This window comes from Rhopalosiphum maidis, chromosome 2 (assembly GCF_003676215.2).
Source record: "Rhopalosiphum maidis isolate BTI-1 chromosome 2, ASM367621v3, whole genome shotgun sequence".
NCBI classification, from domain to species: domain Eukaryota; kingdom Metazoa; phylum Arthropoda; class Insecta; order Hemiptera; family Aphididae; genus Rhopalosiphum; species Rhopalosiphum maidis.
In genome coordinates, this window is record NC_040878.1 from 35,238,134 (window position 1) to 35,382,312 (window position 144,179).

Consider the following 144,179-nt stretch of genomic DNA (forward strand, 5'->3'; position numbering starts at 1 on the left):
CGTAGGTTTTTAGAGTTCATTGAAGTGTCACAATGAAAACTTTTTCCCTGCTCTACTCGCGTACATACATATTGTTCCGAGAGAACTTAATTTCGGTAAATTCCGAATTAACGCGTAGGTAGGTATATGCACAAAAAGAAATCTCAATTATATATTATTATTATTTTTCAGACGATAGTTAGACGGGGTGTTGTACACGTTAAGCTTTCCATCGCAAACGGTCAAGATTATAATGTATTATGGAATCGCTTAGGTACCTGGACAATGAACACATTATGATTATATAGGCTTCAATTGAAATCAAAATCAAAACAAATTTCAACGCATTGTATAATAGCACAGTTATGAATAAATTTAAAACAAATTTCAAACAATAACTTAATTAATTTAAACAACTATTAAATAAAATTGAGTTATGAATTGTTCTACATTATAAATAACCTATCATATTAAATGATGTGCAAATTGTATCAGAAATCCAGTAATATATTCCGCGTGATTATATACGATGTTCTATTATCATATCTAAATAATTATTCACAACATATAAAGATAGGTCTTAGATTTGGACTTAATACAACAACAAAAAATAGGTTATCCGTATAACGTATATTATGTATATATTGCTTTTGATCTTTCGAGATAACATTTAATTATTATTATGAAAGAACTGCTTTTGCAGTTTTGTGTATTAAACGGATAAGTATAAGTTTCTGTCCATGAATAATAATTGTATTGTTATGTGTTGTGTGTTGTATGTGCAAAGAAGTTGTTTTGTAGATTGTAATACTTCTATACACGCTACAAAATGAAATTTGTCAATTCGCAAATCTTAAATGTATTTTTATAACTTCAATTAGGATAATTGTACGTATGGACTTATACTTCAATAATCTAATAAAAAATAAATTAATTTGGAAAATCAAATTTTATGTGAGAGTTTTCATCTGATTATACTAGAAAAATAATTAAATTTTTTATACAATAAAAATATTTAACTGTCCAAATAAATTATCTTTTGAAAGTACTCGATTAAAAATCAACTAATGAAATATTTTATATGTTTAAATGTTTCACAATGATATTTATATTCATATAGATAACAATCCATGTTAAGTAATAGTTCTATACTAGTAATAAACATACAATAAAACGTATGAACATTGAAATATTAAATGTATAGAATATTATATTATTTTTTTATTGTTGTTTGAATAAAAGTAGCATAAACGGTAATACAGTCGTAGAGGATAGCAAATAACTTGAAATGGGAATAGAGCGCATTTATTACTAATAATATCACAAAAATGACGTTTATGCTGTTTTATGTTAGAAAATAAATATATTTCAACACTTTCAAAACTATGGTTTGGACTTTGAATAAACAAGTATAGCAATTATAGTTTAAGCTTTTTTCACGAAAATATAATATTTAATAATTTGTATTAACTACCATATGGGTGCACATTATATGCCTACCTACTTACGACCTATCTAAGTTAAAACGTAAAAAAACTTCGTCAAGTTTGAATACTATGTCGAGCTGTCGTAAAAAGAAAAAAAATGAATAAACAATTATTCCAGAATATTACAAACATATAAAGGGGCTGATAAACTAAATATTGTATTGTAGTTAAGATATTTATAAATAATCGTTTTAAGTTATACTTAACGCAGGGATGCATGCAGTGTATTATGTATACCTACTATGAATCATTCAATTTCACTTGACGGCCAACATGGAACATACCGCTCGAATATAACGCAGATATCTTAAGGATTTACTTAAGCAACTGAATTATGTATTGCCGACAAGTATATAAAGCCGAATGATTCATAGTACTCGCGCATCTCTTTATCGAATATAATTGAAAACGATTAGCTCTACTATATTTTATTATTGAAGGTTTACATTTTTTTTTCTTTGGTGTGTAATTAGCAGAAATGAAAATAAAATAAAAACTATAGAAATAAAATTAGTAATATCTGCATCAACCATATATTTTAGATGATTTAATGTCATAGTGTTAATATGACACATAAGTATGACAATAATTGATAATATTAGATCGTGATGATATAAGTTAAGGCTTATTTAATTATTTAATGTAATAGGTATTAAAAATAATAATAATAATTTGATAATATTTATTGTTTTTAAGCTCTAAAACTTATTTCGGAGCATAAAAATGATTCATTCCTAGTTTTTACGGAATTAAGTTTATATAAAAATATACTTTTCGATAAAAAAAAAAAACAGAAAAATAAAAATTCCGGTACTGAAAAAACATATATTTTGTCAAAGGGGCTACTGTTACATTTGTTAATAAATACATTTAATTAAAATATATTAGGTGCATTTATACTAAAGGTTAATATAAGCTAACACAAATATAAAGTTAAAGAATTGAAATATAATAATTATATGTATGTTTTAATGAGGAATAGGTATTATCAGATATCAGATAATGTAACTTTTGGTCCATATATCTAAGTGACTAAGTATACTTCAGTACAATTTGATCGGCGTTGTTGGGCGAAACTTGAATAATTATTGTACTATTTTAACACACTGTGTACAATATAACATGATTAATTCAACACTGTGTGTAAATTAATTCTTGTAGAATATCTGAATACTGAATGTACTCAAGCCATCTACAGCGTAAGCTAAAAACACATTTACAATAAATGATTATTGCAGCAATAATTTTCAAGGTGTAGTCTGACCCCCAAAAAGCTGCGCCTGCGAGAATCGCATATAATTATTATAGATCATATTATACATAGGTATAGGAATATATCTATAATTATATAAAATGCTTCACAGGTATTTCGTTCGCATAACCTGATATTAATATTAAATATATGCATATTGTAATGTATTTAAATACGTGTTGGTATTTTATATTTAATAATATTATTTCGATTTAGTATCAAAATGGTTGTATAACATAATCTGTGAACTATGGTTATGATAACGGTATATTTATATTATTACACATGATAAACAATGAAATAGAAAAATACAATTTATGGAAAGAAAAATAAGCAGTTGTCTACTAAATTTCAACCAGTAATATAAATTAATATACCTATAACTTTAGAAATATAGAAATAGTTAAGTATAAATATATTTAATTTCCAATGGATATATATTTATATACAGTTTTTACTTATAGTGAAAACTAGTTGCAGATTAATAAACGATAAGCTTGAACCTAGTAAGAACTTTAATTTATTATATCATATTATACAAATATTTATAGTTATAAATATACAATATTATACCTAAATGAAAGTATGGAAATATAAAAAAGTTAAATCCGATGTATCGTATTTTGACCCGAAATATACTCATAGATATGTCCTTGTTAATTACACCGAAATTATGATGACATTATGGCATACGGATTAATTTACATATAATGTGTGTAGCTTGTAGCTGATACCGATTTTTTTAAGTATTCGTCGTACAGTCTACTGGCTTATTTGAAATATAGAATTCTGCAGCTATTTTATCAAAATACGAGTATTTAATATGAAATATTAAAATATAATAGTGATACGAATATTGCAAACAGTATACATTTATGTTCCATGACTTTTGAGGTTTTCGAGCTGATCGGATAACACGATGTTACGACCATAGTGAACAATGCGCCGAACGGAATGTGACTGATCCGGATCGTATACGGTTCCGATCAAATTTATGTCGTTACATTCACAACACGGTGTCATGCCGTTGGTAGATTACACGAACCGCGTGGTTGTTATTACAATCTTGTATAATCTATGTACCTACCTTTAGTTCCAGTATTGTAGTCGGTATAATGGCCTGTGACCGGCCAAAATATTGTATAATATTATGTACGAAATCAAGTTATCGGTGCACAACGAGTTACAGATGAGATATTATGGTTGATTTTACATGCCGTGCAATAATAAATAATTGTAAACATTATAGCGATACGATTCGAGTGTTGTAGAAATATATCAAAGCTTATTTTGAGAATTTATTAGACGTAACCGATTTGATGTATCCCACACGAGACAACACGCGCCTCGCCGCCCATAAATAAATTGACACCCTCTTAATTAGTTGCACAAAATAATAAGTCCGAAATTTCGTTTTAATAATCCTTAATGTAAAGTATTGTATGAATTAGCATTATTCACACGATTAGTAATACTCGTTTAGGCATCATTATATTTCCTCGACAGTCCTATTTCTATCTACGATATTTTACATTTTATTCAATTTTGTCGGTATCACGTGTATAATATAAAGAACTTTTCAATTATTATCGTAACAAAAAATATGTATATTTATATCTAGTGCGTAATATCGTAAGTATAATAATGTACCATCAAATACGGCAAAGGTTGCTCTCTTCGATTCGTGGTGTCGTACATACCACATAATTTTACGATCTGCAAACAAAAACTACTATCCGACATACCGCTGTTTATCTACAAATTACTGTTTGGTTATTGTTATTTATGTAATGACACACAATCGTTATAACTATTATCAATGACACAATTATTTCTTTTTTTCCACAAGTCTCGACTATGAAAATATGGTTAAACAAAAAAAAATAGCTGTCTTAACACCATCATTCTCTGATGGCTGCTACCGGGCAATCCACAACTACACCAGAACACTGTCGGGATTATAGTAATTAGCTGAATATATTCAATGATTATAATCATTATGATAATTTATGACTCTTTAATATCCTTTCAAGAATGGTATCGATGCTAATACTTATGAAAGTTATAAAGTCTAATTGAAAATTAAAACGAAAATGTATAGAAGACTGCGGAATACAAATACAATTGCTGATTTATTAGTAACATATATTATATAGGACGAATTAATCGAAAACAGGGAAGAAAAACATTACGAATTGGAGTTCCGAACGAATAAATAGCTCGGAAAAGGAGACAGCCTATTTAAAGAGATAAATGGAATTGTAAACAACTCTATTGGATCGTTTAATTGTTCTTAAAATCGATTTACAGCTGTATAAACCACACCCCAGAGTAATTACTAACAATTCAACAGTACATTTATTTACCTAAATATAACTTCTACAGTGCTATTTATTTTCAAAGTCAAATGATTTTATTTATTTGTCATACTATATTACGTCTAGTGTAATCTTAACAATATCATATTACATAAACGATTTAACTGTCACCATACTATGCATAATGTGTAATATTGATAAAGAAATTAAATTCAAATAGACATCGAAACTAAAAATAAAATTAATATCAATGATAAGTTCTAATATTAAATATTATTTAACAAAAGTTCAATATGGATATTCATAATGAAATATTATTAAAATTATAATATACTATGCATATAATAAACAGCATTTCATAATTAATATATTGAAAATGTGTACTGTTTGTAAAGACAACACCTACTGTGTATATGCAATAGCATAATCAAACAAAATACAGAATATATAATATTATATTGTTGTACTCGTTGTATTATTATTATTTTTTTTTTAATATGAATTACGTCGTTTCAAAATCCTATGTGGCAGTTGCACAATGACAAACAAATACTAGTCTCCAATACATCAACGATCCAACGCATTACATAATACCGAACTACTATCGGTCAGCCAGATAAATCAAGAGTTTCCGAAAAAATGATATTGGCTGTGACAGACCTATATTTTTATTTTTGTCTTATAGTCTTGTATTGTCTTAAAGTTACTACGACATAGGATATAACTTGACCTTCCCTTTAGATATTTTAACACTAGTGGTAATAAAATAATTTCGAAAATACCAAAATTCTATAGGGGCACTATATACTATGGATTTGCTATTTATTTATGATAAATAAATACGAAATACTGCATAACAATAAATTTATCTATAATTAGAAATGTGTAACAACAAATTCTCAAATAAACAGATTACAAGAATACCTTATTGCCACAAATCGATATTTTATGTTCTTAAAAATGTTGTTCTACACAGCAATGTACCCAAATTGCCTAAACACTTCGCCGTTCTGGAAGCACAGTTTAGTGTTGTTCATTGAATGAGACACGTATACTACGTTGTATAGATTGTATAAAAGTCATGTGTATTCGTCCTTATTTCGATGTTCGATTGGCTTATGACAATGGTGTATAACGCAAATGAAAAAAATGATACTATTTGAAAAAGATTTGATTGTAGTTCGAATAACACTGTGCTTGATATGTTATAAGCCAATTTGAAACTGTTTCAAACAAAAAGAAAATTATTAACGTTTTATAAAATATATTTTACAAATAAATAATCATAAATAACTAGTGGATAATTCCAAAATCAAAGAATTATTATATTCTGATCTTCTGGACAATAAAAATCTGAGAAAGTTGAGATTTCCGTTTTAATAAAATACAACTTTAACTATTTACTTAGATATCTATACTTTTAAAATTCATTAAATAAGAAATACGCATGGTTATTGATTTTTGAATATTTAAGTAATTATAAACAATCCAAACATGTTTTATTTTTGTTATTACTAATATGTTCTAATATGTTGTTAACGCTTACAATATAAATAAGTACATGTGTTAAGAATCACTTTATTATAATATTGGCTATAACACTAGCCAACATCATAATCACATTAATATACCAAATATATCAAAATTATAACTTTGGCAGACAATATTTCACATTCAAAAAAATTGTTAATTTACAGTATTGTTAGGTATTATATAAAAATATTTACTTTCTATAGTTATGATACTATAATATTCTAAGCATCTAAGCCAAAGATAAAATATATGTTTATATGTAATAAGTAATAGCTATTATATTATATACCTATATTAGTCTAAAAGAGGCATAATTAACTGTCACGAAACCCATTCTGAATCGATCGTAGTGATCGCGCTGTTGGTTATTTTCAACAGCAAATGCCAAAAAAGCAATTATTTTGTCAATTGGCTGCTACAAGCTGTACAAATAACCCTAGACTTAAGCTTCGAGTATTCATCATTTAGAAAATATTGAATAAATGTACAGTATCATTAAAAGCTGTATCTTTGTTGCTTGTAAATAGAACTATTTGGGATCTGACAGTTCATTAGAAATTTCTCTCTATGTATACACATAATACATATAAATCATTTTAACTCAATACACGTCGATTTCATTCCATAATATCATGCCATGATGGACATTGTATTCACTTTTATTTACACTTATAATCAATTATCAAAATTAAACTTACAATAAATCGTGCTCCTGTACCGAGGAAAATTATTATTATTTTTTTTTTTAATTTGTCTTTAGATTTAATAGAATAAATCATATTATGCTATTGCATAATAATAATAGATAAAAAATTATTGTTAATGTATTTCAAACGCAACGAAAATATACGTATATTATAATATATATTGTACCTACAAATGTTTTAATCCTACTAAAACCTTTAAATCGTCTTATTTGGTTGATAACTGATTTTTCATTTTTTCTCAGTGCAATAAATAACAACATTAATAACTTTAGTAATAATATCAGTTTTATAAGACTTATTTTATTTTAAGTATATTTATTAATTATTATCACCAGGCTATTATTACTCATATTAATCATATCATATTACATACAGTTACTTTTAGTACTAAAGTAGGTAAACAAATGTAAATAATATATATTATGAATATTTATAACGTTTTATTTTTCATTGTTAATACAAAATAATAGAAGTATGGAATTTTGTTTGTCCAAAGCATTGCTTTCGTGTATGAATGACTCCAATATTAATTCAAATTCGTAATATTTTTTGGAATTTTATAATATTAGTTCTAAATGCATACTAATTATTTGATAAATTTTAGTTTAACCATCACCAAAAATTATCAATATAACAATATATGAGTCGATTATCTAATGAAAACTTATTAGAGGGATTGAGAGCAAATTTAATAAGCAAATCATATTTGCATTTATTTTTAAATCCGTCTAATGTAGAACGGTTCCTAAAAATATTTAGTTTTTTATTTAGACCGAGGTTTGCTTATAACTTGTTATTTTAGTACTATAATTTATTACCGAGTTTAAATCTAAGATTTATTAGGTTTTAATACACCACTACTTCCAAAGTAGTATTTTATATTTACATTCATGCAATAACATATTATAATAGGTACTATTTATTTATCTTTTTATACTACTGGGTATTATAATATTGTCTTATACAAACATATGATATGCCAAGAGACTTTATACATTTTTAAAATGGTGCGAAAATTCAGATTCCATTATCTCCCCGTAGCATTTAATAAGTAAACATTTCCGGAACACCCTCCATATATGTATATATCATAAAATCACGCAATGAACTCGAATTATGTACGTACATCATAAACATATTATATTGTGCTATCTTAGTATTTTTTTCACCATGTCCTAATATCTTCCACATCATTAACTCAACTAGCCATTATTGTATAACAACAGCAGCTATACTTGGAAAAAGTAATTTGTGTAAATTACCGTTTTTACTATAAATATCACTGTAAAATGCAGTGTTAAATGCATATAAAAAACTTCGTCGCAGTACATTGAACTAAACTTAATGATAATCGTTTAATACAAACTCAAACGTACTATAAATTTATAAAGTTTTAGTTTTAAAAATAATAATTTGTCTTATAGTACACCAATATTCATTTGAATATTTTCTTGAAAACATTAGAATATAATAATAAATATGTATATGATATTAATTATTATAAATATTGTTATAATCACCTATATATTATATGTATTATAGAATAACTAACATAGAATCGAAAAGCTGACATTTTAAAAAAAAAAATACACTTAAGTTCTACGTGAATCATACATTCCGAAAATAAAATATATAGTATAACGGGCAGCAAAAATATAAATAACTTTAGTCTAAATTCCTAGTTTCACGGTTCCTAGCCATATTTATTATACGTATCGTAATTATTATTATGCGATGCAATTTGAAATTATCGGTAGGTTTATTGAGTATATTGAGTGAGTACCGAAAATATTTTCATCGTCACTCGGTGAGAAGTGACGACGCAAATAGCAGGTCGGACCGCCACCATTGAACGCCGATTAATAATTAATATAATAATTATAAATATTAATAATTAATATTATTATTATTATAATTATTATTACTATTATTATGATGGTACGGGTAAAATATGTCGCAAGACACACGATAATGTGACGGTGTACAACTGTATGATACTATATAGTTTATATATAGATATATTATTATTATACTACCAATTCATAATCATAAACACAATAATTATATATAGACGGTACTTATTTATATTGTGTTTAATGTTCAGAATTGGTTTACAAAATACACAATTAATAACTTTAATAAAAGTGTAAAAGTGTATAACTTCTCCCATAATTAAAATATTATTGCAAGTGAAAAATGTTTAATATTTTTTATAAAAAACAAAATAAATTATTATCCAAATAATTTTTTTATCATAGTAATTTTCATTAAAGGAAAATCATTTTTATGGTCGTTAAACAATCCACAACGTTTTATTCGTATACTTTAACTTAAAAGTAAAAAATATAACTCGTTAGTTTAGTATATTTTAAAAATAACTGGTTATCTACTGTAAAAGTCTTGAAAAATAAATACCTTCTTACCTAACTTTAAACTTTTAAACTCGCTAATGGCCAGAGCCTTTGACTGACCCGCGTTTTCTCAGCCCCTATACAAAAATTGTTTTATTTTTTTTTTTTTAAATAATGACGTCGTAAGAGCTCTAGAAATTATTTTAAACTTTGTTCTATTATTTAAACAGCAAATAAGTGCATGAGGACATTTTTTTTATAAAAAAAAAAAGAAGAAAAATGTTTTATTCACTCCGGGGTGTGGAGAGGTAAAGAAATAATGATTCTCAGCCCATACAAAATGCATTTTCATTGTGAAATTGACTATACGAATAGGTACGTAACATGATGTACACAATTTTATGTGGTTTTACAGTGCAGCAAGAGGTGGTGGAGGTGGTGATGGTGGTGACCGGCGGTGCTCGCGCGTTGTTATAATATATGTTAGTCTCGGAAACTTTACAACCGTTTTAACCCGTTACTTCCGAGTCGTAAACTACACCGTTAATACACTGCGGCCGACGTACACTCTCTCTCTCTCAAACACACACACACACACACACACACACACACACACACACACACACACACACATACACACACACACACACACACACACACACCCCTTGATAGCGCGCGCACGACGGTATAGCGTCTGCGTCAGCGCCACCAACGACCGTGCCGTCGGAATAGCTGATTGTTCACAGACGTCGTCACGGCAGTGACGTGATTAATTATTATCGTTTTTCTCGGGCGATGACGATATATATTTAAGTATATGCAGATGACGAAAATACGCACATATAAACACACACGCTCACAAACACACACACACACACATATAGTCGTTTATACAGAGCGCGTGAAAAGATTAATTAATTGGTCCGAATTACCGAGACGAGCGCTTACCTTGGTATATACGCCATACAGCATACACACGTATATATAAATATTGATACGTACGTGCATCACGTACGATGTCTCACCTACTTCTTCAACCGACAACACACGCTAGCCTGTTCTTGATATTACGTCGTTTTCATGCACTCCGACAGCTAGCACACCGTTCATACGTTTTACAGCGATATATCGTATAACTATACATTATGTGCATATATATATATATATACACTCACAATCGATCATAATATTTCTCCCCTATCGTCATCGCATCACTCTAAAATAGTATTATACGCAGTTATCTATTTATCTATCTCTCTCTCTCCTCAATCTTTGTAAATCCTTTGTCCACGCATCACCCCTCCGCCATACATCATCTACTAATATTATAATGTGAATATTATACCAAGTGTCATCGGCCATTGAAATTCTTGGATCGCAACAAGCAAAAATAATGTTTAGATAACGCTCTGTGCTGTGCGACGATTGAAATATTTTGTATGTTTCAATGATGTACGTAAGTGTAGCGTGTAGCTCTTACGTTACTACGATTATACGATTACGGGTGGTACGCAGCCGATGACCTACAGCAACCTATTGGTCGTGGTCACATTTCCGCTGTGAGAAATTCCTAATAATTGTGACATTATAATATATCTAATACACCATCACTCGAACGCTAAAATAAGCCACTCGTGTTATTACCTCATCAGAAATGAACCAACGCCAATAAGCGATAATTGCAATAAAACCTTAACAATAGAGCATATAGGCATCGACCTCCGAATAACAAATATACTGAAACCCACAGGACCCTCAATAACCCTCTTATCTTCATCAAGCCTTCAACTAAGAGAACACTGTCACAATCAGTATATTTTTTCACAATACAGACCTACGTCATAAATTGTAAATTTTCCAAGATGTGTCAATATTTTTAACACGATATAATTTATATTAATATCTACGTATTTTTAATATTAAGCTAATATAGGCTAAAAGCCTCTGTCATTAAAACCTTTTACCCAGTGGTGTTCCCATTAAATTTTTTGAGCGTATACTGTATCATCAAATATAAACATTTAATACAATAAGAATATTTTTCTTATGGTCTATGGGAGTAAAGCTGGTAAAGAGCGTGTCAATAATATGGAAAATAATTGAGATTGAGAGCGTACGCAGTATACCCATAATATTAAAAAAAAAAAATCTTGAGAATATACGGCGCATATGCGGCATACCCTATGGGAACATCCCTGCTTTTACCAAATATAAATATATATAATATAGTGCATATTATAAAAATGTAACATTTAAACTAGACCAGAACGATAAACAGCATAATTTTACGAATGCAACGTGCTAGCCGCATGCCATAAAACAACACATCTCTATAGGTATATAAATATTAATACCCATAATAACACATCCCGAATATTGGTACATATATTATGGTGTGTATATGGAGTGTGTATTACGGGCATTGTCGTAGTTGTCCATACGTGATACGTGTTGTGTACACAGATCAGTAAACTACGCGGTGCAAACAGTTTAACAATAATTAAAATCAGTATACACAAACGCGTTCGCAGATTACGATAACTCGAGGACTCGTAAGCAAATGCCGTAGTGTGTTTTCTGAAAAGCCCGTTTACAAGCCCTGGAAAACGCCATCAAGGTCAAAACTAAATAATTATTGTGGTTTACAACTGCAGGTGCGCACTATTACAATATTAGCATCTACAAATGTAACTACTGTAAAACAATATACATAATATGTTATATTGTGGCGTATAAAATACACTAAATAAAAATTAAACGACAAATACATAACACTTTTCACAACAACAAAACATGCTTACTGTTTTTAATTGTTTACAGTCCCTTGGTACATAAATACTTGTATTTATAATACATTGTATATACGGTGTGTGTATGTATGTATGTGTCTGTGCCTGTGGGTAGAAGAGCAATTTAATTTTTGTCTTGCCTAATGATGACGAACACCATTTATCAGTACCATACTGTACTGCAGTCAGTCCGAATTTGATACATGGCTTCTGAATATCCATTACACAAATTATTTCAATTAGACAAATGAATTTTATTGACGAACACGATGATCTAACATAGAACCATATAAATACATTATACCGTTGATAATAAGTATATATATATATATATACGTAAGAATAAAACTCAATACCATAATAATATTTAAAATTTTATAAATAAATAATCAGAAAACTAAATTATTAATTATCGACTATATTATATAATTATTGATGTTTTGGAAAATACCTCCAATAAATCAGGGCAGTCAACGATTTATGTAAACACTAAAAGCATTAAATAAGTGTATAGTACCTATCTTTTTTCTGGTTTTAATGATAAAACAAATGCATTTTACCTATGGTGAAATTTTTTTTTACACAATAACATAATTATATAATAAATTCATATTCAAAAAGAATCGTATCTATCACAATTTACCAATATAAATATGTAAAATGTAATTATGCACACGATCCGTTCATCGATTGAAAAATAAGCATTATTGTACCTAAATTATATAATGTGGCATGATGCAAAAACAGATAAAAGAGTTGAAGTTTACCTATAAATCAACGTCGACTTAAATTGATATAACATAAACTTAATACAAATCACCTTTACAGACAGTCATTTGAAAACCGACTTATTCAGAAGTACGAGTATATGTATTTATTATATAATACAATTTGTTCATATATAAATAATAATATAGAACATTAATTATATATTATAGCTATTATAGGGTTTCGGGTAGTCAAAATACATAATGTAGTCAACAAAATACCAAAAACAAAATAAATTAGTGTTTAGATGCCTAGTTTTAATTTTAAGGGGTAAACGAAATTATTGGTCCCTGTGAAAAATGTAGTGTATGGACACTATCATAGTTGTAGAAATGGACAATTGATACCCAACTTATTTTCTTTTTTTGTAGTACCTACATTAAAAAAAAAATGTACATGTTAGGTATATTTAACAAATAAGGATAGCACTTATTGGCATTAATAGAACACAGTACAGTACTTCTGGCTTTTTAAATATTATAAGATAAGATGAAATACTAATTTTTATCGGTAATTATTTATAAATTTAAATTTAAATTAACTATGTTTAGCAAACTCATTTTTAAATATATGAATCCATAATCTAAATTTTTCAATTATAAATTTTACACTCATTACTTTTTATATTTTTTTATATTTTTATATCTCGATCAATATTTTCCGTGATAAATATTATGCATTTTACTGTCGATAATCAACATGTTAGTTCATACTTATACTGTATTCTATAGATACCGAATGTATATCTTATGCATAAGTAATAAGTATTGGTAATAATAATGGAGTGTTTGAATACTTGTAATAGAACAAATTTAATTGGGATACCAAAATTAGAATTGGGAAAAAAATGTTCAATATGTGACAAAAAAAAAAAAAAAAAAAAATGAACAAGGACCAATTTTGAATTTTCCGTACATATTATAAATATATAATTATAACAGGAGTAAATTGACCTACAATTTTCCGTATTTCAAGTTTTTCATGGGAACCAATTAGTTTTCCTAAATTAATTTTAAGGTCAGTTGCAGTAAAGTTGGATAAAATTTCTAACTTTTATTTATAGACAATATTTTACAATAGAGTATCTATATGAAAGTTGAATTAATAATTTATTACATTAAATTAGTGAATATTTTTGATATTAATACCATGTAATTGAGCTTCTCCTATAACGTTAATAAATCAATACTATTACCTATAATTCAATTACATAATACATAAAATATATTTCAACTCAAACTATACGTTATTTGCAGTAGATTTCATATAATATATGAAATATATTAATATATTAATATATATATAATTAAATATCATATTATGGTATTATATTATTTCAATTACATTATACATAGAATTACAAAATAATATTAAACATTTTAAACATAATATCACAACGATTTAATATACTTTAATGACGTAAGCCATAATATACTCACATCATATAGTTATGATAAACTATACTACCTAGTCAAAATGGTTATTTACACAACTCTAAACCAAAACTAATTATCAGGGCTAGGATTTATATGCAACAGCATGTTTTTTTTGCAACTCCTGATTATTGATTTTGTCAATAATGTCCACGAATGACCTTAAGATGAGACAAATTGTGGTGTTTTTATTTTATATGTTTTTGCATATTTTGGATAAAATGCATATTATTGCATATTTCAATTATAAGTATACAAAAAATGCATGTTTTATAATATATTTCGTGATTAATATTTCTTGTTTAATTAAAGCCTTGCGCTGATCAAAGTATAAAACTTTGTTTTTTTGTCAAACATAAATTTTATTTTTATAAATACAATTTTATAGTACAATAGGTATGCGATAAAATCTTCAATCAATATAAATCAATACTACGATCCAATCGCCGATCATTTATAATCGAAAATTTAAAAAAGTATGTAGTCGTAGCATATAACACGCATTTCCACTGTTGAATGTGAATTATAAATTTTATTTTATTTCTCGATTATACTATATTGAGACAAACAGCCAATCATTGATGTATTTCAATAAATAAATAGTTTTTTTGTAATTATATTTTTGTTTTTATTTTACAAAAATTTAAATGCATATTTTACAATTTGCTATTGCATACAAATCCTAGCCCTGTTAATTATACTATATAATTATATCAAATAAAGAGAATAATATCCAAAAATAAAGTTTGACAAAAATGTAGTGTAGTGTATTATGATAAATTTAAATGGAAAATGTAATCAAAACAATTGTTATTATTAATTTGTCCATAATTTATTTAGTTTGATTAGAATTGAATAAAATCGGGGCTTGAAATCACATTAACGACATTTTCAAATACTTTCCATGAATTCAAAGTGGTTATTATCAATTATTGACAAGTATTCCTATAATTTAGTAAAATAAGCAGAACAGTAGCAACATGTTATACGATTCATACAATAATATTATTAGTAAATAGATAAAGTAGCGCTGTGGAAATATGAAAATTATTGAAACAATGTTATGGCGTATAGGTAGCTAGTACGTTTTGTTATACCATCCAGTCGTCACATTATAAATACAATGGTATATACATCCTGTCTACAATTATGTTGTGTTATTTTAATCGCCCAATTATTGTTATGTCATTATTATAAGTCTACAGTATATATATATATATGAATGGAATATATAATAGTTGCTCGGAAATGATATATTTATACGCATAACAGAAAAACCTTCCGGTCAGATAAAATAATAATATTGAAAATATATAACATTGTAATATGTACGCGCCGTAAAAATACGTAACTGTTATCATCTCGGAAAGACTTCAAAAGAAAAACAAAGATTTTTCTAACAACGGCGATGCCCGTTGTTATCCCGTAGGTCCTCCCATTATTACGGCAGGTAATATAGTAAATTAATAACAATACCGTATAGACAGGGTTTGTCTGTGATCGCTAGATAGGTACTAAGTGTTACGCATTTACGCCGCGCAAACCCGACGGAACGGTATAATAGCCACACACAGCAGACGATCCATAGACAGCGATAAAACCCAATCATTTTTCCATTGTACGGCGGCATAATGCCTTATAATAATATTCTCTTCCCCCACCCCCACACCGGTGGTCACCCCGACCAAAGCAACTCTTGTGGTGTTCGCCGGGCGTCGACGCGGTAACCGTGGTTAAGTTCTTGTGGCACGGCACGCACACGCGTAATATCGTTATTTCAAAACCCGTACACACCCTCCGGCTGAACGCTGAACCGCAATTTTTCAAAATTATTTTAGAACCGTTATTTATCGTACACGCGGATAATATAATATCCCCGGGGGAGCGTGAACTTCTTCGTAAGAAAATATTTTCTTTGGCGTTGGAAATTACACGAAATACGGCCGCGTTATTGTCACACATAATACCTATAATATAAGACGCGTATATATATATACACAACGCGCCGTACATATGCGTATTACACCGAACTGTGACGACCTACTGCAGAGTTTCTTTCATTCTGTTACGTGCGACACAATCTACACCGCCTTATGCGTTCACCGTGCGTCTAGCCTCATACACTCATTACACGTTGATATTATTACATGCATATAGGTACCTACCTAATTTAACCGACAGAAATATAATGCCAATCGGGGATAATGCTTTGTCATTCGATTTGACAAGCGGATTATATGATTTATATTGCTATTATTATTATTATTATTATTATTATTATTACCATTTGACATTTTGAGTATAGCGATGAGTGTATTAAGGTTAAATTAATGCATGTTTTTTTTTTCTTTCGTCGCCTTTTGGGGCAGTATAAAGCTTTGATCTGAAGATGATACTTTGCAAGTGATTTCTGGTAGTAATTTGGATCTCATTAATACTTTAGAGCCTTAGACGGTTAAAAGTTGTCAGTTATTAAAAAAAATCTATATTGTTTTGTTGATTTAACTCGAAAAAAACCATTAGAATTTTCTATACACGGTCATCAAAATATTTAGTCTCTATTTTACCTATAAATAGGTAATAGGTATTAAAAAAATTTCGATTTTTTTTTTTTCAGATCATCGATAAACAATAAACATAATATTTTTGTTGATCAAAAAAATTTGATAAAATAATACAAGGTTCTTTATAAATTGTTAAAATAATCATCATTTAAAAATATTGAAAATTCAAAACAAAGCAATAATTTTTTTAATAAGCATTTGAAATTCAAATTTTTACAAAATTTGTTAAAGATATGCAAATTGTTTTGCAGTTAAAATTTATAAAATGTGGAAATTCTTAATTAGACTTATGTTAAAACTTGGAAAATTAATACGATATTCATCATTTTTGAAAAATAAAACATAAACACGTACGCTACACATAAATACAGAATGCTCTATTGATATTTAAAAGTTCCTAATAATTAATTTTTTATTTTTACAATAAATTACTAATTGAAAAAAAAGGTCAAATTCAAGAAAAGTGATGTGACCACAACAATGAAAAATATACTAAATACTAACCTTATTCAGCGAATGACCATTCTAATTGGATGTATTATTATTGTATTGCCAATAATTTGTATTTAATATATTCATCCAGAAATCAATTTTTCAAGGAACTATTTTAGCAATGTATAAATCATATTGTGTTTATTAAACTACATATAAGTAGATTAAACAATAAAAATGGGGTTTACTTACAAAGTTAGGGTAAAATATAATTTAAATAATATCTGTTAATGATTTGAAATCTCCATTTCTAATTTCCACCAATTTTGATAAGACTACTCAAATAGAATAATTCTTATTCAGTTTAAACTTTAGTGTCAAGTATTTATGTAATAGCTGTTTAATCAAAATGAAAAATAAAGCTTGATAAATCAATAATTATTCAGTTTTCTAAATTAGTATCAATTTTAAATGTCGTTACAATCTTAACAGAGTCCACCAATTTATATTTCAAAATATTATTGTTATTTATAAAATATTATACTTTATAACTAATTCGTACTTTTTAAATAGCTTTTTAGGTGCTCAATATATACGAGTATTATACAATATTATGAAAATATTCTATACCTGTCCATACTTCAACTAAAATAAGGTATAATCAAAAATAAAGACTTAATTTGTCTATAAACTATTGTTTATTTTTTTTTTTAATTTAGTTCTTCAGAAATCAAAAATAGAAGAATATAATATAATTTATATAAAAATGTAAAAACAGTAGAATCTATTTTCGTTTTGTAAAGTAAATAAATTATTCTTTGCAATGTCTTATTTTATATTACCAAAATTAATAAATTTAATAATTAATATTATAATAATATGAAATAATTGATAATAAGTTCTCCCTTTTTTTCTAGATATTCGTAGTTTTTCAGAGCACATTCAAGTAATTTTTAAAAGTATCAATAATTATAAATTATTTTATATACAAAGCCACAAAGGTGCTATAAAACTTTTGGATTAATTTACACACAAATAATCACATTATTGTAAGATCAATATTATTATAGTCTACACTTCGCGTTCAAATTTACAATGTGAAAATTTTTCTCTGAAGTGATAATAAAAACAATGCCATTATTTTTAATGTCAATACAAACAAATAAAATATAAAATTGTTTTTATATAATTTTAACAGCTAAAAATGAAAAACTAACAACAAATAATTGCGTTTTCTTGTTCTTACTGAAAATTATATTTTTTAAATTATTATAATTGCAAATTTTTATAAGTCTCGGGGTCATAGAATATTTTCACTAGCATTAAAACCTAGACGCCGTCGAATTATATTAACGCAGACAAAAATAATTGTTGGACATAAAGCCATACAACAATAGTGCGAAAAATAAGTTTATAAAAAATTGAAAAACTCCCCCATTATTGAATGAAACTCGAACATGTGCAGCGTGTGAAAAGAATAATAAATCAAATTATGAAAATAATTTTAAAAGAAAAACGTCATAAAAATACCACGTTTAGTATTCTTGAAATAAAATTAATCAATTTCATATCGAATCAATTCAAGTTTTATCGAAATAAATAAACGTCACAGATGAAGTGTTGAGTTTTTGATTCCACGCAAACTGTAAAGTTTATCCGGCAGGTTGAATTTTGTTTGGTCGACATCGTGTCAGAGACGTTCAACTTGAAATGTGAAAGCTACATTTTTAACGTTACTTGTGTGGTAGTATTCGCGTTTTGGAAACGGTTCATGGCAAGATTGTCTTTTGGTCATTTTCACGACAAAAAAAATATTATTTTTCGAATGATTTTCATTATCAAAAAATGTATTAACTCACATTAAGACTGATCGAATATAATGTGTTATGGGCTTCCAAAACATTTAATTTTTGTCTGATCACAACTATTACCACTGTAGTTAAATATCGTTATAATTTAGTGGGGTATTTACAATGGGAGTTATAAAAGATAGATCCCTAACCAATCGAATATAACTATGCTTTGCGTTTGGGAGCTATTTAAAGGTAAAATAACTCTTGGATCCGTAGTAAGAAAATAAACATAATTATGCAATATTTAAATATTCAGCAACCTGTTTAATATTTTTTTTATGTTATAATGCATTAAAAATGCAAAACATATTGCAGGTTGAGGAAAGTTGTAAGTTATATATGTATAATGTATGTAAATATATATTCGACGTTCTAAAAAATTTCAATAGTATAACAGAACACAGAAAACGATCAAACTAAAACACTAAAATACGAGTTATTTTCATCATTTATATGTATTTAACATTAAATTGAATTCTTTAATTAAAATAAAAATAAGCCTGATAAATAATGCAATAACATTACCTTATTTTTATTTCAACATAACTCACTATAATCAAACACACATACTAGTGCACAACTCAAACTATTGTCATTAACTCATGTTTATGTTTAATGTTCGACTGTTCGATACTTGAGGCTTACAAACTTTTACTATGATTTTTGTTTAAATTTAAAAATCAACTGGTTTATCGGCTTAATTATTATGAATTTATGTATGCACAGTAGATCAAAAATACAAAATAGTTTATACAAAACGTCCCACATGAAATTTGTTTATTTATTATTTATTTTATATACATTCATTTGTCACTATTATTTGAATAAAGAAACGGTTTTATAAATATAATATTTGTGTACTTACTGATAATATCAACTCTTAACGTTTTTGAAAACAAACGGTAAGATTACAACCCCCCCCCCACCTTCGCATCGAGAAAAGTAAATATTTCGCAACGTATATCTCCTCTAGATAAGATCCTAAGTACGATATTGTTATGATTATGTCATGCGATTTCCAATTCGATTTCATTTCGTTTAATCACAAATACTAATACTTTAAAACTCCCAATAAACATGTCGACCTGACGGTTTACTGCTAACAATATCATGCTGTCAGTATAAAGACATAAAAAAAAATGTTATATACATTAAGTGAAAATTTGATAAATCGTAGGGTTGGCTACATAATAATATAATAGCAGATAAAACTTGGATAGTCAGATATCTTATTTGACAGGTGAAAATAATATTATTGATATTCTTTGGCCACTGGAAAGTTCTAGATGTAGTCTAACAGTATTAAGAGACAAAAGGACCATTATATCAATAGTGGTTTATATAAGAAGCTGAACTATATAATTTGAACAAAAATTGTATAAAAGAAGAACATTTTGTCAAATAATTTTTCAAATCCCAAAAGAATTGTCAACTTTTTTCTCTAAAGGAATGAAACTACATGTTGAGGTATCAAAAATGAAGTAAACTTTGAAATTAAGTAATCTAAACGAAAATAATAGTAAATTTTACAATAATTATATACAAGGAGTAAACATTCTCAAATAATCTCTCATATCTCAATTGAAGCGTAAACTTTTTCCTTTAGACGAACAAAATACCATACGCAAAGTAAATTTTAAAAGAAAAGTATACACTCCATAACAACTCATAACAGTTAAATATTATGAAACAACGTACATCGGAAATTATTTTCTTTTAGAGAATTTCACATAGATAGGACGGACATAATTAAGTTCGAACAAACTGTTCAAAACTTCAAATAGTCGTAGTTCAAACGCATCGTAATTCGTATGTATAGCTATTGGCTATATCGGATATTACTTATCATGTATTTCGATATTGTCGTCTACAAATGGTATGAGATACGACGGAAACCTTTTAAAATGTAAATGTCGTTCAAGGATAGATTTTTAAGCGTTCAGACATCAGAATTCACCGGACACTGTTTGGACTTTGGATACATAGCGAAGGCACATCGTATCCGAAAACGTGTTATTATACCATTCCAATTCATATACTCGTAGATCGTTCTTGAATATTAACGCACGAATCGGAAAATGTACTCATGTACCATATGAGTATTCATATATTTTGGTATAACAAACTACAGTTGTATTACTTGTATCTTATAATAAAATATACATATATTTTACTCATCGTTGGCATGTACCTATCTACAATATATTGTTTATAGTGTGTATAAACTTGCATAAACTTAATACTGCTGATTACTGAATATAATATATTACATTATTATCTTATTGATATTATCATGACTATAGTTGTATTCTAACTTCCATATCGAACTTTTTTGAATTTATTATAATATCTATTAACATTTTACCTACATTAACTACCTGATGGTATCTAATTAATAAATTATGAAACAACATAAGTGTTTAAAAAATTAAAACTTAAGCGTTAAATTTACATAGTTAGGTACGTGTAAAAAATATTTAATACAAATAACTAATACGTGTAAAACGAGAATACATGAAATATTATTAATTTTTTAATTTTTGATTATTAAACTCTTACCGTGAACGATTAATAAATCCTATCATAAACTATATAACACCTAACTTTACTTATAGTGATTAACATTTGTTTATGATACATATACAGTATACATAATATTACAATTAAACATTCATCAATGGGTTGAAAACATATTTAATGCAACCTTGTCAAAATACAATTTTTAAATAATCAGTTTAGTATATGTCAAAAACACGTTTTAACACAATATTACTAGAGCTAAAATACCAGTAGATTAAATTATTAAAATAAGCTATACCTATCTGTATAAGTAAAATTATTAAAGTCTGCAATTGTGCGCACATCACGCTAAAACTACGGAATATACTTCAATAATTTAGTTTTAGTTTTACATTTTAGACACTAATTGGTCTTTATCTAAAATAAAATTACCATGATATATTTATTTGATACAAATTACAAATTTATTAAATGTTATGATTTTTCGCAATCTACGTGTTCAGTAAATACAATTGGTTGTGTGTTACCTTGGTAAAACGGATGTAAAAAAAAAGTTATTAACCATCATTAGAAATTACTAATTAGTATTTAAGTGAAAACATGTAAAGTTGATAAATGGGAAATATCAACTATACACCAAATCAGAAAACCAAGAATATTTTTTATCAACACACGTTACTCAAAATTGTATCATTAGGAAACAAAATTCAACACGGATGCATTTTGACGGGCAACGAAGTGTGCGGAGACAGTTAGTTTAAAATAAAATCGATTAGCTCTAATTGGGAATGCGTTGCCACCCGATACCACTTATTATTCCGGCAATGCATATTATATACCTAATAGATTATCTAGTGTAAATTATACTATAAACAGTATAAACTATTGACTACCTAAACTAAAATTAAGTGTTTATGTGCCATAATTCAACATTTACCAGGACAACATAGTTTATCAAATAATAAAAAATATAATTTATCGAAAAATAAAAATTAATTAATTCGTCATTTTGCAGCTTTTAATAATATTAATGTTTGATTTTTTGATGTTAACCCGCTATAAAAGAAAATGGAAATTATTCTCAATCTGCTTAAAAAATACAAAATATGCAAAAATATACGTTAAAAAGTTTTGGGATTAAAACCTAGTGATCGTGAAACACGTTTGTATCGAATCAGATTTTAAATATGTACTTTCCTAACAAATATGCAAATTCATAAAGTTCCAAACCCTAGTTATAACTTATAACTGGCGTTTATGTATATAATATTTCAGTCAAACAACTATAAGTATTTATATGTATATGATGTTCTTAAGAAATAATAGTTAATACGATTCCTGAACCATTTATAGTGCGATATAAATATATAATGCATTAAATACTAACAAATAAATAGGTATTATAATTTTCACTAAAATAGTTTCAGACATAAAATAATTTTTTTTTTTTCGTTATTGAAATTCCAGTTAGCGGCTAACCTACAGGTGTCTTAGTTTTTAAAATAGTATAATTATATAATAACATACTTATAATAGTAAGTACATACTTGACTATTATACTACTAGTTTTACACAAAACATACATCAATTTGCTTATAAATTGAATAATCTACATTGCACTAACTGTATATATTTATTTGAAATTTTGTATTAATAATCATCCATTATCTAAACTAATTCTAAGGTGTCAGTTATAATTTATAAAGTACTTACTACAGTACACAGTTAAAATATTTTTTGGCTAAAGCCTAAAACACAATCCGTCTTTACTTGGCTAGAGACAATAATTTTCGGTTTTTTTCCCAGCACAACCACCACATGATACGAATATTAAATGTATAACGTTTATGATGTATACCACTTATTAGTTATATGATATAAACGTATATATAAATTGTTGATTGGAAGTTGTGCACGGAACACCGCTCAAATGTGCGTAGAAGCGAGGTATATGCCTTTAAAATACAAATTGTGTACTGTTCAGAATTGGACGTGAAAAATAATTCGACCGCATCGAAAAAGTATATAATGAACCACAAGGTACGAAATAGTTTATTTGTGGTTAATGGAGCCAAGCGAAAAATTATACGGCATAATCTATATACCTATATCTTTAATAATAAAAAGCCAACAAATTTTAAATAAAGAAAATAAAAAAAAAAAACAAATTAGATTAAAAACCTATAGAGCCTCTGGTTAAGAAAAAAGGATTTAAATTCGTATTAACCTTTAATTATCTGCAAATTACACTAACATGAATCTGCTTCTGTATTCTATCAAATATTTTTTTTAAAACATTAAGCCCTCCTATTTACAATTCCCTATTACTAAATTTACATTTTGTTGATATTGTTACTCGGAAATAGTAATTTGTATTGCACACACTCAATTATATTATAATAATATTTGTGCATTAAAATATTATTTATGTAATAAGTATTATTAATATGTAGTTGTCTTTCCTTTGAATGGTTTAATCAGTAAACATAGGTATGAATAAAAGACAACTGCTTAAACTTTGACATATCCGACATTTTAATACTTAATTCAATGAAATCGCAATAATTTCATTAGAACAATATTATATCTAAATCTGTCATGTAGAGTAGAGAAAAATATTTATATTACAAACAGCATTTTTGTATACAGGATTTAAATTAAAACACTTCTATTAATCATACTACATGTGTAATATTGCCCAATAAAATATTTTTCATTTGTAGGAATAATATATCTATGGATAAATTGCTTATCACATCATTAAAAAATAAAAACTATACTAACTACAAAATGAGCTTATAAAATTATAAATTTCAATAATGATATAATAATTAATATTAGACGTATTAAATCATCCAGATAGACCATTTATTGAATTTTTCTTAACACATTATCTAATACATTTAATTTTTTTTTAAACTACGAAGATATGTGATAGCGCAGTATTATTTAAAATATGCTACTTTAATATAACATCATTTCTAAATATTATAAGTAATATAGCTTCGCATTTTAAATGCAAAATTATTAATTAACAGCAATATTCACTGATATCTAATAAAATATCAAAATTTATATTTTTATTTCATTCCTAACAAACAATTTTAGTGGTTTTGAAAGCTCTTTTTGTTCATTTGAATATTTTTACCCATTATTATTTATGTTCTTTCTTTATCTTATTTCTACTTTAAATCACCGTTTCGATCAAAGCACCTAAAATAGATGAAATGAACAAAAACTTTTGAAAAGTACAAATTGTAACCCAACTATTTGAAACATTCCGAATATAACTTAAGAAATAAATTAAGTTATAATTTTTAATTTTTATCCATTCCAAATTAAAAAATAGATTTATAGTGGTTATTATTAAAATTTTAAGCTAATTGTATTAAATGATACTATTATGATATTATTAAATAGTTTTAATATAATTTTATCAAACAATAATTTTACTATTTTAGCTCAATTTCATAGTTTTAAATTGTTATAAATGTATTACAATCAAGTCTTATGACTATTTTAATGTTATATTATCTATTTAATATTGTATTATTTAAACACTAAGTTAAATCTTAAATATTATCATAGTCATCGGAACATAATTTTTTATTCGCAACCAATCAAAATAATTATAATATTAAGGTTTTCTTTTAAAATTTATCACAAGTAAAAATAAATATTTGAAAAATAATATAAACACAAACAAATATTTTCATTTAAATAAACACACTATGACCTATGTGACTGTTGTGTAATTATTTACATATTATGCAGTTATACATAGAAACATAAATATTCATCATTATAGATTATAGAATATCTGTAAAACTGTTATGAAGTATAAGCAAATAAGTACATAATATTATACCACTTACTTATCATTCTTAGTTCATCAAAATTTAGTTTTATTTTGGTATGATTTTAATTTTAGTTTATTTAATATCAGGATTGTGATAATAACGTTTTGTTTGGTTTAACATAATATTTTTCTATTAATATAAGAACTCCTGCCTCGTACGTACTTTCCACGCCTGATATAGCTATTATTTTTATTATCCAACAATATCATAATTTTTACATAATTGTTTTCCTTCTCACATTTTTTTCTATTAATGATATTTAAAATTATACTGTAAATAAATAATAAAAATAAAACATTATAATATTAAATTAAAAAAAAATTACTGACCTATTTTAAATTAATTATAAAATATTAAGTTACATACAATGGTAATACTTACAGTTATGTAATAGGTATTGCAATACATATCAAATCTTAAGTACATTTTTTTTTGTGAAAAAAGTCTCAAGACGTTTAAATTTCCGTTATCCTGATGTATCACATCATGATTAATATATTAAATATTATTATTACATACTAATAATATGAAACTGAATAAAAAATATATTGAAGTACAGAACATGTATAAGTAATAATAATTTTTAACAATATTAAATGTACTTATAATGATTATGTATACATTTTTATTCAGATATCAACGACTTTGTCAGTCCTTCGGTTTACAGAAATTCAAACATTATATTTCCTATGCAAGCTTATAGTTAGTAATTAGTACATACAATATGAATAGATAATATTATATTATGGCATAGTACAATACAAAATATTACTATAAAATATGTTTATAATTGATTAAAAAATACAGTAAAATCAATAATTTTAAAATAATATAATTTAAAGTACAATATTTCTACATTAAAACAGTTTTCAAAGATCCAATTTATTTATTTTTTTTTTATAATAATATTTTTATTAATACATTTTCAACAAAGATAATCTCAACTTTTTAAAATAGTTCTTTCAAATCATTACACTATTTATTTGGTATTAAATTGTATTATTATTGAAAACAAGTTTTAATAATTAATTAGGTACTAAATGTGAGTAGGTATATACTACTCACAGTATATAAATAATCCATTACTTTTATGTAAGTAAATTAACTATATAAAAGTAAAAAAAATAAAATATTGATTGATTATTATTCGCCATCAAAACATGATAGTAAAACGGTCGACGACTGACGTCAAAATTAAAAAACGAAAACCGCAAATGTTAACGCTATCTAGTGACTTCATGCGCGTTATAAAAATCTAGTATTCGTATAATTTTATTGCAGTCGATGCCGCTCGCATTACCATACGGCTATATTAATTATCAAATAAACATTTTATAATATCACACATCGGTCAAGTAAACATAATATATCAAATTTATTAACATATACCTAAACCCCTTTGAATTCTGAATTTCTAAAGATCAATATTTTTTAAGTAAAAAAATAATTTCTGTTAACCATTTTACTCAAGATATAAAAATCTTTTTACATTTTGAATATTTTGAATGTTTAATCATGTAGTCTCAAAATTATTTTGTAGTTAAAAAATCAAAAATAAATTTTCTTTTAATATCCAAGATTTGAAAAATGAATGCAAGATTTTTCATTAGTTTTCTATGAGCAATACAAAAAATTAAGTTTATCAGAAAATCACATCAATTTTTTATTAATTTTATAATAATTTGAAGTTTTTATGACAAGACAAATTGTTGATATTTTGTTGTGATTAAAAAAAAACAAATAAATATTAATTAATAATTATATAACAATTTCAATGTTTTCGATAAAAACTAAATCAATCTACCATAACACTAATAATAAAATGAATTTCGTTAATAGCAATATCAAAAAACATACAAAATATACTTTGTAATATCATCATAATTGGTCTTTTGCCCAAATCGTTTTTTATATACAATTCTATGCTATTGAATTCATATTATTTAAAACTCATTACAGTGATCCACTTGACATTGTATAGAAATAATAGAAAGGAGTGACACCCACTTGTCCATCTTTTTACTTTTGACTTCCCATTCTAGCTTAATTTATTTTATTTTTAGCTAATTATAACTAAAAATGTTCAAAAAAAAAATTAAGCAATTTACAAGGGTCAATAAAAAATGTATTTACGTTCCATACAACGAATCACCAAACCTAGTAAACCACATACAATCGGAGAATATTTATTGTTATCAGCGACAAAAAATGCAGTTGAAGTACCCATAATGATTGGTGGCAAAAGCTCAAAAAAATTAATATGATATCACTATCAAATGATACAGTTGCACGTAGAATTAATTAAATATTACAATGAACAGAAGATCAGTTAATTCAGAGTTATTAAAAGAAAATTTTGCTCGCTATAACTAGTTGAATCTACTGATGTTCAAGGTTTAGGCTAGCTACTTTTATTGATGCATTATGTTGTTTTGTGAACCAATTATTCAAAGTACTAGTGTAAGATCTTCAATACCCTCGACTCTTATGTGGATAGAAAAGGTCTTGATTGAGTGAAATGTGTTAGATTATGTATAGACGGCGCTAAAGCTATGAACCATAAGGATAGTAGTGTTGTGACTCGAATGCTTGAAGTTAATCCAAATGCATCATGGACTCATTGCAACATTTACAAGAAAGTTTAAGTATCAAAACATACGCTGGATAACTTGAACACTTCTATGAAAATAGTCAACTTTATTAAAACAAGACAATTGTAATCAAAATATTTAGAACTACCTATTGATTTTGTAAAAGAGAAATATCGTGATGGGTCGAGATAGATTTCAGAGGAAATTTAATTCATGGTCCTACAAAGATTGAAAACCACTAAACTAACTAAATCCAATTTTTAATTAAAAATAACCGATTTAATTTAAAACCTAAGCATTTTTACTGCTCTTAAAGATAATAACAGCCACAAAAATTAAAAACATCTACATAAATCAATTCATTCATTGCTTGTTCTAAATATAAAATTAATAAGAACCAAATTTTAAACTATATAAATTAATTATTTGACATAAAAAAAAAATACAATACTGAATAAAGAGTCCATAAAAATTTTTCAAATTCGGAAACTTTTAAAAAAGTATTAAGACTACAATAAAATACTTTATAAATATAAAAAAAAATCAATTTCATATGGGTATCAACGACTATTAAGTATTAAAGTATAGACATGTTGAACTAATTTTTTTTAAATTAAATTTATAAATACACATTAACACTTTGACGTGACTATAAACTTTGAAATTGTAAATGGGTTTTTCTCACTTAATTAAAAGAAAATAACGCATTATGTAATATCAATTAGCCTATTATATTATAATGGGCTGAAATATCTATGTTGTTTATACTTGTTTTATCTTAACTATTATTAGTTATTTTCTACTTAGTTAAATATATAAATTAATCTTTGATTTAGGATTATTATGTTATCGAGTTACATAATGATTATGTAACTACATAAAAAGACTCCAAAAAGATCAGAGGTCCATGACAATGTCTAAATTGTAAATGACATTCTAATCTAAACTACTTGTACAATCAAAATTTTCAAATATCTTACAACTACATAGATTGAAAGAACTTCTGAAAATAATTTACGGTCTTAATACAGAATTCTTAAAAATCTTTATTTCTCTTCGTACATCGTATTTTAAATTATTTATAGTGAATCTTTCACTTACTTTCTTCCTACTTGTATTTTAAAATTCAAATATCTACTTGCTTTATTAATAGCAATTAATGATTTTACTTATATACCAATTCAACGTAGACATTAATGAGTTAAAATTTTAAAGTTACATAAAGCAAAAAGTTGATTTTATTTTAATTTTTCAATACGATTAATTATTTTTTAGTTTCCATTAATTAACTTATTTATATGTTAATTAACGTGTAACTAACGAATTAAAATTTAATTTTTAAAAGTTAATTTAATCTATTTTATTTTATTTCATTACATTATTGATAAAAATAATCGATTTTGATTTCATTTCAATAATTATGTCGTTACAATTTATCGTTAATATGAACCTTTTTTATTTTTTTCTTATGACGAAAATATTTAATAAAGTATTTTATATAGAAATACATACTGTATTAGACTGTATAAATACTTTTTTGTTTAAAGTTGGAAAAAAATAGGCTATGATTATAAACAAAATAATCATTTTTGTTCTAACTAAAATCTATAACCTTAGGTACTCAATAATAAACGCGATTGAATTATTTAGTATCAGATTAATGATCTTAATGATTAATATTATAATAGGCATTAGGTTGGTTTCAAAGATAATGTAATATGCTATTTATAAATAATATTTATATTATAGTATGCATGATGAGTAATAACTAATTTATCTACAAATATGTATTTCTTAATAATTGATATAGATAAAAAATAATAGTATCAGAGCTATAGTCATAATCTACGTTAGTTTTAACTATAAAAATATGGCAAGATAATATATTATAGCAATCTCTATTCACCTGTGATAAGGTTACGTAAAATTATAATTTTTAGATGAACTCACTAGATAGGTGTGTTCCTTACTTAATGCACTGCTTTGTTTTCTATTTATCTGTAGTTCCTAAACTATATATATATATACATGTACCAATATAAAAAAACAGAATAATATTTTAATAATATAATATGCAATAAATGATAAAATAGTCAATAGTCCAGTGTTGTAGTCTGTTAAAAGTAAAGATATAACAGTATTTAGTAAAACTACCTTTAATTGTAAAGTAATAATACCTAAAAGTAGGTATAATAATCAAAAAAGTAGCTAGCTCCAGAATTATAGTGTTCGATCGAAGTGTGCAATGTATTATTATGTATACCTATTTATATCATCTCATTACTATATTAATTTAAGCTTATTTTTTTCATTTCTCTACTTACCTATACGATTAATGATATAATATTAAATATTACCTATTAAAGAAAAATATTAACCATTACAAAGTTATAACTTAGAAACTATAAACTATAATACTACACTTTTACAAACATTGGGTACAAAATGAAATATATTTTTAAATAACGATATAACATAATTTATATATTTGTTTTCTGTTACAAATTATAAATATTCATGTGTAAAACATACAATTCTAAAAATCAAAACAATATATTATAATATTATACATCATAATATATTATAATATATTGCGATAATAAGTTCACATATTATAAAAAAAAATAAGATAAAAATAAAAAGTATAAAGAATTCTAAAAATCAGACGAGTATAAAATAAAATTAATATAACTAACAAAAATATTATGCAGTATTTGATGGTTGAATATTAAATTAAACTTAGGACTAAGGTTTTCCGTTGGTCGTTGTATTGGCCACTGTAGTGGTGGTTGCAGGTGCTGTATTCGCCTTATTGCCTTTTGGAGGTTTGATGTTTGCAACAGTAGTGCTGTTTTTGTTGTCTTTTTCGGTTTCTTTCTTTTTAGAATCATTTATTTTCGAAGACGCTGACGACATATATTCCTAAAATATTTAAAAAACAAATTTCATACAAATTCCACCGAGTAGTTTTCATCACTACTATACGTCTATACTAGTGAGTAGTGACTAATAGTTACTACCTAGAAAAGACTTTACTTACCAGTATTAATTTCCTTATATCTTCAATAAATGTCTTATACTTGGTGAACTGCTCGTTGGTAAATTTCACAACTGTGCCTTTTGCATTTTCCAAATGGGCGTACTAAAAATGTTAAAGCATTAAATTACATGACATTATTTAATTACACGTATTAACATTTGACTAAACTTTTTAACTATAGAGATGAACTTATGAGTAAAAAGGGCTAATAAATAAAGATAATGATATCCGTGACACTCAGTGGTGACTTGAAAAAAATGTATAATTTCAGTATACACCTATACTGATTAAATATCGAAAAGCTAAATATTTTTGACAATTTAAATCAGCTACGAATGAAGTTTTTTTGTTGTTTTTTTTAGAATTTCTCCAAAAATATTTCTGTGTAATTTATGGTAATACCTATCTTAATTTTATCCAAATATAAAAATATGTACCCCAATCACGTCTGTATTAATTATAATATTTGTCAGCTAACCTTTATAATTTGGTCCGCCAAGATGGCAGCCTCCTGGGTAATGTAGGTGATTCCTTGTCCTAAGTATGTGGGTCCCATACTGATGTTTTTAGCTAAAAAGTTTGTCACATGCACGAAACGCCTAGCTCCCTCCCTCGATAACATTTCGATGAGCTGTTCAATGTTCTCCGGTGGCTTTTGATTTTCTGGTTCATCCTCACTTAGGTGTTTCCATATAGCCTTCATTTTTTCCGAAAACGCTTTAGGATCTTTGGCAAGCTGAAATATTTCATAATTTATGAATTCAAATTGCTTTTCTCATAGTCAGTATTTCAGTGACATAAACCATATTTTCCTTTATCGAATTATCGGACACTAAATTATTCCAAATTCTCATGACTTGGTATTCATTTTTAAACAATAATAATTATTATTATATTATAAAATAATATATTAGTATGAAAAACCCACAGATATTATGTATATTATTTTATAATTTTGCAATAATGATATATTTTTTTTATAATTAGTTTTGTAACAAAAGTTATATACACGTATAAATTATACGTAAACAATTTATTATTATACGGTATATAATAAATTGTTTACATTCAAAACCTGCTAATCAACGATTTTTAAACGGATATTTTAATTACAAAACAATACATCATTAAAATATGTCGAAATGTTCAATAACATTCTATATTTTTCAATTATTAATTCCATTATAAAACATAATATTAAATTGATCTAATTAATCTTGATTTTACATCGATATTTTAAAACATTTAATCTTTAAAAATAAAAAACGCTTTATTATTACGCTACTCAATCACACTAGTCACACATTAAGATTTAACAATGCTGTCCAAAAGTACAGATTACGCTTTAAAATTCCAAAAACCAGAATTTCAAAATTCATAAAATACTCGTATTAAAGGAAAATATGGATGAACGTACTATAGTGAATCATTTATCATAATTAAATATATATACAATAGCGAATTGAGCTTAATATATTATTATATTCAAATTGTTACTTATTTTATTATAGACAAATTGTTTTACTATTGAAAAAAAAAATGATAAATAAGGCGTTAATAAATAAATATATGCGAGGTCAAAGCATCGACTATAATTATTAATAAAGTTCCACGTAAATTTTTCTTACAGAATATACAGTTAGAATTAATAAAATATTAATGTTGGAAATTTATAGTCTATCTACTTTTACTTAAATTCTCGTTTTCAATACGCAATAAAATATATTTAGACTAATTTCAAACTATTTATAGACATTTGCAAGTTTTGAATTTATTATAGTTGTTCATAAATTATATGTATAGCCAAAATGCTTGAAAATGTAATATGAGATCTCAAATATATGTCCTTAAACAATTTTAAAAACATTGAAAATACTAAGCTACGTTATTTTATAAGTGTTTAAAATTCAAATTTTAAAAAAAATCATAAAAATTATTTTGTAAATAAAATTGTATAACATTTGAAATTTTGATAGCCAAGGCTTAAAAAATGTATAAAAGGTTTCCTAGTAAGCTTTTCTTGTAACAACCTTTAAATATCAACTAAACTGTACAAATTTTTTTAAAAACATTCCAAGTTAAAATTTTACAAAATTAAATACTTAAACGAAAAATAACAAATCAATTTTTGTTATTTTGTGGTTATTAAAAAAAAATTATTCCAAGGGAATTGAAACTAGAATGTGTATAACAAATGGATACTCACGAGGTCTGCAAAATACACGAAGCACTGGACGGTATCGTATCCCTGTTTTTTGAGCAGCTTAGCCTCGGCGATCGTTCTGCGTGTCAATCGTCTTTGCAATTTCCTGGAAAAGTGGTTGACGTGTCGTATAGTCTTCACTGCTTGACTAGACGTTTCTGTACCTGCAGTAGGCAACAACAACACAATATATTGCCGAAATTTGGTATAGATCGGGACTATAATATGATATTATAATTAGTAATTACATATAGGTATTATAGGCACATTGTATAGACAATAAATACTTTGTATATCTGTCAAAAACAAAAGACCAAGAATCCCTTTTTTGATTAACTTTTTAAATAAAAAAATTCTTACTCGGTTTGTCTGCGACGTCCTCGCCTGGATCCTTGTCTGGCAAATATTTGTCCACATATTTATCAGCCACGCTCAACGCATCGTCCAACATGGTGAGCTGCTTTACAGAGTCAGCACGTTTTAGAACCGGCTCGACTTTAGCCTTGACGTAGGTCTTGGTTGTGAAATAAATCTAAAAAACCGAACAAACAGGGATGTATAAGGTACCATTAGATTCGGGATTTGTTCAGCAAATTAACTTATTCGTGATTACTTATACAAATAAGTTTACCTACCTATCTAAATTGTATGTATTACTATTATCCGTATGTAGGTACGTAAATATAGTACACATGTACCCACATAAGCTTTTGTATTAATATTGTGTTGTTGCAGTGTACTAAGAACTTATTATTTTTATTCAATTTTGAATGCTTTAATTAAAAGCAACTTTCTTATTATATAAGTATAGGTAATTCCGGTGTCTCTATATATTAAATATATGTGTGTGGATGTGTGTGTGTGTGTGTGTGTGTGTGTGTGTGTGTGTGTGTGTGTGTGTGTGTGTGTGTAGATAGGTTAATTTGTATATGTTAACGCTTATCGTTTATCGGACATAGGTCAAAATCATCTACCTCGGTCGACGAACATAGGAGTTGGTCGTGGAAAATAATCAGAATAACAATGAAACAGAGCAAAGTCATATTATCACATCGTGCGTAATTAATCAATGATCAATGTGTCTAGGAAAATCAAAACAATTTACTTAACCTAACTAATCTGCTATATAATACTTATCGTCTTATTGACTAATGAGCCTAGTTTTAAATTATAATAACAATAATTAATAATATTAATATCATTGAGTATATATTTACTTATTTATTTATTATGAATTATACGAGCAATTATACCTCCGTATTAAGTAAAGGTAAACAGAAAAAGAAATTATTACAATTAATACATGATGATATTGTATACAAAACAATATAAATACATTTTAAGTGTGTGTGCAATTGAAAATTAAGAAAGTTAAAGGTGGGGTCCGTGTTGGCATGCGACATCAAACGTCTTAAAAGTTCATTTTTCATGTAGTTGGTGCCACTAAAGGGTATGTGGTTATATATACATATATGATGCAATTTTTTTTTTTGACTTTAAAATAAATGTTCCTATATTGGCTATTTGTTTGTATTATACTCTTATATCATAGAGAAATTGTGAGTTATGTAGTTAATTGATAAATCACCAGTTTTCAAATGAACTATAATTTTTTTGTTGGTTTTATATTGATTTTGAACTTTAAATTAAAAATCAGCATTTTTAAATATTTATATAATATTATATCAGTAATAAACATATTATATTATGAAAGTCGAATAATTAATATCCCACTATGATTTAGGTAATACAATGATATCAGTAATAAAATCAAAAATAATACAATATATTTAGGTATAATGTTATATAAGTATTTCTCTCTTTGTAGATAGTATATTATTATTCTATCTATAACGATTGTTACATATTATATAATAACATACTTAGAAAGGTCACGTTGAACCCTATTATTGTTAATTTAACTAGCTAGTATTATAATAAGATAATGGATAATATTAAATTATAATAATAATATATCAGCTTATTTTGCCTTTAAATTCGAATAAAGTTTTGTATTATTGAATGATAACAAATTTATTTTTGAATTTTGTAGTTATATATCAATCATAACATTAATACATTCATATCTCTCTTAAGTTAAATCAGGTATATTATATTATTACAAACTAAGATATAATAGTAAAGTGAAATTAGGTTAGTTAACCATTCTATTCTGTGATACGACTGTCTTTATATTCATTATAATTTATAATACGATTATTATATAGGTAGTTACCTCCTAATTCAGGAGAAATCATGAATAAAGAAGAAATAATTAATTGTTTATTATGTACCAGTTTTTAATACCCAAAGCCCGCCCATCATTAATATGTATGTTACTATAATCTTATAAATTATTATTACTTTGATATAAATATGGTACCTCAAATCTCATAAAAATTATCATTGAACACGTCAAACATCATTATGGACATTATGACACTATGATAAGAAATCACCACCAATAGCAATGACCATTATGATTTATCTTCTTATCCATAAACATAAATAGGGATGAACATACTTAGTACTTCATTGGTGTAATTATTGATTTTTAAATTATAAACGTTTTAAAAAATTAAATATTATACTCTAATGATATATTTTAGTATATTATAAAATCAATTGTATAACGTAAAGTGTACACAATAATAAAAATCAAAAAATTTAAGTAATAAATGACCTTGAAAATAAACAATATAACTTTCAAATAAAGTGCTGAAAAAAATTACTGGTCACTGATACAGTGATGTGGACATTAACAATATTAAAAAGTTAGTTGGTTTTTTAACTTCTTAGATTTACTATTTAATTTATCTTATAATAAACTTAAAGACTTAATTAGTTTAGTTAACCGTTAAAATACCTTATCAGTTGATTTAAAAATAATCCATTATGTTAAAAAGTTTTTGTAATTTTTGGTTTTCATGGTTAATATTATACATTAATTGACTATAAAAACTGTTTAAAATTAAAATAATCCGAAACTATAATTTCTACTAAGTTTTTTGGTAAAATAATATTATTTTAGATAATTGCAAAATTTATAACAAATAAGTAGTGGGTGTTTATTATACTGATTTAACTAATTATACATTGTTATATTAAATTATAATACGATTTGTATTATATTTCATTATTTTATATTAAATAGGTATTATATTATTTTATAAACTAAGTGACTCTATATTTTTGATTCAAAGGTTTTAAAAAAAAAAGTTTTACTCATATATTATAAATTACTTTTACGAAAATAACTGTTATTATAAGTTATAATATTAATGTAATACGGTATTTTAAAAGTACTCACCTCTTCTGGAGTATAAGTGACCATTGGTACATTTTGTTCGACAACATCCAATGACTTGCACATAATATCGTCAATTCTATTAATTGGATCTTCAAATTTGATGACTAATGGAACAGACATATCCACTACACTCAACACGGTCTTTTCTGCACTTTCCAAGCTGTATCCAATAACTCTGTTCGACATCTATACATGTTTATTCATAAATTATTTACCGTTAAAAATAACCCTCGAAAAAATCAATAAATTATATAATATATGTAAAATAAACAATATTGTGGACTTACCTTAACTTTTACGTAGATGTATGTCACTTTGTTGACACCTGATGACACCACCGGCAGTTTCATAATCCTGTTGATGGCCACAAAGTGAGGCAAATCATGTTTACTCGAAGCCGTCATTGTCGTCGATTTTACCAAGAGAATCTATACGTATGAAAAAAAGTAAAATGTTTATAGGTACACCACTATCACTACTGTAGAGGATAAAAATTTACCTATAATATGTTACTCGTTCGACACCACACGGCTGAGTGAATCGAAGATCTTTAGCAATCTGTGATATTAATGTACGTTACTGTGATATATACTATTTAATATAGAGTGTGTGCGTGTGTGTGTGTGAATCTATATATGTTTATAGGTACGCGCATGAGTAATGATGACTAAAATATTGCGACCTCTCAGAGGTTATCAGTACATTCAAACACATGTAGGGTGTAAGAATATATAGTATACCAAATGTATAACGTTTCGTTGAAATCGATCAAAGAAAGTTTGATACATTGGACCCGTGACCAAAAAAATTGTATATATTTTATATTACAAAATATGCTTCAATCACAGCAGTAAAAAACTAAAAAATATTTAGAAAAATTAAATGAAAAGTATAAACAACCTTAGACCAACCAACGAATGAGTCGTATGTGTAAATTTTACGAGACTAGAATTCATATTCTAGTCACGTACAATTTTAAATTACGTAAATTGTATATTCTTTATATTAGTAGTTACTAAGAATTATCTAGATTTAAATAAGACTTTGATCGGTTGAAAAATAAAAAGTGCAACGTCTTACATTAGTGATGTCTCATCGATTATTTGAATTTATGTCATAATATTTGCTAAATATAACACAATAATAACAATACACATTGTATTATACAACCGTAACGTAATTGATTAAGTATTTGAAACGAGTTGCAGACAGCCATAATTAAAATTGATGACTTAACATAATAAAGGTACATAATAATATTATAATACATTTAGCTATTGTCAAACTAAAACCTATGAATTCCTAAAAAAATAACACTAATTTAGTTTTAAATATCAATAATTTACATATCATTTTGTTTTAAATCAATAATTGTTGATCATTTAAATATGTAATAATGTAATTCAAATATTATTTTGAAATAATAAATGATTTTTTTTTTTTTTTGATTTTTATTCACATGTAGGTATTCAATATGAAAGGAGCAAAAATATTGACATGTATTTAGTCATCAGACAAAATAAAATTGATAAACATATTATGTGCACACCTGCTATAATGTAATCATAAACATTAAGCGGCATAGTTTTTCAATAAATTTTAATTCTAGAGCGAAAGCGTAATATATTATGCATCTTATTCTTATAGACACAGCACATCCATGATTCTGTACTTCGTAGTATAAATACATTTGAATTATTTTTAATTATGTGAAACTCATATCAATTAATGTTCTATAAAACTAAAAATACTTGTTTATTGCCATTATGAATACATAATAGGTAACAAATATATGTTATCTGTTAAATGTAGTTCAAAAACCAACAAAAGGGCATTTCAGACATTATTTCTCTAATATATTGTATCGGACATAACTTGTGATTAATTAGATTATTATTTACATTTTATAACACAGATTCTAATAATATAATTAACAAATTCATTGGATATAATATAATCTAATTTACATATTTAAAATAAAATGATGGATACACATAATATTGATTTTAGAATAATGTTGTTATTTTATTTAATTTTCCGCTTATAACTACATTTTTGGAAATAAGAGTTTCATGAAATGTATGTATTACAGTTGTCAATCAATCCATTAAACATTTTACAAAGAAAATGCCCACTGCCAACAAACACATTTTTAAAATTTCCTAATAATTGATAAAAAAAAATCTAAATAGTAACTACAGATCGACTGTTTGAGCATGATGGATTTTAATATTTATAGCAATAGCGCACTTAAGTTTTCAACAAAATATCTTATTTTTTATAATCGGAAAAAATCTTTATCCTACAGATTTCAATTTTATAAACATTTTGAGCTCTATAAAAAAATAGAAATTTTAATAAACAAGTTATAATAAGTCTGCTAGATTTAACTAAATCAAATATTTATTTAAAAATTTCAAAATGTATTAGTCAAACATTTTATTATAATTGATTGAGAGTTTATAATATTATGGTAATTTAATGATAAATGATTGTTGTTACGAATCAAAAGGATTTATAAGATGAAAACTAATAAATAATTGATAATTTTAATTTCAAAAATCTGAAAAATTAATATAACAAAAATAGTATATCTTTTATTATAAAATTATTTTCTTTTTTTTGCCTTTATAGTAAAAACATTATAGCACAGTAATTATATGAATTTAAATTTAATGATTTATAAAAGTGATTATATAAAGAAGTCAGAGGATTTAATCAAGAAAACAATAGTTGTAATAACGGGTTTAAATATCATTATTTAGTATGATAAGTGTTTCACAAATAATTACAATACCAGTATATTTTAAAATAAAATAAAAAAAAATTTTCTATCATATTCTGCTATATATATATATAAAAATAATAAATAATTAATTATGTTATATAACCCAAACATTTTAGCTACATTTATTTTGTTTTTTTAAACAAACTTTTTTTTTAAAAATGACAAAATAATTTTCGTACAATATAATAATTAAAATTTTAATTTAATTAATATTTAATCGTTATATTAGATAATATATAAATACTTATGTACTTAATAAATTATAAATTATAACTTTTTATTATTAATTATTATTACTTATAATAATTTATAATATACCCTACTCGGCATTATTTCCCAAATACGAAGATTTAATATTTAATCTCAAATGTCGACACACCGACCCACCCACAACTACTGTATCTCACAATGTTTTAATCTTAAGTCTTACAATATAAGATGTGTTGTTGTTGTTATTATATAGATATGAACTCAAATAAAAACATTTCAAAATTTATCAAAATAATTTATAATATTATTAGTTGTTAACTCGTAACAAATGATTATAGATAAATATATAATGTTTATGCGATACTTTATTTGCAATTATGTATTAAGTATAATCTATCTTTAAATATATATGGACACTCCTGGATAGTTGTTAATACAAGTTATAACAATAGATATCTTGAGGCTCGGGGAAAACTTGAAGCAGTTGAAGTTTTGTTTTTCAACCAATATGAGTTTCTTAAAGGCGTCCCACACCATCACGGCATCACGTTTACGTTTTGCTTCGACTTACGAAAATTGAATATTTATTTTTACACATTTAAATGGTTGACATTGATTGCAGATAATAAAATAATTATCATGATTGGATAAAATTTTATATTCTATCATTTGGACTAATAAAAAGTTGTTCTATATAAATTCAATAACAATATATACTATATAGTATGTAACAGGAGTGGCCACTGGCCAGTGAGAAGACTCGCGAGCCGCCCAATATGTTAATTAACATGTAAGAGCCGAAATGAAAAAAAAGGTCACATTAATATAATATTAATAATAAATAAGACAAGATATCAAATTTAATTAAAATGTATAGAATGCGAAATAACATAATAACGTACAATGATGTGTGCTGTTCGACGTCGCGAGTGTATTAAATATTAATGAGTGAACCATAATATTAATACAATAATATTATCATGCCTAAGAAACGCAAGTATGAAGAAGAACATATACCTACATGCAACAAATAAGATACCTAATTATTAATAATAAAAATTAAAATAATACATATTTAATATTAAAATATTATATCAAAAACACTATATTTTTTTTTGTAAATTTTTTCTACAAGTTGTAATTTAATAAAATATTATACTTTTTCAAATACATAAGTTCATATTAAAAAAAAAAATTGTATCTTAGATAAGATGTGAGCCGCATACGCGTATGATGCGAGCGATAGTTTGTACACCCTTAGGATATAATAATTACAATAATTAATACATAACTTATATAATATAAGCTATGTATTATATAAAGCATTTTCTGACAGAAAGTTAACGTAGAAATTAAACTATAACGTTACAGTGTAACGTCCTCTATTCACTGGTCGCTATCGTCTATCACAGTGTGAAACTATCTAGATAAATAATCAGTTATCTATCTTTTATCTTAGGTATATAAAAAAAATAGTACCTACCTAGTGCCTAGAAAATTGTTTAAATACTTATTTTAAATAAAAAACAAAAAAAACGCAACTTAGTAAATCAAATTAAATTCGTCTATACAAAGAAAAAGAAAATGCGAATTGTTATTGTCAATTCATTGTATCTAAAATATATATTTGTTGCCACCTATATAATACCCATAAAAAAGTGTTAATACATTATTATTATATTACTATTCATATCGGGGATGGGCAACTGGCGGCCCGCGTACCATTTATAACTGGCCCGTGCTACGATTTTTCTGTATATTATTTTGTTATATTTATAAAATCGATATAATGTTTATCGTAAAACATAGATATGAATTCTTATCTAGTATAAAACTATTATAAATGTCTTAATAGTATATTATTTATAAATACATATATTTAAATTTCAATTGTTTTTTTTTTTTGCTTTTATGTTCTATGTCCCGCTAGATTTTCATTTTCAATAAATTTGTCCTCTATAAGTACTAAGTTTTTGGCATTAGTAACGACTAAAACAAGCATTTACGTGCGTCATTTATAGAATGAAGAGGAATAAGAATTTACTGATCAACAATCAAAAAAAAAACGTGAAACAAAAATTCACACTATTTCTTATGTTTTTTTTATCAAATTTAATTTTATGAGAAAAATAATATTAAAAAAGGCAGGCAAGTAAGTAACGTTCTGCTATACATTAGTCATTAGGTATATCGAGTGAATTAATATTATGAGTATTAAATTTTAATGAAGATTGTTTAAAAGTATCGAGAAGATTTTAATAAGTAACTACTAACTTAGTATAATTTTAACTACGTCTAAAAGATGGGACTAACTTTTTTTTAATATACCTTTATTTTTTGATTACACGTTATAAAAACTATTATAGGTACTATTATACCAACTTCCGTATTTTAAAGTTGTCCCTTTTTACGGATGAAAGCTCACTTCAACTGATACACCAAGTGTTGATACAATCCACAGTCGAATTTGTCCACAAGCGAAGTACGCTTTCACCGACATATCCCTAAACTGAGATAGTCGTACAAACGCCAAAATATACAGTGTGATATTGTGTTATAAAATGTATAAAATGTTTATTTTTCCGGGTTGAATCGGGTATGACAGCTAGTAATATATAAAAAAATTACATTTATTTTACAATATAATAATATTTTTTATTCAAAATTTATTAATTTAAAGCAAAATAATTAATAAAATAAATTATAAATTATATTATTAGTATAATAATCAAATAATATTAATTATTAATATATAACACATAAAATAAAGGTACATAAATATTATTATAGGCATGAATAGTATAGAAATACAATATGAATCTCGATATACGATACAAATTTATTATAATTATAATAACAACAACAACAACAACAACAACAATAATAATGATCTATTAAGTCATTAAGTAATACCCTTATCATACCACCAGTTTATATAATAAGTATAATATTTTGGCTCATAAATAGATGCATATATAAGTAATATGATACCACCTTGAACGTATAATATTGTAAGTAAGTTGTATACAATATGTATTTGTTACACTTTCGTTTTAATCGAATCCTAGTTCTGCGTCAACCATTGCTTCTTCAGAAGACTTAATTACCATGTATCTTGGTAACCAAGTTCTTAATGTCGGATCATAAACCGGCACGGTTTCCTCGCTGTACGCTCCTTCAGGTCCAAACGGATCTACATCAGGCAAGTCGTGTCTTGATACCTGTTTGCTACTAGGATCGTCCGCGTAATCGTACTCCTCCACACTTTGCGCCTCCGACTGATCGTCATCTTCGGTGGACTCTGCGTAATTCTCAGTCACCGGCTTCCTGTGAAGTCTGTAATTTCTGTTCTTATATCGCGGTTGAATATGTGAGTATTGTGCTGTAGGCTCATAACTGGAACCAAACAAAGGAGCATAGACGTGCGTCAACGATGACGAAGCTGGCTGCTGTTGCTTGTTATTCTCATTAGATTTGTCCGCATCAGTAATAGATTTTAACAACTCTGGACTAGTGTTGAATTTTTTTGTTTCGTGATAAGATTGTTTCCTATCTTTTGGCGCGCTATCTGTAATATACATACATTCTTCCGTCTCCGAACCCTTATCGTCCTTACACTTGTAACACGTCATCTTATCTTTAAGTGATTTCTTACAATTTGACCGATCTTTATTACGAAAATCGCCCAACATCTTGTTCACTGGACTTTCTTCGCCTGAGTTGAAATCAATCGATAAATCTTTATCGCCGAGTAACAAAGATTTAGTTTTTTTAAAACCTATTTGTCCGTTATCCAAAAATCCAAAGTCTCCATCTTTTGACGAAAACTTAGTTGCTATACTACTCTTCCGGTTTAAACCAAGTTCAGGGAACAGCTTTTTAAAGTAATCATCGTAGGTTCTGTCACTGTCTAATTGCCTTTTATACCTAGGTTTACCATATACATTACGTGTAGAATACTCATAAGCGTTCTTTTTTGGATCATCTTCATATTCACATTGTTCATACTTTCTATTTGTCAGATTGTCTTGACACACATTACACACGTTTCCTTTTTTTATTACTTTATGACAAGTAGAAGATTTTAACGGTAATGGTGGTAATCTATATTCTTCACTTTCATTTTCAGCCGTTTCGAAATTCTCAGGATCTTCACTGTCGTAATCGGCTACGGCATCTGCATTTTGAACATACTCTGGATCTTCTTCAGACTCTTGAGCATTGACATTGTCGTATTCATAGTCCTCTACTTCTTCGCCACTTTCAGGTCGCTTTCGTTTTCTGTCTTTTATAACCCTGCGTTTGTATCTATTTTGTTTAAATTGATTTACTTCTTCTGGTTCTTTAAAATATTCATCAGATATGGGGTCTGATTTATATGAACATTTTTCATATGAACCACCAGAAGCAAAATCTTTACACACCATACACGACATTTTTCTTCCTATAATGTCATGATCTTCAATATCGTTTGGTATCATAGATTTTTTCATTTTCTGACACACTTGTCGCTTTTTAGTAGGAAATCGTCTTGATTGTAAAGGCCTAGGTTCGTCAGCATCTTCTGTATCTTCATCCATAATTTTTGCTGGTTTATTATCGCGTATATTATTATATGGTAATCGTCTTTTTTCTCCATTTAACCTTGAAGGTTTTCTGCTATTTCCACGTAACTTTAAAGGTTGTACATCATCATCATCATCATCAAATACCCTTAAAGGTCGTTTATTTTCAACTAATCTTCGCGTATGTGTATCATCAGCAAATCGCTGTGGCTGCTTTTTTTTATACACTGATTGTTGTATATATGGTTTCTGGTAACTATTAGAAGTCACTGGTAATCGATTCGTTCCGTAACCGGGAACTTTTTTCGCCAAAGGCCTAATTCTAAATTGATTATCTAATACATCTGATCCTTTTATTTTATTATGAATAGGTTTCCAACCGCTGTGAGGCTCAAAATTATCGTAATCTTGCTCAAAGGATTGCTGTTCAGTAAACCGTCCATCATTACCATCTCCAAGACCTCCATTTCCTCCTCCACTACCTCCTCCATTTCCTCCACCACCACCTCCGCCATTACCGCCACCACCACCTCCGCTACCACCTCCACTCCCTCCACCATTACCACCACCCCCACTACCCCCACCACCACCACCACCACCACCGCCACCACCACCACCGCCACCCATATCATCTCCACCATCATCACCATCTCCACTGTCACTTCCATCATCTTGATGTTCTGGTATACCAAACGGATAATCTGAATAACGTGTAGACGGTACTGATATATAATTTGAAGGTCTTAATGGTTCATAGTTAAGTACAAATTTGGGTTGTACAGGTTGTTTTTGAGGCAAATGGAATTTGTCATAAGCGGACTGATCAAAATTAAAATCTAAACCGGACATTTGTTCATCGACATCTTCCTGTAATTGAGAAAAATCTATACTCGGTTTTCTCGCTTGATCTGGAGATAAAAATGAATTGAAATGACCATTTTCAGCAACTTTTGAATCGATAGATGAACGGATGTTTTCAAATGTCTTTTCAAGTCTATAGTTGTCATCCGGTGTTGATAATATAATTGGTATAATGGTGTTCAATGTCAGAAAAATTCCTACAATGGCTGCTTGAAACACCTAGGACAAAGAACTTAAATTGAGTACAGTTCTTCAAATAGTATGCATATTACATATGTAATACAGAATCTCATGACTACACAAACTATCTACTATTTATATTTATTTTTTAATTTTATGCTATTATTCTGTATTAAATCGACCATTAAAGCATTAAAAGAGGTCAATGAATTACACGCTTCGTCAATTCTATCGTAATAAAATACAAGAGTTTTTTTCATAATTGTGTAACGTGCATAATACCTCTATGGCTCGCATTAAATATTAAATACGCATAAATCCGCCCACTACAACAATCATTCATCGGAAAATGTAAAAATTATTTATGTTTTACAAATTGTTTCTATAATTTGTTCAAAAATCTACTCGAAGAATATTTACAGATATCTAAAGATCATATTATACTCGTGCGCATAATAAAACAATAGCTTCGTAAAACGGCATATCATAGACATTGCGCTGTAGTTAAAATATGTATTAAGTATATTGGTTATTGATTAAACCTTTGTTAAACAGACCAAAGACATTTAGAAGCTGTTGCAGGATATCTGCCATTATGTATATGTATTCTAGTATCCTACAGCTATATAGTCGTTCATAATATTATTTAGCTATATAGCCGATACAATTTACAGTGTGGTGAAACAGTTTTGAAAAACCGATAACAGATCCTATGAGATCGTAAATTATCTTAGTTACAAAATCGAATTTTTTTAATAATAATAAACTCAAAATGCTTGGAAGGGCGTAAAGAAAATAATTAATGATTTAAGTCAATAAAATATTACCTGAGATGTGATGTGTGTGACGATCATCGTGGCGTTAGGACACGCTCAACTCGGCAGTGATCTGGACGAACATGTAGTCAAGTGCGCGCACACGTCGTCCGCAAGAATCGCATTAACACCTATCACGGTGAGCGGACGGTGAGCGGGTGTTTTTGCGAATCACGCGGTGGCGCCTCCCACTCAGCGCGCGTTTCGTGGGTTATTCATTCACTGTTTCACATCCAACAGACCACATCCAATCGGTATACCGTGAAAATCATACCGTTCGATTTTATCGCCAGATGAATTATAAATGAAATTAACGAGGAGAACGTAATAATAGGTAATGAAAAAAAATAAATAAAAATAAACAAAACAAACAAACCAGTTATATAGGTAATATCGCCACAATGCAAAAATGCATTCGACTATAGTTTAGTTGCATGATCGAGAATTTTCTCAAAGGAAATGTTGTACCTATATAAAGTATGACATACTATCATAAGACACTATTTATATATATATATAGTGTTGATTAGCTCGGGTTTAGTTGTCCAAGCATAATTATTATGCTATTGGTTTTATAATAATGGCATAATATGCGACATTTCCCTTTTCTATTAAATTATAGGACATCAAAAATAAATTTCACTATTTTCTTATTTATATTACCATTGATAACTGACTCGTATTTATAAGGTATGATATAAAACCTTTATAAGTCACGTGTGTATTTTTATTAAAATACAAGGGATTAAAACGTTGAATGAGTAAAAAAAAATGGTTTTTCTTTAAAAAAAGTTTTAAGTTTTAACATTTTACTGTTTTTAAATAAGTTATGAGCATTTTTAATAAGTTTCAATACTTTATATACTCACTTAAAAATAGAAAAATCGTAAGAAACCTAATACACCGAAGTACAGACATAAATTATAATACAGTAAAACCTGTGTAATATGGAAACGGTTAGGACCGGATATTTTTTCCATTTTAAACAGGTTACCATTTAATACAAGTTGTAAAAAAAAAAATTCCCGATAGATCTTTATTACATGTATATTATATATGTTAATTATCATTGCATTTTACCTAGAATTTTGAATTTTACATTTTTTATAGTTAAGCTTATTACATACAATTCATCCATTGTTCTTTTATTTCATTTTTTTGCTTTAATATATTATACACTTGACTTTTTCCATACTTGAAAAGTTCACAAATTTGTTTTACTGTTAATTTATCTTTTTCACTTGACTCAATCAGTTTAATTTTTTCATTTAATGTTAAACATTTATTTTTGGACGTCATATTGAATATACGTCTATACTCAGTCTGCGACATAACACTACTACGACACTTATCGATAAAATAAACTTATTGCAACGAAATAATCTATATAACTGATATAGATTATATTCATTAACTAATAATTTTAAAATACATGTACATATTATTTCCATGATATACAGGTGCATAGCAAAAAAATCGTTTCCATTTCCACGTTATTCAGGTTCCATATTACACAAGTTTTACTGTATAATTAACTACCTATTTAGTAATCATATCACATTTATAACTAGGGACCCAACGACCACCATCCACCCCTGTTCCAAAAAATCTTAGAGCAATTTCCTCTGAAATTGTTGTTCACCACGCCACTGAATTATGTTATTACCATCTAAACATCAACTTTAATGGTATCACCCTAATATTTTAGCTAACAATACAAACTTGGAACTGCACAAAGTTGAACCTAAATTTGCTATGTTGCACCTATCTCTGTAGAGCAGAATTACAGACACAGCACTTGAGCATTTAAATCTCATAATATCTAATATTCTAATAATTCCTAATGATATCGTATTTATCAAATTAGCCATCTGTTTCAATAGAAATTTCAAAATTTAATCAAACATCACAGATAATAATCATAATTAATAAAATGATTATTAAAATGAATGGTTGAATGGTGACCAAATTATATTATTCTCATGTTATAATAATAATGCAATGATTTTTACGTATTAAATATATGCTAAAAGGCCTATAAAAGTTTTAAAACTCTGTTTAAGTGAATACTGAATAATCTAATGGTCATAATATTATGGACAAAGATGATCCTCTTCCTCGACCATCGTCCAACAAACACAATACAGTAATATAATTTATTACATTTATATTTTTATTTTTAATCACACTATGCTTGTCTACTTGTAAGTAGACTACAGATACATTTTTTCACTATAGTTAATAAATTATCTTTCTTAATTTTAAATAACTCAACGTATAATACACCTACTTATAATATCCAAGAGTGCAATTTCAATGAAAAAACTGAGAGTACTGAATAGCCTCTATTTTTTTTCATGTTATCTTATGGTTATGGATACCTATTATTATTAAAATCTAAATTAACATGAAACAATTTGGGGGTGCTAAGCACACTCAAGCTTCTTCTTCCTTATACGAGTATTATAGATTAAAAACGTAAATGTCAAATAATTTGAATCAACTCAGAAATGAAAATTAAAAATTAAATTAAATCTATTTACTAAAAAACGTAAATTTTTTAGAGAATTTAGTTACTAATTAATTAGCAATGCTCTATGTTTGTAGCTTATTTTATTATAATTTAGATTAAAATTTAAAATAATATTTCAGAAACTGTTTTTAGGTATATTAGGAATGTTGAAAGAGTAGTTTGAACCATATACGAAAATATTCCAAGAGCATAATATTATCTTGGGTCGAATTAGTTCACAAAGCAAGGTAGGTACACTAAAGTCGAGAATCGAGATACACCGATATAGCATAATATTTTATGTTTATTCATATCCCGGGCGAAGTCGAATCATACATAATATACAATTAATATCAAGTTCATATAAATTATATTATATTATCATATTTGTATTTTTTTTTTTTTTAAGTTTCATGAATCATGATTATATGGTGAGTTAATAACAAATTAATATATTATAATAGTAAATGAAATGTCTTATCTATTAGTAGTAGCAGTAATACTAAAGAAAATTCCTATACACACTATTAGCTCATTTATTTTCTTCTGTACAGTGTATAATTTTTAAATCGGTGAATTAAGATTTTAAAAATCCTGTAAGTAACTCTGCTGTAATAATACATTTCGAGTCCACTTCTTCATTGAGTACGTCACTCAAATGGATATGTTAAATTTAAATTTAATTAAAAAACGATTATAAGTTGAGGATATTCTCTTAGCCTATATCTCTAAGAATATTTTGATTTATGTAAATAGTAATACGTAGATAGATTGAACTGTTTTTTTCCAATACAAATAGCATAATAATTTATTATACAATAGTTATATTTTAACATTTTTTTCATATAATATTACTAATAATTTTTATAGACAAGTCAATACTGACAAAGATACCACTGAATGTTGTATATAGGTTCGTAATATAAATAGAAACTCAAATAATTAATCAAAATGTTTTGAAAACTTCCTTGTGATTTAAAAAAAATAATGTTCGTAATAGCAAAAAATTTTAAGTTTACAAATAATATTTTTTAATTACAACCTAATAATTCAAATAGTTATTTTTCGTTTAAATATCCAATTTTTTAAAACTTTGAACTTGATAAATGTTTATAGAAAAAATGTAAAAAAAATATATTGCTTTATCATTATAAAATCAATACATTCATCGCTTCGTTCAGAATCTAAAAAATAAACATTCAAATTGAATGTATAAAATGCGGAAGTATTTTTAACAACAGTTATAAAAGCAAATACTACATAATAATGTTGAAATTTACAAATATCTTGATAATTCCCAGAAAAACCAATCCGTTATTGAAATAAAAAAAAAAGTCTACGAGTCATATAAATGTAATAAAGTAGTGCCTACATAACGCGTGTTACTACAATAAGTGAATAGGTAATTGTACACATAGCATACTATTAAGCTAAATGAATAAGTAATAACTAATAATTATTGTATACATTGAATACTATTAAATAAAATTAATAACTGCTATTTAGTACTTACTAATAATTAATTATAACTATATTAGAGTCGATTTAACAAGAACTATTAATGAGAATATTAATTAGACTATATCTGACAATTTATTATAAATTATAATAATCACTTAACAGTTATAGATCAAAACACAAGTGTGCCTAACAAAATGATTCATCTGAACAAAGGTGATTTTAATTATCAACAAAATGTAATAGATTGTATTTACTGTTTTAATATAGTTTTGCTGTAGTTGTTTTTGGATAGTATTCGTTCTATTAATTTGTTTTACAAATTGCCGACTACACATTATTACATATATTGTTATTAAATATTATTTAAAATAAATACTATTTATACTTTTAATTTTATTCTAAGATGGAGGGGAGAGCTCAAAAGAACGTCCATAAAATATTGTATTTCTATCAATAAAGTACAAACAGTTTAATAAAAAAACAGCATTGTACTCCGTATTTATTATAATTATTCTGCACCCATAAACTAAATAAACACCGCTAAATTTATTATTATTATTATTATTATTATTAATTCCGACTATACTATACGTATATAGTGTATACATAGTTAGTTTTGCGACACTATAGGTCGTCACGTAAAGATAATACTTAATAATAATATTAAAAATTAAAAAAAAAATCTAGCGTATACGAGGGCAAATTGTCTGGGATAAAATTGTTTTTTTTTCTTACCAATAAGAAGAGGGTGTTGAAATTGTGCTACTATTTTGTATATATGACTATGCGAGTGCAGCATGTGCCGCAGTGTGTGCGTATAACGAATCCGAGGGTTTTGCGAACTCGAACTACGAGGAGCCCTTGGATTTTGAACGGACGCGTAGAGCGTTTTTAATCGACACGCCGTTTTCACGGCGACCGTCCAAGGCTTCCCGCAAATTGTGCATGTGATGGTGTCGCAATGACGAATGCGCACAACAAAACACACTTATATATACCTACATAATATATTTTATAGGCATATACACCTAAATACGGCGTTTATTATCATTATTATTATAACTGGCCGGCGACGCGGTGTCGTTTCCATAAATACACGACGGGCGAATATTCGGGTGCTCGGTAGAAAAGGTTAATCGCGGGCATCAGACTGGCGCTATGTATAATCCGCTATTATACGTATTTTATACTTAATACATACCGGTTACCGCAAGGTCGCGATTACAATATACACAATTATATATTATGTTATGTAGATATGTATAGGTATGTACACAATATATATATATATTACATATTATGATAAAGTAGACAAAATATAGAGGACAAGCACGGCTGACAAAGAGTCGTTTTTCCAAGACTCAGAGTTAAAAACCTGTGACTATGAACCGCAACGCGTAACTATAATACAGATACATTTATACACTTATACATTATAACCCACAGCTACACGGGTAATGGCCGACAATAAGCGAGACACTCAAGACGATATTATTTTTTTTCGCGCGTTTACCGCAGGAATGCGCCTTGTTTTTTTTTTCCGATCGTAACTATACACCTACACAGTTAATACAAATATAACGAAAACACAAACTAGGCTAATTCAACGGACGGCGACGCCAGTTATTACATAACCGCCGACCGATATTATAACCTCTCTTCCTGGCTTCGCGATATCTATACCCACCGCGCGGATACTGATTTTTTTTTTTTTTTACTATTATATTTTCTTTTACTTTTCGTTTTTTGTCATCGAGTTCTGCCGCCGTTACCGGTATGCCAGTGTTAACCAAACCGTTTAAATGACCGGACCGCGTTCGTGTCCCCACAGCGGTTGCCGATACGACGACCACGACGGCAAAAAAGTGCGTGACGTTGTTCTTGCAGGTGAAGTCGAAAACAGTGAGAAAAATCGAAACCTGACCAATCAGCGGCGGCGGCGGCGGCGGCTGCGGCCCACTTTTCGGACTTTGATTGTTGCGCGGAGGACTGCTGTTGTAGCTGCAAAACTATACACACGACAAACATTATACTATATAGTATTGATGTAATATAGGTGACAGCTAAAACTATATGCCAACCTACGCAGATATTATATGGACTTCGAAACATCGTACCGAAACTCCGCGGCCGCGCGTGTGTGTGACGTTCGTTTCGTATGGGTAAGTCGACCGACGTGTATACCGTATACCGGCAATATTATACCACATCATCGTGTACAATATTTAATTATTATATTATATATAAATCAAGTTATAATACGACCCGCTACGGCGCTGCCGAACTACCGTATATGAGCTAAAATAGCAAAATCAATCGCTTAGCATAATAATAGTCTATCGCCTTATTATTTGTATACATATATATAACCTTTACTTAGTCAATAAATAGTTCTTTATACTTCACAACACTCTTATAAGTTCGGCGCCACTGGTAACTTGTTTAACTCCAATCATGGATCCTCCCTCGGCCATTTAACCACGAAGCATGAATTGTAGCCGCAATCTGAAATTAGCATTTATAGAAAGGTAATACATAATATATTAAGAAAATCTCACAGTATGTTTTACTTTTATAGTTACCTATTAATATATCATATATTATTTGCAATGACGACCAGTCCAGATTCTAAGTAGGTACAAATATTTTTTTCTATCGTCAAGTTTTGTATAATACCCAAATATTAAAATGTACCTATTATATTATAATGAATCATAAAAATATTTGTTATGATTGCAGTTAAACTACCACGAGATTTTTTCTAATTTTTTTTTTTTAAAACATATATATTTCAAGTGTTAAGATTATTAAGAACGATGGTACAAAAACGAATTTGCGCAAATCATTATTTTGGAAGTTATACCTACCCTTCCGTAGTTTATGATTTTACGCGCGACGCTGTACTTTGCTGTTGCGCATTGTTTCTATAATTCATTTTTCAATTTTTTTTTTACATAGTTATTTTAATTGATTATGAATTCTGGTGAAATCATAACACGATCGACGGCCCAGGTTTACAACAGCTGTGACTGGAGCTAAAGGTCGTATAAGGAATGACTACTTTTCTCTTTTTACTATTAGGTTAGGATTACCTGTTAGGTTACTGGCTGCCCAAAGGACAGGTATGCTCTCCCTCCTAAGACCCCAAAGGGGTCGCCAACCCTCTCTCTTTCCACCTAGGTTAGCTATTTTAGTTCCTGGGGCTCTCGGTTTATGGGTCGAGCCTCCATCCAATTCGAGGTCCGGAGCTGGTTGGCGAAGGAAGTCACTATGTACTTGAAATTTAACTGTTATCAGGTTTTTACTTTTAAACACAAGTGAAATCATTTGAACGCGTGAGTAATATACCTATATAATCACAGAATGTTGAGAATTAAAATAATTACCATTTAATTTATATTTGTCTACGTATTATTTTCGGTTCGATAATAACCTATATTTACCTTATTTAATATAATTACAAGCTTAACTTTATTACTCATTACTCACAGAATACATTACATAGTGTTTATACTTATCAGTACAATGTACATTTTTAATTCCATTTATTAAAAAACAAAAATAAAAATTCGTTATAGACACGGCAGCACGTAGTAGGTAGTAAAAAATAGCATCGTGCATATGCATATAAACGTAAAATTGCGAACTTCAGAAGGATATAACTTTCAAAATAATGATTTGCGCAAATTCATTTTCACACCATTGTTATTTAATTCGTTGAAATCTAGGTTTCAAAAAAAAAAAAAAAAATGAAATAAATCGCGTGGTAACTAAACTGTAATTATTCCTTATATTTTATTACTATAACAGCAAGAAATCAAAAATATGTTGGACATTTTAATTTTGTTGTACCCTTGAGGTCCCTATTTTATTAAAAAATAAAATCTTGTTATTTCCGGGATCAGACCAGATAAGGTATTATATAGTCAAAGTCAACCTAAAGATAAAATGTATTGACTACAAAATATAAATAATAACGAATAATAGTGCTCATATACATTATGTATTTATATATATATATATATATTATTTACTACAACATTTGAAAACTTCAACTTTTTTAGAAGGCCTATACTCTATACACCCATAATTTATCTCTCCATAACATTTTTTTTTTACTTACTTATCTCTCGGCTCCATTTTATCCTTTACCTATTCAATTTTAGATTTTTGCATTTTGAGTTGAGTTAGGGATGTATTTAGGTATCAATAAGTAAATACTGCTAATAAACCATATTTTAAAATATTTAGAATTTTTAAGCATTTAATCATTAAAGTTTAGGTACTAATTATCCTGTGAAGATACATTTTATTTCAAAACAATACCTTTTTTTTTTTTTTGTAGAAAGCAGTTGATGATTTTTCTATGAATTTGTATGTGTAGGTTTCTAAGTAGATTTATTTATTTATTTATTACAAAATATACGGGTTTCCTCTATAACATTAAAGTACAGTACAATTTATTAGAACAATAGTAGAAAATTGAGAAATAAAATAATATATGTAATTAACAGAATTACAATTATATTTAAACAGTAATTAAGTAAGCAATTAAAACGCTTATATTATATATATAAATGATTAATATAGGTTGGTACCGGTACCTATCTACCTATACCTAATGTCATAATATACTGAATATATCTCCTAATAATAATTATTAAGAAAATAATATATTAAGACTATTACTATCTATTATACGCGTCAATAAATCGATAATCCTACAATCATTTTGTGTTTTTTGTTTTGTTTTTTATATATATACATGTATAGCTAATGTTAATAGCGGTGGTCGCGGAATGCACTGGCTCGGAACGCACTACACTGCAACTATCCAATTATTCTAGTGGATATTACCCGCAACATTTCGTTCTGATCGACCCTTGGGTGTCGCCGTCGTTGAAAAGTAGGTGTACTCACACATATCGATACAATCATAAATGTTTAATATTAGATACTTATCTAAATTGTACAAATAAAACGCAATTTCCTTGCGTAATGTACTTATTTTTTTGCGTGCGTAACTTTGGTTTATTCTTAAAACATTACATTTATTACATAAGTCAAAGTAATAATACGTGAAATAGGTACCTCGTGTGCGCGCAACATTTACCACAAATACAAACCTGAAACCATGATACATAATAATAATTAATATTAATGACAGATATACACCCTACATATGAGTCAATCGATCATAGACACATAGGACATAGATAGCCAATTAAAAGTAAACTTGAGAAATCTTCAACATAGACATATAAATGATAACTAAATTATTCATATATTACGAGTATGTCTATGCTCCTAAAGCAGTATCCACGGAATCGTGGGAGTATCTCTCATTATTATTATTATTTACAGTAGCTGTTTTAGTTATATTTTTTTGGTGAGGTGGCTTTATGTCATTCTCTATCCTTCATAACAAAAATTAAACTTCATAATAATAATGAAATTTAAACACATACATATAATAATAATATACCCGACACTCGTTAAGTAATTAATATAATAAAAATATGGAACATGGCAGCCGTGGCTGCGGAAGTGCAGACTGACCAATAACCAGAATACCATATTTATTTTAAAAGGATACTTTCCATAAACTCTACGTTTGTAAGACGGAGACAACATATTAGCGTCCTCGTAAGTCCTCTAAGTACTCAGAGTTGACGTGGTCACTCCGATGTCCTCGCAATATTGCCACCAGCTGAAATGCCCGCGTTTGTTTATGTGTAAATGCATAATTATTATTATTATTATTCTAATAATTATTTCTGGTATTTCTTATCGGTTTACCGCTATTGTTGGTAAAATAGTAATAAACACAGAATGATGTAGATTGTAGGTACAATAATAAAGTAAACAATAGGTACCTAATGCAAATACAGTGGATTCCGCCTAATGTGAGCACCGGTTAATATGGGCATCCGTTTAATAAGGGCAAACTGGGCTGGTTTCGAGTGTTCCGACGTGTTCACATTAAGCGGAATCTACTGCTGTATTACCTATTTAAGTTCGATCACATCGTAAATAATGTTTTTTTAATAAAACCCTAAATATGTTAAAAATACAAAGGAAATATGAGCTATTGATTAGCGCAATTTCAGTTTTTGACTTAAAGGGATGACTTAATATATTTAAATAAAATAGACCCGTAGAGGGCTCTACCCCCACACCCCTTGTTCAAACACGAATATTATTTTCTCCCCACTTTCCTACATTTAATGTATTATAATAATATTAATTACATAGTATAAATGTATATTGTATCTATTATATATAATATATAATATATATATATATTATTTACTACTAAATTTTAGGTGGTGCCTCAACCTTACTTTCCTCATGTCTCTATATTTACTACTGATTATTTGATATCTAGGAAGAATGTCCCTTATGTCTTCTACTAAGTTCATTCTTTAATGAATTAATATATATTTATGTATTATTAAAATAACCCGAATTTGAGAAACATTCTTACAGAAAATTTTTCGCCTCATCTAAGGAAACATTGTATGTTACTTATTATCCAGGTACTTGTAAATTGGGGTGGTAGATAGGTACAAAAATATTTGGCTTCACTTAGTTGCTTTTACCTATATGCACGTTTGTATGGTATTGTAAAAGAAGAATGAAAACAGTAATTATGCTTGTTAGTTCTTAATAGTTATTACCTACTCATTGTTGTAAAAAATATGCTCAGCTACTCAGCCACATCATTTTTTACATACCTATTCATAAATATAATTTAAGGGCTGTATTATTATCGATGAAACAAATTTTTAAAATCATTACTAAAACATTAATAGATCTTTTTTTAATTTTTTCATATTTTAAATTTTAAAGCTTAAATGTTTAAGGAATTATAATGTGTGCCTCATGAGTTATGAATCATGACTATACATCAAATAAATATTACAAATGATTAAGAATAAAAAAAATTTATTAATTCTATACTTTAAGATTCTGGAGATCCAATTGGGCAAATATAATTTTTCTGTTTATAATTATAAATAGTGTGTATGTATCTGGTTGGTAAAATGATTTTTAATATGTATTCATTGTTCATTCATCAACATTTTAGTAAAGATTCTTAAATACTTTCCAAAGTATATTTAAAATTTAAACTAAATAAAAATTGTCATTAATTTAGATACAAATGTAGCTGTTTACAAAAAAAATAATGGTAAATCAGAAAAATCGATAGGAGGTATAAAAAAAGTTGATGCAGAAAAATACAAAAGCGGTAAACTCGTGAATGAAAAAAAATCAACAAATTACAAAGAAGATAAGGGAGATGATGACAAATATAATAATAAAGGAGGCCATGCTGGAGAAATACATACGCATGGAGGTAAAAAGAAAGAAGCATCATACAAGAAAGGCGACAAAGAAAAAAAATTTAAAACTAAAAAAGTATGTAGATGCATAATATATGATATGATTAAAATGCAAGTAATTAACAGGAACTTATACTTGATTTCAGGGTTTTCGAGATAAGTATCACAAAAATGAAAAACATAAAGTAAATGAATTCTGGGACAATTATGAAACATATGGTACGTTTAAGAAGTTTGGTAAAAAGGGAAACAAAAAGTTGTTAGGAAATAAGAAAAGCAAGAAAAATAAAACCAAAAAAGTTTGTGATGTCAAGAGCATCTGGGAATTATTTATTGATTTTGATTAATTTTTTTTAGGGAGGCCAATCAAATAAAGAAAACCATAATAAAGGAGAAACAAAACATAAGTCTGGAAAAAAAGGAGAAATTGGGCATAAAGAAGAAAAACATAGTGACACTCATTATAATCACAAGTCTAAATATCATAAAGGAAAAAAATCTAAAAAAAACCATAAGAAAAATACATAAAACATTTTAAAATTTTAATGAAAAATCATTACAATAAGTATAAAATATTATTATTTTAACAATAAACATTAGAAAATTAGTGGTACAAAAATAAAATAGTTAAGTACATTATTATGTATTTAAATTTAACTAATGACAATAATTAAAATATGGAAGTTACACAGGAACTCCGATTTGTTTTATTTAGATATATAGCTATTTTTATAATTCTTCAAACTTAGTCAACAATTATGATTATCTTTCCATAACTTAAGATCATTGAGCAAATTAAAAACATTTTTTAATACAAAAAATGGGTTTTAATTCTATTTAGATTCATTAATATTATAGTTGAAAAATAATATGTTGTAACGGTTTCTAGTGCATTTATTTGAGAATAATAAAAATGCTACATTCTAAGTCATTCTAAGTAATAATTTAGCTATTGATATAAATTTAAAACTATATTATCAATAATTAATTATACTACAATAAATATATTTTTCTTGTGCATCACTAATGCTATTGCACACCAAAATATTGTTGCCCAACAATCCATAATTAAATACTCTGTGTGAGAAGTCTCATTCACTGGTTGCCACCTCCATGGAAGTGTATTGTAAAATATATTGTGTCCAAGATATAACATAATTGAATTTTGGCCTAATTAATATGAATATAATATAATATAATATATAATATGACGTATAACATAATGTTACTACAATAATATACCATCACTTACCAATCTCACTAAATGGTGATCCACTCCAAAGTCTCCAATGTTCAATAATTAGGAACAGGATAATAAATATTAAGAATGCAGAACTTCCAGTAATACATGCATAAGACAAAGAGAACAAATTTTTATTTATTGGTATTAAGCCTTCTTCTTTGGAAAAGTTACACAAACAACCTCCAATTAGACACTAAAAGAGCAACAAATATTATTATTTAAAAATTATTTTCATCAGTATATCGGCAACAATAACTTACATATTATAAATTAAAAATTGTATTATTATAGCTATTATTAAGTTAACATTAAGGTTAACATCTACATTTAGGATTAAGTCCATTACACAAATATTTGATTCTAACCAAAAGTCTACAACATAAATTTGATGAAATTGAACTTATTTGGACATTTAAAAAAATAAGTCTATTGCATTTCTAGAAATAGTAGTCAATAGAAGTTGATAGCATTAAAAATAATATATAATATAATTCAATGATTAAAACAAATTATCCAATAATTAATTTGAATATTTATGTGTACAAAAAATTCAAATAGTTAATAAAATAATTATTATAATACACTTCAATTATTTCAAGATAATTTAATAGCTAGAATATTATGGAACAATAAAATTATTGAATAGTGTTCATCACTAGTATCAACACTTGATGCAAATTAAAACTACTTTATTAATTAATATTCTTCTGATTATATGAATAATATTATAATAATATTCTTACAAGTACTATTGTCCATGCAATCCAACGTTTAATTCGTTCATTTGTATATTGATAACATAAGATAATGCGACCAGCATGTACACCCATATATACAAGTAAAGCATTTGTCAAAGTACTCAAAACACCTAAAATTAAAATTAAATATTAAGAATACACTTTTAATAGAACATTAATTATACCGTACCTTCAGGGTCAAATGCTAATGACTGATAAACAGGCTTAGATGTACCGGAGTACATATGATTTTCACCAAATATTAGCCTATCAATATATCCAGCAGCGCCACCAGTACAATTAATGTTTGACGAACTATTGTAGAGCCCTCCTGGTCCCAAATAGCCTTTAGGACAACCAGGTATAGGTAAAAAGAAAGTAATACTAGTATGAATAGCTACTAATATAATAACTATAATCCATTGTCTGGCACTTTCAATAATATCTCTGATTACATCTAATCTTGTATTCTTAGAAAAAAATATTAAAATAAATATTTTTTAATTTTTTTGTGAATAAAAATTTTAAAAAAATTACCGTAAAATAGGGTTGAGGTTTCATAAAAATTGTTTCCAATGTTGCTGCTATGAAATATACAAGCGCTAGTCTCTGTAATACACCTAATGGTCTAAAAGTGTTTAAATTATTGTTGTTGACAGAATTTAGCACTAAACCCATGATCAAAAGGGCAATTGATCTTCGAACAATACGACCAAAGACATATTTTCTTTTAGTGCTTGAACGAAGTTGAGATCTCAATGATATGGCAATGCTTACACCCATGACCCAACAAAACCTAATGAAAAAAAACACTTAGTTATCACAAATATGCAACAATAAACAGATATTGAAACGAAAAAAAGTTTTTTATTTTTTATTTTACCAAGGCAATATGAAGTCTGCTAATGTGATACCATTCCACGGAGCATGTTCAAAGAACCAATAATGTCCACCTCCTAGATTGACAAATACCATTAATATGATAGATATCCTAAAACAAAAATATCTCAATAACTAACAATTACACAATTATAAATTTATAACCAAACATAAGATGTATAATATAATTATTAATTTTTATATTTACATATAAATAAATATTTATATTTTGTATATAATTGACTAGTCACTGATTTATAATCAGTAATGAAATTTAAATATTTTTGTGGCTAAGAAAAACATACTAATTATATAACTTTTGTTAAATATTGTGAGAGCAGAGATCATTTGAAAGAATACACAATTTGCTAAAAAATGACAAATATATGAGTTGTTTCCCAAAAATATACTAAATAATTACTCAGAACTACTAATTAAAAATATGTATAATATATCTAATTGTAATAAAAAAAATAAAGGAATTATAAAAAAATAAATAATGAAAATTTAATTTAGCTTTTTTTAATGTATACTAAGTACCTTATCTATAAAATTGATAAATGATATGAGATAATGATTTGGCCTATATTTAATTCTAGTTAAATCAAAAATCAAAAAAAGAAATTTCATATTAGCCTAAAACCAAAATTTAAGCTATTTAAACAATAGCATCATTTAAACTTTTTTTTAATACATGTGGAGTATATAGCAGGCCACTTAAGTGTAAGCCATCATCGATTATTCAGTCCAATAAATTTATAAAGTGGGCCAAATTACTACAATATTGGATTCTAAATATGCAAATGTATACCCTGTGCAATTTGAATGATGCCACTGTATTTAAATTTAAATAAAATAATTTAATTCATTACTATAGTTGCTTATTAATTTTATCACTTAAATATAAAATAATCAATTATAAAAAACATAAATTTAATATATTAATGTCAAATTTAAGTTATTACCCTCTAAATGTGTCTAATGATGTGATACGATAACTATTATTTTTGACTGGTGTTGGAATTTGAGGATGAATAATAACTGGTTCGTTAGAACCAGTTCCAAAATCCTGGAATTATAAAAAAAAAACATACAGATAACTTAACACCGCTATTTTATAACTTCTGTACAACAATTTTAGAAATTAAATTCAGATTAACTTTTAAAGATATTTATAACAGAAAATTAATAGCTAAATAGGGTACTACACTTGCATTTGTTGTTTCTGTCTTATCAATGTATAGCATACTAAATCTATGAACAGCAGTTAAAATTTAGTTGTTAGCTTTAATATTAGAATAAATCAACCTATTATGAAACTTAATGGTAAGAGTTTTATTTATTTATAAAAATTTAAACAATATATATACAAGAACGGTCAAAGACCATGTTGGTTTACATTGTTTACAAAGTATAGTTACATATATTGTACATCTTATAGTAATACAATACCGTCTATTATCTGTTTTTTGTAGGTTTTTCCTACAATAATTCAATTTTTTATCAAGTTTTGCATACATAAAATAGTGCAATTCAAAAACGCTCATAAATCATTTAAAAACAGAATTATCATAAAAAAAACTTACTTCAAAACATAGATACAGTTCTTATCATTAAGTTTCACAATAGGATTTACTCTAATATTAAAGCTAACTAAGCTTAATTTGAACTGCTGAGCATAGATTTGCTGTTACGCACTTTTATAAAAGAGACAACTTATGCAGATGTAGTGTCTCTAACATCTAACATTTAAAAATGAAATATGATTTTTTTTTCTGATAAAAGAAAAACTATAATTTATGATTAAAAATTTTATATATTTCAATGTGCAAACATTTTTTTTAAAAAATATTTCAAACTTTAAATTTAATAACAAAATATACAAATTAATATCATTAAAAAAGTATTTGGTTTGAAATAAAAAAAAATCTCAACATTATTAGTAGATAATGTGATTTCAGGTTTCATTCCTAACTTTAGAGTACTGATGTACAAATCAAAAGTCTAATACACATTGAGTTAATTTGCATTAATAACTGTGTATAAACATTATAAACACAGTATTTGTTAAGTACTTTAATCTGAATTTAATTTCAAAATAAAATAAGTATATTATTTAGTATGACCATTTAAATTAAATAAAGTAGTTAGTTAATATGAAGATATTTGAGTCAAACGCGGATAATTCAATATCTTACAATTGTTTTCTCTATTATAACATAATAAACTTAATGATGAAAACACAATTAATTAGAAATAAATGATAAATCTATTTTACTATTTTATACAATGTAGTAATTATTGATTAGAATACTATTTACATTATCAATATTTTAATAACTTTAAGTTAAGGTTGAGCTTCATTAGTATGACAGTATAAAAATAATTATAAGTCCTAACGAAAACAATGAGTAAACCTTTTAGGAAATGTTTTATTGTTATTATTATTATAATCAATTACCCCAAATACCGATTAGTAAGGCATTTTTATCAAATATTAAATTAGTAATTAAGTTATGAAATGAAATCAAACCGCATTTTTTAATTCGACATCAGAACCATCAATTATTGGTACATCACGGCTAGAGGCCGTCTGAAACAATTAATAGTTCATACAAAAGATTCGAGATAATGACCCTAAAAAGTTTAAAAAATAAGTATAAATTACATTTTCAATATCCAAATCTGTCTTTGATGCAAATCGGAACACAGATGGCACTACATAAGTTCTTTGCAGGTAACTGATGAAAAACCAAACAGCAAAGGATGGTATTATGAGCAATAATGCATAGACAAATGCTAAAAAAAAAATAAAAAATAAAAAAATATATTTATAAAATAAAAATTTATAACTTACGCATAAATAGGTCTTGAGGAGTTGATATTTGTTTAATTTGTGAACAATTGAAATTGTTTGAAATATTCCATTGATAAACTCCATGTTCTTCGAAAGTTTGAAGTGTTCTGTTATAAAATAGAATGTATAGTTAATTATTTACTGACATGTTTTTAAAGTAATATAAATGAATAATAACGATTTTAAATGTAGTGAAAAGTAATAAATGACCTGCAATTATTATGGCTGCTGTCATTAGTCAAATCAAGCCAAAGACTATAAATTGTGTTTAATCTGATATTAGTAACTCTGTTATTGGATATGTTTTCTTTTTTCAATAAATCACACTATAAAAAAAAGTTAATGTAAAATTATTAAATAATATCACACAAATGGCAAATTTATAAATGAAAAAATGATCAATGGGCTAAACATGTATCATGAATTATGATTCATTCATGTTAGCTAAATTGTAATACATATAATTAATACTAATATATAATATTGATAGAATAATTAGTTGTTAAAACCATTATAATTACTTATCTTAAAATAAAAATATTAATAATAAAGTCAATCAATATTTTATAGTTTATAATAAAAACTCTATGTTCTGACTTTCTAGAAAGAAAATAAGAATGATAATTTATTATTTGTTAAGTAAGAAAATAAAAATAGATAATAATAGTATTTTAATAACAATAATAGTTAAGTGAATACATTTTGAAGAACGTTCAATTCAAAAATTCATAAATAACTTGAATTTCTCAATCGCATTATTAATTATTATTAATTGTGCAACTATATTCAAAATATGAAATATAAATACTATTATCAAAAATTAATAGACCACAGGTATTACTTAAGTGTAGATCAGGATCAGTTACCTAATAAAACCTTTAAGTGAGGTTACAACTATTATTTAATTAAAGGCATCTATTAAATAATTATGGGTGAAATAGGTAAATGATTAAAACATTTAAGCATAGGCGTCACTAGAGTCCAAATTCTGGGGTAGCAAAAAAAAAATTACCTACAACAAATTTACATTGCATTTATTTTTAGAAAGTAAAAAATTACTATTATACAATATAATTATTATTATTTTAATAATACAGTATAGTACAACTTGAATAATAAATAACGAATATATTTTCTAAATCTAAGATTTGGGGGTAGCCAAACAATACCCTTGCTACTCCAAAAAAAATTCTGGGGTAGCAAAGATGCCCCTTGATACCCCTTAGTGACACCTATGCATTTAAGTATAAAAAAAAATTTTACTTTAAAAAGTATTATTATTTTGTTATCGACTAATTCTATTTTAAATATGCTTTCGAGCAAATAAAAAATTAAGATTAAATTTTTATTCTAAATTTACCTAATAATTAAAATTTAAAATAACTAAGAATTTATATCATATTTTTAATTGAGAACAATTTAGTTTAAACTTTTGTTTTGAAAAAAAAAAAAACAAACTTCATAATAAAAGGTATGGAAGATGTAACCAGTAACTCCTCTTTTGAATCTATGAATCAGATTTTTTGTTACCCACTATAAAAATTTAAATTCCATTATTTATAACTAGTGTTTTAATTTATATTTCTTTTGGTAATAAATTATTAAATATTTCAAGTTAATATAAAAAATTAATAAAAACTTTTACAGTTATGAGTTCATTAAAATACATAACATGTAAGTAGATATGTATCATAATATGAAATAAACAAATCACAATGGATTATATCAGACCTATAAAATAAAAACTTATTCAAGTTATGACTTATAATATAATGTAACTAAATTATTTACATGGATTGGTAGTTATATTCAAATTATGCAATTCACAATCATTAGTATTACAGCTAATTTTTTTATCTTTTACTTACTTTGTAACATTCTTTTGTTTGCATCCACAATGAAATATTTGGCACATTGTCTGCCCATACTTGTAAGCATGCTTGGTCGAACAAAAGGTTCTTACAATCTTCAGACGCCATTTCAAATTCTAAACAAACACAATACATTGTACAATAAAAAATAAATAAGATCATAACAAATCATAAAATGATGGCACGTACTTATGTACAACGGTTAAGACAGGAATTCGGAAATTATAACAATAATAATAATTATTATTATTATTAATCGAAACAAACAAAATATGATCAACCATTTTAGCAACCGTCGAATGGTTTTGACTACTATTTAGTCACAATTACTGTATTCCCAAATATAAAGTATAAACTAGTAAACTACAAAAAATAATAAATAAAATAATGATTACTATCACACGTTAAAGATATCGCCCGTTATCGGATTTGATAATAATTATTAATTAATGTAAACATCATTCGATACTTCGATGGTGTTGGGTAAAAAAAAACACCTTTGTGAGAACATTAAGGACACATAATGATTGTGAAAGACAGTTACTGTGATCGCATAGAAAATATATCTTGTGAATAATGAATATATGTTCAACCATTGGCCATCATATGAATAATATTGACTCAATGAGTTCAAGACAAATTATAATTAACAATAGGTCCGACTAAATACTAAAATGACTAATAACTTTAATAACTTATAAGTAATGTTAGTAATGACAATATGAGTTATGAAGTCACAGGAGACAAATAGATAATTATTAACTATGTGTCCTCACTCCTGAAACCCCCACTCATGAGTGGTAAATATTTAAAACTGTCAAGTGTTAACGTCTGTTATAATCTAAGTCAATGATTCTATCACAGAATAAACTTCTAGTGAATAGTGTATACTGTATATTATTATTAATTATAGACATCATACAGTAGTACAGTATTACACTAATACAGTAAAGTTTTGTAGTATTTAAAGTACTTTCACTATTTTGTATTTTTGTAATATTTAATGAATGATGATAATAAAAATATTTAAAGTGATAATTAAGTGATTATATTTTGTGATAACTGATATTATTTTATCTGACATCATTGTTCAGTGGGTGACAATAGTCTAAAACACGGACCTTTAAGACCTTTTAGAGACAAATGATTTTTGCAACTACAGATATTAGATATTGTTTTTAAAATAGTAGGTGTTGGTGTTCCATTTTTACATTTTAATAGTTATCTTTATAATCGTGTTAATTAGTAATTACACCTTTATCATTATAATATTAGCCACAGACAACAGGAGTACATGGATTTGAGATAATATATTATTAGAGAATATGGCTAACCTGTAGAACATTTTTAGGTTATGGTCTTTTTCTGCTCTTAATTTTTTTTCAATAATCGTAAATTTATCCCACATATATTTCTTTTTTTACTTTTTTAGATTTTATATTTGTTTTGGGTGGTCGGGGTTAAATTTTTCACATACATTAATTTGTTTTAAAATATTGTTATAACTAACGGATAGTGACATATTACCTTGTAAGATAACTAAAAATTATGTCAATGACTTTGACTTAAAGTTTAACTAAAAAATTCATTAGATTTCAGTAATCATGTCATGGATTTTCGGAATGGGTGGTGGCAATAACCCCGAATCACCAAACTTGGAAAATATAGACAGTGTTTCAGATAAGAAACCATCACCGCCACCATCATCATCTAGTGGCGAGGCATATAAATTTGATTCATCTGCATTAGAACGAGCAGCTAAAGCTGCCAAAGAATTGGAAAAGTCAAGTTGGTATATTATAATTTAGTTATTGATTTAAGATTATTTTGAAAATGAAATAAGTACTAATTTTGTTTATAATATTTAAAATTTTAAAGAACATGCCAAAGAAGCATTAGATTTAGCTAAATTGCAAGAAACTACTAAGCAAATTGAATATCAAACAAAAATAAAAGAATATGAAATTCACTTGGAACAAGTACGCGTGGAACAAAAACGAGTTGATGCTGAAGAAAGAAAAAAGTTGTTGGCTGAAGAAACTAAACAGCATCAATTACGATCACAATATCAAGATCAATTGGCTCGAAAAAGGTATTTTGATTAAATATAATAAAATTAAAATTTCCATTTTGTTTATAAGTTATAACTTTATAATTTTACAAAATATTAAATGTGATTCATTCTTGGAGGACTAACTAAATGAGTTTTAGTATAGATCACAGTCAAAACATTCATACAATCCTATTTTTAATAATATGTTTATTTAAGAAAAAAACTATTATGTAAATAATTACATTTTTCCAGGCACTCTTTATTTTATTTTTATTTTTTTAAATTAATAGTTTTTTGATTTTTATTATAAATATCCAAAATAAGTGAAACAAATAGGTAGTTTAAAAGTTAAATATTTTTGTAATATGCGCAACCATAAGGCATGCATTACTATATACACAATGGTAAATACAAGTGTGTCATATTTCTCAATTTGCTATAAGTTAACCACCCACTACTATTGTTATTCATTGAAAGTAGATTGGTTATTTAATGAATTTAATCTTCTACCTAGTTAAAATGATAAAATTTTAATTTTAATTGATCCCAAGCTAGATAACTAGTTTGCTTTTGGAGGAAGAGATAGAAATAAATTATATCTGTCATCTTTCTTATTATATAATAAAATTTAAAAAAATAATAATGTAATGTATAAATATTTATTATACATTTATACATTATTAATTTATATTTATTCATTTGATCACAACTATGTTATCTAATTTACTGGCATAGTGTAAACAAAATACATTAAGTCTATCAATAAATTGAGCAAAAGAAAATTAATTTTCCTAAACTTGGCAGTTAATACTACTTTATACAAAATAACCCTACAACTTTTGGCCTATCAGCATTGTGTATTTGTGTTCAAAGAAATTACAAATATATATAATAATTCATAATCCTGAATCTTCTCCCCCACTCATGTGTATGCCACTGATTTATAAACTATTATTAGGTATGAAGATCAGCTTCAGCAACAACGTGCTTCTAATGAAGAGAATTTAAGAAGACAAGAAGAATCTGTTGCAAAGCAAGAATCTATGAAAAAAGGTATTTTGTATTTATTATATTTGAAGTAGGTACATAATTTATATATTTTTTTCTTATGTTACAGCTACTATCGAACATGAAATTGAGATGAAATCTAAATTAGATGCTAAAAAATCTGAGGCTAAAGCACTAGCAAGAGCAAAGGCAGAGAGAGAGAACCATGATTTGACAATGGAACAGCTCAAATTAAAAGCTTCTGAACATCGACAAACTGTTTTGGAGTCTATAAAGTATTTACTGAAATATTATATTTAGTATAGAAAATTAAAACATAAACAATTTTTTTGTTTCAAGAACTGCTGGTTCAATTTTTGGAAGTGGAGCAAATGCATTGCTTTCTGATTGGGATAAAACTTTAATGGCTGCTGGAGGTTTATCTCTTTTGGCACTTGGTATATACAGTGCTAAGGGTTTTACCGGTGTTACAGCAAAATATGTTGAATCAAGATTAGGTAAATATACTTAATCTGTAAAGAAATATTTAACTAATAATGTTGTTCAAATCATTGAGATTTATGCTAACTATTTTAAGGAACCTATTTCAAATAAAAATAAAAAATATATTTTATTTTAAGTTACAGTTTACAATTTGTGGTAATTTTTAGGTAAACCTTCATTGGTTAGAGAAACCTCTCGATTCTCATTGTTAGAATCAGTAAGACATCCAATTCTAACGTTTAAAGAACTCAAAACTAAAAAAAGTAGTGCATTAAAAGATGTTATTTTACCACCAAAATTAGAATCTAGATTAGGGTATGTACATAATACTATTTATATTCAAAAATACTACAAAAATCCTTGATAAATAACATATTTTATTTAATATTAAATAAATATTTTAATGTTTTTGTTTTAGTGATGTTGCTATTGCCACTTTAAATACCAAGAAAAACCGTGGTATGTACCGGAATATCTTGATGTATGGACCACCAGGTACCGGGAAAACACTTTTTGCCAAAGTAAGATATAATATATAATAAATAGCAATACAGTGTTTAAGCAAATCTCAATTATTCTACTTCTGAATAGAAAAATTTAAACTATTTTGGAGTGTTCAAATTAGGACATGCATTTTTTTTTAAATTGCTCAAACTGCTTAAAGTTTAATGGTTAAAGAACCATTGTCTAATTTTAATAAGTGTAATAATAAATAAAATTAAGTTTTATGAAATTAAAGAGGCACAAATAACTGTTTTTTTGAATTTAGACTAATTATATTACTTTCAGAAATTAGCTATGCATTCTGGTATGGATTATGCTATATTGACTGGTGGAGATGTAGCACCTTTGGGAAAGGATGGAGTAACTGAAATGCACAAAGTTTTTGACTGGGCAAACAACTCAAGAAAAGGTTTATTGTTATTTGTTGATGAAGCAGATGCATTTTTAAGAAAACGTAGTTCAGAACTAATTAGTGAAAATTTACGTGCTACATTAAACGCCTTTTTATATAGAACTGGAGACCAATCGAACAAGTAAATATGAATTAATTATCTAATTTAAAATAAATTTATTATATACAAATTTGTTAAATTTAGGTATTCGCCATGTACTAATGACTTTTTTTCATTGTTCATCTCTATCTTTACAATAACTTTTATTCTAACCGTGTTGTGGTGATACATCACTGGTATACTTGTTATTGTTGTAAATATTCCAAAACACGTTGGTCCTACTACTCCACATAAATTGTATATAATCTAATACTGAATATTTATATAAATAACAAATATTTCAAACCTTTTGGCAATCTCTGATATAGATTATAACATATTATTTATGTGTGTACATCTTTTATAATATTTAAATTAAAGACTATTTTTTTAAATTTAGATTTATGCTAGTGCTGGCTAGTAACACACCTGAACAATTTGATTGGGCAGTTAATGACAGATTAGATGAAATGGTAGAGTTTGGTCTACCAGGCAAAGAAGAACGAGAACGTTTAATTATGTTATATTTTGATAAATATGTCCTAACACCAGCAACTGAAAGCAAAGTGTAATAGATAATAACAATTATATTATTTATTTCATGTTATGAAGAAATTTATTGTTTTGTAGCAAGTTGAATATTGAGAAATTCGACTACAGTGCATTATGCAAACAAATGGCAGGAATGACTGAAGGAATGTCTGGTAGAGAAATTGCTAAATTAGGGGTGGCTTGGCAAGCAGCTGGTTATACTTCTGAAGATGGTTTGTTAACTAAAGCGATGGTCTTAAGCCGGTGTGAAGATGCAATTAAGCAGCATAAACAAAAGGTAAATATTTAGCTATAAAATTACAAAATTATATTACTTTAATATATTTTTTTAATTTTTAGATGGAATGGATGAGCGAAAAAGAAAAAAATGATTCCAGGTATACAAGACAAAAGAGCATTCAGTAATATATAGAATTTATTGGTCTATGAAACTTGTAGTTAAATCTCAAATGAATAGTCATCAACATAGAATGTTACTTATGGGTGTTTAAATGCCCTAGAATTCCATTATGTAATATATTTAATATTTTTGTTGTTGTAAAATATATTTGTATAGTGTTTAAACTGTGAGGCATACAATAAAGAAGAGAGAGAAATCAGATATTCAAGTATACAAATTATGTATGTGTAAATGTTAACGATAAAGCATTTGTGGTCATATGCGATATGACATATCATCAGAAAATACATATAACACATAAGTGTTATTACTTATTATTAAAATAAACAAGTATGGTATTCTCAACAAAATAGTTAATAAATCAAGGAAACGCTCAAACTAAAATACATTTTTTTTTTCAAAGTATTTTATTATAACAATATATAGTCAGAAAAAATTTTAAAAAAAAAATCAATAGTTATTTATATCTATGAAGTTTATTATCAGTGTTATTAATAAGTAATAAACTAAAATAACTGTTAAATTTGACTTAAACTACTTTGTGTTTGTACATAATGAATATATATGAGTTATTCCTTCATATAATGGAATGTTCAAGTCTAGAAAATTATTTATTCTATATATTTACACAGATATATATATTAATTATATGTATAAAAAAATTAATATTAAATATTACTCAAGTAAAAATTTACAATATGGGAGTACTATAATACAATCAAATTGCTTAAGTATTTTAATTCTTCAAAAACTATGGGTTTAATATCTAAAAAGAAAACTAGTATTGAGCTATATTATTCTATTCATTCTCATCAAGACCCATTATATTTTTAAAAACGCATCAATTTCTGTGATTGAAGTATATTTATTTTAAAATGTACAATTTTAACAATATGATTCAGATAAACTCTTAATAACAAAGGTTTGGAAGATAGTAAAAAATAACAATATTTCAGTGAATGTACTAATTAATTGGTACAAGACAATGTTTTTTTTTATTATTATTATTTAATATAATTATATCACAGAATTATTTCTCAATACTTAGTTCATAAATGAAAAGAATCGTTTTCATTAACATAAATGAAATAAAAAATATTGTTATTAATTAAACATACTCTTATCAAAAGCAATCATACATAAATAAAATTGTCAATTCTTATGATAAAATTCATGTTAAAATCATTTACTCTTGACAGGTTGTTTACCATAAAAACTATCTAAGAATAATCCAATAAATACTATAATAGTAGCAATCCATTGTCTAGTCAACATTGGATTACCAAAAAATATAACTGATGCAAGTACAGTAAAGAATTTTCTTGTTGTTGTCACAATTGAACAAGGTAAAGGTCCAAAATCACTTACGGTCCAAAATATAAAGAATTGGCCAAGTGCGCTAAATGCTGAGAATAACAGTAGCTGCACAACTATCTGTGGGTAACGCTGTACAAAGCTCATAAATTCAAATATTTGACCAGTACCAATAAGTGCAATGCTCAAAAATAGCATTGACCACAAGTTCATATTAACCATCATATGTCCAGATTTTGTTTTTGATTCACTACGCATACGCTCTTGGACAGCTCCAGTTACACCGTCCATCATCAATGAAAATATTAACATTATTTCTCCAAGACCCAACACTGTAAACATCATAACATTTTCATTAGCAATAACAAATGTAAAAACATTCAATCTAGTGATAAATTGATAAAGTAGAGCAGAAACATACAAGAATCCGACTGTGATGGATTGGACTTTCCGTCTTTGAACATGAACAAAGCTACACCAATGACGACGAGTAGTACAAACAAATACTTTTTTAATGGATATGACTTGTGTCCCAATAGTACACCCAAAATCATGACCGGTATGGGCTTTCCAGACTTGGCCACCACCTACAAAATAAAGTGTTAGAATTGTTGTTAAATTATTAAAATAGATGGAAGGACATGAAGTAGGTATATAATATATTGTATTAATATGATGTGTGTATGTTAGGCAGATATAGAGTATCTCTTCGTAGATATATAAAAGTTATTACAATTTAATATTATTATCTATGGTCTGCATAATGTTTCGTCGACCGACCTGAGTTGGATAATTGACCCATTGTAACGCCATGTTGCTGAAAATCATGGCCAGCAAGTATGTGATCGCGCTGACCACGTAGTACGCCGATTTCGTCGTGTCGGCGCTCTCTTCGGGGAACGCTTTGAGCACGACCCGAGCAAACGCATAGTTGACCACGCACTGCACGAACACCAGCGACAGCGAGTATGTAAACTTCTCGCCTTGCGTACCGTACGTGCCCCGTGTGATCTTCTCCTGGAGTATCCCGTAGAAGAAATAACACACGAATATGCCGGCCGCACAGATGGTGAACTTAGCCCGATTGTTCATGGTTCGTCTGCCGCCGGGTGCAAGATGCTTCGGACGGCCAGAAGACGTCTTTAGACCCTTCGAGTAGTGCCTGGGTACCTAAGACGACAACGACGCCGCCAGAAAACTGTTTGGTATTGTTGTTTGTTTAAGATGTGTTTTATAGTTTGCAACGGACGCAACAAATGGAAATGACATGTCGGCACAAGCCGTAGAGTCACCGATTCGTGATATCACTGAGTGACTGATAGGAGAATCGTCCACGTGTCTGGTCACAAATGGTTGTTTTTGGTTGGCAACCACTGAACTGAATACAGATTTTTTAAATCCAATATACATAATATAGACATAATAGAGTATAGAAATTTTATTATTAATATTTTTTTATCATTATCTAGGAATATTAAGTTAATAAATTAACCAATAATGATTATTCAGAGGTCATTGAATAGCTAGCACTCTGTCAAAAGCATAGACATATTAATATGTCTATGGTCAAAAGTATATTAACATGTATTGGAAATAAATTCAATTGAGTAACATTTTAAATAGCGAAAAAAAATGCCTAACTAACAATAATCTAGAGATTTAAAAGTAGGTAGGTAGTAGGTACTGATTTACTTAATATTAACCCCGGAAACTTAGTCTCCGAAAAATAGCCCCATGAAGAAATAACCACGGAAATAATAACCCTATAATAGAAACGATTGTTTCTACCGGTGAACGGTCTAATAGATCCCTGGATCCCGGTGACTAACTGACGCATGAAGATCCAATTGACGGGGGATTAAAATTATCATAAGGATTTTACAAATTAATTAATTAGTATTATTAATTTTTAATTATCAGTGTATTTAAATTCTTTTACGTTATTATATCGTAGTAACACTAGTATAATACAGCTGTTATCTAACATAATCCATATAATTTTTGTTTAATATACAATTAAAAAATATTCTCTATTATAACCTAATGTTTTAATAATATACGCATAAATTATTTCATAAATAAAGCTTTCATAATGCTAGGTTTCGTTTGTACATTTAATAAAAAATTAAATTGTAGTAACTGAAGTTACTGAACATTTCACTTCTCTGTTAAAATAGCCATAACTCATGTCTGGTCACCATCTTATGTTTTTTTTATATTAATTAGAATAGTATATAACTTAGTATAACTTTATAACTATAGCTACTATTATATTATTATTATTGCTTAAAAGTTATAACTTAATTCATATTTTCACTCCCAGTCTCAGAAATTAGTCGTAAGTCCAGTGGCGCCGATCTATATTTCATGTTATGGGGAAAAATGCTGGTGTTAGACCTACCTACTAAAAAAAATGTTTAGTTAGTTACGTTCGAATGGTACTATATTTATTTCTAACTATATACATACAAGATACTACATAACAAACTATTTTTGATTATCACTCACCCACCCATAAATATTTCAGGGGAATTTTCCACAGTTCATACCCGTGTTCGGCGCTACTGTTAGTACATACCAAATTTGAATATTGACAAAAATGGACATTTTAACGAAAAATAACAATTATAGGTATAATTATTTATTTTGTTTTAAGTTATTACAAAAATATTATTTAAAGACACCAATTCGTGTATTATTATTTAACACTAACAGAGAAGTATTCAAAATATTATGTAGATTAGTTGTAAGCTGTTTATGCCATAAACTTATTAACACCTGCAGTGGCGGCTCGTCAGGGGTCTTTGAGACGGCGACTCACCATAAAAAAAGAAGTAGTAAAGCAATAAAAAAGTTTGAAGAAAATTGAAGTATAATTTAATATTTTTATCTATTTTGAAAATAATTATAATGGTTTTCGATGTTAATAAAGATTATTGACAAATGATAATGTAATATTTTGTATTATATTTTTACATTAATAATGAGAAGACGGGTGTTATTCAATAATAATACAGGCGAAAAACATCGATAACAACAACTAATTACTAATTTATGCGATGCCAATGGCAGAAACTTTGAATGAGTCTAATCTCAATGTACTGAACAATATCTACACAATCTACTCCGCCTTGTCTGCATACAAAATTTGTATTAGTACACAATTGAGTCTCTCGAACGGCAGACTCCCGAATAAACTTAAATGTCTGGCTAATAATAATATTACAATATAATAATACAGTATATAATTTATGGATATGGATCTATCATATTAATCTATCATCTATGGCAATCATCAATCTTCGCTATTCATCAGAGACGATTGACGGTTGTAATAATTTTAGCGGAGAAAAAAAATAGACGTACAAATCGTTAAACCGTACTTTAATATATATAATATTTTACACGCATATGCCGTTCTGTTCAGCTTATTTTTATGAAATATCTCAATATCTTCGATTCGAAACGCGGTGAAGACGGACGAGGAAAGGTGTTCTTGGGTCGGCGATGTGGTTACTGAACGTGTGGACATTAAATATGACACAACTAAGTTTCACAAAAAAAATCGACGTTTACGTAAGTTTGATTTTCTATACTTTTAGAGCTTTAATTTACTTTTTTAGACATAAAATAAATACATACTTATTGCACCGGACAATATGCTATCCGCCGAGTGACGTATACGTATGCATATTTTATTCCCGAACGCGCAATACATAAAATACGTGAGACCGAGAATACATAATCGTCATATTAGTATATTACCAGACCCATTTTTTATAATAATTTATATTTATATTAATCGTATAAATAGCATTTTTCATTTTTAACCGGCCGAGTACCCGACTTATATAAGTTTTTTTTATCCCTAACAAAAATAAAAAGTTTTCCGAAAAGACGCATTAATATTTTTATATAATTATCTGAATTTTAAATTTTTAAGACATTGGATATTCATTTCATATTTCTGTAATAACTATTTCTGCTCAACCGATTTTTGTTTTTTGTAGTAATTTAAAAACGAATTACTATAGTTATTTGATAATTTTAACAAATGTTAATATTTGCATTGCTTATAAATATTATAATTTTCAAAATATTTTGACTATATTACACTTATAGGATAAAATAAACATAGCATAATACCATAAATAAATGCATTTATTATATATATATATTAATATCTCAAATTATCTGAGCATATAAACATTATAACTTATTGATTATTTTAAAATCAGTAAAAAATAGTATGAGTGGGTATGTATTATTCGTAAACAAGACGGTACCGAAACGGGAATGATAAAGTCACATGTGTATATAACGAGTCGAATGTGAATAACTGCTTGTACTTAGAAATTAATTATATTGATTTTGTAAGTCCTTCTTTATTATACCTAGATCATAATCTATTAACTATTTAGTATGTAATATCAGTTTAATGATTAAACTTTTAAATATTTTTAAAATTATTAATCATTTAGTTCAGCCAACTTGTAAACTACTGTATAGATACTACAGTAGGTGACTACAATACTACATGTAGACTAGGTTAAGTATGTAACTATACCGAATTTGTACAATTCGAATTCAATTTTCAATGTATAATGCATTAATGCATTGTATACAATGTAAAATTATGCTGGTCGAAGATGGTTTTATTTTTTGGTGAGAAATTTCACCAAACAGCTATTGAAATAATAAAATTATAATTTAAAAAAAAATTCAGGATATACAATTATTATGATTTTACGTATAAAATTAATTAGATACCAAAAGTTTCGTGTGCAAGACACCTGAAATACAATAATAAATCCTATAAAATCACAAAGAGCCCTATAAAAAAAAACATTATTATAATATTTATCATCCATGGCAAACAACAATCGTCGTCATTTGTAGGAGACGATTAACCATTCTAATAATTTTATTGAACAGTCTTCAAACAACAGCCTTCACTACATGACAAGTACTCTCATTTTCGTAAAATATTTCAATGATTTCATTCTGAAGTGTAAAGAAGACAAATGAAGAAATAAACTACCTCTTTCTTCAGTGGTTGTGCACGTTTGAACTTTAATATGGCACAGCTTGTTTTCGCCGAAAAGCGTCAAAGGATACTTACGTAGGTTGATTTTCCTATAATTTTAGGGTAGTAATAAATTTTATTTTTATACTTTAAATAAATATTATTATTGACTTGTACAAGTTGCTACCCCGATTACTTAGTTCTATAATTTATTTAAGATCATCCAATGCAGTTAGTCAGCAACCGGCGGGTTTTTCTATACGCCCCGTTTTAAATTCTTAAACGATGAAATCTTCCTTTTAATATTTTATTATTTTAAAGTTCTAGATAATATTTTTTTTCATAATAAATAATTTAAGAATATAAAATTTTAATTTTTGTCTGGTCCGCAAACTGTTTTTAATTTGTGAATATGGCATGAGAGTTCTAAAAGGTTAAAGTTAAAAAATAGCCAAGAATAAAATAAATTCGTCAATTATATCTTGGATCCTGGACGTAGAAATGAATGTATATTGATTTTAAAATGATTTAGTTTTTTTCTCTATCTGTTATGAGTTCTTGTAGCAAATATGATATATTTAGTACTTTGAGTGGTTAATAGTAAAATAAAATAAAAAAGTTCAGATCTTGTCAAAATATCGGAAAAACTGGAATCATTACGCTATATACTTGTATAATTTTGACAAAATTAATTCATTTACTAAGTTTTAATTCAAAAATATTAACTATAGAATGTTGAAAATTTTACTAACTATCTACATTATGATTTTTTATACATTGTATAATTATAAAAACATTTTAACAATTTTAAATAATTAAAATTTTTATTTTTTTTTTAAGCCGATAAAAATTATTGATAGCAAAAATGATTTAAAATTTAATACAGTATTCCTCATCGGTCACTAAATTACTGTAATAAAAAATATATAGTCACGATATATTTTTATAAGCGTTTAAAATCAAAATGTTGACAAATATTGTCTAAATCTATACAATTTTCAAATTATTATTACTATATTTTATTTTAAGTATAAAAATTAAATTGATTCTCCAAAGCATTGACTAGTGACTAAGTACTATTTGTTACAAGAAACCACAACAAACGAAATATATGAATTTTTTTCTATTGTGAAAGGTGTCTTCAGACACAAATTCTACAGACAGAGGTAATTGCATCTAATGTAATAGGTATGTAAGATTAAATTAAAACACTGCGCGTGATTAGAATCAAAATAATGCAGGGATAATAACTTAGAAACATAACGATATTAATCATAATTTTTTTTTTAAATACTTAATAATATAATTATTTTTATTTAGTTCACTATTTTCATAGATTAAATTAAATAATTTGTAACCATCTTCATTAGAATAAAATATTGATACTTTGCAATATCTATAAAGATTTGATCTAGTTTATATGTTTCAATTTTGCGTATGTCAAACAGCTGAAATATAAAAATAGATCGTATAACATCACAAAGAGTTCTACATAGATTTATCATATTATAATATTCGTCATCCGTGGCATACGACAATCGACGACATTCGTCAGAGACTATTAACAATTCTATAACAGTCTTAATGAACAGTACTGAAGTACATGACAAGTACTCTCATTTTCATTTCGTGCTATTTATTTTCATAAAACGTATTTTTATTCTCATTTAGAATCACGATGAAGATCGATATGAAAAAAATTTGCAGTTTCTTCGGCGGCGGTGCACCACTACGTATAGACTGAAGATTGACACAACTCGGTTTCCCTGGAACAGTCTACGATTACGTAAGTTTTTTTCTTATTCTTTTTTAGGATTAAATTTACATTTTAAACTTAAAATAAAATATATTCATTTATATGAACAATCTACTACCCGGACGATGTAATCAACGTAGGCACATATTTTATTCTACTATTCACGCCGGGTGACGTATACGTATGCATATTTTATTCCCGAACGCGCGATGCATAAAATACGTGAGACCGAGAATACATAATCGTCATATTAGTATATTACCAGACCCATTTTATATAATAATTTATATTTATATTAATCGTATAAATAGCATTTTTCATTTTTAACCGGCCGAGTACCCGACTTATATAAGTTTTTTTTATCCCTAACAAAAATAAAAAGTTTTCCGAAAAGACGCATTAATATTTTTTTATAATTATCTGAATTTTGAATTTTTAAGACATTGGATATTCATTTTATATTTCTGTGATAACTATTACTCCTCAACCGATTTTTGTTTTTTGTAGTAATTTAAAAACGAATAACTATAGTTATTTGAAAATTTTAACAAATGTTAATGTTTGCATTTCTTATAAATATTATAATTTTCAAAATATTTTGACTATATTACACTTATAGGATAAAATAAACATAGCATAATACCATAAATAAATGCATTTATTATATATATATATTAATATCTCAAATTATCTGAGCATATAAACATTATAACTTATTGATTATTTTAAAATCAGTAAAAAATAGTATGAGTGGGTATGTATTATTCGTAAACAAGACGGTACCGAAACGGGAATGATAGTCACATGTGTATATAACGAGTCGAATGTGAATAACTGCTTGTACTTAGAAATTAATTATATTGATTTTGTAAGTCGTTCTTTATTATACCTAGATCATAATCTATTAACTATTTAGTATGTAATATCAGTTTAATGATTAAACTTTTAAATATTTTTAAAATTATTAATCATTTAGTTGAGCCAAATGAGTATAAAACCGTTAATAACCGTTATAAAATTATAATTTAAAAAAAATTCAAGATAATATACAATTATTATAATTTCACGTATGAAATTAATTAGATACCAAAAGTTTTGTATGCAAAACAGCTGAAATCCTATAAAATCACAAAGAGTTCTATAAAAAAAACATTATTATAATATTTATCATCCATGGCAAACGACAATCGTTGTCATTTGTAGGAGACGATTAACAATTCTAATAATTTTATTGAACAGTCGTCAAACAACAGCCTTCAGTACATGACAAGTACTCTCATTTTCATAAATTATTTCAATAATTCCATTCCGAAGCGTAAAGAAGACGAATGAAGAAATAAGCTAGCTGTTTCTTCGGTGGCTGTGCACGTTTGAACTTAAATATGGCACAGCTTGATTTCGCCGAAAAGCGTCGAAGGATACTTGCGTAGGTTAATTGTCCTATAATTTTAGGGTAGTAATCTAGTAGTACTTTTTATACATAAAATAAATATTTATTGACTCGTACAAGCTGTTACCCCGATGACAGACCTATATTTTATTTCCGATTGTCCAGTCCAATGAAGTGGTCGGCAACCGGCGGGTTATTGTTACGACCCGTTTTAAATTCTAAAACACTCAAATTTTTTATTTAATTATATTTTATTATTTTAAAGTTCTAGACAATATTTTTTTCCATAGTAAATAATTTAAGAATATAAAATTTTTATTTTTATCTGGTCCGCTAACTGTTTTTAATTTGTGAATGTGGCCTGTGAGTTCAAAAAGGTTACTGACCACGCATTAATGATGAAATTGCCAAGAATAAAATAAAGTCGTTAAGCACACCTTAGATCCTGGACGTAGCGAAAAATGTATAATGATTTTAATTATGTAGTTTATTTTCTGTTTGTCATGAATTCTTGTAGCAAACATGATGTATTTGGTATTTTGGGTAGTAAATAGTAAAATAAAACAAAAAATTTCAGATCTTGCTCTAGCATCGGAAAAACAACAAAACTGAAATAATTACGCTATATCCTTGTATAATTTCAACCTGGAGCAAGATTGGCAGCATCAATAAGAAGCTCATCTTAATATCAACTTTCGAAATGATTTGTTTGTATTATATTATAATTTTTAGAATCGTAGTAGGTACAGTATACTATATATAATATTTATTAGTGAAGAAGAATTTGTCACAAAGTTGATGGAAAATGTGTGGACTGTATTTCAACACGTAGGACGATCGGCAGCATCAATAACATCTGAATAACAAGTGTCGCAAGGCTGTGTTTGTTTAATACTATAATTTTTTGAACAGTAGTACAGTATATTATTAATATTTACTTAAATTATATTTAACTTTTATGGGCTTTTTTTCAGATAATATACTGTACTACGGTTTTAGGTGTTCTTTTTATTTTAATAATACGTTGATACATTTCCAATTTTTTTTCTCATTACACAGCTAGTTCATCTTTGTGTATGTTTAAATTTATATATTTTATAGTTATTGTACTGTTTAACTTTCTTATAAAAGAGAGCGAGGAATTTAAAAGGTGGCCACCGAACAGAAAGTTAAACTGCAATATACTATAATCTTCTTAGTTCTTGTTTACATTTTTAACTGATAAATTATAAATATAAAATTTAAAATTAATTTAAATCCAAAAATAAAAGAACACCAACACAGATTTCTGAAATATTAAAATTGTTTTTCTATTGCATTTAATCTGCACATTAGTTTGTAGTTTTATAGGAATCAAACATTTAGCTGGATCGTGGACTACTCACCGACGATGAATTTGTCATTGAGCTTATGGAAAATGTGTCGGCATTGGGCTTCGTTTCAACACGGAGGACGCCTGGCAGCGGCAAAAAGAAATTCAACTGATAATCAACTGTCAAAAGGAATTGTTTGTATTATTTAATAATTTTTAGAATCATAGTAGGTACAGTATACTGTATATAAATATATAATATTTATATTTATTAGTGAAGAAGAATTTGTCACCAAGCTGATGGGAAATGTGTCGGCACTCTGCTTCGTTTCAACCCGGAGGAAGATTGGCAGCAAAGTTGATTGTTGTATTTCAACACGGAGGACGTTTGGCAGCAGCAAAAATAAATTCAGCTGATAATCAACTGTCGAAAGGATTTGTTTGTATTATACTATTATATAATAATTTTTAGAATCATAGTAGGTACAGTATACTGTATATTAATATTTAATATTTATTAGTGAAGAAGAATTTGTCACCAAGCTGATGGGAAATGTGTCGGCACTCTGCTTCGTTTCAACCCGGAGGAAGATTGGCAGCTCATCTCATCTCATCAAGTGTTGCCAGGACGTGTTTGTATTATAGTATAGGTTAAGTTAGGTTATTATATTATTATATTATAATAATTTTTATTTAGTTGTCCCCTTACGCGTCAGCGCTCATCTCTCATCTATTCATCCAACACATAGACTATCGCCGGCCGGCAACACACATATTACACACATTACCCGTTTTTGTAGCATCATATTTTTATTCTTAGGTTTCCTTATAGTATTATTGATATCTACATAGTTTAAGTTATTGTATATTTTTTTTTATTATTTGAATGCATTCATATGATCAGTGGCGTATTTAGGAATTTTAGAACAAGGCAAGACATATTTTGCCGCCTCTCCCCTAAAAAAAAAAAAACTAAAAAACTTCTACACCGCGCAATGGTGAAATTTTTAATACCATAGAACACCGTGTTATATAAATACTATAGTATTCTATAACTCTATGGCACACATTTGTTGTGACGGTACCCAAAGCCCCTACCTAAATACGCCCCTGCATGTGATGCGTTTTCACTTACGATGTGGATTAGGCCTACTGGGGACACCACAATAAAAAAAACGCTCCTCGTGTAATACCTCACAAAGTTATTAAACAATACGGACAATGTTATTGTGCGTCGTTTAATGATGATAAAGGTGGTGTGGAAAATTACAAATTTCTTATCTTATAGTTACCTTGCATACATTTTTTTTTATTAAATACCAATTAAATAGTTATTTATATCAAGAAACGAGAAGTATTAACGTTTTATAAAGTATTAGAATAAAACAGTTTTGAAAAAAAAAAATATTCTTTGACTCGTTACAAAAAGACTCCAAGTAGTTATTATATTAGTTCTTATTTTACAAAGACACTAACAAAAGCGGGTCAAGTTATAATATTGCCAGAAATATTCTATGTATCTATTAGTTTACTTAAAACGTTGAATTTACACATATTTTTATTTACTAATTATTGTGTATTTTATTAATGATTTTATTTTTATTTCATGTAAATTTGAAACTTCATATTTTACTAATTTACTGACGCATTGGTTACGTAGGTGTTTGTGTCTTATAATAAAATACAAATGTTTGCATGTGATTGTACACATTTGGATTTTATTAACCATAGGCTACAATTCCTCTTTTTACGCTAACCAGTTTTCAACAAAAGTGATTTTTTATTTTCTTAAAATTCATAAACGAATAGCCGTATGTTTACTAAGTACAGTAAAACCTCTATATAACGGAAAATATAATAAAATATTTATATTATCATTTTTTCTACAAAATGGTATAATTTTCAAATAATTGTAATTCATTTTGAGCTCTTTATAGACAATATACTTGCGTACTTTATTAGTGTTTTTTAATAGCAAAAATTGATAAATGGGTCAAAATCCTTGAAAATTAAATTAATAATTTTATAATAAGTTGTTAATTTACTGATTAAAAATATAAAAAAATGTTTATTCACAATAGTTTTATAAACGTATACAGTGGCGTAGCTAGGAATTTTAGTTGGGGGGGAGGGGGCAAAATTTCAAAATTGTTCATAATAATCATGGTTTATATAACGTCAAATACACAAGTATATAGCCATATAAGTAGTAATTAGTAATTAATTTCAGTAAATGAAAATAATAAAATAATACAATATAATATAATATAATGATACAATATAGAACAATACTATGCAACTTCTTATACAACTTTAATATACAGTTTTTTTAAATTACCAAATTTTGTTTAAAAGTTTATTTTCAGGGGAGGTTGGAGGGGCAAGCACCCACTTTGCGCCTCCCCCCCCCCCGTAACTACGCCACTGAACGTATATAATATACCACTTTCGCTTAGAATAGTTTTCTGTTTAAAACGAATTATATCTTTAAAATTAGATTTAAATTCAAATTCAACGCGCCTATAAAAGTGACCTACTCGTCATCAAATGTATAGGCGTATAGCAGAGCATTACCACTTTATACCTTTTTATTATAATTATTTATTAGGACACCTGTTGTAGAGCTGAATAAAAAAAAAAATTTAATTAAATTAATATTATTTTAAATAAAATACCTATACAAATATACCTACTTATATTGTCAAATATATATAAGCTCGTCGTCAATGAAGATGGCAGTTTATTTTCTAAACTCAGATGAGATTTAATTACTAATTAATCAATATATATATATATTATAAATAAATGTATCGTAGTTTAATTATGAGTTAGCTATCAAGCCGCATAAATAGTAAATACAATTAGATATTACTTGGCAGTTTGGCATTTACCTATCGATAATAATACATAATACATTTCCATCGCGTATTAAACAGAAATAGATACTCCAAATGTATCGGTCATCAAGTCATCTCATTTTAACATGCTAGCTTGGGCTTCAATTATTACAATACGTGGTGAGGATTCCACTTATTGTATTCTAACTTCTAACCTAACCTGTGTTCAATGTGACAATTCATCGATTATATACAATATAAGTACCTATACATTGCATTCGATTATTGAGATACAACCTACCTACGCGGCTACATATGTATATACTAGGTGTATAAATTATAAATGTATAAAATTCAAAAGTATGTTTTAAAACAATAATATGGCCATTGTCGCACATGCAGTCCACGGGGACGGGGGTGCCAGAGTGTGCTTAGGCGCTTAGCACCCCCAGCTTATTTTGAGCTAAAAATATTGTTAAAAATGTAATTTTGCGTTTATCGAAATAAGTTATAAGTTTGTATTATTGTATTGGTAATGCACTAATACCATGAACGATGGACGTACTTTATATATATAATTTACATATTATATAATATGTACAATATTGGGTATTTGGGTTTGCGATTTTAGTATGTTATCTATTTATAATTATAACACATTTGGATTTTGGAAACGAGACCTTAACATCATAAGCTATCGGCTTGTCAATATTTAATTTATAGGTAATTTTATTTTACAATTTGGTTTTTACGAATTAAATGTTGAGTACCTAAATAAATCCCACAACACTTATGGTCAATAAAAAAGGTCTTTTAATAGTGATGTACTGATGTCTTATGATGTTTTAGGAGCATAATATAAAAGTTTAATAGCATAGAATGTTACGCAACATTATTCGACAAAAACAGTGGTACGCGCTAACAACCAAATCGCCAGTCATATGCGTAAAGTAACCACATTCTCTTGGCGAATGTAATAAAAGTATACGTAAAAGTGTAATCCACTATAATCTGCCTAAAAAACATCGATAATATGATTAGGGATAAGAAGACAGAAGATCCGGATAGAACATAGAACCAGCTGCGAGATACTGAGTTTAACTCGTTGGGCCAGATAGTTTGGTCTTAAATCTAATTGTTCAAACTTTAAACCCATTTTTTAAACGGGTTTTGAGATAATAGAAATTTTAAATACGTATAATTTCGTCCATACGAGTTTAAGATTTTTATTTAAAAAAAATTATGTTTATAATTTCTTGGTTTTTAATAATTTCATTTTTTTTTTTGTAAACAATATGGCACATATTATTCTTACATTTAATGTACAAAAGGGCTCAGCCCATATACATTCTAAAATTAAATATAAATACTTTAAGCTTATAATATTATAATAGATATCTTATAAATATATTTTGTTTAACACCTTATGGTAAATGATAACAAATTACAAATCTTAATACATTTTCTGTATTTTATTTTAACAATAGTATACTTAATTTTAAAACATATTAATTTAGTTCAGTCTATATTACAAAAATATAAAAAGTTAATATGTTTTTAACAATGTCATTCCAAAAATTATAAAAATATTAATAATTATTATTAGCATATGTATTAATTTTTTTTTTCATTAAAATATTTCAGTCAACATAATTAAGGCTGGGGTTATAAACATAGTAAATCACCGCAATATAATATGTATGTAATGAATTATAAACAAAGATAGGCGTAAAACAGTAACAACAAATATTACTGTATTTTTATTCATAATATGAATTATAAATCAAATTCTTTTTTAATTGACAAGTTATAAGTTTAACATAATTAATTATAAATAAAATGTATATAAAATATTTAAACAACATTGACAAATTAATATTAATTTATAATAGGATCTTAAAAATTAAAATATATGAATGCTTGAAGAAAAAAAAACAATAATAATTTGAATAGTTATAACAACATTTTTTTCATATTTTTTAAGGCCATTTTGGCAGCAGCAACCTTGGCTTCTTTTTTATTCTGACCAAAACCATATATAGCTATGATTTTGTTGTTCAACATTATCTCTAACTTCATCATGGTTCCTAAGCCTTTATTCATTGCTTCGGCAGAAACATCAGGTTTACTGTAAAATAAATACTAATATAATAATATAATATGCATATATTATTAATAATAATAATAATATTAATTAATTTTTTTGATACTTGAATTATTGTTTTTATACATAAAATCAAAATTAATACTTCTAAATAATTAAAAATAAATATTTTTAAATAAAAATTTAGAAATTTTATTTATTACTCTAAATATTATTAGATTTCAAGATGCTCAATGAATATGTGAATAATGTTTTACAATTTTATTTTTTCATATGAAAAACTAGTTTTTAGTAAAAAATGTGTCCTGAAGTTGTACAATTTGTCATTCATTATTATTATGGATGTGTTAAATTTTAATTCAATAGTAAATCATGTATGCAATGAAAAATGATTCTGAGTGGAAATGGTCTAGCTATATTAAAATAAACTAAGTTATATTTTATTATACTTTATAAGTATTGTTGTTAGTAGTTAATTTAATAAAAAAATGTGTAGTTTTTTTGTATGTATTTGTAGTGTATACAGTATATAGTATAATATATTTTTGTAAAAATGTATCGATTTTTAAATTTAATGGTAGTTACAGATAGAATATTGGATTTAGTTTACACTACAAAAAGATCAAAAATTAAAAATTTCCAGTTTTTTATTTAAATCAGAAAAAAAAACAAAAAAAATTAAGATAAGATGGGAATTTTTACATAAATCAAACTAACTTTGACTTGAAAAAGACTAACAGTAGATATTTGAAATTACTTCACAATTTAAATATTTATTTACATTTTTTTATTTATGGTGTAATCAAAATATTTTTATTTATTTGAGCTATTAATATGAATCAGACATTTTTAAAATAATATTGATTAAAAATTATTTACTAAGTAGAAAAACTTGAAAATTGAATGTAAGGTTTTATATAAGTTGTACATTTATTTATTACAAAATATTAAAAATCTAGTCACAATAATTTTTTATAAGCATTTCTATTTAAAATGTTTACAAAATTTATCAAAATTGTAAAAAATTGCTATAATGTAGTTAAAAATTCATAAATACTTTTTATATTTAAATTTTAAAAATTTAATATAAAATTCCTCATAAGTATTTCACACTGTAACTATAAAATGCAAATATATATAAAGACAATTATTTTAAACTACAACTTTGGAAGTAAGTTGTTTAATACAACGACAGATAATAGTGTTAATTGTTTTTTTATAATTCAATAACATTGTTTGTGGAAATTTAAATCTAACATAAATTAAGAATTTTACTATACGCAATGAAATAAAACATGTAGAGCAATTTTAAAATATTATCTATTTATAACATTAATTTATTCATCCTGTGTTACAGTAAAGTGGTATTGATTAAAAAGTTAATAACAACTATATTATTATAAAAATTAGATACTAATAATATAAATTATAGAAAAAATTATATCAACCTACTGTGATATTAAATGTTAAATTAATGACTAATAGCTATATATTTTAGTAACAACTAGTCTTCGCTCAAAATCATTTTTCATATATATCATTAAGTTCAAATTTAACATACCTATGACAGTGACCCACCCAATACCTAATATACAGCAGAGTGATTGATAAATTTAAATCTAATAAAAATTGTTTTTTTAGTGAATATATGTTTGAAAAATTGTTTTCAATATTAATATGTAAATAGTAAGACCCATATTAAAATAAATAATTTCAGTTAATAAACTAAGCAGTACAAACCTGAAATTCGGTTGTAATTTGGTTTCATGTAAAATACGTATAGGATTTTTAGGAACATTGGTACAGAATTCTTCTGCAAAACAAAAATTATTTATAATTAATAATGATGTATAAAACAATATATATATATATTACAATTTAAATAGCATTAGATCTTTATAAATGATATACTGATACTCTAATAATGTACTAAGCTTTGAAAACATTTGAATAAGTTAAATTAAATGTTTAAGTTTTCAATCAAATTATTTTACATTATGAACATACAATTTGGAAAAAATAATATTATTCAAACAAGATTTATTGCTTATTTTTGTATAAATAACATGATATTGTTAGTATAATGTAATATATATTAGCTTACTAATTTCATTTTCCAAAAATCTATAGCAAATAGTCCACACAAAATTTAAATCTCTACCACAATCTAAATAAATTGCAGCAATTAGTGACTCAAACAAGTCTCCCAATACTTTTGGTACATCAACAGATTCAGCTGCATAACAATCACTTTCTTCTATGAGATATAAAATCTATAAATATATAATACATTATACTATTTGTATACTACATTGTATTAAAAAAATTAAATTAAATTTTACTTCTTGGCCAATTTTATGATTGTTTTTTTGTTGATGTTCATAGAAACGATCTATTGCTTCAGTCATTTGAATAGACTGAGCTAAGATAAATCTATGCAGTCCAATTCTTGCGCTCAATGAAGCAAATGTTATGTTATTTACTAGTGAAGATCTAATATCAGTTATTTCACCTGGAGTTTTGTTATAGCAGTGTTCTATTATATATGTTGTAATCAAGAAATCTAAAATAATATACAAATTAAATATATCATTGAAGTTCATTTAGAGATGAAAACTTTAGATTTTAAAAACAAATTATAACTTATAATTAATCTTTTTTTATCAAAAAATATATTGCCTAGCCATATAAATAAATAATACATAGCTATCAATACAATTTAAAAAGACAAAGCAATGTTTATTGAATAAACATTATATATATTATACTATAATACTTTGTATAACCCAATAATAACTAACCAAGTATAGCATCACCGAGAAATTCAAGTCTTTGATAACATTCAGTAAACCCAAAATGATAAGTTGGATGAGTTAGAGCCTGAGCTAATAGATGCTTATGTTTAAATGAGTAACCAATTCTTCGTTCAAGTAGTTCATATCCGGGCAAAATTTTTGAAAAATCGTGACTTTCGAAGATATTTTCCATTGGTTGAGGTTTAAATGCATCAGTGAATTGTTTTGGTATTATACCCAGACCTTGAAGGACCTTAAAACCCACTTCAACTCCACATTTCTAAAATTTAAACAAAATGTGGTTAAAAAGAAAAATAACATATTATTATACACAATACTCACATATACATAAGTACCAATCAATGACTCTACACAGTCGGCAACCATTTTATCTGAGACTGACTGTTTGTGTATAAATAGATCAGATTGTGAATGACCGAATTGTGGCGTACTATCTTCATCATCACTTTCTGACATTGGCATATCAGACAATTGCTTAAATTTTATGATTTCAATTTCAATTTCCTTCCAAGTTTCATTTGATAATATTCCTATAATTAAAATAAGCGTTAATGTAACATTATTATATTTTCATAAAATACAAATAAAATGCTTTAAAACTAAAAATTAAGAAGGAAAAAAAACCTAATAATTAATACTATTTATTGATGATTAATTAATATTTTACCTGTAATTTGATTGTCTCTAGGAACAATTATCCGATGTAGTACATCTGATTGAACATGACCCTCCTCAATGATTTCTTTTAATTTTTGAGGAACACCAAAGCATGGAGGTATCCAATCCATGTTTGGATCAAAAACATTTACCTAAATTTTAATTTTAATTAATTTTTTTTTTTTACAAATTTTCAATCTTTAAATACTATTAAATAAGATCCAAGATTTAAATTCCTGCCAGCATACAACAAATTTCGATTTCCAACTATTTTCATTTTTAATTCAGTAAGAACTCCTTCATTATCTAATGGAAATGCATCAAATAATACCAATGATACAGCAAATTTCAGGAAACTATCACCGTATGTTTCCATACGCTCATAATTAAACATATCATTAGCAAATGGCGGTGTTATAACCTAAAAAAAAAAAAATAATATATATAACAATAAACAATCCATAGTTATAAGAAAAACTGTGAATAAAAAGGAGAAGGTTATAATCTGGTTTTAATAACTAGACTCTAACAAGTCTTCAATTAAGTATAACTAAAATCAGTAACCTAAAAGCATAATTATTTAAAAATTTTTTTTTATTATTATTCAATACATATAAATATATTTTTTTTCCTAGCAGTAAAAAATAAAAAAAGATTAGATAATTAAGGTTGATTAAGGTTTATGAAAGCATATTTAATTTAGTTAGGACTTTTAAGACAGTGATTTTCAACCTCTTCTATTCTACGCCTCCTTTAGAAATTTTCAAATCTCGCGCCCCCTCCTATAAATTAAAAATATTGAATATATATAATATATAATTAAATAAATACAAATTGTGCTTGGTGATGATGGCAAATTGTGCCTCTTCAAAAATGTGTACAGCCCCTCCCCCCAAACCAGTTTAGGAAACGCTGTTTTAGGAGGTCAAAATTAAAAATGCTCAATACTTGAATTACAAAGTTCTCTTTTTAAAAAGCAGCAATTTCAAACTTTAAAAATTAAGTTATGTAAGTATAACAAATATAAAGTACAATGATCAAAATATGATTGTTCCATAATATTCAGCATAAAAACAGTTTTTCGGAATGTTAAGAGAAATACAATTTTAGAGAATTTTACAAAGATGAATTGGAATCCAGTTTTTTTGAATAATTTTCAATGAAGAAAAGGGCTATAACTTTTTAATTAATTTTATATTCTGTGTTATTAAACACATTTATAATACAAATTAACTATGAGTGTGGGTTTATATTAAACTGCATTTAATAATTTTAAATAGATTTGTAAGTGCCCAATTTTTATACATGTATTATTTATTAGTTAAAATATTGTTATTACTTTTAAAATATCACTCTGCTTAGGCCCAATTTTTTGTTTTGAAACTCCTTTGGATAATGGACTCAGTATTGGTGATGTATTGTTTGTTAAATTTAATGTGTTCATCTCAGTCAACACCTTTTGTAGTATATTCTCCATTTCTATCTAAAATAATTTATTTTATTTTATTTAATTCACTCATTCAATCATATATATATATATATATATATAAACATATATTATAAATTACTAAATAACATTTAAAAGGCAATATTTCATAGTAAAAATATTGTTAAACATTTATAAAGTTACCCAATAATAATAAAAATTATTTTGTTTTATTCCACATATGATAAATAAAATATTTTTTATAGTTACAGCCTATAATGTCTATCAATTAATTTAATGTTTATTTTATGACAGAGATAATCTTTAAACAAATTTAAAATGTATTGAATCTTTGTAATACTTAAAAAGTATTTACATGGTAATGTGCCTATTTTAAATATGGTTTTTGATTAAAGTAAGTTTTATATAAAATCATATTTTAAACACTGATTAAAAATTGTGTATTAATTATCATAATACGAGAATTATTTTTACTTAAAATAAATACTATTTTATACTGGCAAAATATTAATTTATTAATGTAATAACAATTATATTGCTATTAATAATTTAAGATAAAAATAAATTTTGAATTTAAAAATATAAAAATAAAAATATAACACAATTTATATAAAAGATTGTGAAGATATAAGAAAAAATATAAATAATTAACATTTTGTGATTTTAAATATGATATAATATAATATACCAGTGGTTTTCAACCTTTTTGGGTTGGGGACTCTTGATTTTGAAGTAAAATATATAACTCCCAAACAAATAATGATAATAATAAAAAACATAATAATAACAGGAAATATTTTTAGTTTTTACTGTGGGCACAGCTCCCTTATTAATAATTAATGACACCCCCTGGGACTGCGACACACAGGTTGAAAACCACTGATATACCCTATTTCTTAATAATTTTTTTATTTCTAAATGTCTGGTTGTTGTAAATCAGTCACTTTAACCTATTTATCTGGTTCCTTGAATGTAATTATAAAAAATTTCTATTGTAAATATGAATTATTTATTAAAAAAATTCAACCTTTTTTAGTTTACACATAGATTACATTATCAATTGTTTTAAAATGTACTAATATAATAACCATTAATCATTAATTATTTTTATAAGTAGATACTTAACATTCAATTTTAAAAATGTTCTATAAAAACTATAAGTAAACACATTTTTTCTTAGTTCTTATATAATATTATATAATAATAATAAATCACTATGATTTATCTGTGCTAAATTAAGTAAAGCTAAACAAGCGTTAAATTTGTGTATTTTAACTCAATTCTATCTTATAGGGGTAACCTCAAGCAGTAAACAACTTTTGTTCAGTTCAGATATTAAATTCATTAATGAAATCGATTTTTGTTACTGACAATTTTCCAGATGAAAAATTGCTTTACCGTATCAATCTTATCAAAATTCATGTTAGGTAGTTGTTAGAATAATAAAATGATGCTCCCAAGAATGAGACATTTGGAGTGTGTAGCCAGATTCATTGACACTGTAGTGTGTAGAAGCTCGCTAACCTGAGGTAACTCTTATTTGAAATACAGTATAGCTTATTACTTTTACTAAGAGAACGCTGCATCAGTAAGTATTGTTTCTTAATTATGAAAATACAACATTCCAAATTTATGCTAAAAAGAAACAATTGTGTGTTGTTAGTTTTATTACTTATTAGAGTGAATAAAATAAATAGTATAAAGATAAGAACATTATCTTTGTTGAATTGTTAGTTTTTTTGATATTTTAATTTTAAAGTTGAATATGAGAATAATTAACTTAAATATTTACCAAGGTCATAACTAGTGACAGATTCGAGGGGTTTGGATCCCCCCCACAAAATTTTAAAAGTAGAAACATTTTAGTGGTGTACACAGTTTATTGACTATAAAATTTCAGCATCTATATTAAAAAAAATGTTGGAGCCCCCCAAATTTTTATTCAATTATAGCCCTTATATTTACAATACTCACATCTTGCTTAAAAATGAAAATATCTAACATTCAATTAAAATATCAAAAAAACTAACCTTGGCAAAATACACTTTGTTTGCATTACTGTTTGCTAAATTTCATTGTGAATATTATTTTTTGTATAATTCACTCTAATATTAATGCTAAAAACACATAATTGATTCTGTTGAATACAAATTTGATATGTTGTATACTTATTGTATGTTTGTAAGACGGAAAAAATATGTGTAGATATGGCATCCTCTTATAATAAATAAACTATACTTGTTTGATCAGAAAAAAGTTATATTATAGTACATAATACACATAAAGTCAATCATTATAGAATTTTAATGTGATTTTAAATTTTTTTCAAAATATGATGGGACTTGGAAGTATTAAACAAATAAAGGCACAAAATCCAGAAAATTTGAATTTCATTCAAAAACAAATAACGATATAACATATTATATTTATATTGTTATATAAAACATAATATGCTTACAAAGTAATAAATGTTGAATTCAATTAATTTTTGAAGAATAATTGGCTCTGGCATTGATTGTATCATTAATCTATTGATTTCTTCAAGGTGTTCCTTATCATATGATGAATATCTACGTTTTTTGCATTCCTAAAATATAATTCAAATTTCAAAATACTGAGAATTCGCTATAAATATAAATCTTTAGACCCATTAATGTTCATGAAGGTAACATTTGACCTACTTACATTGAATAATGACAATTATATTCTAATAAAATCCTAACATTATGATACAGTAGAACCTCATTAATCTGGATTAATTGGGACTCTAGGTTGTCCAGTTTAAAAAATATGTGTATTGTAGATTTAACCATTTAAGAATATGTATTATGATATAGAAATACATATTTAGTATTAAATAAATTATGGATAACATGAATGACAATATGTAATTGGTATTTAATTACAGTATAATTGCGATAACATCTGGGACATTTGTGAAAATAGCCTTAAACAGGTATCTAGATTAAGCCAACACTGGTCTAATAGGGTCTGAATTAATCAGGTTCTACTTTATTGTCAAATAAATATTACCGTTATATCTATTCAAGCTTTATCTTTAAAAATAAAAATATATAAGATACAAAGAATAGACATAAATTTAGTATTAAAATTAAATACAAGAAGATAAATATCACTCATTAATATTAGTTAAACTTTTAAACAGATTTTTTATAATATATTAGCATTTATCATTAAATTCACTCAATTTCAGAAAGTTCACTTGAAAATTGAATTGATTCATAAACATTCAATGTGTAAATATAAATTTTTTTGAAAACAGAATTTTGAACTTATTAATATTGAGTTCTTTTAAGAAAAAATACCTTTAATAAAGTCATAGAATTGTGCACTTTCTCAAAGTCATAAAATATGCAGTGTCATATTCTTTGGGCACATGTTGATAAAAAATTTTGTATAAAAAAAGAATTTTACTTGAAAAACTTAAAATTCATTTGAGTTGAAATTTCTAAAAATTTGAATATCATCAAATTAACATTTTATTTGATAGAAGTGATGTTCTTGTGCAGTTTGTAAAATATAAATTTAAATGTTTATGACATAATTTCTAAATAATGGGCTCACTATAACAAAAAAGTTTAAGATACATACATTTTGATATTTCTTAAGGTATACAGTGTACACATTAGCCTATGGATTATAAACTGTTTTAATATCAATGTGTCAATATAGGAAATTGTCAATTAAAGTACTTTAATGGTCATGAATATCATAATGTACATAAAAACTTAAAAGAAACACCATGCAAAGCAAATAAACAACAATAAAGTATCAAATATTTGTATACCAATTTATAATTTGATTTTCCATCTGGTGATTTGTATTTCGATTTTGAATTAAACTGCAATATAAGTAACCTTTAGAACTTAAAAATAATCAATAATATCTATACATACATACTTGGTTATAAAAAATAATTTTCACTAATAATAATTATTTAATTATTAACACGTTCACGGCCATGTGTCAACCATAGTTGACATAGGGTTTTTTTTACATAAACCCATGTCAACTATACTTGACATGGGGTTCATTGTTTTGTATACAGAATTATTGGAACCTGGTTTATTCTATCAAATGTTATGATACTATGGTTTTTTTAAACACTTCTCTACGAGTCTAAAGATGTATTTGGTTTTTAAATCTGACTACTAGATAGCGATATAAGTAATATTCATTGTAGGCATTTTATGTTGTGGTTTTTTTAACTGATTTCTCAAATTATGTCATGGCCATGAACGTGTTAAATAAAATCTACTACAACTTATTAACTCTGATGAATTATATTTTAGACTTCTATAAAACATCATTTGAAAGTGCTTAGGACCTTAACGTCAAAAGTAGGGTGGCCAGACGTCTCGTATTAAACGAGAAAACACCGTATTACAAAAGTCTGTCCCGTTGTCCCAATATAAGCATTAGGGATGCTAAACTATCCCATTTTTTTAAAAATATGTTGTTTTTCAGATAATGTATACGAATATGTAAAGAAAATTACGTAAAATTAAAAATATAATCTTCATCAATCTGTATTAAATGTCAATAAAAGTATAATTATTTTCAAAATAATGTGATTTTTGCTATATTATTATGATAACCGATTTATAATGGGTCTAGGTCCACATAGAGGTGATGACGACTACGACGTCAGGAAACTGGGAAACAGTTCAAACATCATTTAAATCATATTAATCTATATTATTAATAATTACTACTAATAAATATTAAAACATATTTATAACTTGTAAAATTGTGATCCAATAAAGTAAAGTTTATTCACAATATAAAAATTAACGTCCCATATTTTTGTATTTTATATGACTGGCCACCCTAGTCAAAAGCTAAACCCACTTGTGTTGTCTTTGTTATACAATACCCAACATGGGAAATTGTACATTTAAAATAATCTATATAACACTGGTATTCTAAAGTTTAAAGTTAATAAATTTATTATAAAAATTTAAAAGTAAGAATATTATATACAAAATCTAGAATATCATCTAAATTCTAAGAAAATTCTAATTTAATTTTAAAATTGAAATTAATACATCAAAAAAATTTTAGCTAGGGGACCGCTCTCGGTGCTATTCTTATCTTTAAATTTGATGATATATCAATTCAATCTAATATTAAATACAACAAAGTTAAATAGATTATTCTGAATGTAAAATTTTTCATGTTAAGAATTTATGAAATGAAGAAAACATCTACGAGTATGATAATGGATATTGATATAATTTATCACTAAAAGAAGATTAGCATAGATTTCATAAATCTTACCTAAAGTTTATAAAAAAATTAGTCATATAGGAAAAATATTTAGGGTGACATTTAAAATTGGTATTAATATAATAATAAAACTATATAATTAGTATATTAATAAATAGGCAGCATTATAAAATACATCTGACCACTTAAATATATTATAACATTTGATTAGAGCCTGAAATTAACTGAAAAATATAAATATATATTGAAATACTAATTAGTTATTAAATTACTAACCTCATTTAAACTGGATGAATTTATATTTTGATCATTCTAAAATAAACATTCACTTTGTTAATAAACAATAAATACATGAGTAGATTTATAAGTATAGTTATAGAAAGTATAGAATAGTTATGTATTTTTACTCACAATATTATCGTTACTCTTGGATTTATTTACAGCGTACATAAATGTATGATAATTTAGAACATCTAACATTGTTGTGTTTTTTTGCCTTTCAATATCAATAGGAAAATTGTTTGAATTCCATTCACCAACCATATTATTGCCATGAGAGTTTTCTATGTATTTTAATGTTTCACTAATTGGCAATAAAATATTTTTCTTTTTGCCTTCATGAAAACCACTGAAATCTTCAATTTTTACTGTATCTTCTGCTAACAAAATAATAATAAAAACATAAATTAAATAAAATAATTAATATTATATTTAACTTACTGTTTGTATCGTCTTCTACTTCAATGTTACATATAGAATTAATTTTTATAAGAAGATCTTCAGCCAATAATAATTTATCTAATCGATATAATATAGTTGGTAGCATTAAAGCTTTTAACCAATAAACTGATGGAAATTTATGCCAAGTACAAAATTCTGGTATAAGTATTTCTATATATTCACTTCGTTTATCAACTTTTCCAGTAGAAATTCTAAAAACAAATATAAATATTATTTATTTTAAAAAAATTCTGTATTATTATAATAATATTACCTTGGAATTAAATAATTTATTTTTGATACACCCAATGATTTAACTTTTATCATAGGTTGATTTTTATGAGTAATATGAATGCTATACTTGTCACTAAAGTATGTTGCATATGTATCATACTCAGAAGTTGGAAAAGAACTTTCAGGTGTCATATCCAAATAAACATCAGTGACAATATATCTCTAAATATTATAAATATAAAAACCAACAAGTGTTATCAATAATGTTGAAAATTATAATTCATCTAAATAATACAAATAAGTTTAAGATTGATTTTATATAGTAATAGTTGATCTGTACAGCATTGCCTGTGACAAATAAAATAAAGACAGTACATTTATTCTGTCTTAATTAAATACAATTATAATGACTATAAAAAATTACAAGTTATGCATTGTCAACAGTTATATCCATTAAACTTTAGTCGATTAGTCCAAAGATTAGAAACTGTCGAGTACGTACTGCTCAAGCCTGTTTGAATGAAATAATTGATCAATGGGAAACAAAACTAGCATTCAATTGAAAATGCTATACCTATCCGATCAAGACAAACTTTGTGCGTGGATTTGAATCTTGCTACGTTCAATTATAATTATAACCTTAATAAAGGGTTGTTTTAAAAAAAATTTTCGAGATCAAATGAATTTTCTTCATAAAGTTGAATCAAACTAAGATTTGTTCAGTATTACATACTATAGTATTATAGTACACTTATTAAGCGATGCAAAAAAGAATTGATGAAGTTATTTTAGAAAAAATACAAGATTTCAAAATTGATCCAGGCTTATACGAAGTGGTTACCAAAAATATGATTTGTGGTCCATGTGGAGCAATAAGCAACAATAATTAGTGCATGAAGGACAGCAAATTACGAAACGCTATCCTAAAAGACTTACATGCTATACATTTCAGCATTTAAAACGGTATACTAGGTGAAGTAACAACGTATAAGTCCATTGACAATGTGATGAATCAAAGTGATGTTGTCAAATATCCAGGATACCTTGAATTCACACGATTTGCCAGGTATACCACAGTACATTTTAACTTTAAAAATTGATGTGCCTATCATTTTTCTCCAAAGCATCGATCGACCAAGACTTTATAACAGTAAAAGACTTTCTATAAAAAATATGATGAACAATGTTGTTGAAGTTAAAATTTTGAATAAAAAATTCAAGGGGGAAGATGTACTGTTCCCATGTATTCTAATGATCCCAACAGATATGCTATTTGAATTCAAACATTTTCAGTTTTGTTACTTGCTTTTATAATGACTATCAATAAAGCACAAAGACAATCGCTATAGATGTATGGGCCAGATTTAGAGAATATACGTGCGTCTCGCACAGATAACTATACAAGGCTAGCTCACACGTCGAAAAACCTTTTGATTTATTCGTATACGCGCCAGATCAATAAACAAAAAATATCCACAGACACTAGATTAAATTAATTAAAATTCTTTTCAATAAAACAACAAAGTATAATGAGTTTCAGAGTTCATTATATTTTCTGTTTTCTGAGATCGCAGCAATACGCAACCAGGTCAGCTATAGTTATAAATATATACAAATATGTAATAATAGTTAAAAGTTAAACATTTTAAAAGAAATAATATATTATACTTATTCACTAATATTAAGATTGATTTGGCTATAATATTTTGATTTATAAATGAGTTCAAAATAATTTGGATAATTTGAATTTAAATAATGCTCTTTCATAATTAATTTTCAGGTTATGCAATAATTTTATAATGTCAAAGATTTTCTGATCATCAGACATAATATACAGATATATCACTTTTTTATGGACATATTATAGGTATAACTAGTCTGACACCTTCAGTAATCCAACAATTTCTTTTCACTTTTTCTTTAACATAGATGAAAATAAATCTTGTTTAGCACCCTCTCAACATTTTGGATTTGTTTTAAAAGAAACCTATGTATTTTACCATTTTTATATGGGTTTCAACTAATAGTAAAAGTATTATTACTTGTATTGGTACTATGTTTCTGTACCACGGTGAAATCACATTAGGTATTTTAAGATATTCTTCATAAAATTTAGAATTTCTTTGTTCCATTGTAGGTTCTTCTGTTTCAACAAATTTGTCTATATTGATAACATTCCAATCCAACTCATAAATATTTTCTAAAATACAAAAATATTAAACCATTTTTTTTTAAATAATAATAATAATAATATATATATTGTATTAAATATCAAACCTGCAAAAGAAATAGGAACTACTAAATATGAATTATCTTCATTATTATAATTTCTTGCAATAAAATCTTTTATACCCAATACATCCACAAATAATTTATTATGGAAATTTTCTAGTTTCTTATGACTTGTCTGGTCAAGATTCATTATTTTAACATTTACTATTATGCTAACATTAACATTACCAAAAGGTAAAAATATAGGAAAATTTGATACCTGTATAAGAGATAAAAACAATAATTGTTAATACAATTATTTAAAATTATAATGAATATTGGCAATTTAATTTTTATGTATTTAGGATTTTAAATTTAGAGAAAAATGAAGAATTTGTTAGTAATACATTTTTTTTTAGATATTAGGTATTACATATTTATTTAATTCTAGTAAATAAAAAATATTAGTGAGCAATATCTAGTTTAATATACATTTTTTGTATAACAAATTAAACTAATATTTTAGCAAGTACTACATCTCATTTTTTATTTACATATATTTTTTAGAATAAAGATTTAAATAATTAAATAAATAAATACAGAATATTATTAAATAACTTTAGAGAGTAGAAATATTTCATTAAAAAGACGGGAAAATGGATAACACTTTACTATATAGTAGGTGTCAAGTAGGTCACTGAAATGGATGTGTTAAATTTGAATTTAATGATAAACTGTATAAAAAATATGATTCTTACCAAGGAGGTCAGTTAGCCTATATCACTAAGTATATTTCATACGGTTTTTGATATTTTTACTAAAGTAATTTATTTTACTATTAGTATTACAATAGGTTGATTTATTTTTTGCCAAAATCATTGCATTTATTAATATGTAATTAATACTTTTTATTATTATTAAATAAAGGCTTCAACATCACAGGTTATTAGCCTAGAGCAGTCATTTTCAACCTTTTTTTTATTCATGTCATCTTCCTTTAGATATTAGAATTAAACATTGTATCACGCTAACATCAAAATAATAAACAATCTTAACTATATACTTTAGAATTATTATTTTATTAAAAAAATAAATACAGTACGCAGAAAAATAATAAGTATATACTTTATTTGAGTTGCTGGATTTAATATATATTGACACTTTAAACTGGCAAATAAAAAAATATAAGAGCAAAAATAATAATGATTTGATGATTTGTATACATGTAATGGAAAATTTGACCTTGGAGGAGATATTGTGCAACCCTTCAACTAGGTATATGTTACCCTTTAACAACATGTCACTCTGGTTGAGAACCACTGACTTAGAGTATTTAAAATTTAAATAAGTAAATAAAAATAGAAAAATACTGTTTATGTATCTTTAAGAATTAAAGATAAGGATATTAGAATTATACAATGATAGAAATAATTTTTAGATAGGTTTTAATTAAAAATATAATGATTTTTATGGCGTTGTTTTCATTTAAAGCTTCTTTCATGTTAGATTGTATGGAGAGATTGGTTTATATGTTCCAGTAATTCATGCAATTTTGAATTATGCATTTAACGGAAAGATCACTTTGGTATTTATCATACACGGGTAAAGGATTTTTGTTGATGAGAAAAGTGACGAAGAAATGTTAAATTCTAGTTATTGTAATAATAACTTCCTGTCGTCCTCTGAAGTGATGAGGAAAGAGCTATTTTTTTGTAATTTTCTTAGTTGTTTTACGTTTATTAGTAAAAAGAATAAAGTCCCAATAATTTTGCCACAAAATGTACATTTTATTTTTGATAGATAATTTGATGGCATTATTCAGTAGATTAGTGATTGTTGGATAGGAGATTATTCATTATTTATTAATTATTATTAACATCTCAGTACCAGTTATATTTATATGTGATGGTACTCAAATAATATTTTTTTTGGATGTTTTGGATAGTTTCATTTGTGAAGGCAGAGGATTTTGAAGAGCTAGTAGAGCCCAGAATAAGTCATTTAAGATAAGTGTATGGTTTGGGGTGATTATCTTGGCTAATATGATTGCTTCATAGATAGCTTGGATTTCAGTTAAGAATATATTAGTTTCTGGTGGGCAATTGTGAAAGATATTGATGTTGTTTTGGATATGTAATCGCAGAGCTGACTATTTGCATCGATTTGGATGCATCAATATACATATTGTGATGGATAATTTCATAAAATTGTGAGGTGATTTTCCTTGGGTATGATAATAATTTTAAATATATACTATATTTGTAATAGTATTTTAGAGATTTTTAAATCATGATGAGTGACTTCATGTTGTTTCCCCCTTCCCTGTATAGTGATAAAATGTTTTCATGATGTTTATTCGGATATTGCTGGTTTGTTGTCAAAAATCATTCATAGTAAAAGGAAAATGTAATAAACAGGAATCAGAGAATTGTTGATGTATAATAAGATATTTGCTTTTGGCTAGTATGAAAAGTAGTGCATTGACTTTTAACAGCAGAAAATTTAAAACCTGTTTTAAGTGAACAATTTTGGAGTATATTGAGTGAATTTTATGATATTTCTATTGTTGCTTTGGTGTTATGTCATTTTACTCCAGTATATGAGGAGGAAATCAGCGTATAATAAATGTTTTGTGAATTTAAGTATATTTTTAAAAATATCAATGATAGCTAATACAAATATTGTTACACTAGTATAGTATATAGTACTATTATAATACTGCTGTATAATTTCCAATTTGGGTTTTTGAGACACTAACGGGGCAAGTGTATTTTGGGTAATTGATTTAGAATATTTATAGATATTGGCCAATTGTCAGTGGTGCTGTATTTGGTAAGGACTTCTCATTATATAATGTATTGTAAATCGTGATTATGTGTTTTCCAGTAAAACTAGTTGTTTAAAATAATGGGGATATCATAATTTTTTTTTTTATGAAACTCACAGAGATAATAATTGCAAGTATTTCATATTTTAATTTAATTTAATATTTTCAAGATATTATTTAACTATAATATGAACTTATGTACATTGTTTTAGATTTAGAGTATTTAAAGTGAAGTATTATTTACTCAAACTGTAATATAATAAATGCAATGTTTTTAGAAAAAAATTGTTGTACCTACTATAATATTTAAGATAAAATAAATGATTTTAATAGCATATTGTGAAATATACTTGATACAGATAAGTACCATGGTACTGGCGTTCCCGTTCAGAATCGTTTTTCTTAATTAATGATATATTATAGAATTCAAATTTAACACATTCATACTGATGTCCCACTGGACACCTAATACTCTTAGCAGAATTAGGCAAAATATTATCTAGATAATTATTCGAATGACTTTTTTTAAAATTATTTGAATAATGCTTATATAAAATACAAATATATTGTAGGATGATTTATACTTATTTTTATACTATACTAGAGCAAGTGATTATTTTATAACAAGCTATTCATTATTTCAAAAGAATTGATGTTTTTAAAAATAAATTTTTATGTGGTTTTTAGTTGTTAACCATTTTAATTTCACATATTCTAAAGCAGAATATTATATTATTATTTTTTTTCATTAAATAAGTAAAATCCATAACATCAATGGCCATTGGGTAGAAGTATATTAGTAGATAAATATGATTGTTATAAACACTATGTTTTATATATTTTAAGGTTTTGGTATTATATATTTGTATTTCAATATATAAAAATTGAATTATTATTATTATTATTATTATTTTATTAAGCATTAGCACACTAACATGCTATTCATGTACCATGTAGTTGTGACATGTAGTTTTTGTAATTGGGCATAAAACATATACCTATTATCGTAAATATAGGTACGCAAATAATTAGATCTCATACATTTTTATAAGTTTAAATATCAAGCTGTTCAGATCAAACTGCCAATAAACCAACTTTTAATCAAATCTGAACGCACAGTATTTTGAAAGTAGAACAATTTATTTATTTATTTAAAATAAAGAAAAATGTATACACTTGATATTTAATAATTTTTTTTTTTTTAATTAAACTTATTTTATTTATTTTGAGTTTGTTCACATTTATTGCACTTTTGGTTTTGGCGGTTAACAACGTATTGGTCACAATTGTCAAGTTTTTAAATATAACGATCCGGCCTGGAACGCCATGCTTATACCCTATTATCTTTTAATTTGAGACCGATTGCTATAAATCGCCAAGATCAAACAATAGCTCTATACAAAAATAAAAATTATCTGTTTAATATTATGATAACTATTGTTTTAATTACCACAATACCAACCTACTAAGATAAAATTACTGAAAATCTTAAAATGTATAGAACAACCATGTTAATCTACTAATATATTGTTTTCCCAATGGTCATTGATGTTATGCTTATGGATTTTACTTATTTTTTTATATAATATAAATATAGTAAGTAGTTAGTTTACTCCTATAAATCAAAAATAAATTGTGGGTAACTTACTTGTGGTAATTTATTAGAAGTTAAAATTCCAAATTCTTTATTTAACTTTAATAATTTATGAAATGTTTCATATTTACATTCTTCCAGTTGGATATAATCAGGAACACAATGTAGAACGTGTAAATATGATGGTTTATTTACTTGTGGATAAGATCCGTGCAAGTGTGTTGGACTCTATACAATATTCATAATTTTATTAACCTCAATATAATATGAAAAATACAATAACTTACTTCAATATGCACTATCCTCTTCATTTTATTAGTTCCTGCTTTTAATTTATAATTACTTGCTTCAATATCTGTCTCATCCCAATGTGGAAACCATTTTAAATCGCTAAATACAGCATTATTTTTAATACTTGTAGGCAACAAATATTCATCTAATGCTCCAGCCTTATACAATTCAATACATGCATTAAATGCTGCACTTTTTTTAGCATTTTTTTTATTTGCACAAAATATTCCCTGAAAAAACAATAATAAACATATGATTAATTATAATAACTTATGTATTTATACAAAACTATTACATCAATGGGAGTCTTAATAACACTATTGATTGGCAATTTTAGTTTGTATTTTTTAAACTTGTTATTATTCTGGGCAATATACCATTCTGGAGTTAAATCTGTAAATCTATCTTGAGGTAAAGAAAAACAATACCTATAAATCATTCCAACAAAAAAATATATTGATATATTATTACTAATCTACTATAATTTTAAGAAAATATAAAGATACTTGTTAAAGGTATTTTTTATAGCATATTAGCATCATATTTCAACTTTTGATCAAAAAACTATAAAAGGAAAATGATTATATTTTAAAATAAGGTACCTATTAATAATACTTATAGCAGCTTCATGAGTTAATATAGCATGTTTAGTTTTAAAAACTTCTATCATATTTTCATCATTATTTTCATCATTATTTTCATCATCAATGTCATTATCTACTAATACCTAAAAAAAAAATATCAGTAAAATATAATTTCTTTCTAAAATTAATGACTTGTAAGAAATTTTTAGTATACTTTAATAATTTCTTCTTCCATTTTATTATAATCAGATTGAGTTTTTTCAAATTTCACCTGATTTGGCACCATAACAATAAATTTACTTTCAGCAGAACGAGCTCTTCCTTTAGATTGTATATAAGAAGGAAAATTTTTAGGAGAATCATATCTAATGACACAATTGCAAGTTTGTATATCAACACCTTCCTCTAATACTTCTGATGTTATGAGAACATTAATAATGTTATCGTTAAACCTAAAAAAAAAAAAAAATTAAACGATTATGAATTATTATATAGTTTAGATAGGATAATTTTGCAATATATATACGGAGTGTCCCACGAAGATCTGGCAAATGAAACAACTTTTTTTTTAATCAATATTTAAAAAAAAATTTTTTTTAAATATAATTCATAGACACTTGCGCTAAATTTTTAGTTTACATTTTTATTTTTTAACGCTGAAAATAAAAACTAAAAAATTGATAAAAAAAATTTCCAAAATATTCAAAATTACCAATTCTTGAATCTAATTAAAAAAAAAAAAAAATTAGATGGTAAAAACATTTATTTAAGTCTAGTAGCTGATTTTTTACAATTTTTTTAAATATTAATATTCTTGTTCAGTAAATTACGATTTAGTTTATGTAAAACAATAAAAAATAGTTAGATTCTAACATGCACCTATTTAAAAATGTTCACATAAAATATTTTAAAAAAGATTATATTTTTTGAAATTATAATGCTTCTAACATACACTAGACCATAATTAACCTAACAAGAATATTGATATTTAAAAAAATTGTAAAAAATCAGCCACTTGACTTAAATAAATGTTTTTATCATCTAAATTTTTTTTAAATCAGATATACAAATGGGCTATTTTGAATATTTTGGACATTTTTTTAATACATTTTTAAGTTTTTTATTTTTGGTATTAAAAAATAATAAGTAAAAATGTATACTAAAAATGTAATGCAAATGCCTATGAATTATATTTAAAAGAAATTTTATAAAAATATTGATTAGAACAAAAGTGATTTCATTATTTTATTTGACAGATCTCCGTGGGACACCCATGTTATAGATTTATAATATATTGATTATAAAATACTTTTTAATAATATCATTATTTTGTTGTTTTTTATACACCATTTCTTTACAATCAGGACTAAATATTCCTCTTGCACCAACTATAAACTCGCATATAATATTTTTTTGATTATATTCATGAATAAAATCCTGTTAGAGAAATCAAAAAATAAATTGATTAATTATTAGAATTAATAATAAATTATTTTGTTTTATTCTAATGTACCTTGATATAATGGTATAATAATTTAGCAGTTGTTCGGCGATCAACAAATATTAAACAAGTATCAGTAAATTTTATAACAGATAAAAGTTCCATTAATTTTTTCAGTTTTGGAGATGTATTGTTTAATGTAGTTGAATGACCTTTGTGAATAGATGAGTGTTTATTCATAAAGTCAAGTATCATTTTTCGAATTATAGTTAATTCTGATAATACTAAAGACATAATAGTGAGATTTTTCTTATCAGTACATGTTTTTTTTTTTTTTTCAATTTCAACCAAAAAATGCCAAGTTGCTAAATATGCAATATATGCTCCTCCATCATGAAGATTTACCTAATAAACAATTTTGTTCATCATTTCTAAGAAAAAAAACTTTAAAAATTTACCTCTATATCAAGAAAATAATTTGCAAAATTCTTTGAAGGATTTTTTTGATTATCCAAATAATAAACTTCATTATTTTCTTTAATTGGTTCAATTTTGGTAGGAGCCTGAAATTTTCTTAGAAGATATTTGATTGTTGATATTCTTTTAGTGACAGCGTTCATTTCATCTTCCAAAGTATACTCATCATATAAACTTATAAACTCTTTTGGGCGTGCTGAAAAACTGCCATTCTTGTCATTAATTATTTAGAATTATATTTTTAATAGCTTTGTTTTTAATAATTACATTTGAATATTTTCATCATATTTAGTCTTTATAGTAGCATTAAATGTAAGTTGCAATTTGGTTAATTCTTCTCTGACATTTTTGGTATTTGAGTTAATCAAAGTAGCAGTGAGTCCAAGAATACGAGGACATTCATCTTTATTTAAATTGGAATCATGAAGTACTTGCATTATCTGATTTATATAATAGATAAACAATAAAAATAATAAATAAATTTTAATTTAATTATTTGTGTTATGTGTATTACAAATTTAATTAATGTTTTGGTTAATATAATAACAATAATGTGCAGTAGGAGCTGCAAACCAAGGTCATTAGGTCACATATAATCGCTATTTTCCCAACTCGACAACCTAACGTATTTTGACGTATCATGGACAGACGATGCACTGATGCAGACTGAGCTACATACTAGTTGATGTATACTTGTTACATAACTCGATTAAATTTTAGGAGTATAATAACAATTGTCGTGTTTTGATGTTTTTAAAATTTAATTTTTTTTATATAATAAATACAGTTTGACAGATACTGTATTAAAATGAATTAATTATTATACATTTTCACTATTATATGTATATTAATTTATACGGTGTGCGCACACCTAAGCACGAGCCGTTTCTATCAATAAGTACAATGTAATTTAAAGCAAAAAACAAAAATAAAATATTAATTATTAAATCAATATTATACTATTACTACATTTTGATAAATTCCACAAATTCTAATATTAATTATGAAAATTGTTTGTATTGCCCATGTTTACATACAAGAATTAACATTATAAAACTATTAAAATTTTCTATTTTCATTTTATTGAACAAAATGTTAACATAGAGAATATATATATATTTCAACATGCCTTAAGACCTGTACAAGTAACAAATTGCTATAAACAGGACACTCAAGTATATACATTTTCATATTAGATCATACAACAATTTGTTTCAAGATAAAAGTATTTAGAATTATTACATTTTATATGCATATTTATGTCGTATTTTTCATAATTAATAATCATGCATTTAAAATTTGCATTTTCATCATTATTTTACATTGTATGTAATGTAATATACTATATACATTCTTTTTAAATAAGTAATCTAATATATAGAAACTTCTAAACGTTTTTACCAATATTTTATGTGTGTGTTTAAATATGAAGAATGGAATTATTTGCAATGGTAATTTAAAAGAATATGTAAAATTTAGATTTAAATACTTATAATTTTGTATTTTTGCTAAATAGTTAAATGCTGAAAGTTCTTTAAATAAAAAAAATTTTGTATTTTTATGCATTACCCAAAGTAAATTTTTTGATGAACCTGTAACTGGTGCGAATATTAAAATTTAGAAAGATTAAAGTCAATAAAAGATCAAGTGTTGCATCAAGTTAATGACCAATACCTATCAAATTGACAGTTAAAAGAGGAATGAAAACAATCAGTATATACAAGTAACTAATTTGAAAATATTCTTCAGAATACCAGAAGACAATAAATAAGTTAAGAACATTATTAAGTCATAACTCATAACTTAAAATTCTTAATACTTATAAAACAAAGTAACAGTTTTATAATAATTTAAAATAATATTGTGTAAGTAAGAAGATAGTATATTAAGATACAACTTAATTTTATTGTATCAATAGATTAGGTTATGTCAGCTATGTCAGCTACACATTTATTTAATACTATGTAGGATTAGTAAACAAAATTGTATTTTGCTTATTTAGCCATTTTTATTTTTATATTTATTTTCACTTTTACATTTAAATTACTTTTTTGGATTTTTTTCTTATTTTAGTAAAATATGTTGTATCTATAATATTTAAAAGATTAATATTTATTTTTAAATTATAATGTCAGTGAAAATGAATCAAATTGGTTTAAATTAAGTTTTACGTAATAATCAAAAAAATTAAAATTAATATGATCCGTAAAAGAAATTACATGTTGTAGACTTTTACTACTATTTGAAAAATTTTTATTTATTCATTGGTCTAAAAGAGTGAAACACAACAATAATTTAATACACCATAAACCAGAAGAAATAATTAAAGTTCATTAACTAAAAATTGTACAAATTTAGTCCATTCTTTACAGTTTACAGAATAACTAAATAAATATAAATGCAATATCCCAACGTAAATGATCTTAATTCAATTGTGAAAAGTAAAATAAAAATAAAAATTCTCTCTATACATTTAAATATTTATATAAATATCATACCTACTTAATATAATAAATTAAAAATAACAAAAAAAGATCTGATAAATAGTTCCAGAGTTTACCCTGTACAAAGATTTTCATTTCACATTTATAGTTAGATATATGTGTCCCAAAAAACAGGGTACACTTTATCACTCATTACCCTTTAAATATTTTTCAATTCTGTTTACGAGACGTTAAACTAGACTAATGGATTATAAATTCCTATGACTTACAGTTTTTTTAACTCATGTATTTTTATTTCATAAAATAATTATTTAAGAGTTATAAATTTGTATTTACATATTATGCACTTTCCTAGCAATAATTGAAACACATTTGTAAATATATTTTTTTCAATTAGTTTTTTGTATTGCCTGTAAAGTATTCTGTCAAATATTTTTTTTCCAGTTGGTTCTTTAAGTTTGACATGCCTGCATTAAAGTGATTTACTCCTCAATTACAAAGAATATGAAAATATATAGATATTCTACTATCAGTAGAATGACTACCTTATTTCCTAATTTTTTTTTTTTTTAATTAATTTATACCAATTGTTATGTGTAACAGTAAAATTATCTACTAAAATATTATTAAATTAGATGAATAAAACAAAATTAGTAATCAAATAATAAGCTTTTGACAATATATTGTTATTACAATTTATGCATTTTTTTCTTTTTAGGAATCTTTACTTTTTTAATGCTTTTTGAGCTACAACATCCCAACTTTAATAATACATAAAATATAGTAAATAATTATCAAAATTTAAGTCAGGTAACATAAATTAACTTGAATTATAAATTGCAAATTGAATTAAAAAGAAAATTTAATAAATTCAACATATTATGAATACTTTAACACCAAAACACCTAGTATTTAAGTTTTGATATTATATTTAAGAGCTCCTAAATTAACTTACTTGTTTAAATGGATGAAATGCTACAGCATGATGACATTCATCAAATATAATAAGGTTAGCATCCTTGATATGCATGTAACCATGATTCAGATTGTTCAAATAAATCTGAGCAGTCATAACCAGAATCTAAAAAAAAAATTTTTAAAAATTTTATTTATTTGAATTAACTAATGAAATAATAATATAAATATAATAATATAACTATTTAATAAAATTGACCAACCCAGTTTTGTGTAAAGAACAAATTAATTTGTTTCACTCAAAATCTAAAAATGTATGATTAAAAACATACCAAATAATAATCATAACTCATAGTACTAAAATAATTAAATTTAATTAATATAATTATTATTGACCATTAAATGATGTATTTATTCACTTTAAAATTATAATATCAATAAAACCTCTATAAGAAGATCTAGATTATTTTCTTACCTTTAAGTTATTCTACTATAATATTAGAGTTTACAACTTAAAATGGATTTTGCCGACCATAAATTTACTAGTTGTATGTTAGAAAGATGGACACAACACATACAAGTATGAAATTCTCTTAATTATATAGTATTAAAGCTAAAAGAATTTTTTTTTATACATATAGTTTTATAAATAAAATATTGTCAACTGATTTGACCAATCCACATTTTTTAATCAAACACTTTTTTTTAAAAAGATCTTTGTCTTAGAAGTAACTTGATGATATGTTATAAGTGCCACTTCTAATTAGTTCATACATATAATTATCACGGTACTCACGTGACAGTTTTCTAATATTCCATTCCAATGGTTTTGAGACCAAAAGTCGACATTCATATCCCCACTAAATGTTCCAATAGTCCATGGTAAATGCCTTCTTAAGTTATTTGCTTGTTGCATAACAAGTGGTACAGATTGGACAATAAAAAATGTCCATTTTCTTCCAAGACCAATTGATCTGGAAATAGTTTTAAATATTGTATAAATGTGCCTTATTTAAAAATATAATTTGTATATATACTTAGTTAAACAGTCTCCCATATTTTTAATAAGCATTGTAGCTATGTATGTTTTGCCACTTCCAGTTGGTAGGTATAAAATTATGTTAGATTTTTTTGCATCCTCTAAAAGCTCAAGTTGATATTTTCGAGGCACCATATCTGAAGTACCCTTTAAAAATAGTTGAATATACAATTATTATAATTAAATATGGCAAGTTTTTAATTTTTCCTTTTCTTAATGCAAATAACTGTTTTATAGGTACTATGTTCAGATAAAATTGCTTATTAAAATTATACGGGATTGAAAAGTAAAAAAATATAAATATAAAAATATAAGATGTATGTTATAATTTTAATAATAAATTTAAGTTATTGCCTATACTTAAGCAAACTGTGTGTAACCAAAATTATACACTGTAGTTAACTTTATAAATAATACTACTATGTTTTTATTTTTTACATAATTTTATGTATTATTACTATGAGAATCGGAATTTATAAGAAAGTTTCATAATTAAAACTTAATTGAACAGAAATATATGTAGCATATTTTATCAAATTTAAGTATTTTCATACATTTTATGCGCATCAACGAATATTTAGTTAACAAATAAACAAAACAGAATTTCCATTTTTAAAAAAATTACTTTTATACTATCTTTATATGGTATTATTTGATATAATAGCTTAAATTTTTCTTGAATATTATTTCATAAATCATAAATATGTAAGCAAAAAATTGTCGTTTTATCTATGTCAACAATTAAATGTTGAAATTCGTTTAGATAATCACTGACAACTTTATTAAATATAAAGACAAGAAATTTAATTTAATTTCCCACAATTTTTTTAATTCATACTTTAAATATTATTTCAAAAAAGATATGATTTGATATATAATTAAACATACGTAGTTTTTAAAATTATTTTAATGTGATTATATTTTATATTTTAATGTATAAAATGGATACTACGTAAACTAATAATAAGTATATTACCTTTGGCGGTTTATCCATTTTTGAAGTATTTGAATTAAGAAACTGGAAATCTTTAACACAAAGTATAATATAATTAAACTAAAAATGTGTACATTTAAATACTTAATGTCATTTAATTATAATAGATACTGTATATCTTAACATTATACTTCATTCAAAAATAATATAATAAAGTTATCTAGGTAAAAGTTCTTAACTGGTGGTCCGTGGACACTTAGGGGGTGAGTTTATGATTACTCAATGGTTCATGAAATATATTTTATTATATACTCCATTCACTTTTAGAAGCAACCCGAGCGGCTGACTTCTGCGCATAGACATGGATTGTTTTTTGTGTATATTACTGGTGGTTAATTAAGTAAAGGAAACAGTTATGTATGTAACCACTGAAAAAACTTGATCACAGCCTGGGTTGCTTCTAAACGTAAATGGAATATAATTTCAACTAATAATTGAACATATATAATTTTTAGTAGCAACGAGTATATTTAAATAATTAATTCAACTTGTATTTATTTTATTACAAATAAAAGTGTTTTAAATTAACATCAAAATATTAAAAAATAATTAAAATTAGTAAATTTATTTTTTGTAGTAGAAGGATGTACTTTTTATTTTAAAGTAGTCCAAAATACAGTTAAGATTAAGAACTCCAGATCTATGAAATATAAACAATTACAGTGAGCTTTAAAATAATTATTTTTAAATTTATTTTAATTGTTAAATTAAATACTCTTTAAGCAGAACAAAAAAATCTCGTTGATTTGAAATTATGATGTATAATACTTAAATACGTATACTATTTAAAAACCAAAATGTAATAAATTCATTATTAGACAAAAAAAAAATCTATACATATAAATTATTATGTTATAATTAATAATTTATAATATATCATTTATGAATAATATGTGTAATTGTATTTAGAAGTTTCCTTTAAAAAATGTTAAATCGATTAAACTAATAAAATTTATACTCAAATATTGTATTGTATTTTATGTTTTAATAGCATTTGGTGGTATGTAACATTCATCTGAATCATAATGAAAATTAATAACACAACAAAATTTACCACAAGTTAAAACAGAAGAATCCAAACACCATCTACAACGCCAAAATAACTATGGTAAATTCCGTGTTATATAAATAAGTTATAGAGTACAAATGTAGTATATAGTTTTGAAATAAAAAATTAAACTTTTGATAATCATATCATGCCATCGCAGTTCAATTGATATATTAATCGACGAATTACTGAATAAGTAAATAACGACTGTATTCCAGTTTTTCGGCTGAGAAACGGATACGGTAGTCACTAGTTAGGAACTAAGAAATCGCAAATTGGAATAATGTTTGAAATAACACCTATTAATTTTTACGATTTTACTTTTTTAGTGAGATAGTACTTAGTATTTCACATGGTTATGATAAGTTCTAACCAAAACATAACACACTTGTACCACCATAGAAGCACATAATTTCGTAATAGAACCACAGATAAATCTGTGTTAGAACCTTAACCACCACTGATAACACTCGTAAAGTGATAACAGTTAAACAGTTTTGTCAAAAGCACGGGATATATTGTTATAACAAAACGAAAAAAAATGATTTTCAATTTTCGTACATTGTTGTACATGTATATGTACATTGTACATAGTACATTTATTTTATTATAAAATACTGTAATGTATAATCTAAAAAATATCGATGTAGTTGTTTTAAATTTGTCTGAGGAAAACGTCCCTTATGGTAGGTAGTTTATTATATAGTAGTTGTATCATTGATTAAATATATTATATTTAATATAATTAATCAATGCTTATAATATTACTACACACGAGTAGAGAACGGATTTTATTGTAAATAAATATTTTTACTGGAATGAGATATTTTAAATTTGATAAAAAATGTGTACGATTTAGATCATTCTGATTGGAATAAACCAAAATATATTTTTCATATTTTTTATATATTTGATAAACACTAAACAACTACCTATTTTGTATATATTTAAGTAATTTTTGATTGTTTTTATTGATTTTTTACAGCGACTAAATAGTGTACGTTATCAAAAGTACTTTTAGTTATAGAAATATTTTACTATATTTTAGCAATATTTAATATCGTTGTCAACAAATATTTTCACAATGTTTCTAAAATATTTCATTGGAAACATGGCAAAAACATCTATATAAATTATGAAAATATTAATTTTTTCTAATTGCTGTGTGGGATAAACCTAGTTATGACATGGTAGAAAAATTAAAGTTTTGAATAACCGAAATGTTTACGAAATATATCAAAATCGCGAAAATTTCCAAAGAATTTTAAAGTTGAAAATTCATAAAAAATTTTTAATTTATACCTAATATGTTTAAAAAACTCAGTACAAGGTTTTCCTTCAAATAACTGTAAAAAAAACTCCAACGTCAATATAGAAAACATTTTGTGAGCGTATGAAATTTATTTTTTTACGTAACCTTGTAAAATAACGATATATTATAATTTAAATATAGGTAATTATATAATATATCATAGACTGACAAATCATCTCCGTTCAGAATCCATTTTCGTATACAATGATACCTGTCATTGAATTCAAATTTAACATATCCATTATAGTGACTCCCCATCTCTACTATACAGCAGAGCGATACCCACTTGCCTGCCCTTTTTTTTAATTGTCTTTAGTTAAATTAATCAGTATATCCATTTTTAAATTCTTTTCTATAAAATAGCTTCATTGTAAAATGTAAATTCTATTTCCTATTTGATTGTTTGTATTTTCATCTAACCAATTTGGAGTTATTCTTGTTCGATGGCGTGTTTTAAAGTCTAAAATAGAGCCCACATGTCAATATTTAGATTATACTATCCATATAGGTATATATTGTATACACTATATATGAGCAGATCCAGAATATATTTAGGAGGGACAATACCATATGCGTATGCCGTATCGTATTTTATCAGCTACCGAAAATCCACAACATCCTAAAATTTATTTGTGTCATTCTTCGGGGTGGAGGAGGAGGGGCATGTAAGAATGATGCTGCACCGTTTCCGCTACAACTATATTTCTAATGTATAAATAAAATATAATATTATTTATTTATTGCAATACAATAATAATTATTATTAAACATTTATATTTTATTTTCGGGTTAATCATATAAATTTATCTTACAGGTAGTTCATTTATAATGTAAATCATTTCTAAAATACATGTTATTGACTTATTTAGTATATTATACTAACTAAAAACTGTAATATTATAATAAAATATAATAATTAGTATAATATTAAATTTTAAATATAAATATGTTGAGGTACATCTTCTTAAATCGTATTTTTCTGCGGGTTTAATAATCGGTCTAAAATCATATAAGTAATGAACTAATAAATTTTGATCGGTACCATAATATTAGATTATAAAAATATTTGCGATTGCAGTTATTCTTTAATTTATTTTATTTTTGTTAACTTAACAATTAGAATTTAGTATTGATTACAGTTATCTTTTCAGAGTAGATAATCATGGTATTGATGTAAATATATCAAAATTATTTTTAATTATCAATAGGTACTTTTAGATTCTGAACAGAGTGATGAATGTAGGTATTGATTTGACATTGACAATGATGTGTTGTTTATTTTTTTTTATTTTTGTGTCTGTCATCACGTTTTAGAGTAGTAATAGTGCTTTGATTTTTGACTTCAGTCCCTCTTTGAAAAGGTAAATGATTCTAGTTGGTACTTTGGGGATCAAAAATAAAAAATTTCCAATAGTTTTCAAAAGCGTTAGGAAAAACCCTAAAAAAGTAACGGAAAAGTTTATGCATAACCAGTTTTTGACAAAATCGATGTTTTTATGTTTTTTTTTTTTTGAAATGCCGATAAAAATAATTTGGCTTACCAAAAAATCTTTAATATTTAATAGAAAATTTACTTATAAGTTGTACTTATTGTAGTAAAAAAAAAAAAAAAAAACCAAAAATCGTTTGTATAATAGTATCTATTATAGTGACCTACTCTCCACGTTTACTATATACTTGCATCAGAGCAATACACATGGGCGGATAGGCCTACCGGGAAACCGGGCATTTCCCGGTGGGCCCCCCTTCGTATTGTGGTAATGGGGCCCTATTTAGACTTTTTTTTTCATGTGGGAGCCCCTTTTTTAAAATTTCCCGGTAGGCCTAATCGCCCATGGCGATACATACTTGTCCACCGTTTCTTTCATTGTATTGGGTATACGTGGAATTCGTATAATGAGTTTTACTACGAATATGAGTTAATATAGTAACTATAAACGCCGAAAAATGTTTTTGTTAATTTATATACCTAAAACCTAATAATCCTAATAATAATAGCCGACCCGTCACGACTTCGCCTGTAATTGCTTGTTTATTTTTCCTTCGGACCATGATATGTAGAATTTTTTATTCAAATATTATTGTTTAATGTGATCGACAAGTAAATATAAAAAACGGATTGAAATTTTTCTAGCGGTATAAATGATAAATGTATTTGTATTAAAAATAAATACAGATAAAAAAAGTAATGTTGAGTAATTTATGGTTGATTAAGAATTTTATAAGACTTCTGAGTATATGACGTTTTTTGTTTTATCGCCTATTGAAATTAAAATCATAAGATGATTCGGGTCCCTAGTTCGAGAAAATCCCACGTATAATTGTCCATGTGAAAAGCACTCTGTACGAAGATCTACGCCAATGTACATAATAATAATATAATAATATATACATAATAGTATAGATTAATACGAATATTGGGTATACATAAACTTCTCGGAACAATATTATTCATATATACACGCCGATATCAAACACAATATAATTTGACGATCAAAAAGGTAAGGTTGCAGGTAGCTATAAACCCGCGGTCCGCCGTGGAACACATATAGGTACTTAGACAGTTGACGGTATTAATCTATTCAATTTAAGTTAAGTACATTAAAAGAATATTTTACATTTATCAAGAGTTTTAATTATTAATCTGCATAAAAAAAATTTAAAGGAAAAAGAACACATTTTGTGAGTTTAATATGCAACATATTTTAAGTTATAAATTCTTTAGAACAATTTACACTTATATAATATATATAAATTAAAAAATATTATAGATTCATTTTTACGGATTATTTACCACGTACTCAAATGATTTATATTAAGGTTTTAGTAATTTAATATGTCACAAACTCTCAATTAATTCAATATAAAATAAATAAAAAACATTACATATTTACCAATTCCTAAAACGGGGGAAATTGTGACGAAAACTGTTAAAATTACTACGGAAATTAATAAAAAAATAATTTTTAAAGTCATAGTTAAACTCATTGATAACAATACTAGCTGTTGTATTAAGTTTGAATAATAAAAGACTTAACAAAAATTCTTTTTTCAATACCATTCTGTCACAACCAATAATTTTTGTCCATATTAAGTAAATACAACTGAGTAAACTGATTGATCATTGTTCATATTATATTATTAATATACATAACTAGGGTTAGGATTTGAAGGTCTTTTTTTAATACTTAATAATAATAGAAAAATAATTTTTATGTATAAATGTGTTTTATTTAATATCTAAGAGTCTAAGACAATGGATGTATTTTTTTACCTATTTTGACTTTTTTACTTATAAATGCTGTTTTTATATTTAGTTATCAATTTATATGTTATTGTTTTGTACACGGCATACGTATTATCGGTACAAATCGATAAGAGCTTGCAAAGACGGTGCATTATCGATGTTATATTTAAAATTATTTTGAATGAGTTTTATTATCAGCTATATTTATTGATATCATTAAATACTTTATTGAGTTCTTAAGATTTAGTAATTTAGATGTATTAAATACACGCCCCAATAACTAACAGTGGATATGTAGAAAGATTTTATTTTATGTATTGTTATATACTCTTTCGGTTAAGGCCAAAAGGTATATATATGTTGTAAAAGAGTTCGTTCACTTACGGGTTGTATTCAAAACACCACACAAAATCTGTTAAGAAAAACGTTAAGAAAATATTTTATTAATTATTTTATTATAAGAATATTTTAACAACACAGTATTATTCGAATCGGTTACTTATTCACGACTAGCTGTTGCTTATTCTACGTTCTCGTCTTGGCGACGCAGTCTCAAAAAAAAAATACACATATTGCTTACACTACTATATTATTATATAATATGCTTACTCATCTGAAATGTGTGCAAGGGTTCCTAACAGTATAAAAATATTTTGAGCCCAAACCGTTTTAAAACACATACTCGAAGAATGCCCCATCTACGAACTGACACACACGTCCCTCAACCTACCGCACAACATCAAAGAAATTCTTGACGAAGGACAAACCTCAAACTTCATCAAATTCATCACCAAATGCAACCTCATCAACAAACTCTAATTTAGTCTAACTACATTGTTAACACACCTTATATTAACTGTAAATACGTATTTTGTCAATCAATTATTCTTTGTAAATATTACCTTTATTTTTTTATTTCTTTATATTTAGTTAAAAAAAAAAAAATGTCTGCTAATAAGCTTAGCAGTTGAAGCCTGTGAACTTTGAAATAAATAAAAAAAATATATATACCAGTTCGTGATTGTGAGAATATACACTGTGTATAGTAGGCACCGACATCGAATTGCTGTCTGTCAACGCTGGTGCGAAACAGGCAAATGCTATTATACGAATATTTGGTATACAATATACATAATATATGTTGATTTACACACAATGTCGGAAATTATTTTTATCGATAAACTTCTCGGAACAATCATATGTGACGGACAAAAAGGTCAAGTTACAGGTAGTCAAAATCCCCGGGCCGCCGCCTAAATATAGGTATCCATTTTAGGCATGAATTATTAAAAAAATATTTTTAGAGAGCCATAGTTTAAATCACTCTCTCAGACTCACTGAATATACACACTAAATTTCCTGAAAATCGGTTCAGTCGTTTCGGAGGAGTTTGGTAAAAAATAATTTCCTTTGTGACACGAGATTATTATGTATTAAATATAACAAAATATATACGTATATATCGTATATATTTTTTTAAAACCTAATAAAATAATTATTTTTGCGTATGTACTTAGAGAGCTGCAACTTAAGATCAAAATAGATAGTCTGTATAAATTTTTAGTAAATTTTGTAATTGCTTTTTATATAAATTAAATGATTTTTTTGCCTTTTTTCACATTTTAAATACTTTTTTTATTGATAATATTGCCTTCAAATTTGGACCACATATAAATATAACACATAAATAAATATAAATAATATATATAAATATCTTTATAAATATAAAGATACATAATATACATTTAACACTCCTACTATAGCATACATTATTATTATTATATTATTATATATTTTTCATCATTATAGAAAAACTTTAAGAGAATATTAATTTTTTTATTCAAACGTTTAAAAAAAGCTATAATTCACATAAATAAATGTAAATATAATTGATACAAAATGCATATATTATTTTAACAGCTGCTTGTTAAAGTCTGAATGTGTTAAATTTCTTAAATTAGATAGATTAAATAATCATTTTAAAATCATGCGAATTGTGGTAAAATAAAATTATGATTAACACAATTTCATAAAAATAAATTAATATTAAATAACCTACACAAATACTAAGTAAGGAATTAAATGCATTCTAACGGTGACGCCACTCTCCAAAATCCTTTTAATAACACAAAAACCAGGAGAAATAGTTTTCAGTAGCACGGATCTAACTTATATGCAGCCAGTGTTGGGAATAGATAACTAATAATTTGTCTAGATAAAGATATTTATTCTAAATGTTATCTAAATGTAGATAACAATCAATACTTTTTTATCTAGATAAATATCAGATAATTTCATTCAATTCAATGCGTACACAAAAAAATATATTTTATTATACAGACATCAAATTTACAAAATTATTTTAATCAAAGTTTTTAATATGAGAAATAAAATCGAATGGAACGTACTATTTTTTTGTTTATGTGAATATTAATTATTATTACTTGAAATTGTAGAATCGTTAATCACTTCCTAATTCCGACGAATGATGACGATTGTCTTGTTTGCCACGAATAAAAGATATACTTACTATATATTATTAATATTTACTTTTTGTGAAAGAGCACCTACAAACTATATAATCGATGATTATGATAGCCTAATTAATAATAATAATTATTATTATTATTGTTGTTATGTAAGCATTAGCTATTAGTATGTAGTATAAGTCTATTGTATATTGATTATAAGAGTCTATTATTGTAGTCTGTCGATAACGCATATAATGTGTGGGCGACTCAATACTATAATTAATCAATAAAAAATTATTATATAATATATTCTCTTATAACTTATAGGTAATAATTATAAATTGTTTTATATTAAATAATTTTAAGTCATTACTCATTAAGTATATGTAGTTACAAATATATAGTACGATTAAAAAATTGCACATAATTAATATAAAATAATAAGTAGGTAAGTTAATACAAAACATGTGGTAGTCAATTAAAAAAATATAGGTAATATACATAAAATTATTTGTAAAATATTTAAATAAAAAATTATTTGTTATAACATTACTTAGGTTTATATTTATTAGCCAATATTTGTAGGTACTCAAAATTTGATATTTTTTTTCGTTCAACTTTTTTATTTGAATATCAATGGAAATGATTTTGTTTCTAATTTGTAATTTGTATTATGGTTTAGGCTTATTAGAACTTTGTTTTAATATTACAGTGTCGGTCTGAATTAATTTTAAAATTTTGATAAATTTAAATATATTAGGATGCAGAGACTCAAAATAGCTATTAAATTTGCTATGAAAAGATTTTCACATACATTGGTTGTACGCTGAATGTTTTAACTTTTTTCAGCCCATAAACGAGGAGGAAAAATTGAATCCTCTGATATATAGTCAATTAGTCTGAAAATTGTGTTATATTATCATCTAAAGGCTGTATGGCTACAAGTTCCACTGAAAACATACCTCCGACTTCCGCTGGGTTCAAAAACGATAGGCCAAATATATACGTTAAATATTGTTTAATATAATCGTTATTAGAGTATTGCGACGTTAATCCAAGTGACTGAATTTTACGCCACCAAGATTTGCCGATATGAAATCAACATCCTTTTATACATTATTTGACCATGTAAACTTTACAGAATTGTGTATAGCTTTTTCAAATTCAATATAAATTATTTTTGGCAGAAAATTACAATCTATTTTTAAGCACAGTGTATTTAATATATTAAATGTATTAGTATATGTTTGTTCACTTTTATCTTTTTTTAAAAAAAAAGCAAGAGGTATGTAATAATTATTTATTAATCCGTGTATAGTAAATAATTGACAAAAATATTTTGTGCAATATTGAAATGTTCCATGTTTGGAACCACTTATACATTTATTACTTGTTAGTTGGGAGGCAACTAGTACAGACCCTTTTCGATTACGATAAAATTTAGGGTATATCGGGAGGCAAATCGTATATAGTCGGGAGGCAATTCGTATAAAAATTATTGACCTTTTTGACTTCAGGAGGCAACTAGCATGTCCCCAGCCGGAGAGTTAGTTGATCCAGCACTCTTAAAACTGTATGTCGTCCCAACGACCATTAACGGATTGTACATTGAATTAAATATTTCGACTCACATTAAAATTATATTAGTATAAAAATTCTTATAACTGTTTGTTGTACTTTCTCCTAAAAAATTGAACCTCACACTACCGAAAAAACAACGTTCGAACGGAACAACCCGAATGAGCACAACAATTATTATTATTAAAAATAAATAAATAATTAAACGTGATTCAGTCGTTTTGGATAAAATAAAAACTTATTGAGGACTTAAGTGGTTATACTTTATAGTTTATACTGTGTATAGTATATATTTAATTTACCAATGTAATAATAGTAAAAATATAAATGCTACGTCAGCTTCTTATAGTTCTAACGGGTTGATTAAAAATGTATAACTATAAATATAGGTAAAAATAAATGTATAATAACTTGACAATATAAATTTTTTATTCATATAGCAAGCTCGAAAATTAAATATACGTTTTTACGTCATCAGGTTAACAGATTATCCATGACAATAAATATTTCTTTAGTTTTAAATGTTTATTTAATTCACCAAAATAATAAGAATAAAAACTTACACATACGTCTGTTCTTCTTCTTCCGGTTAAACAGCTAGGTGCCTAGGTGGAGTGTAAATGACCACCGCCAAATGAAATGTTTTCTTTCCAAATTTAATACAAGTTGTTACAAGTGAACTAATGAGATAATTCATAAAAAATTACCATAACGGAACAAATATGCAATGTGTACAAAAATGTACATCAAAATGTACCTTTTGCCATGGATAATAGATATTAGAATTCTGTGATATTTCTAATATATATTTAATAACTACCTAGATACCATCTACGTTATAGATAACGCTAAATAAAATTGTAAATAATTTTAAAAATTATCAATATAATATATTATTTTTTTATATACTTATGGGCAACATAAAGTGTTACTTAGTGTATATTCGTTGTAAACGTGTTTGAATCTACTCTTTAAAAAGCAATTTCTGGTACTTTGGTTTAAATGCTTTAATGTATGAATTTAGAGTGCTCTGGTAAAATTATATAGTCACATTTTTGGGCGAGTAAAAATATTTAACAATGTTAGTTATAAATTATAATCAAGGTTTGAAACAATCGGAACTTATAGCACTTAAAAACACCAAAATAAGCGCTAATATATGCATTTAAAATATTTATTATTTAAACATTATAGTATTAGTACTTAGTAGTAAAAATAAAATAAATACATTAAAAATTTAAAAATAATTTAAAAGAAAACTATTGCTTAACATTTTGGATAAATCTGAATTATTTCTTGATTATAGGCATGCACCTTCTCAATTTTTGAACTTTATTCATAAACTAAATAAATAAAGGAAAAATTAAAAATTATATTTTACATTTAAATTAATACATGCATTATGTTATATTTGTATTACCTTCATTGTTACATTGAGTAATTAAATATTTTTGTAAGTTAAAAACTTAAAAATAGCGTAAACATACGAATATACGATTGTATTAATATATTTTTTTTTCAACTAAGTACTTTACTTTATTTTTCTGATTGGTTGAAATAAGTAGATATAGATTTTGTTTAAAATTTGAAGAATTTTTCATACTATGCAAAACAATTGAAAACCCCCCCAAAAAGCACTATCTTGCAATTCTATGAAATATGCAAAAGTATGCACAAATTTCAGATTGGATATCATGGCATCGATAAATGAATTTATTTCATTCATTGCTCAATACACACACTTTTAGAATTAATAAAAAAAATATGCAAATCCTACAAGTCTCAAACCCTGGTTAAAATGTTATTACTATAGTAAGTATAAAGTAAGTACTAGAAACTTGAGAAGTTACCAGTTGGTAGTTACGTATTACCTAGATCACAGCGCGGCACCATTATTTTTTGTTAATTTCTACCCTGGTATATGGATGGAGAATGAGTACACTAATATTGGTGATCGATGCTCTGTGAAGCATAGAAGAATGTTGCTGCATCATTTCCGTCACGATTATACTTTCAATGTATAAATAAAATATAATATAATATATAATATTATTTATTTATTGCAATCCAATAATAATAATGATAATAATAATAATAATAATAATAATGATAAAAATAATAATAATAATAATTAAACATTTTTATTTTGTTTTAGGATTAAATATTAAATCATATAATTTTATCTTACAGGTAGTGAAATGCTAATAATTTCTAAGATACATGTTAATGAGTAAACTGAAATACTATAAAATAAAATAAAATTTTAATTATGAAATATGTTGAGGTATATCTTCTTAAATCGTATTTTCCGCTGGGCTTTCATTTATCTAAAATCATAATATAAGTAATGAACTAATAAATAATAATCGGTACCAATATAATAAGTTATAAAAATGTTTGTGATTGCAGTTATTTTTTTAATTTATTTTATTTTTGTTAACTTAACAATTAGAATTTAGTATTGTTCACAGTTATCTATTAAGAGTGGATAATCGCGGTATTGATATTATATCAGTACATTAAAAGTGTTATTAATTGTCTATAGGTACATTTTTTTCATTGTATTTCACTATATTTTAGGTATACCTATTTGTTTTATTGTATATACAAAAGTACAATACACACATTACTTTATAAATTAAACAGGTGGATAAGGCAAAGACTCACAGTTTTGTTTTTAGAAAACTATTTTATCAGCTACATTCCAATTGATTTCTACACAGAATTTTGAAAAAGATGAAATGCAATCTCACGATATTATCTAATTTAATATGTATCATATAAATTTGAATTGGTCAAATTTCAAAAAAAAAAAATTAAATAAAGAAAACACAATTAAAAACTAATATTTGTTATAATTTTTATAACTCCATAAGGTAAAATATTGGAAAAAATATGTACAAAAAAGTAAGTACAGAAAATAAAAAAATATTAATATCAAACATTTTAACTTTATTATGGACCCATATTTTTTCATTTACATGATGAGAAAGTAAATATAAATCTTAACTTTTTATTTTGCAAGATATATTCCACTTTACCATGCCTGTTAAGTTTTATTTTCATAACCGTACACTAAAAAATGTATAGGAAATTAAAATCTATTATTTTTATTGTACATTAGATTCAATGTTATCAGTGCCATTAAATCAATTATGTATTTAAGTTTATATACACCAATACATAAATTATAGAATTTTATTTCTCAATATTATATTATTTTCACCAGTAAAGAAGTAATCAGTAACTAAGTATTAAGTGTCTTCCAATAATTTAGATTAATAATGTATAATATTTTAGTTAATTAATTAAGTAAATAAGTGAAATTTATGAATTAATTAAATTAAATTTAGTACATACAACTAATCAGTAATTTTAATAGATAACTACTTAGCTAAATCGAATATCAATTGAAATATGGTTTTGGGTCTTTAATACAGTAAATTGTTTTCGTTTATATTATGTATCAGATTATCATTTATAAATATTTTTTCCAAATTTTAATTGGCAGGATTATACCTAACCATAGACCTTATACTATATTTTATGAAATGCATTTATTCTGTGATATTAATATAATCAATCGGTTATCAGTAGCCGTCGTGAAAGTTCATTACCTAATGCTTAGAGTAATATGCTTGACATCAATATCTATGTCATAAATTATAACAAATAATATTAAGCAAACCGCATGCTCTCTGGAATAGGGGACGGATCTTCTGAGACTCGAAAGTTATCTCCCATGGTTTGCTAAAAAAAGTATATAGCTAACTAGCTTTCTCAATTGTAGTTGAAGCAAACAAAAATTATTATACACCTTAATAAAATGTATACGTATACGTCAACGATCACCTTGCCCTAACCATAGCTACTCGAAGCGATGAAGGAGAACAGAAACCATCCAAGGTAAATCAAAAACTGTCATCTATTTATGTATATAGTATATCTTTTAATTTTTATAATTCACTAGTAACAATAATTACTAACGAGTTTTCGATCACGCATACTAACAATGCTCTAAAATTTAATCTGTCCTCGATTTACTACTATAATGCAATACTAAAGATTTTGTCAAATTGAAAATTGAGTATCATATCTTACAAGCTTTTACCGGAAAAACAACTTTCAATAATAATTAAAAATCTTCCAATACCAATCGTTGAGGAGTCCATACATATTATATATATTACTATAGTATATTATATAATGACCTAACATATTTGGAATTCAGCATACATTTTATAACACGGCTAAAAAATTGTTCTATATGTCCTATATTTTTGTGATGGTTCTACTATATAGTTATTGTTACATTTTTAATTAATTAATTAGTCAACAAAATTAATTATTTGTTTTGTATTCATACATTATATCTAGATAAAAAAAAGTAATAGCAATAAAAATAAAATTGACTCACATACTTATGATTTATAACTAAAAATAAAACAAAAATGATGATAGGTAAATAATATATAATGTTATAAATCTCTAATATACATATTAAAAATAAATATGGTATAAAATATATAACCTTATTTTCTTTATGTTAAATTGTTCTTGTTAATGTTATAATTATTACAAATAATTATAGCTACACTCGACAGTTATATATTAAATACAGAGTGGGGCGAAACAGTGTAGTTTTGAAAGGCTACCTATTAAAAAAAAACTACGCAACTTTCAGAAATTATATTTATTTAATTTTCTTCAGTACATCATGCCGTTTCATGTATCTAGTTTTAAAAATGACATCAGAAAGATGATGGCCGCCAACAGGTTAGTTAGGCAATGAAGGCGAGTTTTGAAGTTTTCGGCCACATTTTGACACATTTAGACTGGTATAGTTTCCTCCCTAATTCGCTTTTTGAGTTCTTCCAAGGAGTTAGGCCGATGTTTAAAAATTTTTTCCTTCAGGTAGTACCACAAGAAAAATCACAAATGATCAAATCCGATGCGCGCGCGGGCCACCTCACATAACCCCTCACTCAGAGACGACCATTTTCAAAAAAACGTACGGACAGCGAAACCCCATTGTTCACTAAAGTAAACCATCTAATGGCATGGCCTGCCCGACGAAATGGGACCATTATAATTACACTATACCCACCACACGGGAAGTACAAACCTTTCAAAACTGCACCGTGTGATTTGCCCCACTTTGTACTTTTAATCTGATAAAATATTTGTATGTTTACAACATTAAATCTATATCTAACAAACTTGAGTTCGATGCATAGTTTAATAATATAAACGACTTTTTGTGTGATATAATTGGAATGGTTATAATTTATTACTAATATATAATAATATATTTTACTGTTTAATATTATTTATAAAAATTTCATTAACTTACGATAATGTAAAACGCCTATAAAGTTAAACAATTGTAATAAATTAGTTATGTTTAATAAACATCAATATTCTGTAAATATATATGTGGCCAGTGATTTAACAAGTATCTTTATCATCCTAATATACTTAGAACACATGAAGTAATAACATTTTAATTTGAAAATATTATCTATGCCTATAAGTATAAAAATTAAGAGTAATATTATTGAGTGATAAACTGATTATATTTTATCAATAATTTTATGTAAAACTAATATTACTCATAAAAGATTTATTAAAAATCTCAATTATTAGAGACATAATAATTTTGAAAAAAACGTAGTTGAAATTTCATAGTTAAAAGGAGCAGTTACATTCATGTAATAGCTATTAGGTTCAGTTGTTGCTCCTATTGATGTATGTTTTGGTTAGGACTTAGGTGCCGCAAAAAAAAAGAAAAAAGTGCAATATAACGTTTTCTCGACCAATAAAAATATAATAGGCTAATATTATACAAATAAAATTAAATAATTAATACTTTTCCAATCAATATTCTCTGGCATGCCTGAAAGTAAATTATAACCATATATCATGTGTACAATATATTATGGTGAATTTAGAGATCACAATAGATTTTATTCTGTTAATAAGATTTTAATATAAATTTATTAGGTAGGTGTTTAAATCTTCTAATATAGTGGTTTCATTGATGCTGGACAATTTTTTTTTTGTATTTATTAAGTAATAATAAAATAATTAATTGTCATACTAAATTACATCTTATTCAATATTAATAAATCATACAATTAGCATAGAAAAAATTCTAAACAATCTAGGCATGAATATGTATAACGCTAGTCAAAGACAAAAGTTGACTGATATTGTTTTTATTATGGGTCTTTTAAATCTAAAATTAATTATAATTTCTTTTTTGCAATTTTTTAATTGTCTTATTTTTTTAAATATATTTTTGATGTGACCGAACACCCCAATAATTGGTTGACTATAAGTAAATATCAAGAGAAAATTAATAATAGTTAAATATTAAATTTTAAAGAATGAATAACAATAAAAAGATCATTATTTTTACATTTTGTTATTTGTGTAAGTTATAACGGAATATGAATTAAAAGTTCAAACTCTCAATCGTTAAATTGTGTTGATAAGAGTGATCGGATAACTGCTGAAAATTATATATATAATATTCAATGAACACTTAGTATATACTACAATAACCTAAGTTATGATATATAGCTTATAAAATTACAACTCACAGGATCTATATTAAACTATTAAAATATTTAAACTTACTATACTTGATCTCGGTCATATAATTTTCAACAAATTCATCTAAAAATCAATAAAGATTTAAATTACGAATCAATTTTTTATATAATTAAATAAATAATTTTACAAAATTAAGTTAATTTTATTAAAATATTTATTTATTATGTTATTAATTGGCGGGAATATATAAGTTTTCTAATATTTTTTCAATATCGTTATTTTATGAATCAAGAAGATATTCACGACATTGAGTGTGTAAATGTTAGTTTTATAATATACTTAGTGTTTATTAAACATTAAAAATATTTTGGGCAGAATAATCACTCAACGAAAATGAGGCTTTATTTTTTTAATTCTAAAATCAAATTTAAAGTACAAACTTTAAAGCTGTAATTATTCAATAATTTAAATACAAATATATATTGAAACTTACCGTTTGTTAGATCTTTCAGTGGTATAACAACAACTGAAATTCAATTTAATTTTTTTTTTTTTTTTAAATAAAATTGTTTAGATTTTGTATTTATTATTTATTTTAAGTTATAAAGTCAAGTATATTAATTTAAAAAGTAAAAAAAAATTTAATTATTTTCTGCATTATTTTAGAATATATATTATGTGTAATTTTTATTGTTTATAAATTAATAAAAGACAATGTTTGTGTGTACAAGTTATCATCCACACTCCACAGTCAAGTCTATCATAGCCATAGTTCTGAAATTTGGTACAGATTTAGGTAATCATATAAACCCGAAGAAATACACTTTAAAGTTTGAAGGCGATATTTTAAATTTTGCAATTTAAAAATATGTTCACACAGGCATTTGTTGGATCATAAAAATGAATATTTTTTAAAATTTAATTCTTAATGATTTTAAGTTCTATAATAAATTATTTAATTATATATATATATGAGTAATAAATAATACATATCCAATTTAAACTCAAAATTAACAATCGGGAAATCTTAAATTTCGCATTTAATTCATGTGGTTATTTAATTTTGGTACTTAATTTTGGCTCGCTACAAAAAGTATTTAACATCAACATAGAATTAACCCTTAAATCCAAAAATTTCAAGTATAAATTAGGTGTAGTGGTTTATCTTTTTTCTTTAATAAATCAATGAGCAATCTACCGATTATTTTTAGAGTAAAATAAATAATTATCACAGTATCATAATTCATAACACAATATAAAATTTAAAAATGAACACATAGATATAATTTCATTATCATTCAATTCTTCTTATCAATAACCTATAATAAATTTACTTTTTTTGGTTTTGTTTGACTCCATTATGGCCTCTGCTTTATTGATCACTGAAAATGAATAGATAATAGCTTAGATTTGCAAATTTTCTTATAATTATTTATATATTGTTATTTTTCTGATTGTTTTATTACACGTAACGGACTATGGATAAGTTTTGATAAAATATATGTTATATGTTATTTATAATACACATTTTAAGAATATACAGGCTTAAGGCATAGGCCATTGATAAAAGAGTACAATTATTTATAATAATAAATATAATTATTTGCAAGGTTCAATGTTTACAATAATACACAAATAATAACACAGGTACTAAAATTGATAAAATATGTGAGAAATATAAAGATCTACATTGGTGTGATACATTAACCATCTATAATCGGATCATTTACATGTAGTTTGTATTTAAATTATATACTATTAATTTATTATAATAATTAATAATTATTTGTAATTTATAAAAGTTGATAATAAATATCGTGCAACACATCTTACTTAGTTCAACAAAACTGCGTACATTTATTCCTTCTGTAATATCCGCTACAAAGTGAAATGTTGTTTAGTTAGGTATTTTTTAAAAACATAAAATTAGTACGAACTTGTAAAGAATCTTTATATATGGTTCCATATTATGTGATCTGATTAGTGATTTTTAATATCTTTATAACTTTTTAAAGTATAGATACCATAATGAATAGTGTCCAGACGTCCTGCTTATGCTTTTAAATAAGAATTTGTATGTCATGTGAAAAAACTTAAAATTTAATTAAATTTTTCTTTACTTCGGAATGATTAGAATTTAATGAAATTTCATAAATCTTGAATAATATTATATTTTCTAAAATCTTATTAATAGGTGTTTTATAATCAGACCACACAATAGCCAATATTCCTAGAAGGCGTTGACATGTTTTTAAATGAAATTTTTTGCGTTAATTTTTTTACTATTGCACAATATTATCTAATAGTGATTATCAATTTACCTAAATATGCGTTGTAGATGTTTGACATAGTCCTTAACACTGAAAAATATCATTTTTATACAGAAAGCTCAAATAAAAAAAAAAAATAAATTATGAACGAAATAATCTAATTGATTTTTTTTAAGTATATATTAACTATTTATGTTTTAAAATAATAAAAATAAGGTGGGTGAGCTTTGATAATATTTTTTTTATTAGACATTATTTTACAATATTAAGACTTACTTTTTGTGTAAAATAAATTCTTGTTATTTTCATCGGTGATCTTTTCTAATTGTCAAACAATTATATATTATGTACATAATTAAGTAAAGTTTTCATATTACAAAGAGACAATACGTTTTTCTGATATTTGTTATCTTCGCTATACAAATTCGTACAACGGTAATTTTGTTAGCTTTAATATTAGAGTGAATTAAATTATTAACTAAACATCTGTAGTGTAACTTTCCGCTAGTTTTCTCAACTACTTTAATATTTTACTTTTACTTCTTCTAGTTTATTTAGTTCGGTTATACCATAGAACATAATAGAAGCGACAGGTATCAAAATCCCATTATTTATTGATAATTTCAGCTGACTTTGACATTTTGTTGTATGCTCGGCATGATTTTGTAACCGTAATGTAATTTTAAATCCGTAGTTAAACATGATCTATGATGGTGCCTCTGGTAATATGAAAAAAAATCGATCAGGTGTTTGACTGTTACTTTTTTATGTTCTATGGTTACACCAGGCTCACGACATACTGATTCCGGATTCGGTCTAACCCGGTGACAATAGCCAGAATGCGGCAACACGTTTCCATGACTTAGATAAACTAACGCATATCATTATCATATATTAAGGTTAGTGTGTGAACTCTTTGGGAGATGGTATTTTACGCCACATTCAAAAATTAATTTTGGCGATTAGCGCTACGACAGAAAACGAAATGGAATACCTATGTGATCTGCGCCACACTTTAAACTTCAATTGTTAGAATTTCAGTATACTTATAATTTTATAAATTTATTTAAAATTATAAAATGGCTGACTTTTATATGTTATTTTTCAAAAAAATAAATTTTTTAGTTATTTAAAAGTGCCGCAATTTATCAAAATTTATTTTCAAGTGTGGCACAAATTACGTAAATATTGTTTTCTTTAGGTTAGGTTAAACCACATAAACTATTATATGATATGACACCATTAATATAATAACCATACAATATTAATTAATTAATGGATTGGTATACGTGAGTGTATTATTTATCAATTGATTATTTTTTAAAAGCATGTAACGTTGAAAATTATAAGATATTATGCTACTTACCTATATCAATACTAGTAATCACTTTAAAATAATTATCCAAACCTAAAATACACCATTGAATAATGAATATTATATTATTCTTTAAATTTGAAATCATTATTAAGTGTGGGTGACGCTGTTAATCATAAGTCATAAGAAATAACATATTAATATTATAGAATAATATAGATGATACCTAGCTATACCACATAGGTACGAGGTACCCCAGAAGAAAATATAATATTATATTTATATAAATGTAGAATATTAAATCAGGTAATTGGATCATACATATTACGTATATTCATAATAATAAAAGTTTAGAATAGTTAGAATAGACACAATAATGAGTATTATATTTTCAGTATTATACATTTTATTAGGTATATGCTAGTAGTCCACAGGTCAGGGGGGCATTAAGCCGTAAGGGAAATATCCTAAGCCTTGATCTCACCTTTCATCGCCACCTAAATCACCAGCTCTTATTATATTTATATTTTTACATCTCGATGTTTATTAGACGAAGTAAAATCAATAGTTTATAGGTAATTTTATTATTGTAATTATTGATTTCGGTTTTTGATATCGGTATTAATTTTTTCCGATTTTGCTTTTAACGGTTTTAATCGGTATTTAAAATCGGTGTCTAATATCGGTAATAATTTTCAAGCCCTGGTTATAACCTCATATCCATTATTATCTATGATCAAGTAGTAGCATAACTAGAAGAGTTACACAAATATGAAATGGCGTGCATAATTTTAACATTTACTTATTATTAAACAATCATATTAGTATAAAATTAGTATCCAGTATTATACTTTTATTTTCAGTACCTATTTATCACAATAATAAAAATTGATTACATACTTTCTTTGAAATATTTTAGAAACGCCGTAACTACGTCCATAGATTGTTTAACTGAAAAGCATTTAATTATACATTTTGGTAAGTGTTAATTTTCATATTATAATACTATAATTACATATATGGTCCATATTTTATCAAAAATGTCAAGTAAATTTAATAATCGTACTTTAAATAATTTTGTTGTACTTTATCATACATGTCTTATGGTTTTATTCACATGCAGTGATTATATTAACATTAACAGTATATAGTTAATACTCATAATCTTTAACATTATTAATTTTATAAACTTTTTTAAAATGTTTTTTTTATACTTAGTTTGAAGTTATTAAATAAAAATATTATTTAAATTAATTTTGAACCTGTAGTTTTTTTAAAAAAAATATTAAAATTTATAAGTGGTAAAGCTTTAAAGCATGGAGTATGGTAGACCAATAGTTGTCAGGGTACCTCTAGCTGTGGCATCACTTCACTTATTAAGGCTTTTAATAAGTTATAATTACTTATTAATTAATTACTCTCAACAATTCCTATTAGGATATGTAATTATAAATGTATGTTGTAGGCAACTTAAAAATTTAAATAATTAATATTATTTATTTTTCAATAATGTTTTTTTTTTTGTAGTGAAACTGTAAATAATGTACCAAATATAAACGTTAATACTGTTTGAATGATGTTTATTTACGAGTAATATAATCACTAATGTTATGCCTAGTAAATGAAATTTATATTATTGTGTTAAATGTTTTATAGTGAGTACAGATGATTAAAAGTAAAATCCATGTATCGTACTTCGTCTTTATCTAAGAGAAAGTAATAACAAATTATTAATAAAAATTGTAAGTATTCAGTTTATTTACCTCCATTATTTGAAATAAAAACTTTATCATCAGGGCTAATATCTGCGAGCACAAAATCAATTACTTAACTTTATCTTGTTATGTAATACATAACGTAACCATAGACATTTATGAAATTCCTCTGTTTTTTAAATTATAATTTTCTATGCCAAATTAAATGTAAAATTTAATTTTAATTTTTTTTTATAGTGACAATAAAAATATTCAGGCTGTCAAAAACATAAACAAATTTCTTTATTAATAATTCTGCATTCAATATTAAACCGTTAGAAGTATGTTAGAATTATCTAATATTTGCTCATTTAAATTTAACCATTCGTGGAGGAAAAAATTACATAAATTTATAATATCTCAACCATTGGGTAGCTGCTTTTTTCATGTTCATCAAAATATATCATATACTATAATTTAATCTTAATGTTAATTTATTTAAAAAAAATATTTTTATGTGAATATAATTAAAGAAATATATATTTATGAATTATACACACCATGGCTTTTAATTTTATCATGGATTACTGAAAGTGGATTAGAAAGATATTTAGTTAAAATAGTTATTTGTATTTAAGATTTTATTTTTTTACCATAATTATACAGATAAAAATAACAGATAGATGGAACATTCAATATACATGACAGAAAAAATAAACATTTATTATTATTGCAATTTTGATGAAGATGTTAACTACTTATTTAGTATTTGGTCTTAAGAATATAACTATTAACTATTAATTCAAACATATAAATGTCATAGTTTTAATAAAAATGTATTTTATACTTAATATTTTTCTTATAAAAAAGTTACATCAAGTATGTAATTATCAAAATACTTTAAAATTTAACATAATAAGTTCCTTATAAGTTGTTCAATTACCAATTAAAAAATATTAAATGTACACAGTAACAATAATTTTTTTAAACATTTTAATTTAAAATTTTAACGAAATGCATAAAATTTCAGCAATTTTATAATTTTTATTTCTTCTTATTTCCCTTATTTAATTAATACAAGATTCCTCATAGGAAAATTTTTCTACCTATAATACAAAAATTTTTTATAGGGAACTCGCTTTAATTTTTATAAAAAAAAAAATTCAAATTTTTATTGCATTGAATATTTACCAGAACACCTATATTGAAATGGCCATCAACAGATGTCACCAGTATATTTCAATAATTAAAATTAATTTACTTAATTTTTAATTGTCTTAATATAATGAGACCATTTTCTTGATCATTCATACTTTTTTTTTATAAAAAAAAAAAAAAATTTTTCCCCTTCAAATTAAATTCGAATTAAGTTGCCGAATAAAAGCACAATATTTCCGTTATTATGTAAACTTAAAAGAAATTCACTCGTGATTCAATATTATATTTATTTTTTATTTTTTATATATACTGTGAAAAGACAAAATATAAGGTTAGGTTAATATATAGATTACGTGAATAAGAAGTCACCACTAGTACCAGTAACTCTTTGCTTGAGAAATATTTATGACGAGGGAGAGGAGATAAGGAGAAATGAAAATAGAGCGAATTACTGAAAATGATCTCTGCACCACTTCCTTTTCAGTCAACAGCGAAGATTATCGGGTGGCGTTAAGGTATTTAACTTATTGATTAAAAGGTTATTATGGTTTTTGCTAGACATGAGTATAGTGGTCTCATTTGGTGGTAGGGTGGGAATTCCCCCTTGTCATTAGCGGACCACTGTTAGGCCGGGTATGTGCTAGTTTTGGTATGTTTTGTTTTATTTTTTGTAAATACCTTTATACTCATATTTGGCGCAAATAGGACATCAATTGAGGTAAAATTGCCCTCAAAATAAGTCATCATATAGTAGCTAATAACATTGAGTATACAATATATATATATTCAATAGAAATAAGTAATATATATCCTTATTCCCTTACATATTATATATGTATTATTTATTCATTGTTATCTCTCGGGAAATGTGTTATTTATGCCTATGGTATAGATAACCGTGATGGCGTGATAGTAACTACTAATTACTACCCTATTATGTATAAAATTATGTAAGAAGCATAGGTGGACATTTGATTGAATTTTTAGAGGGGGGCTATAATAATCTAATGTAAAGTGACCTGCCAGGACTTCCGTTCTCGTCACCCCTTTCTTACAAGAGTATAACATTATTACCTTCGATTTTTTAGGAGGGGAACGGATAAACTCTCCTAAGAACCTCACCGATGTCCACTTATGGTAAGACGGCTGTTTATATTAAGATAAAAATATAATTGTTAGCGAGTGTTTTTTTTTTATTATGAGCCGATCAAAACTTTTACCCTCTCCTCTAAAAAACTGAAATGAAACCACTGCACGAGTAGAATCGCTTGTAGAATAATACAGATTTTTCTTTGATCGTTTTAATATATAAATCATAATAAAGTCTTTGGTTTTAAATGGATGGTGGAGAATTAGTAAGTTGATGTAGAGTGATATACAGGTAAGTTTGGATTTTGTTTAGATCCGATTTATTTATTTATGTTTAATATCGTAAGTCAAAATTTGTTTTAAGAAATAAGAACGATTTATAAATTGTCAGTCAATTATTTAAACTTGTGCATTTATTTTTTTTAAATAAAGTTTTGAGCTTACGAGAACGAAAGCTTAAAATTTATCTTTTTGATCTAATATATGGATTCTAAGTTAATTTTTGTCTAGGGTGGGACTTACATATTTAACTGTATCGGATGAAGGTATAGGCATATTTTTAAATTACACAAGAAAACCAGACACGCACCGAAATTCCAAGTAATTATTGATACCAATATAAAAACGATTTGTATCTTAATATAATAATATGTTTTATACAGCTTTGACTAGCCTATATGTAATTTATTACTAGGCCTAAATGTTTGTTCAATAATAACTAACAGTATATATTCGTCATTTAATAAATATAAAGATTCTTTAACATTTATAGTTCTGTACCAAAACAATAAAAATAAAATATTTAGTATTGCATAAAAATTAGAGTAGTTAATTACATTAAGTTAATTAACTTACAGTAGCGAATAAATATACCAGGTAACTTATATTCTTCAAATCTCCCTAAAATATAACATCATATACTTATGTTTATTTTATTTTATGATTTCTTGTTTAAATTATATATTTTTTTTGAAGCTAGTAAAAAATAAATTTATTTATAAGTAGTATAAATAGCTGATTCAAAAACCTCATACCCTGATACTCCGTATCTCGTCTATTGTCAATACTGCTGCTTACCCCCTTGCTTACCATATAGAGTCGTAATTATTCATAGAAATTTATATGTCTATGTAATTATTGCTCTACATTTTATAACCACCACTGAAGACCTCAGCGCCCTCTATCATGTATTGTTATCAGTTATCGCATATTGTTATTACTATTATTCAGTGGCGTAAACTGGGGGTCGCACTTGCAACCCCTGAAAATATCATAGGGTCGTGAGAGTATGTTTTTGCGACTCCAAAAATCACGATTTCAGTTTTCAAAAAATTGAAATATCAATATAATAATAAATTAACTAATTTATATTTTGAGAACCATGTTTAACTTTCTTTTGAAGCACTGAAATTATTATTATATTATATCCTTTTCACATTTATTTATAGTTTTGTTATTAATCATTTTCTATTATTATACTAATATGTATATTTATTGTGATCGGCCGACTCGAGTCTAATATTATATTAAAACTACAACTTTGACGAATAAAACAGTTTGTTTTTGATTTGTAATTTAATTTTTATATTAATTATTAAGGTAATATTATATTATTGAGCAAATTAAATTTATTTTTGTAAATATTTTTTTATTATTTCGGTATTAATTGTTGTACCTGTTTATTAGAAAAATATTAATACAAATGTTGAGAAAAATGTTAGCCTTTTTGAAGAAACCTCCATTCTACAAGAAAAAGATCTATATAGTTAATAATTAATTTCATATCATATTTTTAGTATTCATTTACAATTTATTGAAATTAAATATTTATATTAATTTAATATCATTAAATACCTATTTCAGAGGATGTCAGCGCACCGTTTGTTTTCTCTCTCTAGCCCACGCGCAACATAGAAAAAACGCATTTACGCAGTCTGAGTAGAACTTGCTCAATTTTGATTTTTAGAGTAAATATACCTATTATAAAATTAAATTTTGACAATATTTCTGAGTACAACACAATGAGTTTTAAAAAAAAATTAAAATTTTGAAAAGTTAAAGGTTATTTAAAAATGTAGTAGTCTATACCTATTTCTAAACTATATAATTAACGTTGTATTGGGAATAATGGAAAAAACTCATCGTCTTGTACTCAGAAATATTATCAAAATTTAATTTTATAATAGGTATATTTACTCTAGAACCGAAATTGAGCGAGTTCTACTCAGACTGCGTAAATGCGTTTTGTCTATATTGCGCATGGGCTAGAGAGAGAAAACAAACAGTGCGCTAACATCCTCTTAAAGATATTTTGTTAAACACTACCTTAACTTAAAGTCAAAATTTTATTTTATTGACAGTAAGTAATTATATACCCTATTTATGGCGTATATTCATAATATATACCAATTATCAATAAATATAATATGTGTTTAAAGGTTAAAATAGTTTTGTTGAATTTATGTATTTGTAATGTTAAATCTAGAATAAAATAAAATATTTTAGGGGGGTGTGGGGGGCGAAGCCCCCCACAAGTCCGTCAAACCTAGAAACTAATTGCAACCCTAACAATTTAGCCCAATTTACGCCACTGCTATTATTTCATATATTATTATCACCATCCATTAAAATAAGAGTATTTTCAAATACTATAATATATTAATATACGAGTATATACAAATAAAATAATAATATAGCTTACAACGCATGTATAACTAAAATTCTGCGTTAGAATTAAGCGTGATATACATTGTTTTTACCTCGATCTTAATCCATTACAGTAAAAAACTGTTATTTTAATGGATAAAATTATTTTGACAAATATATAGAATTCATGCTAACAATTGCAAACACAAAAATATGCAAAAAAAAAAAAAACTCATCAACTAATAATCGTATTTATTAATACTTAATTATTATAACTATTAATCAGACATAAGTACATAATGGTCGTTCGCACCTAGAATATCATTAGAAGCTGTATTAACAGCGCCATCATAATTATATCTATTGATATTTAATGATCCTATTATGACAGACATTACAACCAGATGCTAATATTAAATAGGTATATTAGCCATATTGACAATTCAGTATCAATAAATATGGTTATTGGTTAATGGGTTATTTTTAAGTTTACAATTATTGTTAGGACGCATTTTACGTATTTATGAAAATGATTTCATCCGTAAAAATAACAGTTTTTGACTTGGGTTAGGATCGAGGTGGGAACAATGTTTATCATTGCACGATTAATTCTAACGCAGAATATTAATTTATATGTAATTTATATAATATACATCTCATATTTCAATTAAATTAAATTAATAATTCTAGAATATAATTATATAAAATATAAGTTTTAGGTATAATATGGTTATAAATTTATAATATACAACAATAACTTAGACGTTGAAAGTAGATAGTTCCAAATTGGCACTGCCAAAGGACGATCACTTCCTTCAAGCCATTCAGCCTTGTTAAAATAAATGAATAACAACACAATTACTTATTGTATTATTTATACTTATACAGATTGTAAATTTTTTCTACTTTAATAATATAAAGAAAAAACTAGATGAACATTATAGTTAGTAGGTATTTAATATTAGGTACTATGATAATTATACATAATTATTATTTTTTATGATTAAAGTAAATTACTTACATTTTTCTCCAAAACTTTGTAACATTTGATTTTTAATATCTGAAAATACCATAAAATATACATTTCATTACATCACTTAGCTTAGCTACCCAAAATTTAAAGATTTCTGTGCCTTATTTTTCTTGAAGGATTTATGATTCATTTAAAAAAATAATTACATTTCATAATACAATTAACATAGTCTAAAATGTTTATAAAAGTATTTTATATAATTTTAAGTTATTAAAATATAACCTTTTTGGAAAAATGGAGAAAGAGTTACTTACATTTAAAAACAACGGCTTTTCTTTCATTAGTTTCTTTGTTATATTCTAATTGATTAAACAAAAGTTTGAATATATATTTGATGTAAATATATTCTTATATATTTTTTAAGTAAATTATAATAATAATTATCAAGTTAATATACTACCAATACATTGCAAAAAATATAAATATGTTTATTTTATATCGATAATTGTACAAATGCGAGCCGCAACACGCCAACACAGTTTTATAATTATAATAACCATATGAACATTAATAAAATAAAATAGCACTTATTAACAGTGAATTATTTTTATCCTTGGTAACTATACATTTTAATAATAAGAAAATAATAATAACCAGTGAGACATTGTATTGCAATGAAAAGAAACTATGAATACTTTTTATATTTATTTATTTAAAAATAAATAAATTGTGGTTGAGTTCGTTGAGATTGGTTTTTCAATGATCATGAGTTTATTAACTAACTAAGGGCACTCAGTATAGAATTTTATGGTATATATTGTTGGCATAGTTTCCAATATAACACATTTTTTTTAATAGTGATTAATAGTGAATTATAATGTAATATAGTAGTCATGGTAATATACATATTATAATACTGTTTTTTTTATTAATACTTGGTTTTCATATATTATACTTACTAATTTTATCTAATGAAATTTCTGTCTCAGGAAATACATCTGAATTAAATTCATTTAACTCTGAAAAATTTTAGTATATAAAAAAGTAACTAAATTATTATTTTAATTTTTATTCTATTTTTTCAAGTATAAAAATAAGAAAAACAGATTTTATTAAATTGTTTAAAAAAAATAACAGGAATATTCTGTTTAAATAATAGGTTCATTATAAAATTATATCAGATATTTAACCAAAGAATATTGACTATAAAAAAACCATTCTGGATCATTGTATATACTGAAGGAGAATAAAAAGATTGATTTAGTAATAAGAACGTCTATTTTTACATTTATTACACTTTTCACGAAATTTTTTTCAATTTGCTTAAGGTGGCAAACAAAGTGCTTATGACTTTTGATATTTTCGAATAGTTTCTTTAAGTGTAAAAACAATTCAAAGTGTCAAACAAATACATTTCTAAAGAGCTCCAGTCGACGAATATGTGATGTTTAGACCAAAAGATCAGACAAAACAATTTTTTCTGAATTTGGTGTGATGTATTTTAATTTTGAAATGGATTACGTTTGTTCAACGTGTTCACTTGGTCTTAATAAAGGTGATTTTTACTATATCAAAATTTGTAAGGGACATGATGAAAAATATAAATTATTGCTGATTATATTCATACTTTGAAGTCATCATGACTTATTAACTATTAAATAAAATGTTATTTTTTACCTTTAATATAATTCACTACAAAGTGTGAATATTCTATGTCTTTTACTGAAAAATAATTATATCATTTTATTTCATTCTTCGAACCCTATCTTATATAATATATAATTCACATTAAGATTCTTTATTTCTTAATTGGAACGGGTAATCTAACCTAACCTAACTATAATACCTATTAACAGTTTGTGTTTGACTCCCGACCGAGTAACACGTGTGTAGCGTTATCCCGTCCATATTTATATCTACACATAGAAGTGACTCTACACAACACAAATCCTGACAGATAATATAACTACATATATAAACTTAATCAACGTTTACCTGTTATAAAATAAACCACAAACAAAAAGGTAATTATTCATAATGAATAATTATCCAGCCAATACACTGCCGATTGAACCGGAAAATCGTAATAAATTATCTCTCAATGACAAACTATTAGCGACAAGCAAGAAAACCACCCAAAATAACAAACCCACAACAATATTATCTCAAATTCTTCCTTCCTCTAGTTACTCAAATGACTCTTCTATCTCCACAAACCCATCAAAAAATACCATTCAAACTAAAAGTTTCACAGAAATAACAGCAAACTACGTTATACCGAAAATTAAATACATAATCGCACTAAGGAATAATACAGATCTATCGAACAACATTTCTGCATCACGAATTTCAAATAATAGTTTTTGTATATTTTTAAAAAACAAACAAACAGTAGAAGATTTAATTACTAACCATCCAGCTATATACGTAGATAATCTAAAAATACCGATACGCAAAGTCGGTTTCCATCTGGACATATTTGCGCACATAACTAGTTTTCGGAAACAACTGTACATAAACCCAGACGATTACACAAACCTCTCCGGATCGGTTACGGCCTCTTCAGGTAACACTACAAATCGAATATTCATTACCGATGACACAGTCACTTGCTTCCTATGAAAAAAAACCGGACACATATAATCATCATGTAAAAACACAGTTTTAAACTCTCAACTACCCGAAATGGGCTCCTCAAATAATCAAATAGAAATCGATACCTCAACACTCCATACTACCGAAAACACTCTTACATCCACCAAATCATATACACAAGAATCCAACCAAAATGATCAAAAAACACATAATGTAGCCACATTAGATACACAAGAACTTCAAGCTTAAAAAAAAAGACCATCTCCGTTTTCTTCATGCCCATCTTCGCCCCAATCTCCAAACCCTCTCCTTGAAAATATAGTAACAAAGGAGACAATATTGACCCAAGAAAAAACCAAAAGAGATTAGAGCAATAAAAAAGCTAAAAACCGGTCTAGTTCTACTCCCTCTATACAAAGCATCACGGAAAATATAGACGAACAACTATAAATAGTCTCTGATATATTTACCTAGAATAAAGACTCCCTTCCCAATAGTGGAACATTCAAATCCACCATCGAACATTTTACAAACAAAAATTTAAATACACATGCTCATTGTAAGGAAGCTTGGGCAAATGCGTATGACTTTCTCAAAATAGCCGATAAGATAAAATTTCTATTAACAGATCGCAAATTAAAAACTAAAATAACAAAACTATCTAATCTTCTTTTCCAAAATATGCCCAATTTAGAAAACTTACCTGCCTTCCAATAAATAAAAACAAAAACATTTCTCTTTTATCCAATCATTCTATCTCCATCTTCCTACATTTCCAAGTATACTCTTAAATTATAAATAATTAAATCACCACGAGTTTTAATATCATACAGTGGAACATAAACGGATCTTAACTATTAGTTTCGTAGTTTTATATATATTTTTATAATAATTACAAAACAATAAAATCGTGATCCCTAATAGTTTATTAATATAATAAAATTAATGTAAGTCTTACGATATGCATATGAGAAAATTTCTGCATCTGTAAAAATTAAAATGTAATGAGAGACAATATTAAAATCATAATTTCATGTACGAGGCATGTTAAAAAAGTAAGTGTACTGAGACTCTCACGACCGCAGGGAATATTTTTTTAGTATGTTTGCTACACTGCTGTATAGCTTTACTTCTCTCCTTTATAACGAGACCATAACAAGTTCAGTACGTTGAAAACTGTGGTCACAAGAATTTTTTTCGTGAAACATGTCGATCGAGTCTGCCGCCAAGTGCGAAATCCGCGCCATCATTCATTACCTCTTTGGAACGCTTTGAACTACAGGGTGATAGTTTTCTCAAGTCTATTGTTACTGGAAATGAAACTTGGGTTGCACACTGTACGCCTGAAATCAAGAGACGATCCGAACACTAACGTCACACCGTCAACCAAAAAGTTTAAAACCACCATTTCAGTCAAAAAAATCATGGCATCAGTGTTTTGGAACCACAAAGGCATCATATTGATTGAATATTTACCTCAGGGGGAGACCATCAACGCAGCAAAGTATTGTGAAACCCTAAAAAAATCGGGGAAAGCTATTCAAAATAAAAGGAGGGGTCTGTTAACAATAGGAGTCTGCCTGCTGCACGACAACGCCAGACCCCTACAGCCAATGTTACAAAGCAATTTTTGGACTCATTTGGATGGGATGTTTTGAACCGCCCTCTGTATTCCTATACCTGGCGCCTTCAAATTACCATTTGTTCACTTCTCTGAAGAAGCACATGGGTAGAAAAAA

At 25.9% G+C, this 144,179-nt stretch overlaps 8 protein-coding genes across 18 annotated transcripts; 2 read left to right on the forward strand and 6 right to left on the reverse strand.

Moving 5' to 3' along the window:
• Positions 1–31,051: 31,051 nt before the first annotated feature.
• On the reverse strand, positions 31,052–37,642 carry LOC113551877 (lipid storage droplets surface-binding protein 1). Its single transcript, XM_026954428.1, has 8 exons — positions 37,490–37,642; positions 37,278–37,418; positions 36,991–37,176; positions 34,041–34,212; positions 33,684–33,844; positions 31,956–32,213; positions 31,478–31,579; positions 31,052–31,359 (listed from the first exon to the last, which is right to left on the reverse strand). Exons 2-8 carry the CDS (start codon positions 37,392–37,394, stop codon positions 31,183–31,185), a joined length of 1,173 nt encoding a protein of 390 aa, XP_026810229.1. The 5' UTR covers positions 37,395–37,418; positions 37,490–37,642; the 3' UTR covers positions 31,052–31,182.
• Positions 37,643–42,786: 5,144 nt separating this feature from the next.
• Positions 42,787–45,014, reverse strand: LOC113553762. Its single transcript, XM_026957268.1, has one exon. It carries the CDS (start codon positions 44,566–44,568, stop codon positions 43,042–43,044), a length of 1,527 nt encoding a protein of 508 aa, XP_026813069.1. The 5' UTR covers positions 44,569–45,014; the 3' UTR covers positions 42,787–43,041.
• On the reverse strand, positions 44,628–46,521 carry LOC113552444 (keratin, type II cytoskeletal 1-like). The gene is made up of 3 exons (XM_026955323.1): positions 46,422–46,521; positions 44,780–45,633; positions 44,628–44,661 (listed from the first exon to the last, which is right to left on the reverse strand). Exons 1-3 carry the CDS (start codon positions 46,446–46,448, stop codon positions 44,628–44,630), a joined length of 915 nt encoding a protein of 304 aa, XP_026811124.1. The 5' UTR covers positions 46,449–46,521.
• A 5,581-nt stretch (positions 46,522–52,102) lies between these two features.
• LOC113551366 (glutamic acid-rich protein-like) lies at positions 52,103–58,329 on the forward strand. Of its 4 annotated transcripts, none has more exons than XM_026953569.1 (5): positions 52,103–52,544; positions 55,156–55,288; positions 57,542–57,804; positions 57,875–58,027; positions 58,086–58,329. In XM_026953569.1, the coding sequence occupies exons 1-5, from the start codon at positions 52,479–52,481 to the stop codon at positions 58,254–58,256; spliced, it is 786 nt and encodes a 261-aa protein (XP_026809370.1). In that variant the 5' UTR covers positions 52,103–52,478; the 3' UTR covers positions 58,257–58,329. The 4 variants fall into 4 exon arrangements, with proteins under 4 accessions (XP_026809370.1, XP_026809373.1, XP_026809371.1 ...); XM_026953572.1 differs by having other exon boundaries at positions 52,436–52,544; positions 55,169–55,288; XM_026953570.1 differs by lacking the exon at positions 52,103–52,544 and adding an exon at positions 52,785–52,910.
• An 18-nt stretch (positions 58,330–58,347) lies between these two features.
• On the reverse strand, positions 58,348–66,270 carry LOC113554428 (heparan-alpha-glucosaminide N-acetyltransferase). Of its 2 annotated transcripts, XM_026958267.1 has the most exons (13): positions 65,505–66,270; positions 65,313–65,431; positions 63,655–63,770; positions 63,445–63,551; positions 63,256–63,386; positions 63,121–63,180; positions 61,553–61,656; positions 60,592–60,699; positions 60,246–60,504; positions 59,899–60,178; positions 59,715–59,839; positions 58,981–59,164; positions 58,348–58,898 (listed from the first exon to the last, which is right to left on the reverse strand). In XM_026958267.1, exons 2-13 carry the CDS (start codon positions 65,421–65,423, stop codon positions 58,717–58,719), a joined length of 1,767 nt encoding a protein of 588 aa, XP_026814068.1. In that variant the 5' UTR covers positions 65,424–65,431; positions 65,505–66,270; the 3' UTR covers positions 58,348–58,716. The 2 variants fall into 2 exon arrangements, with proteins under 2 accessions (XP_026814068.1, XP_026814069.1); XM_026958268.1 differs by lacking the exon at positions 63,121–63,180 and having other exon boundaries at positions 65,505–66,268.
• A 426-nt stretch (positions 66,271–66,696) lies between these two features.
• Positions 66,697–71,007, forward strand: LOC113552111 (ATPase family AAA domain-containing protein 3). The gene is made up of 12 exons (XM_026954810.1): positions 66,697–66,845; positions 66,908–67,103; positions 67,194–67,407; positions 68,327–68,421; positions 68,486–68,651; positions 68,716–68,873; positions 69,027–69,174; positions 69,278–69,380; positions 69,649–69,896; positions 70,255–70,422; positions 70,485–70,683; positions 70,746–71,007. Exons 2-12 carry the CDS (start codon positions 66,920–66,922, stop codon positions 70,809–70,811), a joined length of 1,749 nt encoding a protein of 582 aa, XP_026810611.1. The 5' UTR covers positions 66,697–66,845; positions 66,908–66,919; the 3' UTR covers positions 70,812–71,007.
• Positions 71,008–71,816: 809 nt separating this feature from the next.
• On the reverse strand, positions 71,817–73,415 carry LOC113553397 (solute carrier family 35 member B1). Its single transcript, XM_026956711.1, has 3 exons — positions 72,901–73,415; positions 72,542–72,707; positions 71,817–72,452 (listed from the first exon to the last, which is right to left on the reverse strand). Exons 1-3 carry the CDS (start codon positions 73,210–73,212, stop codon positions 71,989–71,991), a joined length of 942 nt encoding a protein of 313 aa, XP_026812512.1. The 5' UTR covers positions 73,213–73,415; the 3' UTR covers positions 71,817–71,988.
• A 12,896-nt stretch (positions 73,416–86,311) lies between these two features.
• LOC113551027 (endoribonuclease dcr-1-like) lies at positions 86,312–113,849 on the reverse strand. Of its 7 annotated transcripts, none has more exons than XM_026953022.1 (31): positions 113,541–113,849; positions 112,469–112,518; positions 111,491–111,639; positions 111,250–111,427; positions 110,494–110,619; positions 107,362–107,534; positions 107,076–107,298; positions 106,690–107,022; positions 106,486–106,613; positions 105,391–105,628; positions 105,195–105,319; positions 104,888–105,020; positions 104,589–104,822; positions 104,356–104,529; positions 99,947–100,160; positions 99,712–99,869; positions 97,710–97,891; positions 97,436–97,647; positions 97,127–97,371; positions 96,992–97,027; positions 95,274–95,327; positions 93,924–94,052; positions 91,358–91,501; positions 90,227–90,439; positions 90,029–90,170; positions 89,683–89,891; positions 89,347–89,620; positions 88,888–89,108; positions 88,650–88,818; positions 88,286–88,358; positions 86,312–86,569 (listed from the first exon to the last, which is right to left on the reverse strand). In XM_026953022.1, exons 2-31 carry the CDS (start codon positions 112,484–112,486, stop codon positions 86,395–86,397), a joined length of 5,082 nt encoding a protein of 1,693 aa, XP_026808823.1. In that variant the 5' UTR covers positions 112,487–112,518; positions 113,541–113,849; the 3' UTR covers positions 86,312–86,394. The 7 variants fall into 7 exon arrangements, with proteins under 7 accessions (XP_026808823.1, XP_026808822.1, XP_026808824.1 ...); XM_026953021.1 differs by having other exon boundaries at positions 97,127–97,374; XM_026953023.1 differs by lacking the exon at positions 95,274–95,327 and having other exon boundaries at positions 97,127–97,374.
• Positions 113,850–144,179: the final 30,330 nt, after the last annotated feature.

What these genes read in the sequence shown, in the direction of transcription:
- LOC113551877 (XM_026954428.1), bottom strand. Translation starts at nt 37,394, where the DNA reads ATGACGGCTTCGAGTAAACATGATTTGCCTCACTTTGTGGCCATCAAC. An exon ending in ACATCTACGTAAAAGTTAAG is followed by an intron (nt 37,177 to 37,277) that starts GTAAGTCCACAA and finishes AAACATGTATAG; the next exon opens with ATGTCGAACAGAGTTATTGG. An exon ending in TGGCGGACCAAATTATAAAG is followed by an intron (nt 31,580 to 31,955) that starts GTTAGCTGACAA and finishes TAACATTTTTAG; the next exon opens with TACGCCCATTTGGAAAATGC.
- LOC113553762 (XM_026957268.1), bottom strand. Translation starts at nt 44,568, where the DNA reads ATGGATGAAGATACAGAAGATGCTGACGAACCTAGGCCTTTACAATCA.
- LOC113552444 (XM_026955323.1), bottom strand. Translation starts at nt 46,448, where the DNA reads ATGATCGTCACACACATCACATCTCAG. An exon ending in TCACACACATCACATCTCAG is followed by an intron (nt 45,634 to 46,421) that starts GTAATATTTTAT and finishes TCTTTGTCCTAG; the next exon opens with GTGTTTCAAGCAGCCATTGT. An exon ending in CCATATATACAACAATCAGT is followed by an intron (nt 44,662 to 44,779) that starts GTATAAAAAAAA and finishes CAACCTTTAAAG; the next exon opens with TTACGTGGAAATAGCAGAAA.
- LOC113551366 (XM_026953569.1), top strand. Translation starts at nt 52,479, where the DNA reads ATGGACTTCGAAACATCGTACCGAAACTCCGCGGCCGCGCGTGTGTGT. An exon ending in GTGACGTTCGTTTCGTATGG is followed by an intron (nt 52,545 to 55,155) that starts GTAAGTCGACCG and finishes ATACATGTATAG; the next exon opens with CTAATGTTAATAGCGGTGGT. An exon ending in GGTGTCGCCGTCGTTGAAAA is followed by an intron (nt 55,289 to 57,541) that starts GTAGGTGTACTC and finishes TCATTAATTTAG; the next exon opens with ATACAAATGTAGCTGTTTAC.
- LOC113554428 (XM_026958267.1), bottom strand. Translation starts at nt 65,423, where the DNA reads ATGGCGTCTGAAGATTGTAAGAACCTTTTGTTCGACCAAGCATGCTTA. An exon ending in ATTAGCATTTGACCCTGAAG is followed by an intron (nt 59,840 to 59,898) that starts GTACGGTATAAT and finishes TTTTAATTTTAG; the next exon opens with GTGTTTTGAGTACTTTGACA. An exon ending in TTGCATGGACAATAGTACTT is followed by an intron (nt 59,165 to 59,714) that starts GTAAGAATATTA and finishes TTGCTCTTTTAG; the next exon opens with TGTCTAATTGGAGGTTGTTT.
- LOC113552111 (XM_026954810.1), top strand. Translation starts at nt 66,920, where the DNA reads ATGTCATGGATTTTCGGAATGGGTGGTGGCAATAACCCCGAATCACCA. An exon ending in GCAAGAATCTATGAAAAAAG is followed by an intron (nt 68,422 to 68,485) that starts GTATTTTGTATT and finishes CTTATGTTACAG; the next exon opens with CTACTATCGAACATGAAATT. An exon ending in AAATTAGAATCTAGATTAGG is followed by an intron (nt 69,175 to 69,277) that starts GTATGTACATAA and finishes TTTTTGTTTTAG; the next exon opens with TGATGTTGCTATTGCCACTT.
- LOC113553397 (XM_026956711.1), bottom strand. Translation starts at nt 73,212, where the DNA reads ATGAACAATCGGGCTAAGTTCACCATCTGTGCGGCCGGCATATTCGTG. An exon ending in GGGTCAATTATCCAACTCAG is followed by an intron (nt 72,708 to 72,900) that starts GTCGGTCGACGA and finishes TTTATTTTGTAG; the next exon opens with GTGGTGGCCAAGTCTGGAAA. An exon ending in TCCATCACAGTCGGATTCTT is followed by an intron (nt 72,453 to 72,541) that starts GTATGTTTCTGC and finishes TGATGTTTACAG; the next exon opens with TGTTGGGTCTTGGAGAAATA.
- LOC113551027 (XM_026953021.1), bottom strand. An exon ending in ATCTTGGATCTTATTTAATA is followed by an intron (nt 90,171 to 90,226) that starts GTATTTAAAGAT and finishes ATTAAAATTTAG; the next exon opens with GTAAATGTTTTTGATCCAAA. An exon ending in ATCATAAAATTGGCCAAGAA is followed by an intron (nt 88,819 to 88,887) that starts GTAAAATTTAAT and finishes ATATATTTATAG; the next exon opens with ATTTTATATCTCATAGAAGA.